This window comes from Corella eumyota, chromosome 2 (genome assembly GCF_963082875.1).
Source record: "Corella eumyota chromosome 2, kaCorEumy4.1, whole genome shotgun sequence".
NCBI classification, from domain to species: Eukaryota; Metazoa; Chordata; class Ascidiacea; order Phlebobranchia; family Corellidae; genus Corella; species Corella eumyota.
This window is the reverse complement of record NC_137491.1, coordinates 1561767-1705945: the sequence shown is the minus strand read 5'-3', so window position 1 is coordinate 1705945 and position 144179 is coordinate 1561767. Positions and strand designations below refer to the sequence as shown.

The 144179-nt window shown below is 31.4% G+C and overlaps 11 protein-coding genes across 12 annotated transcripts; 5 read left to right on the top strand and 6 right to left on the bottom strand.

The window, feature by feature from the left end:
• Positions 1–37844: 37844 nt before the first annotated feature.
• LOC145741953 (solute carrier family 35 member F5-like) lies at positions 37845–45305 on the bottom strand. The gene is made up of 12 exons (XM_082559657.1): positions 45214–45305; positions 44804–45001; positions 43977–44135; positions 42511–42573; positions 41981–42113; positions 41460–41590; positions 40727–40896; positions 40185–40372; positions 39284–39443; positions 39022–39112; positions 38628–38770; positions 37845–38324 (listed from the first exon to the last, which is right to left on the bottom strand). The coding sequence occupies exons 2-12, from the start codon at positions 44957–44959 to the stop codon at positions 38255–38257; spliced, it is 1464 nt and encodes a 487-aa protein (XP_082415783.1). The 5' UTR covers positions 44960–45001; positions 45214–45305; the 3' UTR covers positions 37845–38254.
• An 854-nt stretch (positions 45306–46159) lies between these two features.
• On the bottom strand, positions 46160–47190 carry LOC145743084 (alpha-tocopherol transfer protein-like). Its single transcript, XM_082560968.1, has one exon. It carries the CDS (start codon positions 47152–47154, stop codon positions 46321–46323), a length of 834 nt encoding a protein of 277 aa, XP_082417094.1. The 5' UTR covers positions 47155–47190; the 3' UTR covers positions 46160–46320.
• A 1163-nt stretch (positions 47191–48353) lies between these two features.
• On the bottom strand, positions 48354–49756 carry LOC145743098 (alpha-tocopherol transfer protein-like). The gene has a single exon (XM_082560986.1). The coding sequence runs from the start codon at positions 49740–49742 to the stop codon at positions 48921–48923; it is 822 nt and encodes a 273-aa protein (XP_082417112.1). The 5' UTR covers positions 49743–49756; the 3' UTR covers positions 48354–48920.
• A 1386-nt stretch (positions 49757–51142) lies between these two features.
• Positions 51143–55969, top strand: LOC145744112 (speckle-type POZ protein B-like). Its single transcript, XM_082562223.1, has 8 exons — positions 51143–51281; positions 51582–51703; positions 51982–52133; positions 52787–52914; positions 53364–53541; positions 54127–54305; positions 54764–54906; positions 55359–55969. The coding sequence occupies exons 1-8, from the start codon at positions 51165–51167 to the stop codon at positions 55501–55503; spliced, it is 1164 nt and encodes a 387-aa protein (XP_082418349.1). The 5' UTR covers positions 51143–51164; the 3' UTR covers positions 55504–55969.
• Positions 55970–56191: 222 nt separating this feature from the next.
• Positions 56192–57841, bottom strand: LOC145742982 (serine beta-lactamase-like protein LACTB, mitochondrial). Its single transcript, XM_082560830.1, has one exon. It carries the CDS (start codon positions 57803–57805, stop codon positions 56492–56494), a length of 1314 nt encoding a protein of 437 aa, XP_082416956.1. The 5' UTR covers positions 57806–57841; the 3' UTR covers positions 56192–56491.
• Positions 57842–61138: 3297 nt separating this feature from the next.
• Positions 61139–63148, bottom strand: LOC145742855 (V-type proton ATPase subunit G-like). The gene is made up of 3 exons (XM_082560683.1): positions 62984–63148; positions 61872–61972; positions 61139–61606 (listed from the first exon to the last, which is right to left on the bottom strand). Exons 1-3 carry the CDS (start codon positions 63063–63065, stop codon positions 61439–61441), a joined length of 351 nt encoding a protein of 116 aa, XP_082416809.1. The 5' UTR covers positions 63066–63148; the 3' UTR covers positions 61139–61438.
• A 1989-nt stretch (positions 63149–65137) lies between these two features.
• On the top strand, positions 65138–72471 carry LOC145743218 (annexin A11-like). Of its 2 annotated transcripts, XM_082561136.1 has the most exons (8): positions 65138–65209; positions 65393–65503; positions 66791–66885; positions 67307–67453; positions 67974–68123; positions 69685–69861; positions 71775–71963; positions 72214–72471. In XM_082561136.1, the coding sequence occupies exons 2-8, from the start codon at positions 65416–65418 to the stop codon at positions 72346–72348; spliced, it is 981 nt and encodes a 326-aa protein (XP_082417262.1). In that variant the 5' UTR covers positions 65138–65209; positions 65393–65415; the 3' UTR covers positions 72349–72471. The 2 variants fall into 2 exon arrangements, with proteins under 2 accessions (XP_082417262.1, XP_082417261.1); XM_082561135.1 differs by lacking the exon at positions 65138–65209 and having other exon boundaries at positions 65366–65503.
• A 5945-nt stretch (positions 72472–78416) lies between these two features.
• Positions 78417–123144, top strand: LOC145741199 (uncharacterized). Its single transcript, XM_082558743.1, has 12 exons — positions 78417–78569; positions 80804–81528; positions 115705–118111; positions 118267–118395; positions 118758–118864; positions 119225–119380; positions 119756–119834; positions 120469–120615; positions 121184–121312; positions 121535–121674; positions 122314–122367; positions 122540–123144. The coding sequence occupies exons 1-12, from the start codon at positions 78509–78511 to the stop codon at positions 122597–122599; spliced, it is 4194 nt and encodes a 1397-aa protein (XP_082414869.1). The 5' UTR covers positions 78417–78508; the 3' UTR covers positions 122600–123144.
• Positions 123145–123650: 506 nt separating this feature from the next.
• Positions 123651–128287, top strand: LOC145743031 (mitochondrial amidoxime reducing component 2-like). The gene is made up of 8 exons (XM_082560892.1): positions 123651–123766; positions 123862–124118; positions 124700–124867; positions 125272–125443; positions 125610–125750; positions 126107–126168; positions 126616–126690; positions 127474–128287. Exons 2-8 carry the CDS (start codon positions 123886–123888, stop codon positions 127592–127594), a joined length of 972 nt encoding a protein of 323 aa, XP_082417018.1. The 5' UTR covers positions 123651–123766; positions 123862–123885; the 3' UTR covers positions 127595–128287.
• Positions 128288–129043: 756 nt separating this feature from the next.
• On the top strand, positions 129044–134985 carry LOC145741196 (protein dcd1A-like). Its single transcript, XM_082558739.1, has 12 exons — positions 129044–129118; positions 129611–129743; positions 129948–130045; positions 130266–130339; positions 130561–130669; positions 131270–131399; positions 131779–131883; positions 132425–132540; positions 132892–133002; positions 133342–133459; positions 134235–134451; positions 134931–134985. Exons 1-12 carry the CDS (start codon positions 129044–129046, stop codon positions 134983–134985), a joined length of 1341 nt encoding a protein of 446 aa, XP_082414865.1.
• A 268-nt stretch (positions 134986–135253) lies between these two features.
• On the bottom strand, positions 135254–140619 carry LOC145743215 (uncharacterized). The gene is made up of 8 exons (XM_082561132.1): positions 140491–140619; positions 140019–140095; positions 139546–139637; positions 138765–138937; positions 137959–138102; positions 137123–137320; positions 136495–136526; positions 135254–136373 (listed from the first exon to the last, which is right to left on the bottom strand). Exons 1-8 carry the CDS (start codon positions 140503–140505, stop codon positions 135776–135778), a joined length of 1329 nt encoding a protein of 442 aa, XP_082417258.1. The 5' UTR covers positions 140506–140619; the 3' UTR covers positions 135254–135775.
• Between the last annotated feature and the right edge of the window lie 3560 nt (positions 140620–144179).

The following is a 144179-nucleotide window of genomic DNA, read 5'->3' as shown; positions in this document are numbered from 1 at the left end:
GAAATGTTTTATCTTGAATGTTAGTTACGCCAATGCGCGTCTAATAAAATCTAATATTTTAAGTTTTGAAATTTTATAAATTTTTAATAAAAGTGTCATAACTTTTATGAATATTAATATTTTCAAAAAATATTTTGTAAACATGTTAATTGGATCTGTACAGTTCCAATAAAACAATTATTTTTTGATTTAAAATTTTTTATTTTTTTTTTTAAATTTATATGCAATATCATTGGTCAAAAATATCACGTGACCTAATTAAACCCAAAATAAAAATTAGCTGTAACTTTTTTTCTACTGAAAATTTTTGCGAAATGTTTTATCTTGAATGTTAGTTAGGCCAATGCGCGTCTAATAAAATATAATATTTTAAGTTTTGAGATTTCATAAATTTTTAATAAAAGTGTCATAACTTTTATGAATATTAATATTTTCAAAAAATATTTTGTAAACATGTTAATTGGACCCGTGCGGTTCTAACAGAACAATTATTTTTTGATTTAAAATTTTAATTTTTTTTTAAAAAATTTGTATGCAATATTATTGGTCAAAAATATCACGTGACCTAATTAAACCCAAAATAAAAATTAGCTGTAACGTTTTTTCTACTAAAAATTTTTGTGAAATGTTTTATCTTTAATGTTAGTTAGGCCAATGCGCGTCTAATAAAATATAATATTTTAAGTTTTGAGATTTCATAAATTTTTAATAAAAGTGTCATAACTTTTATGAATATTAATATTTTCAAAAAATATTTTGTAAACATGTTAATTGGACCTGTACAGTTTCAATAAAACAATTATTTTTCGATTTAAAATTTTTTATTTTTTTTAAAAAATTTGTATGCAATATCATTGGTCAAAAATATCACGTGACCTAATTAAACCAAAAATAAAAATAAGGTCAAACTTTTTTTTACTGAAAATTTTTGCGAAATGTTTTATCTTGAATGTTAGTTAGGCCAATACGCGTCTAATAAAATATAATATTTTAAGTTTTGAGACTTCATCAATTTTTAATAAAAGTGTCATAACTTTTATGAATATTAATATTTTTAAAAAATATTTTGTAAACATGTTAATTTGACCCGTGCGGTTCTAACAGAACAATTATTTTTTGATTTAAAATTTTAATTTTTTTTTAAAAAATTTGTATGCAATATTATTGGTCAAAAATATCACGTGACCTAATTAAACCCAAAATAAAAATTAGCTGTAACTTTTTTTCTACTAAAAATTTTTGTGAAATGTTTTATCTTGAATGTTAGTAAGACCAATGCGCGTCTAATAAAATATAATATTTTAAGTTTTAAAAATTCAGCAATTTTTAATAAAAGTATCATAAATTTTATGAATATTAATATTTTCAAAAAATATTTTGTAAACATGTTAATTGGACCCGTGCGGTTCTAACAGAACAATTATTTTTTGATTTAAAATTTAAATTTTTTTTTTTAAATTTGTATGCAATATTATTGGTCAAAAATATCACGTGACCTAATTAAACCCAAAATAAAAATTAGCTCAAACTTTTTTTCTACTGAAAATTTTTGCGAAATGTTTTATCTTGAATGTTAATTACGCCAATGCGCGTCTAATAAAATCTAATATTTTAAGTTTTGAGATTTTATAAATTTTTAATAAAAGTGTCATAACTTTTATGAATATTAATATTTTCAAAAAATATTTTGTAAACATGTTAATTGGATCTGTACAGTTCCAATAAAAAAATTATTTTTTGATTTAAAATTTTTTATTTTTTTTTTTAAATTTATATGCAATATCATTGGTCAAAAATATCACGTGACCTAATTAAACCCAAAATAAAAATTAGCTCAAACTTTTTTTCTACTGAAAATTTTTGCGAAATGTTTTATCTTGAATGTTAGTTAGGCCAATGCGCGTCTAATAAAATATAATATTTTAAGTTTTGAGATTTCATAAATTTTTAATAAAAGTGTCATAACTTTTATGAATATTAATATTTTCAAAAAATATTTTGTAAACATGTTAATTGGATCTGTACAGTTCCAATAAAACAATTATTTTTTGATTTAAAATTTTTTATTTTTTTTTAAAATTTATATGCAATATCATTGGTCAAATATATTACGTGACCTAATTAAACCCAAAATAAAAATTAGCTCAAACTTTTTTTCTACTGAAAATTTTTGCGAAATGTTTTATCTTTAATGTTAGTTAGGCCAATGCGCGTCTAATAAAATATAATATTTTAAGTTTTGAGATTTCATAAATTTTTAATAAAAGTGTCATAACTTTTATGAATATTAATATTTTTAAAAAATATTTTGTAAACATGTTAATTGGACCTGTACAGTTTCAATAAAACAATTATTTTTCGATTTAAAATTTTTTATTTTTTTTAAAAAATTTGTATGCAATATCATTGGTCAAAAATATCACGTGACCTAATTAAACCAAAAATAAAAATTAGCTCAAACTTTTTTTCTACTGAAAATTTTTGCGAAATGTTTTATCTTGAATGTTAGTTAGGCCAATGTGCGTCTAATAAAATATAATATTTTAAGTTTTGAAATTTTATAAATTTTTAATAAAAGTGTCATAACTTTTATGAATATTAATATTTTCAAAAAATATTTTGTAAACATGTTAATTTGACCCGTGCGGTTCTAACAGAACAATTATTTTTTGATTTAAAATTTTAATTTTTTTTTAAAAAATTTGTATGCAATATTATTGGTCAAAAATATCACGTGACCTAATTAAACCCAAAATAAAAATTAGCTCAAACTTTTTTTCTACTGAAAATTTTTGCGAAATGTTTTATCTTGAATGTTAGTTAGGCCAATGCGCGTCTAATAAAATATAATATTTTAAGTTTTGAGATTTCATAAATTTTTAATAAAAGTGTCATAACTTTTATGAATATTAATATTTTCAAAAAAGATTTTGTAAACATGTTAATTGGATCTGTACAGTTCCAATAAAACAATTATTTTTTGATTTAAAATTTTTTATTTTTTTTTAAAAATTTATATGCAATATTATTGGTCAAAAATATCACGTGACCTAATTAAACCCAAAATAAAAATTAGCTCAAACTTTTTTTCTACTGAAAATTTTTGCGAAATGTTTTATCTTGAATGTTAGTTAGGCCAATGCGCGTCTAATAAATTATAATATTTTAAGTTTTGAGATTTCATAAATTTTTAATAAAAGTGTCATAACTTTTATGAATATTAATATTTTCAAAAAATATTTTGTTAACATGTTAATTGGACCCGTGCGGTTCTAACAGAACAATTATTTTTTGATTTAAAATTTTAATTTTTTTTTAAAAAATTTGTATGCAATATTATTGGTCAAAAATATCACGTGACCTAATTAAACCCAAAATAAAAATTAGCTGTAACTTTTTTTCTACTAAAAATGTTTGTGAAATGTTTTATCTTTAATGTTAGTTAGGCCAATGCGCGTCTAATAAAATATAATATTTTAAGTTTTGAGATTTCATAAATTTTTAATAAAAGTGTCATAACTTTTATGAATATTAATATTTTTAAAAAATATTTTGTAAACATGTTAATTGGACCTGTACAGTTTCAATAAAACAATTATTTTTCGATTTAAAATTTTTTATTTTTTTTAAAAAATTTGTATGCAATATCATTGGTCAAAAATATCACGTGACCTAATTAAACCAAAAATAAAAATTAGCTCAAACTTTTTTTCTACTGAAAATTTTTGCGAAATGTTTTATCTTGAATGTTAGTTAGGCCAATGTGCGTCTAATAAAATATAATATTTTAAGTTTTGAAACTTTATGAATTTTTAATAAAAGTGTCATAACTTTTATGAATATTAATATTTTCAAAAAATATTTTGTAAACATGTTAATTTGACCCGTGCGGTTCTAACAGAACAATTATTTTTTGATTTAAAATTTTAATTTTTTTTAAAAAAATTTGTATGCAATATTATTGGTCAAAAATATCACGTGACCGAATTAAACCCAAAATAAAAATTAGCTGTAACTTTTTTTCTACTAAAAATTTTTGTGAAATGTTTTATCTTGAATGTTAGTAAGACCAATGCGCGTCTAATAAAATATAATATTTTAAGTTTTAAAAATTCAGCAATTTTTAATAAAAGTATCATAACTTTTATGAATATTAATATTTTCAAAATATATTTTGTAAACATGTTAATTGGACCCGTGCGGTTCTAACAGAACAATTATTTTTTGATTTAAAATTTAAATTTTTTTTTTTAAATTTGTATGCAATATTATTGGTCAAAAATATCACGTGACCTAATTAAACCCAAAATAAAAATTAGCTCAAACTTTTTTTCTACTGAAAATTTTTGCGAAATGTTTTATCTTGAGAGTTAGTTAGGCCAATGCGCGTCTAATAAAATATAATATTTTAAGTTTTGAGATTTCATAAATTTTTAATAAAAGTGTCATAACTTTTATGAATATTAATATTTTCAAAAAATATTTTGTGAACATGTTAATTGGACCCGTGCGGTTCTAACAGAACAATTATTTTTTGATTTAAAATTTTAATTTTTTTAAAAAAAATTTGTATGCAATATTATTGGTCAAAAACATCACGTGACCTAATTAAACCCAAAATAAAAATTAGCTGTAACTTTTTTTCTACTAAAAATTTTTGTGAAATGTTTTATCTTGAATGTTAGTAAGACCAATGCGCGTCTAATAAAATATAATATTTTAAGTTTTAAAAATTCAGCAATTTTTAATAAAAGTATCATAACTTTTATGAATATTAATATTTTCAAAAAATATTTTGTAAACATGTTAATTGGACCCGTGCGGTTCTAACAGAACAATTATTTTTTGATTAAAAATTTTAATTTGAAAAAAAAAAAATTTGTATGCATTGTTATTGGTTAAAAATATCACGTGACCTAATTAAACCAAAAATAAAAATAAGGTCAAACTTTTTTTTTACTGAAAATTTTTGCGAAATGTTTTATCTTGAATGTTAGTTAGGCCAATGCGCGTCTAATAAAATATAATATTTTAAGTTTTGAGACTTCATCAATTTTTAATAAAAGTGTCTTAACTTTTATGAATATTAATATTTTCAAAAAATATTTTGTAAACATGTTAATTGGACCCGTGCGGTTCTAACAGAACAATTATTATTTGATTTAAAATTTTAATTTTTTTTTTTAAATTTATATGCAATATTATTGGTCAAAAATATCACGTGACCTAATTAAACCCAAAATAAAAATTAGCTCAAACTTTTTTTCTACTGAAAATTTTTGCGAAATGTTTTATCTTGAATGTTAATTACACCAATGCGCGTCTAATAAAATCTAATATTTTAAGTTTTGAGATTTTATAAATTTTTAATAAAAGTGTCATAACTTTTATGAATATTAATATTTTCAAAAAATATTTTGTAAACATGTTAATTGGATCTGTACAGTTCCAGTAAAAAAATTATTTTTTGATTTAAAATTTTTTATTTTTTTTTTTAAATTTATATGCAATATCATTGGTCAAAAATATCACGTGACCTAATTAAACCCAAAATAAAAATTAGCTCAAACTTTTTTTCTACTGAAAATTTTTGCGAAATGTTTTATCTTGAATGTTAGTTAGGCCAATGCGCGTCTAATAAAATATAATATTTTAAGTTTTGAGATTTCATAAATTTTTAATAAAAGTGTCATAACTTTTATGAATATTAATATTTTCAAAAAATATTTTGTAAACATGTTAATTGGATCTGTACAGTTCCAATAAAACAATTATTTTTTGATTTAAAATTTTTTATTTTTTTTTTTAAATTTATATGCAATATCATTGGTCAAAAATATCACGTGACCTAATTAAACCCAAAATAAAAATTAGCTCAAACTTTTTTTCTACTGAAAATTTTTGCGAAATGTTTTATCTTGAATGTTAGTTAGGCCAATGCGCGTCTAATAAAATATAATATTTTAAGTTTTGAGATTTCATAAATTTTTAATAAAAGTGTCATAACTTTTATGAATATTAATATTTAAAAAAAATATTTTGTAAACATGTTAATTGGACCTGTACAGTTTCAATAAAACAATTATTTTTCGATTTAAAATTTTTTATTTTTTTTAAAAAATTTGTATGCAATATCATTGGTCAAAAATATCACGTGACCTAATTAAACCAAAAATAAAAATTAGCTCAAACTTTTTTTCTACTGAAAATTTTTGCGAAATGTTTTATCTTGAATGTTAGTTAGGCCAATGTGCGTCTAATAAAATATAATATTTTAAGTTTTGAAATTTTATAAATTTTTAATAAAAGTGTCATAACTTTTATGAATATTAATATTTTCAAAAAATATTTTGTAAACATGTTAATTTGACCCGTGCGGTTCTAACAGAACAATTATTTTTTGATTTAAAATTTTAATTTTTTTTTAAAAAATTTGTATGCAATATTATTGGTCAAAAATATCACGTGACCTAATTAAACCCAAAATAAAAATTAGCTCAAACTTTTTTTCTACTGAAAATTTTTGCGAAATGTTTTATCTTGAATGTTAGTTAGGCCAATGCGCGTCTAATAAAATATAATATTTTAAGTTTTGAGATTTCATAAATTTTTAATAAAAGTGTCATAACTTTTATGAATATTAATATTTTCAAAAAAGATTTTGTAAACATGTTAATTGGATCTGTACAGTTCCAATAAAACAATTATTTTTTGATTTAAAATTTTTTATTTTTTTTTAAAAATTTATATGCAATATTATTGGTCAAAAATATCACGTGACCTAATTAAACCCAAAATAAAAATTAGCTCAAACTTTTTTTCTACTGAAAATTTTTGCGAAATGTTTTATCTTGAATGTTAGTTAGGCCAATGCGCGTCTAATAAATTATAATATTTTAAGTTTTGAGACTTCATCAATTTTTAATAAAAGTGTCATAACTTTTATGAATATTAATATTTTTAAAAAATATTTTGTAAACATGTTAATTGGACCCGTGCGGTTCTAACAGAACAATTATTTTTTGATTTAAAATTTTAATTTTTTTTTAAAAAATTTGTATGCAATATTATTGGTCAAAAATATCACGTGACCTAATTAAACCCAAAATAAAAATTTGCTGTAACTTTTTTTCTACTAAAAATGTTTGTGAAATGTTTTATCTTTAATGTTAGTTAGGCCAATGCGCGTCTAATAAAATATAATATTTTAAGTTTTGAGATTTCATAAATTTTTAATAAAAGTGTCATAACTTTTATGAATATTAATATTTTTAAAAAATATTTTGTAAACATGTTAATTGGACCTGTACAGTTTCAATAAAACAATTATTTTTCGATTTAAAATTTTTTATTTTTTTTAAAAAATTTGTATGCAATATCATTGGTCAAAAATATCACGTGACCTAATTAAACCAAAAATAAAAATTAGCTCAAACTTTTTTTCTACTGAAAATTTTTGCGAAATGTTTTATCTTGAATGTTAGTTAGGCCAATGTGCGTCTAATAAAATATAATATTTTAAGTTTTGAAATTTTATAAATTTTTAATAAAAGTGTCATAACTTTTATGAATATTAATATTTTCAAAAAATATTTTGTAAACATGTTAATTTGACCCGTGCGGTTCTAACAGAACAATTATTTTTTGATTTAAAATTTTAATTTTTTTTTAAAAAATTTGTATGCAATATTATTGGTCAAAAATATCACGTGACCTAATTAAACCCAAAATAAAAATTAGCTGTAACTTTTTTTCTACTAAAAATTTTTGTGAAATGTTTTATCTTGAATGTTAGTAAGACCAATGCGCGTCTAATAAAATATAATATTTTAAGTTTTAAAAATTCAGCAATTTTTAATAAAAGTATCATAACTTTTATGAATATTAATATTTTCAAAAAATATTTTGTAAACATGTTAATTGGACCCGTGCGGTTCTAACAGAACAATTATTTTTTGATTTAAAATTTAAATTTTTTTTTTTAAATTTGTATGCAATATTATTGGTCAAAAATATCACGTGACCTAATTAAACCCAAAATAAAAATTAGCTCAAACTTTTTTTCTACTGAAAATTTTTGCGAAATGTTTTATCTTGAGAGTTAGTTAGGCCAATGCGCGTCTAATAAAATATAATATTTTAAGTTTTGAGATTTCATAAATTTTTAATAAAAGTGTCATAACTTTTATGAATATTAATATTTTCAAAAAATATTTTGTGAACATGTTAATTGGACCCGTGCGGTTCTAACAGAACAATTATTTTTTGATTTAAAATTTTAATTTTTTTAAAAAAAATTTGTATGCAATATTATTGGTCAAAAACATCACGTGACCTAATTAAACCCAAAATAAAAATTAGCTGTAACTTTTTTTCTACTAAAAATTTTTGTGAAATGTTTTATCTTGAATGTTAGTAAGACCAATGCGCGTCTAATAAAATATAATATTTTAAGTTTTAAAAATTCAGCAATTTTTAATAAAAGTATCATAACTTTTATGAATATTAATATTTTCAAAAAATATTTTGTAAACATGTTAATTGGACCCGTGCGGTTCTAACAGAACAATTATTTTTTGATTAAAAATTTTAATTTGAAAAAAAAAAAATTTGTATGCATTGTTATTGGTTAAAAATATCACGTGACCTAATTAAACCAAAAATAAAAATAAGGTCAAACTTTTTTTTTACTGAAAATTTTTGCGAAATGTTTTATCTTGAATGTTAGTTAGGCCAATGCGCGTCTAATAAAATATAATATTTTAAGTTTTGAGACTTCATCAATTTTTAATAAAAGTGTCTTAACTTTTATGAATATTAATATTTTCAAAAAATATTTTGTAAACATGTTAATTGGACCCGTGCGGTTCTAACAGAACAATTATTATTTGATTTAAAATTTTAATTTTTTTTTTTAAATTTATATGCAATATTATTGGTCAAAAATATCACGTGACCTAATTAAACCCAAAATAAAAATTAGCTCAAACTTTTTTTCTACTGAAAATTTTTGCGAAATGTTTTATCTTGAATGTTAATTACACCAATGCGCGTCTAATAAAATCTAATATTTTAAGTTTTGAGATTTTATAAATTTTTAATAAAAGTGTCATAACTTTTATGAATATTAATATTTTCAAAAAATATTTTGTAAACATGTTAATTGGATCTGTACAGTTCCAGTAAAAAAATTATTTTTTGATTTAAAATTTTTTATTTTTTTTTTTAAATTTATATGCAATATTATTGGTCAAAAATATCACGTGACCTAATTAAACCCAAAATAAAAATTAGCTCAAACTTTTTTTCTACTGAAAATTTTTGCGAAATGTTTTATCTTGAATGTTAGTTAGGCCAATGCGCGTCTAATAAAATATAATATTTTAAGTTTTGAGATTTCATAAATTTTTAATAAAAGTGTCATAACTTTTATGAATATTAATATTTTCAAAAAATATTTTGTAAACATGTTAATTGGATCTGTACAGTTCCAATAAAACAATTATTTTTTGATTTAAAATTTTTTATTTTTTTTTTTAAATTTATATGCAATATCATTGGTCAAAAATATCACGTGACCTAATTAAACCCAAAATAAAAATTAGCTCAAACTTTTTTTCTACTGAAAATTTTTGCGAAATGTTTTATCTTTAATGTTAGTTAGGCCAATGCGCGTCTAATAAAATATAATATTTTAAGTTTTGAGATTTCATAAATTTTTAATAAAAGTGTCATAACTTTTATGAATATTAATATTTAAAAAAAATATTTTGTAAACATGTTAATTGGACCTGTACAGTTTCAATAAAACAATTATTTTTCGATTTAAAATTTTTTATTTTTTTTAAAAAATTTGTATGCAATATCATTGGTCAAAAATATCACGTGACCTAATTAAACCAAAAATAAAAATTAGCTCAAACTTTTTTTCTACTGAAAATTTTTGCGAAATGTTTTATCTTGAATGTTAGTTAGGCCAATGTGCGTCTAATAAAATATAATATTTTAAGTTTTGAAATTTTATAAATTTTTAATAAAAGTGTCATAACTTTTATGAATATTAATATTTTCAAAAAATATTTTGTAAACATGTTAATTTGACCCGTGCGGTTCTAACAGAACAATTATTTTTTGATTTAAAATTTTAATTTTTTTTTAAAAAATTTGTATGCAATATTATTGGTCAAAAATATCACGTGACCTAATTAAACCCAAAATAAAAATTAGCTGTAACTTTTTTTCTACTAAAAATTTTTGTGAAATGTTTTATCTTGAATGTTGGTAAGACCAATGCGCGTCTAATAAAATATAATATTTTAAGTTTTAAAAATTCAGCAATTTTTAATAAAAGTATCATAACTTTTATGAGTATTAATATTTTCAAAAAATATTTTGTAAACATGTTAATTGGACCCGTGCGGTTCTAACAGAACAATTATTTTTTGATTTAAAATTTAAATTTTTTTTTTTAAATTTGTATGCAATATTATTGGTCAAAAATATCACGTGACCTAATTAAACCCAAAATAAAAATTAGCTCAAACTTTTTTTCTACTGAAAATTTTTGCGAAATATTTTATCTTGAGAGTTAGTTAGGCCAATGCGCGTCTAATAAAATATAATATTTTAAGTTTTGAGATTTCATAAATTTTTAATAAAAGTGTCATAACTTTTATGAATATTAATATTTTCAAAAAATATTTTGTGAACATGTTAATTGGACCCGTGCGGTTCTAACAGAACAATTATTTTTTGATTTAAAATTTTAATTTTTTTAAAAAAAATTTGTATGCAATATTATTGGTCAAAAACATCACGTGACCTAATTAAACCCAAAATAAAAATTAGCTGTAACTTTTTTTCTACTAAAAATTTTTGTGAAATGTTTTATCTTGAATGTTAGTAAGACCAATGCGCGTCTAATAAAATATAATATTTTAAGTTTTAAAAATTCAGCAATTTTTAATAAAAGTATCATAACTTTTATGAATATTAATATTTTCAAAAAATATTTTGTAAACATGTTAATTGGACCCGTGCGGTTCTAACAGAACAATTATTTTTTGATTAAAAATTTTAATTTAAAAAAAAAAAAAATTTGTATGCATTGTTATTGGTTAAAAATATCACGTGACCTAATTAAACCAAAAATAAAAATAAGGTCAAACTTTTTTTTTACTGAAAATTTTTGCGAAATGTTTTATCTTGAATGTTAGTTAGGCCAATGCGCGTCTAATAAAATATAATATTTTAAGTTTTGAGACTTCATCAATTTTTAATAAAAGTGTCATAACTTTTATGAATATTAATATTTTCAAAAAATATTTTGTAAACATGTTAATTGGACCCGTGCGGTTCTAACAGAACAATTATTATTTGATTTAAAATTTTAATTTTTTTTTTTAAATTTATATGCAATATTATTGGTCAAAAATATCACGTGACCTAATTAAACCCAAAATAAAAATTAGCTCAAACTTTTTTTCTACTGAAAATTTTTGCGAAATGTTTTATCTTGAATGTTAATTACACCAATGCGCGTCTAATAAAATCTAATATTTTAAGTTTTGAGATTTTATAAATTTTTAATAAAAGTGTCATAACTTTTATGAATATTAATATTTTCAAAAAATATTTTGTAAACATGTTAATTGGATCTGTACAGTTCCAATAAAAAAATTATTTTTTGATTTAAAATTTTTTATTTTTTTTTTTAAATTTATATGCAACATCATTGGTCAAAAATATCACGTGACCTAATTAAACCCAAAATAAAAATTAGCTCAAACTTTTTTTCTACTGAAAATTTTTGCGAAATGTTTTATCTTGAATGTTAGTTAGGCCAATGCGCGTCTAATAAAATATAATATTTTAAGTTTTGAGATTTCATAAATTTTTAATAAAAGTGTCATAACTTTTAAGAATATTAATATTTTCAAAAAATATTTTGTAAACATGTTAATTGGATCTGTACAGTTCCAATAAAACAATTATTTTTTGATTTAAAATTTTTTATTTTTTTTTTTAAATTTATATGCAATATCATTGGTCAAAAATATCACGTGACCTAATTAAACCCAAAATAAAAATTAGCTCAAACTTTTTTTCTACTGAAAATTTTTGCGAAATGTTTTATCTTGAATGTTAGTTAGGCCAATGCGCGTCTAATAAAATATAATATTTTAAGTTTTGAGACTTCATCAATTTTTAATAAAAGTGTCTTAACTTTTATGAATATTAATATTTTCAAAAAATATTTTGTAAACATGTTAATTGGACCCGTGCGGTTCTAACAGAACAATTATTATTTGATTTAAAATTTTAATTTTTTTTTTTAAATTTATATGCAATATTATTGGTCAAAAATATCACGTGACCTAATTAAACCCAAAATAAAAATTAGCTCAAACTTTTTTTCTACTGAAAATTTTTGCGAAATGTTTTATCTTGAATGTTAATTACACCAATGCGCGTCTAATAAAATCTAATATTTTAAGTTTTGAGATTTTATAAATTTTTAATAAAAGTGTCATAACTTTTATGAATATTAATATTTTCAAAAAATATTTTGTAAACATGTTAATTGGATCTGTACAGTTCCAGTAAAAAAATTATTTTTTGATTTAAAATTTTTTATTTTTTTTTTTAAATTTATATGCAATATCATTGGTCAAAAATATCACGTGACCTAATTAAACCCAAAATAAAAATTAGCTCAAACTTTTTTTCTACTGAAAATTTTTGCGAAATGTTTTATCTTGAATGTTAGTTAGGCCAATGCGCGTCTAATAAAATATAATATTTTAAGTTTTGAGATTTCATAAATTTTTAATAAAAGTGTCATAACTTTTATGAATATTAATATTTTCAAAAAATATTTTGTAAACATGTTAATTGGATCTGTACAGTTCCAATAAAACAATTATTTTTTGATTTAAAATTTTTTATTTTTTTTTTTAAATTTATATGCAATATCATTGGTCAAAAATATCACGTGACCTAATTAAACCCAAAATAAAAATTAGCTCAAACTTTTTTTCTACTGAAAATTTTTGCGAAATGTTTTATCTTTAATGTTAGTTAGGCCAATGCGCGTCTAATAAAATATAATATTTTAAGTTTTGAGATTTCATAAATTTTTAATAAAAGTGTCATAACTTTTATGAATATTAATATTTTTAAAAAATATTTTGTAAACATGTTAATTGGACCTGTACAGTTTCAATAAAACAATTATTTTTCGATTTAAAATTTTTTATTTTTTTTAAAAAATTTGTATGCAATATCATTGGTCAAAAATATCACGTGACCTAATTAAACCAAAAATAAAAATTAGCTCAAACTTTTTTTCTACTGAAAATTTTTGCGAAATGTTTTATCTTAAATGTTAGTTAGGCCAATGTGCGTCTAATAAAATATAATATTTTAAGTTTTGAAATTTTATAAATTTTTAATAAAAGTGTCATAACTTTTATGAATATTAATATTTTTAAAAAATATTTTGTAAACATGTTAATTTGACCCGTGCGGTTCTAACAGAACAATTATTTTTTGATTTAAAATTTTAATTTTTTTTTAAAAAATTTGTATGCAATATTATTGGTCAAAAATATCACGTGACCTAATTAAACCCAAAATAAAAATTAGCTGTAACTTTTTTTCTACTAAAAATTTTTGTGAAATGTTTTATCTTGAATGTTGGTAAGACCAATGCGCGTCTAATAAAATATAATATTTTAAGTTTTAAAAATTCAGCAATTTTTAATAAAAGTATCATAACTTTTATGAGTATTAATATTTTCAAAAAATATTTTGTAAACATGTTAATTGGACCCGTGCGGTTCTAACAGAACAATTATTTTTTGATTTAAAATTTAAATTTTTTTTTTTAAATTTGTATGCAATATTATTGGTCAAAAATATCACGTGACCTAATTAAACCCAAAATAAAAATTAGCTCAAACTTTTTTTCTACTGAAAATTTTTGCGAAATATTTTATCTTGAGAGTTAGTTAGGCCAATGCGCGTCTAATAAAATATAATATTTTAAGTTTTGAGATTTCATAAATTTTTAATAAAAGTGTCATAACTTTTATGAATATTAATATTTTCAAAAAATATTTTGTGAACATGTTAATTGGACCCGTGCGGTTCTAACAGAACAATTATTTTTTGATTTAAAATTTTAATTTTTTTAAAAAAAATTTGTATGCAATATTATTGGTCAAAAACATCACGTGACCTAATTAAACCCAAAATAAAAATTAGCTGTAACTTTTTTTCTACTAAAAATTTTTGTGAAATGTTTTATCTTGAATGTTAGTAAGACCAATGCGCGTCTAATAAAATATAATATTTTAAGTTTTAAAAATTCAGCAATTTTTAATAAAAGTATCATAACTTTTATGAATATTAATATTTTCAAAAAATATTTTGTAAACATGTTAATTGGACCCGTGCGGTTCTAACAGAACAATTATTTTTTGATTAAAAATTTTAATTTAAAAAAAAAAAAAATTTGTATGCATTGTTATTGGTTAAAAATATCACGTGACCTAATTAAACCAAAAATAAAAATAAGGTCAAACTTTTTTTTTACTGAAAATTTTTGCGAAATGTTTTATCTTGAATGTTAGTTAGGCCAATGCGCGTCTAATAAAATATAATATTTTAAGTTTTGAGACTTCATCAATTTTTAATAAAAGTGTCATAACTTTTATGAATATTAATATTTTCAAAAAATATTTTGTAAACATGTTAATTGGACCCGTGCGGTTCTAACAGAACAATTATTATTTGATTTAAAATTTTAATTTTTTTTTTTAAATTTATATGCAATATTATTGGTCAAAAATATCACGTGACCTAATTAAACCCAAAATAAAAATTAGCTCAAACTTTTTTTCTACTGAAAATTTTTGCGAAATGTTTTATCTTGAATGTTAATTACACCAATGCGCGTCTAATAAAATCTAATATTTTAAGTTTTGAGATTTTATAAATTTTTAATAAAAGTGTCATAACTTTTATGAATATTAATATTTTCAAAAAATATTTTGTAAACATGTTAATTGGATCTGTACAGTTCCAATAAAAAAATTATTTTTTGATTTAAAATTTTTTATTTTTTTTTTTAAATTTATATGCAACATCATTGGTCAAAAATATCACGTGACCTAATTAAACCCAAAATAAAAATTAGCTCAAACTTTTTTTCTACTGAAAATTTTTGCGAAATGTTTTATCTTGAATGTTAGTTAGGCCAATGCGCGTCTAATAAAATATAATATTTTAAGTTTTGAGATTTCATAAATTTTTAGTAAAAGTGTCATAACTTTTATGAATATTAATATTTTCAAAAAATATTTTGTAAACATGTTAATTGGATCTGTACAGTTCCAATAAAACAATTATTTTTTGATTTAAAATTTTTTATTTTTTTTTTTAAATTTATATGCAATATCATTGGTCAAAAATATCACGTGACCTAATTAAACCCAAAATAAAAATTAGCTCAAACTTTTTTTCTACTGAAAATTTTTGCGAAATGTTTTATCTTGAATGTTAGTTAGGCCAATGCGCGTCTAATAAAATATAATATTTTAAGTTTTGAGACTTCATCAATTTTTAATAAAAGTGTCTTAACTTTTATGAATATTAATATTTTCAAAAAATATTTTGTAAACATGTTAATTGGACCCGTGCGGTTCTAACAGAACAATTATTATTTGATTTAAAATTTTAATTTTTTTTTTTAAATTTATATGCAATATTATTGGTCAAAAATATCACGTGACCTAATTAAACCCAAAATAAAAATTAGCTCAAACTTTTTTTCTACTGAAAATTTTTGCGAAATGTTTTATCTTGAATGTTAATTACACCAATGCGCGTCTAATAAAATCTAATATTTTAAGTTTTGAGATTTCATAAATTTTTAATAAAAGTGTCATAACTTTTATGAATATTAATATTTTCAAAAAATATTTTGTAAACATGTTAATTGGATCTGTACAGTTCCAGTAAAAAAATTATTTTTTGATTTAAAATTTTTTATTTTTTTTTTTCAATTTATATGCAATATCATTGGTCAAAAATATCACGTGACCTAATTAAACCCAAAATAAAAATTAGCTCAAACTTTTTTTCTACTGAAAATTTTTGCGAAATGTTTTATCTTGAATGTTAGTTAGGCCAATGCGCGTCTAATAAAATATAATATTTTAAGTTTTGAGATTTCATAAATTTTTAATAAAAGTGTCATAACTTTTATGAATATTAATATTTTCAAAAAATATTTTGTAAACATGTTAATTGGATCTGTACAGTTCCAATAAAACAATTATTTTTTGATTTAAAATTTTTTATTTTTTTTTTTAAATTTATATGCAATATTATTGGTCAAAAATATCACGTGACCTAATTAAACCCAAAATAAAAATTAGCTCAAACTTTTTTTCTACTGAAAATTTTTGCGAAATGTTTTATCTTTAATGTTAGTTAGGCCAATGCGCGTCTAATAAAATATAATATTTTAAGTTTTGAGATTTCATAAATTTTTAATAAAAGTGTCATAACTTTTATGAATATTAATATTTTTAAAAAATATTTTGTAAACATGTTAATTGGACCTGTACAGTTTCAATAAAACAATTATTTTTCGATTTAAAATTTTTTATTTTTTTTAAAAAATTTGTATGCAATATCATTGGTCAAAAATATCACGTGACCTAATTAAACCAAAAATAAAAATTAGCTCAAACTTTTTTTCTACTGAAAATTTTTGCGAAATGTTTTATCTTAAATGTTAGTTAGGCCAATGTGCGTCTAATAAAATATAATATTTTAAGTTTTGAAATTTTATAAATTTTTAATAAAAGTGTCATAACTTTTATGAATATTAATATTTTCAAAAAATATTTTGTAAACATGTTAATTTGACCCGTGCGGTTCTAACAGAACAATTATTTTTTGATTTAAAATTTAAATTTTTTTTTTTAAATTTGTATGCAATATTATTGGTCAAAAATATTACGTGACCTAATTAAACCCAAAATAAAAATTAGCTCAAACTTTTTTTCTACTGAAAATTTTTGCGAAATGTTTTATCTTGAATGTTAGTTAGGCCAATGCGCGTCTAATAAAATATAATATTTTAAGTTTTGAGATTTCATAAATTTTTAATAAAAGTGTCATAACTTTTATGAATATTAATATTTTCAAAAAATATTTTGTGAACATGTTAATTGGACCCGTGCGGTTCTAACAGAACAATTATTTTTTGATTTAAAATTTTAATTTTTTAAAAAAAAATTTGTATGCAATATTATTGGTCAAAAACATCACGTGACCTAATTAAACCCAAAATAAAAATTAGCTGTAACTTTTTTTCTACTAAAAATTTTTGTGAAATGTTTTATCTTGAATGTTAGTAAGACCAATGCGCGTCTAATAAAATATAATATTTTAAGTTTTAAAAATTCAGCAATTTTTAATAAAAGTATCATAACTTTTATGAATATTAATATTTTCAAAAAATATTTTGTAAACATGTTAATTGGACCCGTGCGGTTCTAACAGAACAATTATTTTTTGATTAAAAATTTTAATTTTAAAAAAAAAAAAATTTGTATGCATTGTTATTGGTTAAAAATATCACGTGACCTAATTAAACCAAAAATAAAAATAAGGCCAAACTTTTTTTTTACTGAAAATTTTTGCGAAATGTTTTATCTTGAATGTTAGTTAGGCCAATGCGCGTCTAATAAAATATAATATTTTAAGTTTTGAGACTTCATCAATTTTTAATAAAAGTGTCATAACTTTTATGAATATTAATATTTTCAAAAAATATTTTGTAAACATGTTAATTGGACCCGTGCGGTTCTAACAGAACAATTATTATTTGATTTAAAATTTTAATTTTTTTTTTTCAATTTATATGCAATATTATTGGTCAAAAATATCACGTGACCTAATTAAACCCAAAATAAAAATTAGCTCAAACTTTTTTTCTACTGAAAATTTTTGCGAAATGTTTTATCTTGAATGTTAATTACGCCAATGCGCGTCTAATAAAATCTAATATTTTAAGTTTTGAGATTTCATAAATTTTTAATAAAAGTGTCATAACTTTTATGAATATTAATATTTTCAAAAAATATTTTGTAAACATGTTAATTGGATCTGTACAGTTCCAATAAAAAAATTATTTTTTGATTTAAAATTTTTTATTTTTTTTTTTAAATTTATATGCAATATCATTGGTCAAAAATATCACGTGACCTAATTAAACCCAAAATAAAAATTAGCTCAAACTTTTTTTCTACTGAAAATTTTTGCGAAATGTTTTATCTTGAATGTTAGTTAGGCCAATGCGCGTCTAATAAAATATAATATTTTAAGTTTTGAGATTTCATAAATTTTTAATAAAAGTGTCATAACTTTTATGAATATTAATATTTTCAAAAAATATTTTGTAAACATGTTAATTGGATCTGTACAGTTCCAATAAAACAATTATTTTTTGATTTAAAATTTTTTATTTTTTTTTTAAAATTTATATGCAATATCATTGGTCAAAAATATCACGTGACCTAATTAAACCCAAATAAAAATTAGCTCAAACTTTTTTTCTACTGAAAATTTTTGCGAAATGTTTTATCTTGAATGTTAGTTAGGCCAATGCGCGTCTAATAAAATATAATATTTTAAGTTTTGAGATTTCATAAATTTTTAATAAAAGTGTCATAACATTTATGAATATTAATATTTTCAAAAAAGATTTTGTAAACATGTTAATTGGATCTGTACAGTTCCAATAAAACAATTATTTTTTGATTTAAAATTTTTTATTTTTTTTAAAAAATTTATATGCAATATTATTGGTCAAAAATATCACGTGACCTAATTAAACCCAAAATAAAAATTAGCTCAAACTTTTTTTCTACTAAAAATTTTTTTGAAATGTTTTATCTTGAATGTTAGTTAGGCCAATGCGCGTCTAATAAAATATAATATTTTAAGTTTTGAGATTTCATAAATTTTTAATAAAAGTGTCATAACTTTTATGAATATTAATATTTTCAAAAAAGATTTCGTAAACATGTTAATTGGACCCGTGCGGTTCTAACAGAACAATTATTTTTTGATTTAAAATTTTAATTTTTTAAAAAAAAATTTGTATGCAATATTATTGGTCAAAAACATCACGTGACCTAATTAAACCCAAAATAAAAATTAGCTGTAACTTTTTTTCTACTAAAAATTTTTGTGAAATGTTTTATCTTGAATGTTAGTAAGACCAATGCGCGTCTAATAAAATATAATATTTTAAGTTTTAAAAATTCAGCAATTTTTAATAAAAGTATCATAACTTTTATGAATATTAATATTTTCAAAAAATATTTTGTAAACATGTTAATTGGACCCGTGCGGTTCTAACAGAACAATTATTTTTTGATTAAAAATTTTAATTTTAAAAAAAAAAAAATTTGTATGCATTGTTATTGGTTAAAAATATCACGTGACCTAATTAAACCAAAAATAAAAATAAGGCCAAACTTTTTTTTTACTGAAAATTTTTGCGAAATGTTTTATCTTGAATGTTAGTTAGGCCAATGCGCGTCTAATAAAATATAATATTTTAAGTTTTGAGACTTCATCAATTTTTAATAAAAGTGTCATAACTTTTATGAATATTAATATTTTCAAAAAATATTTTGTAAACATGTTAATTGGACCCGTGCGGTTCTAACAGAACAATTATTATTTGATTTAAAATTTTAATTTTTATTTTTCAATTTATATGCAATATTATTGGTCAAAAATATCACGTGACCTAATTAAACCCAAAATAAAAATTAGCTCAAACTTTTTTTCTACTGAAAATTTTTGCGAAATGTTTTATCTTGAATGTTAATTACGCCAATGCGCGTCTAATAAAATCTAATATTTTAAGTTTTGAGATTTCATAAATTTTTAATAAAAGTGTCATAACTTTTATGAATATTAATATTTTCAAAAAATATTTTGTAAACATGTTAATTGGATCTGTACAGTTCCAATAAAAAAATTATTTTTTGATTTAAAATTTTTTATTTTTTTTTTTAAATTTATATGCAATATCATTGGTCAAAAATATCACGTGACCTAATTAAACCCAAAATAAAAATTAGCTCAAACTTTTTTTCTACTGAAAATTTTTGCGAAATGTTTTATCTTGAATGTTAGTTAGGCCAATGCGCGTCTAATAAAATATAATATTTTAAGTTTTGAGATTTCATAAATTTTTAATAAAAGTGTCATAACTTTTATGAATATTAATATTTTCAAAAAATATTTTGTAAACATGTTAATTGGATCTGTACAGTTCCAATAAAACAATTATTTTTTGATTTAAAATTTTTTATTTTTTTTTTAAAATTTATATGCAATATCATTGGTCAAAAATATCACGTGACCTAATTAAACCCAAATAAAAATTAGCTCAAACTTTTTTTCTACTGAAAATTTTTGCGAAATGTTTTATCTTGAATGTTAGTTAGGCCAATGCGCGTCTAATAAAATATAATATTTTAAGTTTTGAGATTTCATAAATTTTTAATAAAAGTGTCATAACATTTATGAATATTAATATTTTCAAAAAAGATTTTGTAAACATGTTAATTGGATCTGTACAGTTCCAATAAAACAATTATTTTTTGATTTAAAATTTTTTATTTTTTTTAAAAAATTTATATGCAATATTATTGGTCAAAAATATCACGTGACCTAATTAAACCCAAAATAAAAATTAGCTCAAACTTTTTTTCTACTAAAAATTTTTGCGAAATGTTTTATCTTGAATGTTAGTTAGGCCAATGCGCGTCTAATAAAATATAATATTTTAAGTTTTGAGATTTCATAAATTTTTAATAAAAGTGTCATAACTTTTATGAATATTAATATTTTCAAAAAATATTTTGTAAACATGTTAATTGGACCTGTGCGGTTCTAACAGAACAATTATTTTTTAATTTAAAATTTTAATTTTTTTTAAAAAAATTTGTATGCAATATTATTGGTCAAAAATATCACGTGACCTAATTAAACCCAAAATAAAAATTAGCTGTAACTTTTTTTCTACTAAAAATTTTTGTGAAATGTTTTATCTTGAATGTTAGTTAGGCCAATGCGCGTCTAATAAAATATAATATTTTAAGTTTTGAGATTTCATAAATTTTTAATAAAAGAGTCATAACTTTTATGAATATTAATATTTTCAAAAAAGATTTTGTAAACATGTTAATTGGATCTGTACAGTTCCAATAAAACAATTATTTTTTGATTTAAAATTTTTTATTTTTTTTAAAAAATTTATATGCAATATTATTGGTCAAAAATATCACGTGACCTAATTAAACCCAAAATAAAAATTAGCTCAAACTTTTTTTCTACTAAAAATTTTTGCGAAATGTTTTATCTTGAATGTTAGTTAGGCCAATGCGCGTCTAATAAAATATAATATTTTAAGTTTTGAGATTTCATAAATTTTTAATAAAAGTGTCATAACTTTTATGAATATTAATATTTTCAAAAAATATTTTGTAAACATGTTAATTGGACCTGTGCGGTTCTAACAGAACAATTATTTTTTAATTTAAAATTTTAATTTTTTTTAAAAAAATTTGTATGCAATATTATTGGTCAAAAATATCACGTGACCTAATTAAACCCAAAATAAAAATTAGCTGTAACTTTTTTTCTACTAAAAATTTTTGTGAAATGTTTTATCTTGAATGTTAGTTAGGCCAATGCGCGTCTAATAAAATATAATATTTTAAGTTTTGAGATTTCATAAATTTTTAATAAAAGAGTCATAACTTTTATGAATATTAATATTTTTAAAAAATATTTTGTAAACATGTTAATTGGACCTGTACAGTTTTAATAAAGCAATTATTTTTCGATTTAAAATTTTTTATTTTTTTTAAAAAATTTGTATGCATTGTTATTGGTTAAAAATATCACGTGACCTAATTAAACCCAAAATAAAAATTAGCTGTAACTTTTTTTCTACTAAAAATTTTTGTGAAATGTTTTATCTTGAATGTTAGTTAGGCCAATGCGCGTCTAATAAAATATAATATTTTAAGTTTTGAGATTTCATAAATTTTTAATAAAAGTGTCATAACTTTTATGAATATTAATATTTTCAAAAAATATTTTGTAAACATGTTAATTGGACCCGCGCGGTTCTAACAGAACAATTATTTTTTGATTTAAAATTTTAATTTTTTTTTTAAATTTATATGCAATATTATTGGTCAAAAATATCACGTGACCTAATTAAACCCAAAATAAAAATTAGCTCAAACTTTTTTTCTACTGAAAATTTTTGCGAAATGTTTTATCTTGAATGTTAGTTAGGCCAATGCGCGTCTAATAAAATATAATATTTTAAGTTTTGAGATTTCATAAATTTTTAATAAAAGTGTCATAACTTTTATGAATATTAATATTTTCAAAAAAGATTTTGTAAACATGTTAATTGGATCTGTACAGTTGCAATAAAACAATTATTTTTTGATTTAAAATTTTTTATTTTTTTTTTAAAATTTATATGCAATATTATTGGTCAAAAATATCACGTGACCTAATTAAACACAAAATAAAAATTAGCTCAAACTTTTTTTCTACTGAAAATTTTTGCAAAATGTTTGATGTTGAATGTTAGTTAGGCCAATGCGCGTCTAATAAAATATAATATTTTAAGTTTTGAGATTTCATAAATTTTTAATAAAAGTGTCATAACTTTTATGAATATTAATATTTTCAAAAAATATTTTGTAAACATGTTAATTGGACCTGTGCGGTTCTAACAGAACAATTATTTTTTAATTTAAAATTTTAATTTTTTTTAAAAAAATTTGTATGCAATATTATTGGTCAAAAATATCACGTGACCTAATTAAACCCAAAATAAAAATTAGCTGTAACTTTTTTTCTACTAAAAATTTTTTTGAAATGTTTTATCTTGAATGTTAGTTAGGCCAATGCGCGTCTAATAAAATATAATATTTTAAGTTTTGAGATTTCATAAATTTTTAATAAAAGTGTCATAACTTTTATGAATATTAATATTTTCAAAAAAGATTTCGTAAACATGTTAATTGGATCTGTACAGTTCCAATAAAACAATTATTTTTTGATTTAAAATTTTTTATTTTTTTTTTAAAATTTATATGCAATATTATTGGTCAAAAATATCACGTGACCTAATTAAACACAAAATAAAAATTAGCTCAAACTTTTTTTCTACTGAAAATTTTTGCGAAATGTTTTATGTTGAATGTTAGTTAGGCCAATGCGCGTCTAATAAAATATAATATTTTAAGTTTTGAGATTTCATAAATTTTTAATAAAAGTGTCATAACTTTTATGAATATTAATATTTTCAAAAAATATTTTGTAAACATGTTAATTGGACCTGTGCGGTTCTAACAGAACAATTATTTTTTAATTTAAAATTTTAATTTTTTTTAAAAAAATTTGTATGCAATATTATTGGTCAAAAATATCACGTGACCTAATTAAACCCAAAATAAAAATTAGCTGTAACTTTTTTTCTACTAAAAATTTTTTTGAAATGTTTTATCTTGAATGTTAGTTAGGCCAATGCGCGTCTAATAAAATATAATATTTTAAGTTTTGAGATTTCATAAATTTTTAATAAAAGTGTCATAACTTTTATGAATATTAATATTTTCAAAAAAGATTTCGTAAACATGTTAATTGGATCTGTACAGTTCCAATAAAACAATTATTTTTTGATTTAAAATTTTTTATTTTTTTTTTAAAATTTATATGCAATATTATTGGTCAAAAATATCACGTGACCTAATTAAACCCAAAATAAAAATTAGCTCAAACTTTTTTTCTACTGAAAATTTTTGCGAAATGTTTTATCTTGAGAGTTAGTTAGGCCAATGCGCGTCTAATAAAATATAATATTTTAAGTTTTGAGATTTCATAAATTTTTAATAAAAGTGTCATAACTTTTATGAATATTAATATTTTCAAAAAATATTTTGTAAACATGTTAATTGGACCTGTGCGGTTCTAACAGAACAATTATTTTTTAATTTAAAATTTTAATTTTTTTTAAAAAAATTTGTATGCAATATTATTGGTCAAAAATATCACGTGACCTAATTAAACCCAAAATAAAAATTAGCTGTAACTTTTTTTCTACTAAAAATTTTTGTGAAATGTTTTATCCTGAATGTTAGTTAGGCCAATGCGCGTCTAATAAAATATAATATTTTAAGTTTTGAGATTTCATAAATTTTTAATAAAAGTGTCATAACTTTTATGAATATTAATATTTTTAAAAAATATTTTGTAAACATGTTAATTGGACCTGTACAGTTTCAATAAAGCAATTATTTTTCGATTTAAAATTTTTTATTTTTTTTTTTAAATTGATATGCAATATCATTGGTCAAAAATATCACGTGACCTAATTAAATCCAAAATAAAAATTAGCTGTAACTTTTTTTCTACTAAAAATTTTTGTGAAATGTTTTATCTTGAATGTTAGTTAGGACAATGCGCGTCTAATAAAATATAATATTTTAAGTTTTGAGACTTCATCAATTTTTAATAAAAGTGTCATAACTTTTATGAATATTAATATTTTCAAAAAATATTTTGTAAACATGTTAATTGGACCCGTGCGGTTCTAACAGAACAATTATTTTTTGATTTAAAATTTTAATTTTTTTAAAAAAAATTTGTATGCAATAATTATTGGTCAAAAACATCACGTGACCTAATTAAACCCAAAATAAAAATTAGCTCAAACTTTTTTTCTACTGAAAATTTTTGTGAAATGTTTTATCTTGAATGTTAGTAAGACCAATGCGCGTCTAATAAAATATAATATTTTAAGTTTTAAAAATTCAGCAATTTTTAATAAAAGTATCATAACTTTTATGAATATTAATATTTTCAAAAAATATTTTGTAAACATGTTAGTTGGATCTGTACAGTTCCAATAAAACAATTATTTTTTGATTTAAAATTTTTTATTTTTTTTTTAAAATTTATATGCAATATTATTGGTCAAAAATATCACGTGACCTAATTAAACCCAAAATAAAAATTAGCTCAAACTTTTTTTCTACTGAAAATTTTTGCGAAATGTTTGATCTTGAATGTTAGTTAGGCCAATGCGCGTCTAATAAAATATAATATTTTAAGTTTTGAGATTTCATAAATTTTTAATAAAAGTGTCATAACTTTTATGAATATTAATATTTTCAAAAAATATTTTGTAAACATTTTAATTGGACCTGTGCGGTTCTAACAGAACAATTATTTTTTGATTTAAAATTTAAAATTTTTTTTAAAAAATTTGTATGCAATATTATTGGTCAAAAATATCACGTGACCTAATTAAACCCAAAATAAAAATTAGCTGTAACTTTTTTTCTACTAAAAATTTTTGTGAAATGTTTTATCTTGAATGTTAGTTAGGCCAATGCGCGTCTAATAAAATATAATATTTTAAGTTTTGAGATTTCATAAATTTTTAATAAAAGTGTCATAACTTTTATGAATATTAATATTTTTAAAAAATATTTTGTAAACATGTTAATTGGACCTGTACAGTTTCAATAAAACAATTATTTTTCGATTTAAAATTTTTTATTTTTTTTAAAAAATTTGTATGCAATATCATTGGTCAAAAATATCACGTGACCTAATTAAACCCAAAATAAAAATTAGCTGTAACTTTTTTTCTACTAAAAATTTTTGTGAAATGTTTTATCTTGAATGTTAGTTAGACCAATGCGCGTCTAATAAAATATAATATTTTAAGTTTTAAAAATTCAGCAATTTTTAATAAAAGTATCATAACTTTTATGAATATTAATATTTTCAAAAAATATTTTGTAAACATGTTAATTGGACCCGTGCGGTTCTAACAGAACAATTATTTTTTGATTTAAAATTTTAATTTTAAAAAAAAAAAATTTGTATGCATTGTTATTGGTTAAAAATATCACGTGACCTAATTAAACCCAAAATAAAAATTAGCTCAAACTTTTTTTTTACTGAAAATTTTTGCGAAATGTTTTATCTTGAATGTTAGTTAGGCCAATGCGCGTCTTATAAAAGATAATATTTTAAGTTTTGAGACTTCATCAATTTTTAATAAAAGTGTCATAACTTTTATGAATATTAATATTTTTAAAAAATATTTTGTAAACATGTTAATTGGACCCGCGCGGTTCTAACAGAACAATTATTTTTTGATTTAAAATTTTAATTTTTTTTTTTAAATTTATATGCAATATCATTGGTCAAAAATATCACGTGACCTAATTAAACCCAAAATAAAAATTAGCTCAAACTTTTTTTCTACTGAAAATTTTTGCGAAATGTTTTATCTTGAATGTTAGTTAGGCCAATGCGCGTCTAATAAAATATAATATTTCAAGTTTTGAGATTTCATAAATTTTTAATAAAAGTGTCATAACTTTTATGAATATTAATATTTTCAAAAAATATTTTGTAAACATGTTAATTGGATCTGCACAGTTCCAATAAAACAATTATTTTTTGATTTAAATTTTTTATTTTTTTTTTAAATTTATATGCAATATCATTGGTCAAAAATATCACGTGACCTAATTAAACCCAAAATAAAAATTAGCTATAACTTTTTTTCTACTGAAAATTTTTTCGAAATGTTTTATCTTGAATGTTAGTTAGGCCAATGTGCGTCTAATAAAATATAATATTTTAAGTTTTGGAATTTTATAAATTTTTAATAAAAGTGTCATAACTTTTATGAATATTAATATTACATAAAATATTTTGTAAACATGTTAATTTGACCCGTGCGGTTCTAACAGAACAATTATTTTTTGATTTAAAATTTTAATTTTTTTTTAAAAAATTTGTATGCAATATTATTGGTCAAAAATATCACGTGACCTAATTAAACCCAAAATAAAAATTAGCTGTAACTTTTTTTCTACTAAAAATTTTTGTGAAATGTTTTATCTTGAATGTTAGTAAGACCAATGCGCGTCTAATAAAATATAATATTTTAAGTTTTAAACATTCAGCAATTTTTAATAAAAGTATCATAACTTTTATGAATATTAATATTTTCAAAAAATATTTTGTAAACTTGTTAATTGGACCCGTGCGGTTCTAACAGAACAATTATTTTTTGATTTAAAATTTTAATTTTTTTAAAAAAAAAATTTGTATGCATTGTTATTGGTTAAAAATATCACGTGACCTAATTAAACCAAAAATAAAAATAAGGTCAAACTTTTTTTTTACTGAAAATTTTTGCGAAATGTTTTATCTTGAATGTTAGTTAGGCCAATGCGCGTCTAATAAAATATAATATTTTAAGTTTTGAGATTTCATAAATTTTTAATAAAAGTGTCATAACTTTTATGAATATTAATATTTTCAAAAAATATTTTGTAAACATGTTAATTGGATCTGTACAGTTCCAATAAAACAATTATTATTTAATTTAAAATTTTTTATTTTTTTTTTTAAATTGATATGCAATATCATTGGTCAAAAATATCACGTGACCTAATTAAACCCAAATTAAAAATTAGCTCAAACTTTTTTTCTACTGAAAATTTTTGCGAAATGTTTTATCTTGAATGTTAGTTAGGCCAATGCGCGTCTAATAAAATATAATATTTTAAGTTTTGAGATTTTATAAATTTTTAATAAAAGTGTCATAACTTTTATGAATATTAATATTTTCAAAAAATATTTTGTAAACATGTTAATTGGACCTGTACAGTTTCAATAAAACAATTATTTTTTGATTTGAAATTTTTTATTTTTTTCAAAAAATTTGTATGCAATATCATTGGTCAAAAATATCACGTGACCTAATTAAACCCAAAATAAAAATTATCTCAAACTTTTTTTCTACTGAAAATTTTTGCGAAAAGTTTTATCTTGAATGTTAGTTAGGCCAATGCGCGTCTAATAAAATATAATATTTTAAGTTTTGAGATTTCAAAAATATTTAATAAAAGTGTCATAACTTTTATGAATATTAATATTTTCAAAAAATATTTTGTAAACATGTTAATTGGACCCGTGCGGTTCTAACAGAACACTTATTTTTTGATTTAAAATTTTAATTTTTTTTTTTAAATTTGTATGCAATATTATTGGTCAAAAATATCACGTGACCTAATTAAACCCAAAATAAAAATTAGCTCAAACTTTTTTTCTACTGAAAATTTTTGCGAAATGTTTTATCTTGAATGTTAGTTAGGCCAATGCACGTCTATTAAAATATAATATTTTAAGTTTTGAGATTTCAAAAATATTTAATAAAAGTGTCATAACTTTTATGAATATTAATATTTTCAAAAAATATTTTGTAAACATGTTAATTGGACCCGTGCGGTATTAACAGAACAATTATTTTTTGATTTAAAATTTTAATTTTTTTTAAAAATTTGTATGCAATATTATTGGTCAAAAATATCACGTGACCTAATTAAACCCAAAATACAAATTAGCTGTAATTTTTTTCTACTAAAAATTTTTGTGAAGTGTTTTATCTTGAATGTTAGTTAGACCAATGCGCGTCTAATAAAATATAATATTTTAAGTTTTGAGAATTCATAAATTTTTAATAAAAGTGTCATAACTTTTATGAATATTATTATTTTCAAAAAATATTTTGTAAATATGTTAATTGGACCTGTACAGTTCCAATAAAACAATTATTTTTCGATTTAAAATTTTTAATTTTTTTCAAAAAATTTGTATGCAATATCATTGGTCAAAAATATCACGTGACCTAATTAAACCCAAAATAAAAATTAGCTCAAACTTTTTTTTTTACTGAAAATTTTTGTGAAATGTTTTATCTTGAATGTTAGTTAGACCAATGCGCGTCTAATAAAATATAATATTTTAGGTTTTGAGAATTCAGCAATTTTTAATAAAAGTGTCATAACTTTTATGAATATTAATATTTTCAAAAAATATTTTGTAAATATGTTAAATGGACCTGTACAGTTTCAATAAAACAATTATTTTTCGATTTAAAATTTTCAATTTTTTTCAAAAAATTTGTATGCAATATTATTGGTCAAAAATATCACGTGACCTAATTAAACCCAGAATAAAAATTAGCTCAAACTTTTTTTCTACTGAAAATTTTTGCGAAATGTTTTATCTTGAATGTAAGTTAGGCCAATGCGCGTCTAATAAAAGATAATATTTTAAGTTTTGAGATTTTATAAATTTTTAATAAAAGTGTCATAACTTTTATGAATATTAATATTTTTAAAAAAATATTTTGTAAACATGTTAATTGGACCCGTGCGGTTCTAACAGAACAATTATTTTTTGATTTAAAATTTTAATTTTTTTTTTTTAAATTTGTATGTAATATTATTGGTCAAAAATATCACGTGACCTAATTAAACCCAAAATAAAAATTAGCACAATCTTTTTTTCTACTAAAAATTTTTGCAAAATGTTTTATCTTGAATGTTAGTTAGGCCAATGCACGTCTAATAAAATATAATATTTTAAGTTTTGAGATTTCAAAAATATTTAATAAAAGTGTCATAACTTTTATGAATATTAATATTTTCAAAAAATATTTTGTAAACATGTTAATTAGACCCGTGTGGTTCTAACATAACAATTATTTTTTGATTTAAAATTTTAATTTTTTTTTTTAATTTGTATGCAATATTATTGGTCAAAAATATCACGTGACCTAATTAAACCCAAAATAAAAATTAGCTGTAACTTTTTTTCTACTAAAAATTTTTGTGAAATGTTTTATTTTGAATGTTAGTTAGACCAATGCGCGTCTTATAAAATATAATATTTTAGGTTTTGAGATTTCATAAATTTTTAATAAAAGTGTCATAACTTTTATGAATATCAATATTTTCAAAAAATATTTTGTAAACATGTTAATTGGACCCGTGCAGTTTTAACAGAACAATTATTTTTTGATTTAAAATTTTAATTTTTTTTTTTTAAATTTTTATGCAATATTATTGGTCAAAAATATCACGTGACCTAATTAAACCCAAAATAAAAATTAGCTCAAACTTTTTTTCTACTGAAAACTTTTGCGAAATGTTTTATCTTGAATGTTAGTTAGGCCAATGCACGTCTATTAAAATATAATATTTTAAGTTTTGAGATTTCAAAAATATTTAATAAAAGTGTCATAACTTTTATGAATATTAATATTTTCAAAAAATATTTTGTAAACATGTTAATTGGACCCGTGCGGTTCTAACAGAACAATTATTTTTTGATTTAAAATTTTAATTTTTTTTTAAAAATTTGTATGCAATATTATTGGTCAAAAATATCACGTGACCTAATTAAACCCAAAATACAAATTAGCTGTAACTTTTTTTCTACTAAAAATTTTTGTGAAATGTTTTATCTTGAATGTTAGTTAGACCAATGCGCGTCTAATAAAATATAATATTTTAAGTTTTGAGAATTCAGCAATTTTTAATAAAAGTGTCATAACTTTTATGAATATTAATATTTTCAAAAAATATTTTGTAAACATGTTAATTGGACCTGTACAGTTCCAATAAAACAATTATTTTTCGATTTAAAATTTTTAATTTTTTTCAAAAAATTTGTATGCAATATCATTGGTCAAAAATATCACGTGACCCAATTAAACCAAAAATAAAAATAAGGTCAAACTTTTTTTTTACTGAAAATTTTTGCAAAATGTTTTATCTTGAATGTTAGTTAGGCCAATGCGCGTCTAATACAAGATAATATTTTAAGTTTTGAGATTTCATAAATTTTTAATAAAAGTGTCATAACTTTTATGAATATTAATATTTTCAAAAAATATTTTGTAAACATGTTAATTGGACCCGTGCGGTTCTAACAAAACACTTATTTTTTTATTTAAAATTTTAATTTTTTTTTTTTAAATTTGTATGCAATATTATTGGTCAAAAATATCACGTGACCTAATTAAACCCAAAATAAAAATTAGCTCAAACTTTTTTTCTACTAAAAATTTTTGTGAAATGTTTTATTTTGAATGTTAGTTAGACCAATGCGCGTCTAATAAAATATAATATTTTAAGTTTTAAAAATTTAGCAATTTTTAATAAAAGTGTCATAACTTTTATGAATATTAATATTTTCAAAAAATATTTTGTAAATATGTTAATTGGACCTGTGCCGTTCTAACAGAATAATTATTTTTCGATTTAAAAATTTATTTTTTTTGAAAAATTTGTATGCAATATCATTGGTCAAAAATATCACGTGACCCAATTAAACCATAAATATTTAATAATAAAAACCAAAATTAATTTTGAAAATCAATTTTCAGTATTGACATTATAAAAAAACTAATAACTAATCTTTGAACACAAAATTTTAATCTTAACTTTTTAATAAACTAAAGACTAAAGTATAATAAAAACAAAAAGATTAATTTTTATCACGTTTTTATTTTTTTAATATAATAGTAAACCATCACTTAAAATTTAAGATTTTGAACTATAATAAACAAATGTACAATGGCTAAAAATGTTCGTGAAAATGTAATAGACGTAAAAATGTAATAAACGTAAGATCACATAATATTTACAACAAAAAATGTTAAATTTAATTAATCAAAAAACGCTAATTGGTTACGTGACCAATTAGTTACGCTCGGGTGAGCACATGTTATTTATAAAAAAATTGATTTGATCAAGCTTCTCCGGGTTCGAACCTACGGTATTTCGTTTACAAGAAAGAAGCCTTAACGAGGAGCTATCGTAGCTGATATGTAGGGCTGCAATGAAATTATGTCAGAATCCCTAAAAAAAATATTTTTTTAACAAGTTAAATAAGACTGTAAGTAAGCTTATACTCGGAAATATAAAATTGCCCTAACTTTTGTTTTAATAAAAATATTTTTAATTTTTTTTATTTTGAATGTTTACTGGGCCAATGCGATTCTATTAAAATATTCAATTTTAAGTTTTAAGACTTTGCACATTTTTAATAAAAAAGTAATAACTTTACTGTGTATTAATATTTCGATACAAGTAGGTTCACTATATTTAAAAATATTTTAGTTAATTTATAAAACTAACACGACCTATTTTTTTAACAAAGCGTCAATGGAAATATAAGTTTTTAAATATGGTATCGTTGTATATTAGTTAATACGCGTGATAAAAAATGTACATATACCCTTGCTCTTAGGTTGTAATATCACATATTTAATTCGATGAAGCGAGTTGCAAAAGTTTTTTAGATTGAATTAGTTATTTTTTGAGTCTTAAAATTTAACCTTTTAATATAAGCTTGTATTTGGTAAAATCAACTTTTTGCTATTTCACATTATTTGTTTCCATTTTCGTTTTTAATTATAAACAAATTTGAAGAAACTCGTACCTCCAAAATATTATAGAAAATTATCTGTTACTTATAGATTATAAGAAATTTGTTTAGAAGTTATTTATTTGCATAAAACATTTACGCGTTATTATTTTGTCAAACGTTTACCCATTGCACACTTTTTCTGAACTGACTTCGATATTTTATTTATTGACAGTTTGGTTTGAGGATCAAGCCTAAATCCCTGTACCTTGTATGCTACCTATGTTAAACTACTTATTTCTATAAAGAAACTTTAATCTTTTACAGACATAGGAAAAACAAACTTATTTATATTTAAATATATGTTAGAATTATTTATGTACATCACATTGATATATCTCCCTAGCCACGCAAAACATCAGCTGATAAGAATCTAAACCAGTCGAGCAGAACTACTTTGTTTACGTTTTTTAATTTTACACAAGTTGCCAGAATCTGTAGGCCTATGTATAGATAAAGTCGTTGGTTTAAAACCATTGGAGGCCACTTCAAAATAAAATTTTATTTTTATTGTGCTTTTAATTTAAATACCATTTGTTTTTTTAAATAACTTTTATTATCTTTTATTTATTATTTTTACTGCAAATTGTTTGTAAAAACTTCTGATAGATGTAACCTAATAAATACAACACCATAACATTTGCATGTTTTGATATGAAATGACTAAATTTATAAAATCTTATTTTCTCAAAATTCTAGTGGTATTTAAAATTTCTTCAAGATCTTTTATTAAACAAAACAATCGAACATTTTTAACTAGAGCGACGATGAATGTAACAGTATTGAAAAAATAAAAGTTAAAAAAATAAACAAAATCAGTTTAACTGTAACTAACAATTGTATATCTGTTTGATGACGTCACTATTAACACAGTTAGATGACGTCACTATTGAGACAGTTCGTTGACGTCACTATTGACACAGTTCGTTGACGTCACTATTGACACAGTTCGATGACGTCACTATTGACACAGTTCGATGACGTCACTATTAACACAGTTCGATGACGTCACTATTGAGACAGTTCGATGACGTCACTATTGACACAGTTCGATGACGTCACTATTGACACAGTTCGATGACGTCACTTTTATGTATATGACGTCAAAGAAGAAAACGGCTAGTATGAGATTTTTGATGTCATAATGATAGCACTGTTTAATCATCGTTGATGACAGTCGATGCTTTGCACACGTAAGGTTAGGTTACTAATCGATCTTCTACAATTATGTTATGACTTCAAATGGTTCTTGACGTCATAGACAATGAGGCCACAAAGAAAGGTCAAAGGTAAACCAATAACAACATCTATAAAAATAAAATATTTTAAAATCTTTTTTAATTACAATTTGTTCGATTTCTAGAGTTTTAAGGATTCAAAATGTAAGTATAAAAATAATTATTTTTTAATTGATTATTGGTAATTAATAGATATTATTATCTGTAAAATATTGGAAACTAATTTAAAACACTTTATATTACAATTTGTTTTACTCCAAAAGTTGATGATATGCAATTATTTTTTAACGATTACAAATTAAAAATAAACTGTTTATTAACAGATATATTTACCTTTAAAATATTTAAAAACTGAAAGTTAAAGTTGTTCCACTTCTTATTTAAATTTTGTCTGGAAATTAGATTTTAAATTATTGGGTATTTGGTTGGTTGTTTGTGAAAAAGAGCATACACAAAAATACTTTTCATTTAATTTGTTTTCTAACAGTAAAAATAATATTAAAATTTTATCCAAAAATATCATTTTAAATTAACGTAACATTTATTATCCTAAAATTTAGGATTTTTTTAGTGTATGCTCCTTTTTTTAAGCCATCGAACCACGTCAAGGTCACCAACATCTCGATAGTCCTAACCTAAGTGAGTGTGCGAGTTGTGTACCTAAGTGTTGTGAAATATAAAAAAAAATGTTTTTTTAATTTTAACTTCGATTTTCATTTTTCGTCGGAACGCCTACCCCTATTTTAAAGCAGTCGATAGTTGGTTTATGCGTTCCGTTCCCTAGACAGCGGTAAAGAGATACCACAAATAAAAATGTGGCCCAATCCACGAAAATTTTGTGACACAAATAGCCACGAAAAATACAATATGTTAAAGATAATGAGAAAAGGATTTGCACAGATAATTACAAATCAAGAAGAAACTGACAATTTTGCCAGTTCTTTTACCTTAGTTGTGATCTCAAATCTCCAAACGAGTTCGATTTCAAAATGTAAAAATGATCTCCATCTCCAACAATTAATTAAGTGAAAACAATTAATTAGAAGAGTTTTAAACGCATTAAAATTTCGCACACTCTTTATTAATTATTGTGTGTAAATTAACGGGCAAAAGGCTGCAACACCTTACCATACATTGAAGGGGAAATTTAAATCAAAGTGTGTCTAAAGTTTATGGTGCTGTGGCACTACGAGGGTCTTACCCACACCTCAACACAGCACCGGGCCTAGTTTGTTTTTTAATATTTTTACGACATGTGTGAAACCAGGGACCTGCGGGGACAAATATGGGACTGAGAAGCGACCTAATTTTTGTAACCCCATCATTGCAAAATCACGTAGTGCTGAATTTGCTCAAGGATGTATGGTAAGTTAAGTGTTGCAGCCCTATTTAGTTAAGATAGAAAGATGTGATTGACATTAAATACACTGGAAGCAAGTAAAACTTTAGTTTAGACTCACCACTGTCAACAACACAAAAGTTGTTGACAGCGAGTTTATGCTCCTTCTACAAATCCATTCCTCCACTGCACTGCCAATCCACTTCCATCCCAATCTTCGTTTCTTGCCCGACACTGGACGTCGGTTCCGACCCTAGCCGTCGGTTTGCATTTTTATATTTGGAATCGATCCAGCCAACCTCTCCACAACAATAACCACTTTGACTATTTTAACGACTAGTCATTGACGACGTGGTTATTGTGACGTCACGACAGCGAGCGTGACAAAGTCCCAGTGACGTCACGACAGCAAGCGTGGCAAAGTCCCAGTGACGTCACGACAACGAGCGTGGCAAAGTCCCAGTGACGTCACGACAACGAGCGTAGCAAAGTCCCAGTGACGTCACGACAGCGAGCGTAGAAAAGTCCCAGTGACGTCACGACAGCGAGCGTAGGAAAGTCCCAGTGACGTCACGACAGCGAGCGTAGAAAAGTCCCAGTGACGTCACGACAGCGAGCGTAAAAAAGTCCCAGTGACGTCACGACAGCGAGCGTAGAAAAGTTCCAGTGACGTCACGACAGCGAGCGTGGCAAAGTTTTAATGACGTCACGACAGCGAGCGTGGCAAAGTCCCAGTGACGTCACGACAGTGAGCGCGACAAAGTCCCAGTGACGTCACACCGGCGAGCGTTGCAAAGTCCCAGTAATGTCATGACAGCGAGTTACAGTGACGTCACGATATTGTACGTGGCAGAGTCCTGGTGACGTCATTATGTTATCTCGCAGAGCATCAATCAGCAAATAAAACCTCAAGTGACCACAACCGTCAACAATTACGTCACTCAACTTCCAGAATGTGATTGGATAACTTCAATTTAATTAAAACTTTGATAAAAGTGATTAGTGACGTCATAAATCGTTAGCGTGAGCTCCGACGCAAGTTAAACCACGTGATTAAATACGACGATTACGTAATCGACCCGGTTTGTTAATATCACGTGACCCACTAGAATTTCACCCAATTTTGGTAAAAGCATTTTGTTATTGTTTATAAACACATCTTAAACCGAAAAAAAAACGAACAACAACGAAACCTAACGCGCAACTTAAAAACAACTCTTTAGAAATATCAACAAAACTACAAAGACGACCATACAACACTCTAAACAACAACAAAAACGACCATTGAACAACAACAAAAACGACCATACATCATCAAAACAACCACAACAACAACAACAAATCAACAACAATACAGCAACAACAAGACAGCAACAACCACAACAACAACCGATGTGTTTATCAACTTTAACATTTTATGCAATTACCTTAAATTTAAACCCTTTTAATTACTTTAATATTAACAAACAAAATCGTTTAATAACCATTTTCTTAACCGCGTAATTTAACATTGGTAGGAGCTTACGTAACGAGTGATGACGTCACTAAATCACTTTTATTTAAAGTTTTAATTAAACCTCAATTAAAGCAACCACAAACCTTCGCATCATAACGCAGCTGCATCGAATCACGATCACGTTTTAGTCCCAGATGCCTCAATCCACTTTGCTCAATAACTTGGTTTGGTTGAAGTTGAGATTTTGAATTTGTTCTAGAGTGTTCTTCGAATTTTTTGACAGTTAAAAGCACGTGCGATCTCAGTGACTGTGAAATCGAAATGAAAAAATGTTGCCACGTTTCTGGTTTAACTGAAAAAACTGTTAAAAATTTGGCGCGTAATTAAAAAACGAGTAATTAACGCTCTTTTTTCAAAGAAATACAAATTAAGATTGGAGCTTCAGACGCTTTAAGTTTTGCGCCGAAAAAAAATGTGTTTCTAATTTTCGGTGGGATAATGTAAAGAAACAAAAAAGAAAAAATTGCTCATTATATTGAAAACGAGACAAATTATCCTTGATTTCACATACTTACTTTTTAAGATAAAGAAAGAAAATGAGCCACTAAAATGGCGCGTTTTTGTAGACAAAAATTTACAAACAAATTTTTTTGAGCTGCGCGAAATACGTTTTAAGCGCCAATGAGGAGTTTTGTTAAAAATTTGGTATAAGAGGACATGTTGCGTTAACTTTATATATAAAAACACATTTCAATATCTTTTTTTTTTAAATAGACAATAAACAAAATCTATTACTTACGTTAAAAAAATTAAAAGAGGTTATAACACTAAAGATTATCACACGTTGTCCTGCGACTGATTTATACTGCTTAAAGTCATTACGCCATTACTAGACTATACTTTTTAATTTTAAAAATGAAGACCAGGTCGGGAATTGTTACCTAATGTTATAAAGATACCCTTTACACTTCAAGGATAAATAAATATGTTTTTGTTCCTGGATGCCTAACAAGCAAGCGCTAACGAATAGCAGCGTCACTAGTACACTAAAGTTAATTGTCTTTATTTAAAATATAAGCTGTTAAAAGAGACTTTTTTATAATTTTTTATCCTAAATATTCAAATCTTTATTTCAATTAAAAATAAATAATACAAAATTACTACAAAATAAAACGACAAAACTAAGTCAAGGCTGCGCAAAAACTAAAAAATTAGAAGTTACAAAAAGGAATTGCACAAAATTAAAAGAAAAATTGCAACACTTTTCAAGTATCAGGTTTTATATTCATCGTACCTTTATTTTAATTATCAATTTAAATACTTGTAAGTTACAAATAGTTATTTATAAACAAATAGGTAGGTTGAAAAATAGAAAATGGCTAATAAAAATATGGTATTTGGGTTTTGCAAAATGTACATTTAAATAATTTCAAATTTATTTGTGTTTGTGTTAATATAAAAGTGTATAAAACTAAAAAACACACAAATACAAATTTAGCACAAAGATAAAACACAGTACTTCTATAATAATGCCTAAAAAAGGGTTTCAAAAAAAATGGTTAACAGTAGAACATACCATTTAAACAGTCCAGTTTATTTACATAAGGTGTAAAAAGAAACCACTTTATTAATATATGGTTGAAAAGAACCATTGTATTATTATATGGCTAAAAAAAATTGTTTATTAATATGTGGTTAAAAAGAACCAGTTTACCAATATATGGTTAACAAAAGAACAAATGTATTAACATATGGTTAAAAAAGAACCAGTTTTTGTTGTTAAGAGTCAATCTCATCAACCATCATTTGTGTTAATGGTATTTCTTGGTCACTCTGGTATTTTATTTTCCTAAAAATAAAAAATATATTTATAAAATATTAATTTAAGTGTTTTTACAATATGTTATAATGGGTATATTATCAATATGTGCCAACAGCTATCATTCAATGTATATACAACTTAAAGGCCTACAAAATACATAAAACTGCCTGTTTTTGTCATCCGCGAGTAAATTATTACTTGCAAATATCAGTTAAGAGTTGCAACCATATTATTACAATTACAATCCTGACCGTATCAACAACTTACTTTTTTTTTGTGCCTAGTTAAAACAATTTAATTTTATATCAAAAAATAAATTGTTAAACTTACTTCTTCTTGCACTTGCAACAAAAAGTTGTTTTCAAACAAGTTAAAATTGGATCAGAGTTAGATTTGTTTGATAGAAAAGTTACAACGATGAATGATAGAAAAACTGGAATAACTCCGACATAAAACATCCAAGTAAATTCAACCTTGAAACATTTAAAATTTAAATTATTAAAAAAAAAAACTCTACATTTAAACATTTAAACAAATAAACAAATTGGTGAACTAAAATAGGTAAAACATTCGGTTCATGCTTTTTTAATGTTGTTTTTATTTTTTGTTACATTTTAGCCAACCTAAACAACTAGTTAAATAATACAAAAATAATACAGGTTATTTATATTTAAAAACTGTTTTATCAAGGTATAAGGATCTTTAATACAATTTTAACAATTACCTTCCTAATAAGAATATCCATTAGTATACTAAGTGGGATTGTAAGACTCAGGGACATTGTTCCAATCAGTGATGAGGTCAACAAACAACCCCTAAAAATATTAAAACTTAATTTCTTAATTTCAAAAAATATTTTAGTAAAAATTTCATGTAAAGTGAAATAGTTTATAGCCTATACATAAATTAAAGATCATAAAAAGTGAATTTGGTTACATTATTTACATGTAACACACAAAAACAATAAACATATAATATAATCTTACCATAGCCACATCAGCTCCGAAATAACAGTTCCAACTAAGCCATTAACAACCACAAATAAGGCCGTTGTTTTGTCTGGTAATTCAAATACTTCTAGGCCTAAGTAATGTAATCCAACCATCCCAGGCCATAATAAAGCGAGACAGAATATACCAACAAAACCTGTGAAACAAGTTTACAACTTTTTATTCTAAAAGGTAACAATTTTAAAACTGGAACAATTATTTCAGATTGGGTCTGGTGACTATGTCATATATATCTATTGTAGTATTATGTATACATAATAAATAATGATGGCATGTTTTAAATCATGAATTAATTTTGTAAATTTTTTTATTTTATTTTTAATTTAATGTTAATTATATATTTCTTCCTGACACTTTCAGTAATACAAAAAAAAATTTAAATAAAAATTATTTAAATTCCTTGTTTAAAAGCCTATAGTTTAATTTAGATAACAACAAACAAATGTTATTAAAATTTAGTAATACTTAAACTAAAAAGTGTATGTAAAAATAAACTTTACTTGTTAATAATTCAACGATGTTTAACAATAGATTAAAAATAGAATTTATAGGTATTTGCAATGCCTCTTAGTAGGCTAGGCACTTACATAACATTGATGTTAAATGTTTATAAAAACATGTAAAAGCTAAAATTTTTACAAAAATTATTAAAATGTTGCCTACATTGTTTAAATCACAAAAATGTGGTCCAATAAGTTTGTTTAGAATAAAAAAAATTTTCAGGATGTTTTGAAATTATTTTGCAATAAAATTAAGTTTAAAAATTGAACATACAATAAAAAATTCATGTAAAAATACAACATATCAAACAACCAACAATATTAAATAAAAATGTCTTGAACATATGTAAAATAAAACACAAAAACATCCAACTTACCAAAAAACATTGGAACGCTCAGTTGTTCTTCTTCACCCACAGATTTTTTAAGCAGAACAAGATATACAGCATACAACAGAGCACCTAATAAAGACCATAGTACCCCTATATTTGTGTTATCCAGTGATAAATATTGTTTTGGGTCAATATCATTTGTGCTTAACACAATTAACACCATTCCACCTATTCTGTTGGGTAAAAAAAAGAACAGTTTTTAATATTTAAGTTTTATAATTATGGATTTTTAATTTTTTTTTTTAATATTTTGTTTTTTATTTAGGGTTTTAAAATTGGATAAAAATATAGTTTTTAATCTAAATTATTTAAAAAGTTTACTTTATATAAAATTATATGCATAAATTTCTAGAAAATCATTTATTGTAAAGGGGCCTAATATATGATATAAGGGCCTAATATATTAAATATAAGGGGCCTAATATATTTAAAATAGTTTATAGTAACTAAAAAAATTGAATTTATTTCTTAAAAATTTTCAAGTAAAACAAAAATTTACTAAATATACCAAGAAACTTAAAACTCACGAAAGCAGTACAGCACACAGTTTAGAAAGAGTGAACTTGTCAGTATTGGAAGATGGAAACATGCCGGCTAATATAAGAGTAAACAATCCTGATGTGGTTGATAAAATATTAACAACTGATACTTGTGTGACTGCTAGGGCTTCTTGGTAGGCAACATTACCGAGAAAAAACTAAAAAAAAGATAACTAGTTAACAATTAATAATTCTATGAAGTTTAATTTAAATTTTTTTTTTTTTTTTATCCATATCACCTTAAGGTGATAGATTTTATATTTTTTATTGGGGAAGGGTGTGCTGTTATGACGTGTTTTGAGCTATCTGTAAACGCCGGGCTTGAGGGAGAATAGCGTGGCAATGGTGCGGCTCGAACCCGAAACCTTTCGGTTTGTAGTCCGCTGCAATGACCGCTTAACCACATTACCGGTCATTTAAAATTTAATGGGTTAGAATAACTTGTTGCTAGCCTGCCACCTATGGTCAGGCTTTTAAATTGTCAAAATATGGTCACAATTTTATCTAAAATTTGCCAGCAATAATTCATCTTTGCACTTTAAATTGACAAACTTATTTTCAATTATACATAGATTATTTAAATTGTAATTATTTTTTTTTTTTGTGACAATTTTTTTTTTTTTTTTTTTTTTAAATTATAGCATTTAAAAATGGTAATTTTGCATAATTATATTTAAAAAAAAAAAAAAAAAATTTTTTTGTAAATATTTGAAAAACTTACAATAAATGTAAACACGAAACTGATTCTGACGATTTGTTGTACGCTTAAACTTTGATTTTTAGATTTCGTTAAAAATTTGGCTCTCAATGCAGCTCCATAATTCATTCTAGCTATCTGGGCATCCTGGGAATCTGGATTAAACAAATAATTTTATAATAATTTTAACTTAATAAAAAAAAGCTTCGCATCCTAAACATAGAGTAACTGTTGTTATTCTAATGTAGGCTTAAGTTTTTTTATAAGGTTTGAATACTATTGACCTAATAACAATTCCTAATTCGTGAATGTTATTTTCATTTTAGGTCTTAACAAAAAAAATAAAAAAAGCAGTTTATATACTAAGAATGCTACAACATAAAAAAACCAAGGACTTTTTGTAAACGTTACCAAATAACAACAATAAAATAACTAAAAATTTTTAGTCTTTATTGTAGTAGAAATGGTAAAGATTATAAAAATGTGTAAAGGAATATGTAATATAAATTAAATTAAACAGTCTTCAAAAGTTAAATAAAACATACCATCTAGTTGTTTAACTTCCATTATGTTGCTAAACTTCACTTTCTGTTTTCTTTTTGAATATTTTTCAGATTCACCTTCACTCTCCATCTCTGAAGCAGAAGGTAGTTTCGCCGGAACGTAAATTGATTCTCCCTGTTTAAAAATTAAAACACTTTTATCAAGGTGAAAACACATAAGTATATGTTGTCAATATTTAAGTGTTTTTAATATTTTCTACCATGCTTTTTATGTGAAATTAATTAAGTTAATAATTGCAATAAATTAAACTTTAGCATTTTAATCATAATACCATAAACAAGGTTGACTTCATGATCTTAACATAGAGTAACATTTGGTACCTCAACCCAGTTTTGAACGGTTGAGATATAATCAAATTTTAACCGTTGAGATATTACTAATCAAATTTGTCTAATAATAAACCTGCTGATGGTTTTTTTTGGCTTGGCAAGAGTTTGTACCATTTATAGCGTTAAAAAAACTCAAAATGTTATATTGAAGGTGGCAATAGATAATTTTAAATTAAGCTTACAAGTAAATCATTTTGTAGAAAATCTCCTCCATCATCAGTGTCCTCAGTATCTGTTTCACCAACCTATGTGAAAATAAGATATAGTTTATCCCCAATATAAAAAAATATTCAAGATAATTAGGCAGCAATATCAAAAATACAAAATAAAGCTTTAGTATTAATCAATATAAGCATAACACCTATACTGTTATTTATTTCCTTATTTATTTTTGTTGTTATTGTTACTTTAATGTAAACAATCTGTATTCTATTATAATATACAGGAAGCTGATATACAAAAGTGGTTATATAGTAAGCCCTTATGTCATTGTTTTATTTACTGTATTGTTTACATTATATTTTTACTCATAAGGCAAACTACAAGTTGATTGTTGTAATTATTTTTATGTGGTTAGTTGCCCGAGCACCACAATTGACAGTTTTTATTTTAAAAGGCTCAAATGGGATAGACATATTTTTTTATATTATTAGCCTCTTCCTATACAAAATTTAAATAAGTTAACACCAATGCAAAAATGTGGGTATACTGGTCATGGCATGAGACTCTGAACCAAAAGATTTTGGGTTCGAGCCACACCAATGCCACACTATTCGCCTTTGAGACTGGCATTTACATATAACTTAAACATACCAAAAGGTTTCGGGTTTGAGTAGCACCAATGCCACACTATTCACCCTTGAGCCAGGCGTTTACAGATAGCTTAAACATACCAAAAGGTTTCGGGTTTGAGTAGCACCAATGCCGCACTATTCACCCTTGAGCCAGGCGTTTACATATAGCTTAAATATACCAAATAGTTTTGAGTTCAAGCTGCACCAACGCCACACTATTAAGCTTGGCGTTCACAGATAGCTCAAATATGTTACAACTAGGGATGGGCCAATCGAATCTGAGTCCGAGTACTCGGCCCGAGTATTAAGAATATTTTAGTACTCGTGCTCGTCGAGCATTTTTTAGTACTCGGACGCCGAGTAATAATTTGTCATTTAAGATCGTATACGATTTACTATACATAAAAAAACACGAGGTTTGCCTTTTTCTAATAAATTATAATCTACTCTCAATTATATCACATTATTTAAGCACTGATTGCGCAACAAATACACTTTTACATTGTAAAATTTTACGCATAATAAATTTGAGACTTTTAAATTTTTGTTTGGACTTAAAATGATATTGCTATTAGCGGTTAGTAGTTTTGCCAACGTTAAACACATTTATAATCCATAAATACGTGTTTTTTGGCAAATTTTGCAGTTTAAAATTATGCGGGAAAGATTCTCATGAACAGTTATATACGTTAAATGACGTCATTACCGAGTACTCGGACTCAGCCGAGTATCGCAACAAAATACTCGGGCTCGTCGAATCCGAGTAATTTAAATTTCAGCCCATCCCTAGTTACAACAACACAAGACCTATTAACTTAAAGTAATATAAAACCACAAGTAAGCACAATACTTACCAGTTGATATTGCCCAGGGTAATCATCACATACACATCTAATACACTGTCTTCTCCAGGGTGAATAAATCAAAAACCCGATCAAATAAATAGAAAACATTGAAGTTTTAATATAAGTGCTCATGTAAGGTTTATTGAAGTGAACATCTTTGAAAATGTACTAGAAAATAATTTTAGATTTTTTAAATGAATAATAAACTAATATTCTAAATTTTAACTTTTAAGTGTTTTAAGTTATTTTGTATATTGTCCTTTATTAAAGTGCTTTTAAAATATTTCTCTACGCATCTCAAAACTAATAGGCAAACATCTATTAGACAATACCATTAAGTTTTTACTAAATTATTTTTTATTATTTGTATATAAATTTATCCTTGATGTGGGAAAGTCGAATGCGCGACTTAAACATAGAGTAACATCAGTAACCCCGACCCAGTCTCAAGTTGCCTGTGGCAGTTTGGGATACTATAGATTATATTTGCCCTATATTTGATTAGGTGCTGGCTTAGCAGGAATTCATACCGGTTATAGCGCCTTACTCAAGGGCGCTACAGCATGAGATCAGTGGGAATTGAACCCACACCCTCATGTGTGGTGTAGCAAGTGTTCTTACCACTACACCACAGTGCCGATAAATTAACATAACATACCAAATCGGCGACAAATTTATTTAACAATATTGAAAGTAACCTTTGTTAAGACTGAAAAGTTGTCCCATAAATGATAAATTTTAGTTTAAAATTAACACAGTTTAACTTCTAAATCCATTTTCTATTTTGAGCACAAAATTTTGACAAAAAAAAAAAAAAAATTTTTAATTTAATTTACCCTGGTTAATTCGGATGATGCTACCCATATTAGATCAACTAATAATAACAAAAATATTCCAAGACAAAATCTTGGCCTGCTCTGCTGCTTTGAGACTAAAGGTGTTTTTATTTCATTGTTCTGAGAATATTGATTCTTATTTTCTGAAGTTTCCATTTTAATTTTTTTCTTTTTTAAATTCTGTTTTGTATCAGAAATCTAAATACAAATATCAAGTTAAATTATTTAATAATCTAAAATCTACACTGAACTAAACAACATAAACATCAATATAGTAACTAAAGGATGAATAATTGAGTAATATATAAAAAAAATTAGAAAAATTAAGTAAATTAGCCCTCAAAAAAATGGCAATTTAAATTTTATATAAAATAGCCGAAAAAAAAACAAATATATTTTAAAGTAGTTACCTGTATATTATATTTACAGTGTTTATTATGTTATATCTTCTTTGGCTTATTCTCAATTCAGTTAAATTAATATACACTTATATCTATTACCTGAATTAAAACACAAAAAAATTAACATATATTTAAAAATTGTGCAAATTAAATTTATGCATAAATTTGTTACATAATTTGACATTGACATTTTTACAAGCTATTTAATTTGCATTGATAGGAACAGTAATCCTTATTGCATTTGCTGTATAGAATACATTTAAAATAATAAAAACATTTTATGCAATAACTATTTTCATTTTTCCTTTTTTATGCAGTGATATAATAAATAAAAAAAAACAAATTCTAATTTTATACAAATTAATAATGCCTAAATTTTAAACAAAATAATGCTACACCAAGTTTTAAACACTAAATAAAAATATCTTTAAATATTAAATTAATAGTACAACAACAAATCCTAAATTTTTTTTTATGACTTTAGAAACAGTTTTATATAAACAGGTTTTTAACTTTAAAGTTACACTAAAGTTAACTTTTTGTCATGTATAAAACACTAGAACAGCTTAAATTACGTTAACTTACTTACCACATTAACTAATGAATAGTAATTACAACATAATTTGTTATAACTAACGGTGGATTAAATTTTCGAAAACAATTAAGACACGTGGATAATTATTAGCATAAATAATTGTCAGGATAGTAAATTGTTACATAAATAATTGCTACAGTTTTTATAAAAGTACAGAAAAATAAAATTGTATAGCTAATATAATGAAACTTGTATAGAATAAAAATACTTTTACACCAAAGCACAAAAATTACGTTTTTTTCAAGCAATATTTTATATTTAAATTAACTAATACTTTAATACTTGAATATTTTAAATGTTTATTAATTACATTTATTTTTTAAATATGAATTAATAAACCAAACCAACTCTAAAATTGAAAAAAACTTTAAATTTAAATACTTTAACAATTTTAATCTAACATAATTCCTTTTTTTTTATATTTTTTTAATATTTAAAAGTTATTTTTTTGTCGAATTTGGTCGATAAATTCTTGTTTCGAGCAATTTTATTAAAAAATTAAAATATTTTATTCCAGAATATTACAACCTTGTATCTTCAGCATAACCCGGGTTCAAAAGGTCACTCATACTTTCAGCTGTTTCATCGGGAGTGGGGCCAGTCCCAAGAAGGCATGGGGGTAAAACTGAGGGGTCAACAAACTCGTGAATTTCCTCGAAGCGAGTCCCATGGGCGTGAATCCGATCCATCAACTTTTTGCTTGAAAACACCCTCATAATTCCCATCATGATGTCATAGATTTTCCCTTCGTTGATCAAATGAACTGCTTTGAAGCGTACAGGCATCCCATCTTGCCAGACTGAATTCATTCTTTGAAGCGCCATTGGCGAAACTTTAAGCAACATACTGATATTAAAATCATGCATATCTTCGATGCTCCTCATCCCACAGATCTGATTTTTCTCGTCTTCCAGCAGCTTCTCCATCATAACAACCCCAGCTGCCATAAGACCATACACATCAACATTTTGTTTAATCATACCTGGTCTATAATACATGATTGCGGAGCCATCTTTTGCCGAATCCTTTAAAATTAACATCACTTCGGTACTTAGAATGGTTCTCATAAGAGCTGGGTTGTTGACCTTGCTGAATATCTCTTTGTAATCGCGTTTTGCAGCGTGATAGTTTTGCAACACATTTACTGCCTTTTTTTGGTTGAACTTTTTGGCACGCAAAAATCTAAGTAAGAATCCGTCATCTGATCTCGATAAAGGTCCAAATTTGTTCGCGTTGTAACTTTCACGTAGTTGGTCGATGGCTTTTAGTCTTTCTTCATTGTCTCTCGGTTCATTTAATTCTGTTACAGCTTTTTCCAAAAGTTCAGGACTTAATTTACATTCGTATCTTGCCATTTAACTTTTTAAATCCTAAAATACTACTTAATAATATTAACTCTAAACAAACAAAAGTTTGTTAAAATAATAGAATTTGTAAAAATTGTGTTAATTTTATATATATAACTAACAAAAGTTTACCAAAAGTAGTTAGGATTAAATATCTGTATATACTTCTACTTCACAGATATTCTAAACTTAACATTAACTAAAAATATTCACTAAAAAAACTAGATCACAAGACTAATTTTATAAACTGAAAAATTGTTTTTCTTTTTTATAACCAAAAAAAAATTAACAAATACATATATTTCTAATTCTAAATTCCTAATTTAAAGCCTACATGAGACTGTATTGATTACTAAAACACATTTTCTTTTATATTTAAATATCGGGTTATGTGTGAATTAGGTTCACAGTGAAATCAAACAGAGGGTTTGTGTAATTTAAACCACAATAGACTATAGGTAAATACTTAACAGATTTTTACTATCTTGAAACCCTTTGAATTTTTAAATTAAATAAACCTGTATTATAGTTTTAACATTTATAAAATTCTTTTTAAATGGTACAAACAAATTTTTCAAACTAAAATCAAATTTTAAAATGATTCTTTAATAAAAAAAAAATTCTGTATTCACCATTAATAAAGGCAATTAGTTATAATATAGTGTTTAAAAGTATTTAAAAACATTGCTTTAAAATTAAATTAGTATATAAATCTTTATTTTAACAGATTAAATAAATATCATAAATTTTATAAATAAACAGAAACCGTTTTTTGAATTTGAGTTTGTGTAATGACTTTATTTGTAAATAACAATTTTACAAAATGTTAAGTTACAACCTTATATAAAAGTAAATATTTAGCCCATATGGTACTAGTATTTCTATTATGTATATAAATCACTTTTAAAGCATTTTTTAAACTTTTACTTACATTACCATAAAGATAGGTCTATATCTTCAAAATCCAAACATAAAAATTTAAATTAAATTTTAAGAAATTATTAAACTATTTAGTTATCTGCAAAATAAAGTAAATCTCAATTTTATAATTAATCTAGAATATATTAACTCTGTACAACATTATTATAGAATAAGGTAACAACAAAATAATTTTACGAATAAACTTTGAACCTAAATGAAAAAGATTGCAAAAACAAGGTAGTTAGGTTAAACAAAAAATAGCTACATAGGCAAAATATAGGCAACAAAAAAGAATGATAATCAACAAATTTAACACTTATATTAATTGTTTAATACTTAAAAATTATTGTACTCTGAACTAAAAAATATTTAAACCAACTAATGATTTATTTAAATATATTATATTGTATGGCAAGACAAAGTATATGCTACACACACCTTACAAAATACAGTAATATTTATAAACCTATTTCCAATTAAAAATCTTAACATATTCTATTTATACTTGTAAATTTATTACATCTGCCATTATATTTAAACAATGATGTACTATATAAAAATTGACATTATACTTTGTTTATGATGGCATATCATAACAATAAACTAGGTTATGTTTAGAGTATAAATATAAACATTAAATATTATTTATCTGCTTATACAAATAGTAGACATATTTTTTTTTAAATACTCAATAAAGTTTAGGTAAATATAGTTCTTTAGTCAATAGCTCTTTAGTTAAAAATCTTACTTTCTTATCCCAAAAAAATGTTAAACAAAAATAAAAAGCCAACTCAAAGTATAGTCAAGCCAAACTTTTTCAATAAACAAATAAATAATAAACCTGAAATTTTACTTCAAAAAGTTTGTTTTAATTTATCAACCCAGTCCTTACAAGCAACATCCAATTCTTTTCCTGTTCCTCCAACACACGGTGGCAGTAAAGACATATGCATTTCATCGCCCATAGCAACATAATCCGTCCCAATAAACCTTGTCCTCTTCTTAGTTTTCGCATTCATGAAAGGTTTAAACAGAGCATATATGAAATCAATGACTCGACCTTCGTTGAGAATGTAAACGGTTTTCATGCGGACTGGCATGGCATCTTGCCACACTTGTAACAGTCTCCTTGCTCCGACAAACGTGACTTGCCGCATGGCTTTATAAGTCATGTTGCCTATGTCGTCAATTGTAATACTGCCACAAATTTGGTATTCCTCGTCTTTTAGTAATTCTTCAACAATGAGAACCCCATATGCTACTAGCTCATAGATGGTAACATTTTCACTTAACGCTCCAGGTCTATATAAAATGATTGATTCGCCAGCTTTTGATTTCCCATCAATGGCATACATTATTCCACTGTCCATGGCCTCTTTTAAACTTTCAGGGTTTTCAACCTTTTCAAATATATCCCTTAATTCTTGCCGTATTTTGTGATAATTTTGAAGTACCTTTAGTGCCCTCTTCTGGTCAAATTTTTTAGCTCTTAAAAATCGGAGTAGAAAGGCATCATCAGATAATCTGAGAGGTCCATATTTCTCAACATCGTAACTTTCACGAAGTTGGTCGATGGCTTTTAATCTTTCTTCGTTGTCTTTCGGTTCATTTAATTCCGTTACAGCTTTTTCCAATAGTTCAGGACTCAAATTGCATTCATATCTTTGTGATGTCATAATTAAAAAACAAACCTATATACCTAAATAAAAGTATCATTTTTTAAAAGCAGATATATAGATAATGACATTATTAATTTAATTATTGCATATATATAATCTGCTAATTTACATGAATAAAAAAACAAGTATTTATACAATATATTTGCATAGAGTATATTATGCGTGTATAATATTTAAAATTTAACAGTGTTTGCATAGACTTATAGCAATCATGCAATTGAAAATATAAACAACTTAAACAGCTGATCAGAGTTTTGCATTTAGCTATCTAGCGCTATGTCGCGGTTGTAATAAAAGCACATGAAAAAAGCTAGTCCGCAGTTTTTTTAACAAAATAATTATCTTTCTTTTAATAGTTTATATTGTTTTAAAAATTAATAATTTATATAAAAAAATGTTACAATCGCTTAAAATCTTTAGCTTGTGTTAATTAGTTCGATTTTAATGATTTTATTGTATATATAATTTGCAATATTAAAACCGGCAGGGTGGTGTAGTGGTAAGAACACTTGCTACACCACACATGGGGTCGTGGGTCCAATCCCCACTGATCTCATGCTGCAGCGCACTTGAGTAAATCGCTAAAATCGGTATAAACTCCCGCTGAGCAAGCACTTAATCAGCAGTATAATTATCGGGCAATTATAATCTATATTATCCCAAACTGCCACAGGCAACTCGAGACTGGGTCGGAGTAACTGATGTTACTCTATGTTTAAGTCGCGCATTTGACTTTCCCACATCGAGGATAAAGATATATACAAAAAAAAAGTTTTTTTTAGATGCTTTTTTTATTTTTTAAAATCTATATAAATTTAACATTTATTTATGTAACTCTTATAAAAAGGGAATATTGATTTAGTTGCAAATTATATAACAAAAAATTCGCAATTAGCAAAATATGCCCTTAACCTGCACACTCCTATTTAAGACAAACGTGTTAATAAAAAACAGACAGATTTTGTTAAATTTTGTTTTGCAAAATACAACAAAATAAACAATTTATTTTTATTTAGAAAATTATTTAATACCTTATCATAAAGTATTAGTATTTTTAAAGTTTGTCAGTTGGTTTTAATACCATTACTGTCTGACTGCCAGATATTTTACAAAAATAAATTTGTTTGCGTTTTTGTCTGTCTGTCAGTCAATGTCAGTTTGTGTGGACAAATTGACAATAAAATTCAAAAATGTCTGAATGTCAGTATTTAATTGAAAATGTTGTAGTTTTTAATACAATTTTTAGTTTAATTTATTAACAAAACTATTTTTTATAAAAAAATTAAAATTAAAAAATATTTTTGGTCAAAAAAATCTAATTTTAGTTAATTAAGGTGAAAAATGAAAATGTGTTTTTCTCCAAAAAATTAACATATTTAATTTCTTTCGTAGATTAGTAAATTTTTTTACAAAATAAAAATGTCAACGAGTCCGAGAGTGTTAACTGCGGCAGCGGGGTCGTCACGCTCTGCTAGTCCTTCACCCCCAACCGAAATGTTGGGAACCCCTGTTGCTGAGAATTGGTGTTATACTCAGGTTTTAAATTTTTTATATTAAATTAAGTTGTAAAAATATTTAATTTTGTGCTTTAAATTGTTTGATAATTTTTAATTATCCTCATTGTGGGAATGCTAACTTCATGCTCTAAAAATAAAGTAACATTTGTTCCCTCAACCCAGTTTTGAGTTTTATAATTGTCTGATAATTAATTGTCAATTGTTTTGTTAATTGATAAAAGACTCTTACCAAAGCAGTCAAAATTAAACAAAGATTCCTGAACAAAATAACCATAAATATATAAAGGATATTGAGTAAAAAACCCTTTTATTATTCTAGGTTAAAGTTGTAAAGTTCTCGTACATGTGGACAATCAATAATTTTAGTTTTTGTCGTGAAGAGATGGGAGAAGTTTTAAGGAGTTCAACTTTTTCATGCGGAGCAAACGACAAAATGAAGTGGTAAAAATAATTTTCAAATAGGACCCACATTGCCATACAAAACAATACATGTAATTAAGAAATCGTGTAGACTGTTTTTGTAGTATTTAGGGCAACTGAGGGCATTTCCCAACAATGGGGTTCGGGCTGGGACTATTAAAAAATGTGTCTCATTGTCAGTATTTAGTTTTTATTTAAATGACATTATCTTCAAATTAACAGTCTACACGTTCTGTGTGGTACTTAGTAGGATCCTATTGTCTGCTGATGTTTTTTTAATTAAAATTAATTACTTTTAGGTGTTTAAGAGTTAACCCAAAAGGTTTAGACGAGGAATCGAAAGATTATTTATCATTATATTTGTTACTTGTATCTTGTCATAAAAGTGAAGTTAGGGCAAAATTTAAATTCTCAATCCTCAACAATAAAAGAGAAGAAACAAAAGCTATGGGTAATATTTTTGTATTTTAACTAATTTATTTTGTTATTTAAAGGTTATGAATATAAGTACTAGTTGGAAATTTTATATTTTGTTCCATTTTATTTGTTAAACTTTATATTGAAAAACAATTTCCTTATGCTGTCTAGACGCATAAACTAAGATTTTTATTTTTTGTTTAATCCTATTGTAAATTTTGTATTAATTGTGTTGTGATATTTTTGTGCCTTTAATAAACTTGATTGATCAAAATTGTCATACAAACCTTTTGTTGTGGACATTAAACACAACTTGATGAGTCATTTTATTGGTCACTGGTCAGCATATTGTTAATTACATTATTTTATAATGAATATTATCTGTCAAAGTTGAATGCTTTGCTATCATTTTTACTTATCAAATACAAACAATAACATTATCAAAAAAAATAAAAGGAAGTAAAGTTACATTTTGTTATAGGCTATTGTACAATATCACTTCAAGTTAATTATAAGCCCCAAATAATTTACCCACACATCACAAACAACATTTTCATTTATCTTACAGGCCTTGAAGTTCGGCATACATAACATACACTATCACACACACATAATTATAAATACATTGCGTCCACTTAGCTTTATTGTATAGCTTGTAAATTAAATCAAATTTTTAATGTTTTTTAGAGAGTCAACGGGCTTACAGATTTGTTCAGGGAAAAGATTGGGGTTTTAAGAAGTTTATTCGACGGGATTTTTTAATGGATGAAACTAATGGTTTATTACCCGATGATAAACTAACTTTGTTCTGTGAGGTAGAATTAAATTTAACAACATGGTGTTAATAAAATAATGGCTCATGATATTATAATTATTAATTCAAGCATTTTGTATTTTTTTGGATTAATAATTTATCTCATATAGGTGCTACATTTTTAATTTTCTCGAATCAAAAAAAATAATACTAAATTCTTTTTTTTTATATCATACTAGTTATATATACATATAGTTTGACTAGCATAAGTTATTAGTATTGCAAAATGTATCTTTGTTCAATAAAACTTCAAGATGGCATAGTTACTTAACCATTAACTAAAACACATTATTTTTTAGTGGATATAGGCTATATATAATGTTTTTAAATGTTAAATACAGAAGCCCAACATTAAAAATAATCTAGAAATAATTTTATGTAACTCTTATTTGTTAGCCTTATAATGCATGATTCAGTAAAAATGATGTAACAAATATCTTTTATGTATAGGTCAGTGTTGTTCAAGATTCCATCACAATCTCAGGACAATCCAACTTGATGCAACTTCAAGTCCCTGATTGTAGGTTGTCAAAAGACCTCGAGAATTTACTCGAAGAATCTCATTTTTATGACTGCACTTTTGCAGTTGATGGAAAGGAATTTAAGGCCCATAAGGCTATAGTAGGAGGTAAATAGTCCTGGGTGGTTGTATAGTGAGATAGGTATAGGTTTATAATGTTAACTACCATACTAAGCAATGCTCTTAAGTAGCAAACACACTTTAAGGCATATAATGCTATAGTTGGTGGCAAAATAGTCTGAGTAGAAGTATAAGGACAATATCAAACAAAGTGTAAATTATATTGGAAATTATACCAAAAAACAGCGGTTTGTAAACAGACCATTAGGTTTTAACCTTAACAGAATAAACTATAACGATGCTGTCCTTAACTATCTTAATTACCTAAACCCTTTACCATGTTTTCCCTAACTTTTTGTAATTGAGAGATGGTAATAGCAGTAATAGTGTACAATTGTCCATGTGTACTAAAGCTCAAGGGGATTACAAGTTTTGTATTTAAATGACGATTATTATTTCTGAACAATTAAAAATTTTGGTTAAAATTTCCAAAATGGAAGTAAATTAAGATCCAACTATTTCCTTTTTTCTTGTTAGGGACAGTGTTTTTATAATTTATTATAGAAATTTGCTTGCTGTAAAGCCAAATGATTGAACTAGTTTAGATTTAATTAAAATATATTAAACTTGCAGCACGATCTCCAGTATTTCGTGCAATGTTCGAACATGAGATGGAAGAAAGTAAATTGAACCGAGTAGAAGTCTCAGATATTTCACACGAAGTTTTTAAGGAAATGTTAAATTTTCTGTACACTGGTGAATCAACAAATTTGGGTCAAATGGCTGCTGATTTATTAGCAGCAGCAGATAAGGTAATAAAGTTTAAATAATTGTATTTTTAATGTGATATCAGTTCATTTAATTTAATAAGTTGATTAATAGGCCTATTTTTTGCAATGTTCTAAAAGGAATTAAAACCCCTATTTTTAGGCACTGTGTATACAACAATTAGTAGGTCTTTGTAGTATATTATATCTAGGTCTTTGTAGTATATATTAGCCTACCCTATTTAATAATTAGGTTTTTGTAGTATATTATATACTATTCAATAATTTATAAATATAAGTAATACAAAAAACTAGTCTAAACTTAGATTAAAATTGTTTTTATACACTCTGCTGCAGTTTAAAATAGGTAAAAACAACCTTGCAGAAATAAATAAACAGATTTTAAGTTTACAGATTCAAAAATAAATAGCTTATATTTGTTGTTACATGTTATTTTATTTGTGTTTTTACAAAAATTGCCAATAAAAGTTGTTTAATTTTAGTATGATCTGGAGAGACTTAAAGTAATGTGTGAAGAAAGTTTGTGTTCAAATTTGTCGGTGGAAAACGTGGCAGAAATTTTAATTCTTGCTGATCTTCATAATGCCAGTCAGCTTAAAAAGATGGCCTTCGATTTTATAAACAAGTAATTACTTTTTACCATTTTGTTATTCTAATTCAATATATATATATATATATATATATATAATAGAGCTAAGTGGATGATATATTTATGTAAATATGTTCAGTTTATATGTCTACCAAATAAATTGCAGTTTGTAGTGTGCAGGTAAGTTACTGCTGGCAAATATAAGTTGAAAATTGCGACCATATTATAACAATAAAAATCCCGAAAATAGGGCAAGCTTTTGACTTGTTTCCATTATTGTAAATACTTTCGAAACTAAATTTGTATAAACATCTAGAAAATGCAAATTTTTTTATTGTTCGTTTTGCTGGACTTACTTTGTTATTAATGGTGCTTTTAACCATTATAATCAGTGTTGCTGGGTTGTTTTTAACTAAAATCTAAATTTAACCAATTTAACCAACTGAAAAAAACTTAACCAAAAAATATAAATTCATTACTTTTTTTAGTCATGCACTCGATGTAATGGAGACTGGTGGTTTTGAACTTATGGTCAAATCTCATTCTCACCTAGTTGCGTATGCATTTCGTGCTTTAGCTACTGTTCAATCCCCACCAACTGGGCCCCCTCGTAAAAGAATAAAGTCATCATGATCAGGGTGATTAGAATAAAATCTATGCAAGATACACAGTGTGAAACCGCGCCACTTGTTGGTCAAGTATTAGGAAGGGACCGTCTGTGATATTTGTCCAAAAAGTGGACAACATTTTGGGTTTAAGTTTTTTAAAGTCCCAACCCAGCATCATTTCTAAAACACTAATAAAAATGTGAAAATAGCAAAAATTGTTTTTTTTACAATACTGGGTTGTAATATTCAATAATTTTTTGATTTAAAATTAAAGTCAATTTTGTGTTGGTATGGAAAAGAAACCTTAACATTGAATTTTATTTAAGTTATTTACAACAATTTTTTATATTCTTTATTGCATTAAATGCTTTTGGTATAAGAACATAAGTAGAACTTAACTAAAAAAAAGTAGGAATAAAATAACATATTTGCCCTTATTACATATATCCATATTTAAATAGTGAAATTTTACATTTTCTTTTAACTTTTGTTCCGTAGAATTATTTTTACAATATTTGTTGTGTTACGAAATAAAAAACATAAGTTAGACTAAGTGCTAACTAAAACAGTATATAATTTACTTTGCATGTTATATAGTAAATGACAAACGCTATTTATTAATTTCTTTTACGGAATAACATTTTGCAACTAAATTTTAGAGAACTTCTAATCAATTAATCAGAAACGTAACATAATAATATAAAAACAGTTATTACAAATCTGTAAAATTTTCAAACAAAATATATGTAAGTATAACATACATTTATCTTCTTAGCCAATTAAGGTTGTTTGGATAAATAACATTATATTAAATTAAAGAAACTGGAGGTAAATTACAAAAATAAGTAAAAAAATTATTACCTAATGAAATATAATTATATCTATTGGTCTAAAACATAAAACACATAAACAAAAGTATAAACAAATCACTGCGATACAAAATATAATAAAATTGGTATTAAATCAATTAATCAATAAAAACATTGCATGTAATCATTTTAAATTGCAACAAGTTACTCATTATCGATACCTGCAAATTCATCACAAATATTTATTGCCAGTTGTGTTAGATTTGCCTTGTCGATATTTGTTAAAATTGAAACCACAATTCCATTAACTTGACACACATTTTTACCTTCAAATTTTACACATTTTAGTTTTTTAGCGGGTCGAATATATAACACACTTGATGCCCCTACAGCACCTCCAGTGTGCAATATTTCAAGAAAATTTTCAGGGCAGTACCCGTAGTTTTCCGTTTGAGGATAAACATACCAACCCAAGCCGTAACTTTCATTTTTGGGAGCCAAACTTTTTTTTGCACGTTCTGGTTTCGATATAGATTTCCACATCGATTCAACAGTCTTTGATTTTAATATTCCAGGTTCTACGTCTTTCTCGTTGTCATATTGATAGCAATACATTATTGCATTGCCAAATTTTAATAGATCTCCAACTGTGGATACAAACCCCCCGCCTGCCCATTTATATGAGTTATCAACGTAAGGTGCATTCAACAATTTACCATTACGATCTCTAACATAATACTTACATCGATTGTAAATTAACTTGTTATTGTAATCAGGGTATGTGTGATACATTCCTATTTGCTGAAAAGTGTCGTGCATTAACGCAAGGAAATCTTGACCAGATGCATTTTCTAGAATTGCACTGACTAGAGTCCAACCATGGGTTGTGTACGAGAATTTACTACCTGGGGCATGTAAAAGTTCATCATTTTTAAACATTTCCAATGCATCGGAAACGGATTTGTAGTTTATCATGGACAACATTTCTTTTTGTTCAACTTCTTTAATTTCTTCACCATTTTTTTCTGTGTTGTTCTTATCACATATTTCTGGTTTCTTTTTAGAGTAATGTCTTACACCTGACATATGTGTTAACAGGTTATGTAGGGAGATTTTAACTTTGTTACCGTTAAAGGTTTGCTCAGGATATTCAGGTAAAAAATGTTGCACAGATTTTTCCAGATCCAATTTTCCATCTTCCCACAACTTTGCTGCAGCCACTGAAGTAAATGATTTACTAATACTTGCAACTCTTAGCACAGATTTCTCTGTGCATAAAACACCATTTTCGACATCAGAAAAACCAAACCCCTTGCTCCAAACTGTAACACCATTTACACTGACACCAACCACCATTCCTGGTGCACCAATTTCTCCCATTCTTTGTTTAACAAGCTTGGAGCATTTTTTCTGGATTTTTTTCTGTTTTTTCTTGGATAATTCATGATAATTTGTCCAGTTTGAATCATCAAAAGTATTGGACAAGGGTCTTAAAATGTTGTGGGCGTTTTTATACATTTTTTTTATACAATAAATATTTACAAACTAGCAGACTAGTACTAAAAAAACAATTATAATAACTAATTATTTTAAACTTAGCTTCATTTGATTGTATATTAATTACTCCTATTCAACAAATTGACAGTTTTATATTACAAAATAAATGCCCTTTATTAATACATTTAAAAAAATTATATATAGGGTAAACTAAAAACAGGAAAACAAATAATTACCAAATGTAAGTTATAACACGCTGTTATTTACCAAATCACCTAATACTAAGGAATAACATCTAGTAAAGAACCTAATAAGCTAGCTTACATAAATTTATTGGCTACGTACTGTTATAAACAAAACTCTTCGTTTATTTTTACCAACAGTTGTGTTTGCATTAGGAAAAAATAAAATCATGTTGTTTTTTTTCTCGCTTTTGCAACTTAATATATTTAATAAATTAAAAATTAAATAAAACTATATGTAACTTTAATTTATAATTGCTATAAAAAATTAAAAAGATATATGTTATAGCTTTGTATGTTTATAATTTGAGAAGATATAACAGCTGTTATGTTTGGCAACTCTGCTTTATGGTCACGTGATTTTGTTTACATTTATTTTTAAGCACACGATATACAGAAGTTGTGTTAAATGTAAAGGCCTGTTCACACGACAAGCTTGCGTTGCGTTGCGCTAGGGATTAACAAATACAAAATATCTAATAAAAGTATACCGCTTACGAAATCTTGCGAAAATTTCGCTTTGGCTACAAAACTTTACGAAATCTTACGCAAACTTTCGTACGTGTGAACGACTCTGTTCATTTTAAATGGTTGCGAAATCTTACACTACGTTACGTTGCGTTGCGTACGCCGTGTGACCGGGCCTTAATAGTTGTGCAAAAACGAAAATTGTTTTATTTTTAATATGATAAGAAAACTTTTGTATACACTTAATATTAAGTTTAATGTTGGAAATCAGTTTTGTCAAAAGAAACGGATAACAATTGCATTATTATTCAAGTCACTGGGTATTTAAACAAAAGTTACAATGTTTTTTGTTGCGCATATTGACCTACTTACGCTACCTTATCAGCGTCTACCAACATGACCAAATGACGTCATCAACTAAACAATTTTAAATAAAAAATTAGGTAAAAAAAACAAAAATTTTAAATCAAAAATTAACTTTATCAAAAGAAGCGCAGTAGGCTAAAAAACACATTTTAAAAATATTTTGCAAAATATCTAACATGTAAAAAGTTACTAGAATTTTGTCATTTTTAAAACACTAATTTATATGTTTTATTAAAACCGCCTTGACCTAACCAACATTCAAGAAACAGAAATTCACAAAAAAAACATTTAAAAATAATTTTTTATTTTTGAAAATGTAAATGGCTAATGACATCACAGCCACGTTGTTAGGCGTTGGTAAGGTAACGCCAATATGCGAAGTAAAAAACATAGTTTTTTTATTTTTTAAACATAGTTTTTTTTTTTTATTTAACTTTTATTTTACTGCGTTTTGTTGTGCATTTCTTTATCTTGAATGTTAATTGGATCAATGCGGTTCTAATAAAATATATAAAGCCGTGTTTTAAAAAATGGAACATTTTAGGTAAAAGTGTCATAACTTTCTTCTTTATAAATTAATTTTAAAAATATTTTGAAAATATGTTTGTTGGGGTACTGCGGTTTAAAAGATAAATTTAATTTTCGATTTAATTTTTAATTTTTGAAAATGTAAGTGGCTATGCGAAACAAGAAGCACTGTAACTTTTGTTTTACTGCGTTTTGTCGTGAATTTCTTTATCCTGAATGTTAATTAGATTAATGCGGTTATAATGAAATATATAAAACCGTGTTTTGAAAAACAGGACATTTTAGTAAAAGTGTCATAACTATCTTGAACAATAACAAATTTTAAAAATATTTTAACTTTCTTGTTTTTTAATTCATTTTAAAAATATGTTGGTGTAATAAGGTTAATTTTTTATTTTAAATTTTTTTATTTTTAAAACTGTACGAGGTTAATGACGTCAGAGTTACGTGGGTAGGCGCTGGTAATGTAATCAAGTCATCACCTAAAATATTAAAAAATATTCTAGCTATTGTTTTTATATTTTTTTTCTCAAATGTTATTTTGGACAATGCAGTTTTAATAAATCAAATAAACTTGTGTTTTAAAAACCAAAACAAATATTATCTTTTCAACTGCAATGTGTGCTATAAAGTGGTGTAATTTTTCTTAAATAAAATATTTGTATAAATTTCGTTATCTTTAATGAATATAATACTGATTTTAACAAAATGCATAATTTTGAAATAGTAAATTTAGCCATTTTATTTGATCATTTGACCGATACACACATAACATAGTATTATATACCATTAATTGATTGAATAATTTTTGAATATGTTTCTTAATTCTTTTTAATTATTTTTCGATTTTCAATATATATACATTTTATTTTTTAACATTTTATAATAAAATTCACATTAACTTACCTTGTTCAATGTTGACAAAGGATATCATCACATAACAGTCATAACTCATTGTTTAATAACTTCTTAAACATTTGTAACTTTGAAATCTAAAAAAGGAATTAAAAAAATGTTAAATATATATAAATACATGTAAAAAAGCAACCGTTAAATAAATTTTAAGTATTGTATTAATTAGGAATTTAGATTAAGTTAAAACAACTGATTTTATATTATTTACACAATTTTCATTTTTTATATTACACAAAAACGTAAAACTCTTGATGAAATTCTTATAAAAAGATTGAACAATATATTTTATATATACCTTTTAATTCTACATATACAGTTTTAATTCTACATATAAGTTTATTTTCCTTTATACCATATACTTCCTATCTAGATATTAGTAAATTTTTTTTTAAAGATGTAGATTTAAAATATCTTTTACACACAGCAGTAATGAAAAGAAAATATTAACAAAATTTTACCTGGGCGTATAAACCAACGAAGAGATTCGATATAAACCTCAAAATTTAAAAACTTTAAGTTTTTAATTAATGCTTTTTTACTTTATTGTTTTCCTTACTGCTAAAAACGCTTTGCATGTTTTGAATAAATGTTAACAAAATCACGTGACTTCGTTTCAGGGTTTCCGAATAAAAAAACAATTAAGTTAATTTTTTTTTAATTAATAAATTACACTCTCCTCAATTATTTTATTTTTATCAATACTTCTGAAATTTAGTAAAAACGCACTTGTTTTAAATTCGAAGTTTGGTTTAAATCACAGAAAAATGCACCCCTTCAAAAATTCGATTAACTAGTGCAGTAAAAATGTTGAATTTGGTTCTACAATAATTTACTTGAAAACATTTTATTGTGTATAACTTAATATTTTAATTTTCAATTGCTAAAACACCGCCATTTAAACCTTAACAATTTCACAAGAACTATATTTTATTAGACTTTTAAACAAAACAACATAGAGAATACAGAACAATAATAAACTGGCAACAAATGCCTTGATGAACAAAATTTTTAAAATGCATAAATCTGCAAAAATATAAACACAAAAATAACGAATATTGCCTCTATTTAATAAAATACATAATTTGAATAGCCATAATGGAGTATCATATTTGATAATTGGTTTAAATAGTTTAGTTTAAGATTTGTAGTTGACATGCAATTCTGGTTTAACGTCACAAACTAATTCTAAAATTCTAGCAATAACTTTTTCTTTGTGTTGTTTTGTCTCTTCATTAAGTTGTCTGATCACATCTTTTTGATGCTGGTCCATTCTCAGTTTTACATCATCTCGAGAACCCAAAATCTAATAAAAAAATAAATTAATTCATGATAAGGTTAATTATAATATCCCAATTTTAACAGTGGTCTTTTTTAAGGTATTATTTGGTTTTACACATTTTTTATTTTACTATTAGTCGAATAGGTACTACTAGTATGAACAAATTAGTAATTATCAGAAATTTGAATTTAAAAACCATTTTTACTTTAAACTATATCACACAGATATTCGGGTACTAGAATTATTTAAAAGCTAAGTAATCTTAGAAATTCAAATGCAAACTACTTACTATTTTCTCTCGTTCTTTGTAAGTTTGTTCAGCTTGGATTCTGAATTGTTCGATTTCCTCCTTGGCTTCTTCCTTTGCTGCTTTAAGTTGTTTTACCTTCTCTGTAAAAAATAAAAAATGTCAGTTTTAACATAATAGATATTATATTTTAAATTATTTTGAATGTAATTAAAATCACCAATTCCATGGGCCAGTCAGAAAATAGGGCAGCGTGCGCGCACGAAATTTTTTTTCGGTGAAAAAAATCTTTTGATGCCCGGCTTTTCAAAAAATTCGTGCACGCGCAATATTGGCGCCTTTGGGTAGCATATTAAAGCCAAATTTAAGTAAAACACGCAAACATAAATTACACTAGCACGCATTTTTTTACGCTTGCACGCCTGAGATCTTATCGAAAACTCCCTACTTTCCAGATTGGCCCATGATCCAGTCAGGAAAGTAGGGCAGTTTTTGACTAGATCTCGTGCATGCCAGCGTAAAAAAATGCGTGACCGCAGTTGCAAAAATTTCCGGTCTAGGCGTGCACAAGTGATTTATGTTAGCGTGTTTTAGGCGTAAGTATTGCGCGTGCACATTTTTTTAAGAAACCAGGCGTGCAAAACGCTAATTCCAGGCGTGCATTTTTTAATGAAAAAAATCTTGTGCGTGCACAGTGCCCTACTTTCCAGACTGGTCCATGGTAGACATGTGCAATTTCATACTGTTGGCCAAATAATAAAATTTATTATATTACAGTTTATTAAAATAAAAAACCAAGGTTTAAAAAGCGTGCGCGCTTTAATTGTTGGTTAACACATGATTGTGCGTTCTGTAAATTATGATTACTAAGGAAATATATACATAGTTGAAAAGTTATAAAAATTTTAGCTTAACCGCCAACAGGCTGACAGGTACCTATAAATTTTACTGGTTTTATTAAAAACATTAAAAGTGCCTACTGCCAAAAACTTAAGTTAACACACTGACAGAAAATCAAAAATGTACAATTTTTAAACAGTTTGGCACAAAATATTACCATTTAAACACCAATAAAAGAATTATTTGTGAATGTATATTTAATAACAAATAACAGATAATTAAAAATTCTTCAAAATAAAAATGATTATTCTTACTCTTTCTGGCTGCCGTAACTTTTTCCGAAGCTTTCTTTTCGGCCATAAGCAGTTGTTGAATACCTGGTGTTGAGGTCGCCATTTTTATTAGAATTTATTTAAATTATTAGTATATAATCTTAAAAATACAAGAGCAAACTAATTAACTTAAACAAAATACCGGTACTAAACTATATTCAATGTAAATGTAGTTGTTAAATTGTTTTCACAACCATTCATGTTTTTTTAATTTTAGCCTTTTGAAACTTCACCAAAGACCTTAAAAAACTAGTACATTAAATAAATATATCAAGTAAATAAGTATAGTAAAACAAAACATTTATAAAATTTAACTAGAAATTACTATATATCTGTGAACTAAAACAGTTATATAAACTAAAATCAATTTTTAGTTTACCGTAGCTTGAATCGTTGTTAAAATAAACCATATGTTTTTATCACATGACTAGTCACTTGACGAATATTTTTTTATCCTCAAAATATTATTATTTTTATTTTCCTAAAAACATATATAATTATTTAAATTATATGCAAGCATACTAATAACGTTTTGTTAAAAAATAATTTTCTTACTGTTTAATTTTAAAGAACACAGTAATAAATTACGTTTGATCTTAAAAAAAACTTTACTTAATTCATAAAAATAATAAAATGAAAAGTGTACTAATTGCCACATAATGTTAAAAAAATGTAAGGTTTTTATTAAATATACTAAAATAGGTTTATAAATTATTAATTTCAAAAGTAGGTCAAAAAATAAAATAGATTTGTTAAAAAAAAATCTGGCGCTGGGTTAAATATATAAAAACGAAAAATATAAAAATTGTAAACAACCCTTGCTTAGGTCGATTCATGAATAATTAATATTTTAATAGCTTTAATTAATATCCCGTCCATAATTAATTCATTTTAAAATTTTCATTAAATGATATTTAAAAAGGTTACTCGCATAAAATTAATTTGACTAAAAATTTCTATTTTATTATGTATTTCTATTATTATAAAACCCAATAATTTTTAATTGAATTTTTCTGGTACACATTTTAAATATATTTTTAATTAAAATATTGTTCTATGATGTTATTATTTTTGACAAGGTTTGTCACATGGCCTCATAGGTTGTCAGTTTGCGTTAGGTTATGAAAATATGACAGCAATTTGGAGTCGTTTAAATGTTTTTTATTAATTATTAATGCTTAACCAACGTACGTTGCTAAGATAATTATAACCAACGTAAATTATTTCAAACTAAAACAGTAATTTCAGAACAAAACACATCGAATTTTTGAAGCTTTTAATAAATATGTGTCCCCTATTATGTGGTATGAAAATCTGGTTAATGGAAAGTTTCTTTTATATTTTGTGTTGACTTTTTCACAAGTGTATTTTACAATTTACGGCGTCACAATTAGCATTTGTCTAGTTTTTTTAGGTATAAGTTTAACTATAAAAAATGCAGGCCTTTTTTTTAAACACCTTATTATACAATGTTTTATATTCTTTTAGTTAAAAAGAATTTACAGTTATCTCATAGCGTGATATACCGGTCAAGGCACTGACCTACATAACAAGGTTCGCCACACTATTTGCCCTAAAGCCCTGCGTTTACATATAGCTCAAACACACCAAAAGGTTTCGGGTTCAAGCCGCACCAATGCTCGGCGTTACAGTTAGCTTAAACACACCAAAAGGTTTCGGGTTCGAGCCGCACAATTGCCACACTATTCACCCTTAAGCCTGGCGTTTACGGATAGCTTAAACACACCAAAAGGTTTTGAGTTTAAGCTGCACCAACGCCACACTATTCGCCCTTGAGCCTGGCGTTTACTGATAGCTTAAACACACCAAAAGGTTTTGAGTTCGAGCCGCACCAATGCCACACTATTCGCCCTTGATACTAGTTTAAACACGTTAGCACACCGTTTTCCAATGTAAAAATTAATCACTTTAAGATGGTTGATAAAAAAGTAATTGACTTACGGCAGATGTCGCCCTATTTCAATTAGAATCAAACTTTTTTCTTGTTTTTCGTAAAAACATAATTAAAAAACAATTTAAATTGTGACGTACTTCACGTTTTCATGTAATACATTGTTAAAGCAAGATAACATGGTTGTTTAACACAACGTTGGGTTGAGATCGATTAAATGAGAAGCAACGTGTAAAAGAAAAAAGGGGGAAAAGAGAAAATATTTGCTTAATGAAATGTTGTTCTTAGCGTGTTAGGTGAGCGTAAGACCTGTGCGTAAAAAAAATAAAAAAAAAACATTAAAATAGGTTTTAGTTATTGAATTAAGCATAATAGTGAATTATTTTTGCCAAAAAACGCATTTTTGGCAAGAAAATTATATTGTTACGTAAAGATTTATTAATAAAGAACTCCGTTTTAGATTTTTTATCGAAATTTAGATTTTTATTAACTGATTGTAATTATGAGTCGTCGAGGAACGATAACTGACAAAAAAGATTTTGATCCAATTGAAGAAGCCCACAACTTGTTTAAAGCCGTCGATGGAATCGGTAAATACTTTAATTATTAATTTAAATTGTTTAAGAAAAAGTTGTAACTGTATAATACATATTAAATGGTAAGTGTTTATTTGTATTAAAAAAAACAATTTAAAAAAAAATTTAATATGTATAAAATTTATAAATTTAAAACATTTTTAAATTAAACAATTACATATTAAAATGTACAGAACTTTAAAACAAAATATTAAAATTTTTTTTATTTAAATCGTATTCAAAACGTTATAAAGAAAAGGTTTTTTTCGTAAAGTGAAAATAATAACCGAAAATTGATTTCGGCGATCGAATAAATTGATCAATATCTGATATTTGTCCACACACAATAACATACGTTCGACTATAAGCAAGTAAATAGGCTTAGAATAACAATTTGCGCATGGCTACATTTTAGTGAAGGGGTTTACGGATAATACGATATATTAAACCCGATTTTAAATAAGGAAAACATTTTCGTGATGTTTTGGCAATAAAACGCTTTACGCTTGGGAACTTGATTCTTATTCCTTCAAGTTTAAAATAGTATGTGGTTTGGAAAATAACACGAACTAAACATTTTTGGTAATTTGTTTTTTAAAAACTTCGAGAACTTATTTTTAAAATTTGTTTTTTATTTTTTCCAGTTTTTCTTTTTTTTTCGTTTTTTTTATTGTTTTTTTTTTAATTTTTTTTAATGTTTTCTTTTGTTATAGCGACGCTTTTATTGATGCAAAACCCTTTTTCTCCAATTATTTTTTGGTGATTTATGGTTTAAAAACCGCCCAAACTTATCCTTAAAATTTGTACTTTATTTTTTTCCATTATTTTTTAATGTTTTTTTTTAGGTTTTCTTTTGTTTTAGTGACGCTTTTATTGATGCAAAACCTTTTTTCATCCCACACATATTCGTTACAATTGAATGAAAACCACAAAACAAAACCCTTGAGCGTTATATATATTGTTTAAAATAAATGTTATAAATAATTTATTTCATCATCGGGGCATATTGTTTCGTACGCGGAAATTATAATTTATTTATTAAATTTTTGATACATTTTTATTTCCTTATTTTTTGCTCTGTAAATAAATGAAAAAAAAACATGTAATTCATTAATGTATACAATTTTTTTATAGTATTTGTATATACTCTGTACGTTATATAAATATACATAAATGCCTTTTATTTTATGCCACCATGTTTTAAAAATTTTTTAAATGTAATGAAATTTTATAATTTGTTTATTTAAAAAAATTAATTTTTATTTTTATAAAAAAAATTTTACTTTTTTTTTGATTTTTAAGGTACAGACGAGAGCTCGATAATTGACATTATTACGTCATGTAGCAACAAACAAAGGCAACAAATTAAACAAGAGTTTTACAAGTTCTACAGAAAAGTAAAAAAAATTTTAATTTTGTCAAAATTTAAAATCAAAAATTTTTTTGTAAATAATTATTTTTTTAGTCTATTGCTTATTACAAACATTGTATATATATATATATATCTTTATCCTCGATGTGGGAAAGTCGAATGCGCGACTTAAACATAGAGTAACATCAGTTACTCCGACCCAGTCTCGAGTTACCTGTGGCAGTTTGGGATATTATAGATTATAATTGCCCGATAATTATACTGCTGTTTAAGCGCTGGCTCAGCAGGAGTTGATACCGTTTATAGCGCCTTATTCAAAGGCGCTACATTATGATATCGGTGGGGATTGAACCCATGACCTCATGTGTGGTATAGCAAGTGTTTTTACCACTACACCACGCTGCCGGTTTTTAAATTTTTTAACTCATTTATTTTTTTTCTCACAGGATTTAATTAAAGAATTTAAATCGGAATTGACAATATATCTTTCGTTCGACTTCAAACAACTTTTACAATCTCTTTTCATGACACCGATTGAACTTTGTGTTCATAACTTAAAGGCTTCAGTTAAAGGATTGGGTACTGACGAAAAAGTAAGTAAAGGTTACACTCTCTCCACTTAAATTACCGAAAAACATTTGACCGAATTTTAAAAACAAAATTTTACGATATATTTAGGTCAATATTTTTATGTAAATTGAAAGGGTATTTCCCCCAAAAAATTGGGGTTAAAGGGGATTAATATCTAAAATGTCTTACTGTTAGTAAAACGGTGTTTTAGAGGATATAATTTTCGGTAAAAAGCTTATTCGGTAAAAGCGTTCTCGGTTATTTGTATTCTTATAATCGCGAGTCTTGTGGTTTGTTAAATAAACTGTTTGGTTTAATCTGAAGTGCGGCTTTTACCAACAATATCTTTACACAAAGACAATATATATGTTGCAAATATTTAGTTTTTTAACCCTTTAACGACAACAAAACATTTTTTGTATTCAAATAAACAAAAAACGGATAACGCGTCGTTATTGAAGGGTTAAAATTTTTAATTTTTTGCAAATTTTATTCTTTAATAAAAAACTTTACAAATTTGAATAAAATTTAATTTATTTGCAGACGCTGGTTGAGATTTTGTTGACAACATCTGCATCTGACATGGTCAAGGTCAGAGCCAGATATCAACAAAAGTTTCACGTGACCTTGGAGGACGACGTCGCAGACGACACTAGCGGAAATTTCAGGAAATTAGTTTATCCTCTAAGTAGGGTAAGAAATTTTTGTAATATTATAATGTCTAGTTTCAACAATATTATGTTTTAAAAAGGAATAGTTCTAAAATACGGAAAGTTGCGAAATGCGGAAAATTGCGGAACCGCAAAAAAAAAAAAAAAAAATCACGGAATGCGGAAAGAACTGATTTTTTATACTTTGCCCTAATTTTCCGCGCACTTTATAGTCAATTTTGCATCATTTCCTTGGCTTTTAAAGTCATTTTCGCATCATCCCTTAGCACTTTTAGGTAAATACCGATTTTAACTCAAAGTAAAATACAAAAATGTCGTTTCGTCCCGCATTCCCTGAATTTTCTTAACGTTTACATACGGTCCCGCACTATCTCGCATCCCGTATTTTAGTATTATCCTTTTAAAAGCGATTATTTTAATTGGGTAATAAACCGTAAACAGGTTTAATATTTCACAAAGACAATTGTGTGGCAGGTTTTCAACGCAATTAAGTAAACATAATCTATTTGTTTTGTCCGCTAATTGGTTTATAGAATATCAGATATCCATCCTGTATATTATACTAAAACCTCTATACATATTTAATTAACGATGGTAAATTATTTATTTTAAACGAAAGGTATTTGAAATTTGAAATTTTCGATAATAAGTTTTTGCGGGTAATGCTCACCGTTAAAAACACAGGATTGTAAATTATATTGGTTTAGATCGATGGATAAAATGACTTGTCTAAAGGGCAATGATTAAATATGTATAACGACTTTTGAAATTTCATTAAAATGCTTGTTTTTCAAGTAAGACAACAATACGGAATTGTTTTTTGTGTTTAACAGAGCGATAACGAAATTCCAATAAAATGTTAATTAAAACAAACTTTAAAAATGTTATTGAATTTTAAATAAAAGTTTAGTTAATCTTTTTTCAGGCAAATTAACAAAATAAATTAGATGTTTTTTGTAAATAAACTAAAAAATGGATAATTAAAAAATTATAATTACTTTTATAAACTTTTAATTTTTAATCTAACTTTACGCTAAACACTATTATTTTTAGGCTTTTGCATAACTTATTTAAATATTAAACATAACTAGTCGATAGCCAGCATAGTCAGGACTTTAATTGTCATAATATAGTCACAACTATTCACTAATATATATACATGATAATTTACTTGAACCACAAATAACAGTTTTATCTATTTTATAGGTTAGACATATATATTGCCGGCAGCGTGGTATAGTGGTAAGAACACTTGGTACACCACACATGAGGTCGTGGGTTCAATCTTCACTGATCTCCTGCTGTAGCGCCCTTGAGTAAAGCACTATAAACGGTATGAACTCCTGCTAAGCCAGCACTTAATCAGCAGCATAATTATTGAGCAATTATAATCTATAATATCCCAAACTGCCACAGGCAACTCGAGGCAGGGTCGGAGTAACTGATGTCACTCTATGTTTAATTCGCGCATTCGACTTTTCCACATCAAGGATAAAGATATATACAAAAAAAATATATATGTATATTTTATCCATAAGGTTTCATTATATTTAGATTTAACATGATATTTGATAAATCTTTAGGCTAAACGATGTGACAATGCAGTTGTAAACATTACTAAAGCCACAATAACAGCAAACGAAATTCACAAAACTTTCACGAAATTTCGAGGTACCGATACTCCTAGGTTTGATTTTATTGGGTACTGCTGCACTGAAAACTTTGCACAAATGAAAGCGACATTTCAAGAATATGAAAAGGTAATAAAAGCACTGTTACTGAGTTGTTAAAATTTTAGTTTTTAAAGGTATGTTTTTTTGTGAATTGTTTTATTTTTTACATGTTTCAATCTTTATCTATAAAATATACTGGGTCAAAAAATGGTTATCGAATAAATTGAAAGGTTTGGATGTTTTAAAGGTATTCTGAATGGGTAGGGGTTGGGGTAAGAGTTTAATTCGTGCGACTTATTTATTTCATTCGATCTATTCGATCCAGTATATTTTATAAGTACCCAAGCGCTTTGACTTTGGGCATAGTTAAACAGTACTTAATTACTGCTAAGAGTTTGGTAGTGTGTTATACCGATTATGACATTGAATTACGAGCCGAAAGGTTTCGGGTTCGTGCCGCACCAATGCCACATTATTCATCAATAAGCCCAGCGTTTACAGATAGCTTAAACACATCAAAAGGTTTCGGGTTCGAGCCGCACCAAAGCCACATTATTTGCCCTTGAGCCCGGCGTTTACAGATAGCTAAAATACACCAAAAGGTTTCGGGTTTGAGCCGCACAAATGCCACACTATTCGCCCTTGAGCCCGCGTTTACATACAGCTAAAACACATCAAAAGTTTTCGAGTTCGAGCCGCACCAAAGCCACATTATTTGCCCTTGAGCCCGGCGTTTACAGATAGCTAAAATACACCAAAAGGTTTCGGGTTTGAGCCGCACAAATGCCACACTATTCGCCCTTGAGCCCGCGTTTACATACAGCTAAAACACATCAAAAGTTTTCGAGTTCGAGCCGCACCAAAGCCACATTATTTGCCCTTGAGCCCGGCGTTTACAGATAGCTAAAATACACCAAAAGGTTTCGGGTTTGAGCCGCACAAATGCCACACTATTCGTCCTTGAGCCGGCGTTTACATACAGCTAAAACACATCAAAGGGTTTCGAGTTCGAGCCGCACCATTGCCACACTATTTGCCCTTGAGCCCGGCGTTTACAAATAGCTTAAACACGTCACAACAGCACACTCTTCCCCAATAAAAAAATATAAACCCTATCACCTTAAAGTGATGCAAAAACTAAAAATGACTGCTTAAAACCATTTACTAAGAAAGCCATATCACCTGGTCAGTTGCGACCCAAACTATCAAAACCAACTCAATTAAAGTTAAGGTCATAAAAGTTATGCGATATTTAGGCTGTGAAGTTGGCATTTTTTTATAAAGTGAAAATTTTTGAAAAAAATTGTTAATTGAGTTGGTTTTGCTAAAAACAAAATTACTTAATCCAAAACTAATAAAAAAATATTTTAAATAAGATCATGACACCACAATCAAGTACTATAATTACTATTATGACCTTTCAAACATATTAAAGTGACGTTAATTTATCGAACTTCGCCTTAAAATCAATAACAAATAAACCCTAGCGACGTAATTCTATCACTTGTAGTAAATTAAATTCGATTTTTTTAATATTAACTTGTCTTACAAAATGTAATTTTAAAAATGCAGTCTTAAAAATTTTATTTTATTTTGTTATTTGATAATTTTTTTCTGATAAAAATTTCGTTTTTTTTCTAATTTTTTTTATATTAATTTATGTGGGAAGGTCGACCTTACAACCTAAATTTAGAGTAACATCATTTACCCCGACCCAGCCTTGAGTTGCCTTTGTCAGTTTGGGATATTGTTAAATATAATTGTCCGATAATTAAAATGTATATACTATTGTTGACTTAGCAGCAATTTATGCCATTTAAAGCGCTTTACTTACGGGCGGTACAGCATGAAAGCAGTTACAATCAAACCCAGGACCTAATGTAGTAAATCCAAGTGTTTTAAGCACGCATTTTTTATAAATTGGACAATATAAAAAATATCTTTTTTTTGATTTATTTTTTAATAAATCAACCAAAACTTAAATTTGTAAAATTGTTTAGATCACCGGCCAACCTATCACGAACCTCATCGAAATAGATTTTCACGGCGACACCGCTTGGGGCCTCCGCTGCGCTATCAAGTGTGCAAACTCTATACCCGGATTTTTAGCCGAACGATTGTTTAAAAGTTTGGATAGTCTGCACACGAACGATGAGGCCCTGATTCGAATTATTGTCAGCCGATCTGAGGTAGAGATACTTGTTTTAACAAACTATTTTTAACTTAGTTTATCGCATGGTAAAAGTTATAAAATTACTTCGTTGTATTTGTTAAAGTAACATAGACAATTTTTTTTGTATATAACTATATCCTCGATGCGGGAAAGTCGAATTACTCTATGTTTAAGTCGCGCAGTCGACTTTCCCACATCGAGGATAAAGATATATACAAAAAAAAAAAGTTTAACACCCATTTAACATTATTTATTAAAATTTTTAGATTGACCTGGACGAAATAAAATCAGAATTCGAGAAAAAATATCACAAGACCTTGGAATCAAAAATTAAAAACCACACAAGTCGACAATTCCGACGACTTCTTCTTTCTATTGTAAAGGGAAATAACGAAGTTTAAATTTTAATTTAGAACAAAAGTTTTAACTTTTTCCTGCATGGGTGGTTTGCTTAAATATCAAAACTTATAAAGTAAAATTTGTGATATTTTTATCTTGTGAACCACATAGTGCAAATAAACAGCTTTTAAAATACATCAGTCGTTTAATTTAAAAACCAGCAGTGTGGTGTATGGGTAAGAACACTTGCTACACCACACATGGGGTCGTGGGTTCAATCCCCACTGCTTTTATACTGTAGCGCCCTTGAGTAAGGCTATAATTGTTATGAACTCCTGCTGAGCCAGCATTTAATCAGCAGCATAATTACGGGGCAATTATAATCTATAATATCCTAAACTGCCACAGACAACTCGAGACTGGGTCGGAGTAACTTATGGGACTCTATGTTTAAGTCGCGCACTCGACTTTCCCACATCGAGGATAAAGATATATACAAAAAAAAAGAAAAGTATTGGCTACAACGTTTCAGTTTTGTTTAAATTAACCATCTGAATATAAGGTAAGGAACGCTATAAAATGGCATTGTAAGGGCCCAACACAATTAAGTCAACCTTAATCGATCATAAAAACGCCCCAAAATATGGTGCCATATAAATTGTAATCGTGTTTACTTACTAAGGTTTAACAACACAATTCTTATCAAAAATAATGTAAATAAAAAAATATAATCATGTTCATTGACTTATTAATAACAACAAGGTTATAAACAACTTCTATCCGGCAATATACATACTTTACTAACAGTACCTGATATTGATAAGAGAACGTTACTTGTACAAACATTAAGAAGTAAGTTATTTGGTTGGATAAATACAAAAATAACAAAAGGTCATTAAAAGAAAAATTTTTGAGCAAAAACAACAAAATTTGGTTTAGTTTTTACAATTTTTTAGTCATGTCTACGCTAATAAAAGAAAACTAATCGTTAAAATCACAATCTAAATTCGCTTATATTGCGATTGAAATGTTGTGATTTAAAAAGGGTATTCGAAATAACAGACTGGTAAGATGTGGCAACATATAAAACCCAATCATCTTTTAGATATTATTTATTTAGAAAGGTGCAGTTTTACACAAAATTATTCTCTAATTTTAAAGTTGGCAGCTTTTTTTTAAGTTTTTAAACAGCTATGAGCTTAAACCTTTAATTAAATAAATTTTTTATTTTTAAATTATTAAAAAAAATGTAGCATAAAAGCAAAATCACATTAGAAAGATCGTTATATAGTAAAATAGTATATAAAAAACGGCTAAAAATCTAAAATTGAGATCAGATAATTTTAAACAACAGCCAGATAATTGTTTTTAAACACTTACAATTTTAAACACTTAAGATTTGTTAAACAGGTCTCCACAATAATGCTAAACAAATATAAACGTTAATTGTAAAATATTTAGAAACGATATTACTAGAGTAAGTTAGCGATTAATTTTACTTAGGCTGTGGTCGTTTAAAAAGCGAAGAATTTCTGTGTAATATTTTAAATGTTGAATTTGAATGCTTTAAAAATAAGTCTAAATGGATTACAGAATTAAACTTTACTTTTAATATGTAAAATATCCTATTTTTACGTTACTTAAATTTTTAACTAAATTAAAAAAAAAAAATTTTTAAACCAATTTTTATGTAAATATTGTTTGAATTGTATTTTATGTAAAGTCTGGTGTGTATTTTGTGTAAAAAATTAGACAAATATTAAATTGTTTTAAAGGGTAAAATTACTTTATTACAGCTACGTTTTAAGTAAACAAATACTGGTCAATAGCCCGTCCAGCGGTCGGCAATTTAATAATACTATTATTAAAACAAATTTTATTTTATTTTTTTTATTTCATTTTTTTCCATATCACCTTAAGGTGATAGGTTTTAAAAATTTTATTGGGGAAGGGTGTGCTGTTTTGACGTGTTTTGAGCTATCCGTAAACGCCGGGCTCATGGGCAAATAGTGACCGGTTCGCCACACTACCGGACCAAACAAATTTCAATTAATAATTTTTTAAAGTAATTTAACTGGGAACCACCAATAGCAGTTTTATTTTTAGGCCTAAAAATCGGCTATACATTTATATATATATATCGTCCCCAAAGCTTTTTTTATATATAGATTCGATGTTTTCCGTTGTTAGTGTAAACATCACCGTTGTAGTTTAAAAACTAATAGAATATTACGTAACTTGTATTATAACGTGATAACTCGTTCAAATAGTTACGCAATTTTGCATAGAATTTTTTCCTATGCGCACGTGCGAATAAAACCGTTAAATTATTACTTTAAAATGTTGCGTAACAGCCTTTCCAAATTGTTGCTCAAGCTTAATGTCACGCCATATATACAAGCTATTTAGAGACCCTTTATTTGTCAGTATAGTGTTTTTTGCGTCATAATATCATGGCAATACACAATTGTGATCTTAGATTAACACAACATGATATACTCATTGTGTTTTAAATTAGGTATTTTCGCGGGACGATGGGGCTTCTAGATACTTCAAATAGTGTCTAAGCAAAACAACTGTCTAGAGTTGTCAAAATTCAATACTTGAACTTATAAATAAAATTATTTTTAGATAGGTAAAGGTGATCTTAAAATTTATGATTTTTTTGTTCATGAAGTTTTTAAATTTTAGTAATTGAATTTTTATTTTACTTAGTATTAGTAATTAATCATTTTTTGGAATTGTTTATTTTTTTTTGTAAAAAATGTGCTCAAACCGAAAGCATAGTGGGCAACTGATAAGAAATTTTAAAATGTTTACCCAAATCTTATTTTAATTTTATTAAAACAAAAGGAAAATGCTATCAATCATTAATTTGGCGAGGCTAATTCTAGGCGATTCGATTATTTAAGGGGTCCAAAAAAATCGTTTTTAAATTTTTTAAGATGTTAGAGCAATATTTATATTAACTTAAATTTTTAATGCCTTCAACTAAGATCAACTTACTTATAAATTATTTTTTATCTTAAATTATATTTTAGTTAGTTAATTCTCGCTACGAATCTATATATATTAAGGTTTAGTGAACTATTGGTGGATGCTTTATATTTTTTATGAAAGCCGTCAAGGTAATAAAACTTTAAATTTGCATATACTAGTTGTAAGTTACGACTATATTTCAATAATTAAAATGCCGACCGTAGGGCGGGCTATCGACTAGTTATTTTAAAGTTAAGCGAGTTTTATTGAAGTAATTCTACTCTTTAAAACAATTAAATGATCGATTAAAAATTTTTTAAATAATATAATGTGTTTTTTTTTTTTAAATTTAAAAATTTTGAAAAGTATATATTTGATTGGTTTTAAAAATTGAAATTTAAAAATTTTTGCAACCGAGTTTAAAGGGCAACTAGTAAAAAAAAATAATATTTTAAATAAAAAAATGATTGTATGGCATGTGATATTTTATGTGTTTTGCTGATAATATTGTAAATTTGTATTTATTGTTTAAAAACAATTATACGTTTCATTTTTTTTCGTTTTTGATTTATAAACGACAATGATTATTAAAAATTCTTTTTAACAGAGTTTTGGACATTATTAAGTAGTAATATATGTGTTGTAGGTACCACCTTTCACAAACAATCAAAAAACTGTTTAATTTTCAGTAAGTGGAGGTTTATTTAAGCAAACATTCATAACTATACCATCGGACCGCGTAAGTTAGTTAACCAACGGTTATAAGTTTGTTTAACACTTCACCCAGCATCAGATTGCCTCGATGTGGCGTTAACTGTTTGCTAATTGAGCGAATATTTGAAAAAATCCCCGACGTTAAAATTATACTCGGCCTCGTTTTGGAATTTCTTTACAAATTTGAGATGTTGCGAAATATAGGATTAACAATTTTAAGAATTTCGAAAGCGTTTTTGTGAAAAAACACAAAAAATAATTAAAGTTAGAAAAATTAAAACATTTTACATTTTTAATTGATATACTACTAAAATTAGTTTTAAGCCTTTAAAATATTGTTGATATTTTACACATTGATATTTCATTGAAAAAACAAAATTTTTATAATGTTTATAATATAACCCGCATATTTTGGCCACTAGAACTTCTTTATTTGCTGGGTATATGCTTATTAAACCGGTTGTATTTTAAACCACTTAATTCGTGGCTTACCGTCTAAACGTATTGTCGTAATATAGTTGCAACAAATATTTGCCGCTGCTAACCCGCGCAACACAAACAGCAGTTTTTTTAATTTTAAAGGTTTAATAACCGAACTTTGCCAGTTGAAAATTATTTATATTTAGATATATTTACCGTATGTGATGTAATCGCGCAAATAATAACGCCTTTATGACACAACAAATAAATAATACTTTTCGTGATAAACATACAATTACGCCCCACAACAAATTGTTTGACATTTGAAAATAAATATTAATTGAATTAATGTTCGGACCAAATTAAATAATTTTACATTTTTTTAACTTGAGCAAGTAAAGTTTTAAATAAAATAAAAAATATACAACTGGTTGGCGACATTTTAAAACCAAACAATATTAAATAAAATTTATAATTCAAAATAATATTAAAAAATTTATAATTTTTAAAAGAAAATGAATGTTAAATTTTTGCTGTACTTATAATAAAAGCGTTAAAAATACAGAGTTTATATTAGCACTGTATATTAACATACTTAGTTAAACTTAAAAATAAGGAAATATTTTTTTAATTTGATTGTTGTTTGTCTGCTATGCGTTGGTATATAGAGAAAAACTTTGATTAAGACCTATATTAAGATTTATAAGCACGTGCGATACTCGGCCGTAATCCAAATTGCTACTTTATTTAAGATTTAAGGAAATATATATTATAATAATGTAAAAATAAAAAAGAACAATAGAACCGCATGATTTAAATTATTACGTCACAGATAGGTGTCTATAGATTTGCGTAGGCATGGCTACGTAATAATGAAAAGTTATTTTTTTATTAGATATTACTTTAACAAAGAATTGTTGGGAGAGAAAAAAATATGGTTTTCCCATTCTTTGTGGTAATGAATTAGAGCTATTGTTAATCTTACCGTTAAGGTGTTTTATTCATTTCATTGTGAACTCCATCGCGTTACATGTTTTTAATTTGTATACACTTACTAGTTAGGTTGTTTATTCTGGTTGTCGCTTTAGTTACGCCAAAAGGGTTAGGCTTAAAATTAAGAAAAAGAGAAATAAAAATAGTTTTAAGATAGAGCATAAGTTAAATATTAATAAAGAGCGCGATGTGAAATTAAAAGTTGCATAAGTATTTTTAATTGTGCGATTTCAAGTGTATTATTTAACTTTTTGAAAGTTTGTTAGTATAAAAAGGTAGTAGTTTGTTGAGTATTTAGTTTCAAATAAAGATTTAGTTGTTAAAGTGCTAAGCAAATATTAATAAAAATTATTTAAATAGCATTGCGTAAGCATTTTGTAAAAATAAGCATTTTGTAAAAAAATTTAGAACAACCTTTAAATATTTTTAATTAAAAATAAAACGCAAAATTTAGTATGAGATACATGTTATAAGAAACTCTTACTTACAAAATAGATTTCTGTTTAACATTAAATAATATATTTCGTAAAATAAAATATGGGTTATAATGTTTAGCGTAACCAAATAGCTAACGATGTTGTTTATTATTACAACTAAATAAAATAAAAAAAACTTTAAAATAGTTGTTTTTAATTAAACTATAATTATTACTTAATAAACACAGGACCGCCCTATCGTAATTTAACAAGAGAAAATAATTCTATAAGTGATCAAATTACAAAGACGAATTTAAACACAAATGTACCAAAAGACTGATTTAACTTTCGATAGACCTTTTTGTAAAGAATTTTATTAGCCTTTAAGAATTCAAAAAATCTTAACTTTTTCTTAATTGACCATTTCTCTTTAAGAACAACATTAGTCGTTTTATAAACAGTAAAAAAACTTTGATTTAAAAGACATTTTTTATAGGTTAAATAAGATAAAAGTATACAGAGCGATCTTGGGGTAATATTTTTTTGTTTTAAAATAACACCGTTTTTTTAACCTAATATTTTTTTATGCAGAATTTAATAAAAGAAAATTTTAATTTTATTTTAAAACGTATTCAAAACCATAGCATGTTTATATTGAAAACGTTATTTATTATTGGAACATAACGAAAATCAAAACGAGATGAAGAAACGTAAAATTATTTGGAGTTTTATTTTAATACTGCTACTTTCACTTGCAAAAGGTAGGAATTAAAGCATAGTATTTAAATTTTTTTTAAAAGCACTGGCAGCGTGATGTAGTGGTAAGAACACTTGCTACTTCACACATGGGGTCGTGGGTTTAATCCACACTGACCTCATGCTGTAGCGCCCTTGAGTAAGGCGCTATAAAAGGTATGAACTCCTGCAGCATAATTATCGGGCAATTATAATCTAAATTGTTTTAAACTGCCACAGACAACTCAAGACTGGGTCGGAGTAACTAATGTTACTCTATGTTTATGTCGCGCATTCAACTTTCCCACATCGAAGATAAAGATATATACCAAAAAAATGTAATATATCAAAAACCAATATTTTTTATTAAAAGTTTTTATTAAAAGCAACGCATCAGTGTAAACAATATCTTTATTAAAAGCAACGAATTATGTATATATATAGTTTTATTAAATATTTTGTATATTGACGTAAATAGTACTTAAACCTGTTCTGTTGTAAAGCTTGTGTTTTAAACAAACAAAAAGTGTAATATGAAACCACTATTCAAAATAATTTAATCACTAAACGGTCTTTTAAGTTGTTGTTTGATGGGAACAACATACACGTTTTTAAATAAAGAAAACCGAATCTTTTTTAATTTAATCAAACAAATACAAAAAATATAAGCCAAATTTTAATTTTTTAAGCAAGTTTAGTAAATATTAACACATTTAACATTTACTATGTTAATTTTAGAACTTTAGTAAAGTCTATAAAAATATATTGTAACATAAAAATACAAGTTAAAAAAATGAAACTTATATGCCAAGCTTTATTTTTATATTAACTACCTATGTTATTATTAATGTAAATGATATGTCTTATTGTGGAGATATATATCGCGATTAAGAATTAGCATTTAGACTATAGTTTTTAGGCTTACATTTTAAATTTTAGGTGTTTTAAAATTTAGCTATTTTACGCTACTTTTACTTATGATTTGTTATAAATAATTTGGCCAAGTGAAAATTATAAACGCTGTTGTACCAAAAATTACAAACTAATAACCAAAATTCTAAAAATTTGTAATTTTTTTTAACTAAATTTTTTAATATTATTAATTTTTTACCCTGGATTTTTGTAATTTTTGTTTTAATAAAATAAGAACTAGTTAGTGTACAAATTTTTTGATTTTGTTGGTTAGTAATTTTCTACTTGTTTTTTGCATATTATTTGCACAATAATTGTTAATGCCGAAATTTAAAGTAGCCATTTTGTAAAAACTTGATATTGAATGTGTACGAAGTTAAGGTTACGCACACACTTACGTCTACAATAAGCTAAGCGGTAAATATTTAACACTCGAAAATGCTGACGCATAGACTAATTTTAGTTTCAGTTTTAACTAAAATCAAACAAAAACCGAAAGTACAAGGTTAAAAAAGAAAAAAAAATTATATCATAAAAATTACGGAACACACCTATACCACATTACAAAACTAAAACTATATAATGTATTTAAATGCAGACTATGTATTTTAATGCAATGTATTTAAATGCAGACTGCAAAAAAGGGGTTTAAATGTAAAAAAAGAAAAAAATGTTCATATAAATTCTAATTTTTTATATGAGTAATTAAGTTTTGTTTTATATAAGAAGTAGTAAATCTAAAAAATCAATATACGATAAGGCTAAATATTTTATAACACTCTAATTAACCGTTAAGAGAGTGAAAAAAAACTTGTTTTTTTAAACATTTTACAAAAAAAAATAATTTAATTTAGCGAACCGACCTAATCTTTACGCTGGAAATTTAAAAAGTAAATTCCTATAATTACATTTTTTTAAATTAAAAACTTCTTTAAAATACATTTTTTTCAAAATTAAAATCCTCATTAAGCGAATAAAGTATTTTAACTAAGACAATCCTACAATTTTCAGTTAACATTTTAGGGAGAATTTAAGAAAAAAAATTTAAAGAACGACTAAACATTATGTATTATACAATAAGATTATTAAAATTTAAAATCAAGTTTTTTTAACTTATTAGCATACGATTTACCTTTTCAACAATGACTGTATTTGTAGAAATATTAATGTCAAAAAAGTAACCAAATGAATTAAATTACTAAAATTAAATAATAATAATGCCACCTATATAATTAAACAAATAATTACATTAAAAAAGTATAATAATACAACTATAAAGTAATTCAATACATAACCGAAAATAATTTCTCAACTTATTTCAACAGTTTAATTTTGTTTCTATCTACAGCAAACACAACAGAATCAGTAACCACAGAAACTACAACAAGGGATGACGTCACTTCTGCAACAACAACAGAGTCAGATATCCTGGAAGCTACCACAGAAACCGACATTACGACAGAGGCTACTACGAATGCTGACGTCACTTCTGCAACAACAACAGAGTCAGTTACCATTGAATCTACCACAGAGGCCGACATTACGACAGAGGCTACTACGAATGCTGACGTCACTTCTGCAACAACAACAAAGTCAGTTACCCTGGAAGCTACCACAGAGACCGACATTACGACAGAGGCTACTACGAATGCTGACGTCACTTCTGTAGCAACAACAGAGTCAGTTACCATTGAACCTACCACAGAGGCCGACATTACGACAGAGGCTACTACGAATGCTGACGTCACTTCTGCAACAACAACAGAGTCAGTTACCCTGGAAGCTACCACAGAGACCGACATTACAACAGAGGCTACTACGAATGCTGACGTCACTTCTGTAGCAACAACAGAGTCAGTTACCATTGAACCTACCACAAAAGCCGACATTACAACAGAAACTACAACAAGGGATGACGTCACTTCTGCAACAACAACAGGGTCAGTTACCATTGAATCTACCACAGAGACCGACATTACGACAGAAACTACTACAAATGATGACGTCACTTCTGCAACAACAACTGAGTCAGTTACCCTGGAAGCTACCACAGAAACCGACATTACGACAGAGGCTACTACGAATGCTGACGTCACTTCTGCAACAACAACAGAGTCAGTTACCATTGAACCTACCACAGAGGCCGACATTACGACAGAGGCTACTACGAATGCTGACGTCACTTCTGCAACAACAACAGAGTCAGTTACCCTGGAAGCTACCACAGAGACCGACATTACAACAGAGGCTACTACGAATGCTGACGTCACTTCTGTAGCAACAACAGAGTCAGTTACCATTGAACCTACCACAAAAGCCGACATTACAACAAAAACTACAACAAGGGATGACGTCACTTCTGCAACAACAACAGGGTCAGTTACCATTGAATCTACCACAGAGACCGACATTACGACAGAAACTACTACAAATGATGACGTCACTTCTGCAACAACAACCGAGTCAGTTACCCTGGAAGCTACCACAGAAACCGACATTACGACAGAGGCTACTACGAATGCTGACGTCACTTCTGCAACAACAACAGAGTCAGTTACCATTGAAGCTACCACAGAGGCCGACATTACGACAGAGGCTACTACGAATGCTGACGTCACTTCTGCAACAACAACAGAGTCAGTTACAATTGAAGCTACCACAGAGGCCGACATTACGACAGAGGCTACTACGAATGCTGACGTCACTTCTGCAACAACAACAGAGTCAGTTACCATTGAACCTACCACAGAGGCCATCATTACAACAGAAACTACTACGAATGCTGACGTCACATCTGCAACAACAACAGAGTCAGTTACCATTGAAGCTACCACAGAGGCCGACATTACGACAGAGGCTACTACGAATGCTGACGTCACTTCTGCAACAACAACAGAGTCAGTTACCATTGAACCTACCACAGAGGCCGACATTACAACAGAAACTACTACGAATGCTGACGTCATTTCTGCAACAACAACAGAGTCAGTTACCATTGAACCTACCACAGAGGCCGACATTACGACAGAGGCTACTACGAATGCTGACGTCACTTCTGCAACAACAACAGAATCAGTTACCATTGAACCTACCACAGAGGCCGACATTACGACAGAGGCTACTACGAATGCTGACGTCACTTCTGCAACAACAACAGAGTCAGTTACCATTGAAACTACCACAGAGGCCGACATTACGACAGAGGCTACTACGAATGCTGACGTCACTTCTGCAACAACAACAGAGTCAGTGACCCTGGAAGCTACCACAGAGGCCGACATTACGACAGAAACTACTACGAATGCTGACGTCACTTTTGCAACAACAACAGAGTCAGTTACCATTAAACCTACCACAAAAGCCGACATTACGACAAAGGCTACTACAAATGCTGACGTCACTTCTGCAACAACAACAGAGTCAGCTACCATTGAAACTACCACAGAAGCCGACATTACGACAGAGGCTACTACGAATGCTGACTTCACTTCTGCAACAACAACAGAGTCAGTTACCATTGAAACTACCACAGAGGCCGACATTACGACAGAGGCTACTACGAATGCTGACGTAACTTCTGCATCAACAACAGAGTCAGTTACCATTGAACCTACCACAGAGGCCGACATTACAACAGAAACTACTACGAATGCTGACGTCACTTCTGCAACAACAACAGAGTCAGTTACCATTGAAGCTACCACAGAGGCCGACATTACAACAGAAACTACTACGAATGCTGACGTCACTTCTGCAACAACAACAGAGTCAGTTACCATTGAACCTACCACAGAAGCAGACATTACGACAGAGGCTACTACGAATGCTGACGTCACTTCTGCAACAACAACAGAGTCAGTTACTATTGAAGCTACCACAGTGGCCGACATTACGACAAAGGCTACTACGAATGCTGACGTCACATCTGCAACAACAACTGAGTCAGTTACCATTGAAGCTACCACAGAGGCCGACATTACGGCAGAGGCCACTACGAATGCTGACGTCACTTCTGTAACAACAACTGAGGCAGTTACCATTGAAGCTACCACAGAGGCCGACATTACGACAGGGGCTACTACGAATGCTGACGTCACTTCTGCAACAACAACAGAGTCAGTTACCATTAAATCTACCACAGAGGCAGACATTACGACAGAGGCTACTACGAATGCTGACGTCGCTTCTGCAACAACAACAGAGTCAGTTAGCATTGAACCTACCACAGAGGCCGACATTACGACAGAGGCTACTACGAATGCTGACGTCACTTCTGCAACAACAACAGAGTCAGTTAGCATTGAACCTACCACAGAGGCCGACATTACGACAGAGGCTACTACAAATGCTGACGTCACTTCTGCAACAACAACAGAGTCAGTTACCATTGAACCTACCACAGAGGCCGACATTACGACAGAGGCTACTACGAATGCTGACGTCACTTCTGCAACAACAACAGAGTCAGTTACCATTGAAGCTACCACAGAGGCCGACATTACGACAGAAGCTACTACGAATGCTGACGTCACTTCTGCAACAACAACAGAGTTAGTCACCATTGAACCTACCACAGAAGCCGACATTACGACAGAGGCTACTACGAATGTTGACGTCACTTCTGCAACAACAACAGAGTCAATTACCATTGAACCTACCACAGAGGCCGACATTACGACAGAGGTTACTACGAATGCTGACGTCACTTCTGAAACAACAACAGAGTCAGTTACCATTGAACCTACAACAGAGGCCGACATTACGACGCAGGCTACTACGAATGCTGACGTCACTTCTGCAACAACAACAGAATCAGTTACCATTGAAGCTACCACAGAGGCCGACATTACGACAGAGGTTACTACGAATGCTGACGTCACTTCTGAAACAACAACAGAGTCAGTTACCATTAAAGCTACCACAGAGGCCGACATTACGACAGAGGCTACTACGAATGCTGACTTCACTTCTGCAACAACAACAGAGTCAGTTACCATTGAAGCTACCACAAAGGCCGATATTACGACAGAGGCTACTACGAATGCTGACGTCACTTCTGCAACAACAACAGAGTCAGTTACCATTGAACTTACAACAGAGGCCGACACTACGACAGAGGCTACTACGAATGCTGACGTCATTTCTGCAACAACAACAGAGTCAGTTACCATTGAACCTACCACAGAGGCCGACATTACGACAGAGGCTACTATCAATGCTGACGTCACTTCTGCAACAACCACAGAGTCAGTTAGCATTGAACCTACCACAGAGGCCGACATTACGACAGAGGCTACTACGAATGCTGACGTCACTTCTGCAACAACAACAGAGTCAGTTACCATTGAAGCTACCACAGAGGCCGACATTACGACAGAGGCTACTACGAATGCTGACGTCACTTCTGCAACAACAACTGAGTCAGTTACCATTAAACCTACTACAGAGGCCGACATTACGACAGAGGCTACTACGAATGCCGACGTCACTTCTGCAACAACAACGGAGTCAGTTACCATTCAACCTACCACAGAGGCCGACATTACGACAGAGGCTATTACGAATGCTGACGTCACTTCTGCAACAACAACAGAGTCAGTTAGCATTGAACCTACCACAGAGGCCGACATTACGACAGAGGCTACTACGAATGCTGACGTCACTTCTGCAACAACAACAGAGTCAGTTACCATTGAACCTACTACAGAGGCAGACATTACGACAGAGGCTACTACGAATGCTGACGTCACTTCTGCAACAACAACAGAGTCAGTTACTATTGAAGCTACCACAGTGGCCGACATTACGACAGAGGCTACTACGAATGCTGACGTAACATCTGCAACAACAACTGAGTCAGTTACCATTGAAGCTACCACAGAGGCCGACATTACGGCAGAGGCCACTACGAATGCTGACGTCACTTCTGTAACAACAACTGAGGCAGTTACCATTGAACCTACAACAAAGGCCGACATTACGACAGGGGCTACTACGAATGCTGACGTCACTTCTGCAACAACAACAGAGTCAGTTACCATTAAATCTACCACAGAGGCAGACATTACGACAGAGGCTATTACGAATGCTGACGTCACTTCTGCAACAACAACAGAGTCAGTTAGCATTGAACCTACCACAGAGGCCGACATTACGACAGAGGCTACTACGAATGCTGACGTCACTTCTGCAACAACAACAGAGTCAGTTACCATTGAACCTACTACAGAGGCCGACATTACGACAGAGGCTACTACGAATGCTGACGTCACTTCTGCAACAACAACAGAGTCAGTTACCATTGAAGCTACCACAGAGGCCGACATTACGACAGAGGCTACTACGAATGCTGACGTCACCTCTGCAACAACAACAGAGTTAGTCACCATTGAACCTACCACAGAAGCCGACATTACGACAAAGGCTACTACGAATGTTGACGTCACTTCTGCAACAACAACAGAGTCAATTACCATTGAACCTACCACAGAGGCCGACATTACGACAGAGGTTACTACGAATGCTGACGTTACTTCTGTAACAACAACAGAGTCAGTTACCATTGAACCTACAACAGAGGCCGACATTACGACGCAGGCTACTACGAATGCTGACGTCACTTCTGCAACAACAACAGAATCAGTTACCATTGAAGCTACCACAGAGGCCGACATTACGACAGAGGTTACTACGAATGCTGACGTCACTTTTGAAACAACAACAGAGTCAGTTACCATTGAAGCTACCACAGAGGCCGACATTACGACAGAGGCTACTACGAATGCTGACGTCACTTCTGCAACAACAACAGAGTCAGTTACCATTGAAGCTACCACAAAGGCCGATATTACGACAAAGGCTATTACGAATGCTGACGTCACTTCTGCAACAACAACAGAGTCAGTTACCATTGAACTTACAACAGAGGCCGACACTACGACAGAGGCTACTACGAATGCTGACGTCATTTCTGCAACAACAACAGAGTCAGTTACCATTGAACCTACCACAGAGGCCGACATTACGACAGAGGCTACTATCAATGCTGACGTCACTTCTGCAACCACCACAGAGTCAGTTAGCATTGAACCTACCACAGAGGCCGACATTACGACAGAGGCTACTACGAATGCTGACGTCACTTCTGCAACAACAACAGAGTCAGTTACCATTGAAGCTACCACAGAGGCCGACATTACGACAGAGGCTACTACGAATGCTGACGTCACTTCTGCAACAACAACAGAGTCAGTTACCATTGAAGCTACCACAGAGGCCAACATTACGACAGAGGCTACTACGAATGCTGACGTCACTTCTGCAACAACAACAGAATCAGTTACCATTGAACCTACCACAGAGGCCATCATTACAACAGAAACTACTACGAATGCTGACGTCACATCTGCAACAACAACAGAGTCAGTTACCATTGAAGCTACCACAGAGGCCGACATTACGACAGAGGCTACTACGAATGCTGACGTCACTTCTGCAACAACAACAGAGTCAGTTACCATTGAACCTACCACAGAGGCCGACATTACAACAGAAACTACTACGAATGCTGACGTCATTTCTGCAACAACAACAGAGTCAGTTACCATTGAACCTACCACAGAGGCCGACATTACGACAGAGGCTACTACGAATGCTGACGTCACTTCTGCAACAACAACAGAATCAGTTACCATTGAACCTACCACAGATGCCGACATTACGACAGAGGCTACTACGAATGCTGACGTCACTTCTGCAACAACAACAGAGTCAGTTACCATTGAAACTACCACAGAGGCCGACATTACGACAGAGGCTACTACGAATGCTGACGTCACTTCTGCAACAACAACAGAGTCAGTGACCCTGGAAGCTACCACAGAGGCCGACATTACGACAGAAACTACTACGAATGCTGACGTCACTTTTGCAACAACAACAGAGTCAGTTACCATTAAACCTACCACAAAAGCCGACATTACGACAAAGGCTACTACAAATGCTGACGTCACTTCTGCAACAACAACAGAGTCAGCTACCATTGAAACTACCACAGAGGCCGACATTACGACAGAGGCTACTACGAATGCTGACTTCACTTCTGTAACAACAACAGAGTCAGTTACCATTGAAACTACCACAGAGGCCGACATTACGACAGAGGCTACTACGAATGCTGACGTCACTTCTGCATCAACAACAGAGTCAGTTACCATTGAACCTACCACAGAGGCCGACATTACGACAGAGGCTACTACGAATGCTGACTTCACTTCTGCAACAACAACAGAGTCAGTTACCATTGAAGCTACCACAGAGGCCGACATTACAACAGAAACTACTACGAATGCTGACGTCACTTCTGCAACAACAACAGAGTCAGTTACCATTGAACCTACCACAGAGGCAGACATTACGACAGAGGCTACTACGAATGCTGACGTCACTTCTGCAACAACAACAGAGTCAGTTACTATTGAAGCTACCACAGTGGCCGACATTACGACAAAGGCTACTACGAATGCTGACGTCACATCTGCAACAACAACTGAGTCAGTTACCATTGAAGCTACCACAGAGGCCGACATTACGACAGGGGCTACTACGAATGCTGACGTCACTTCTGCAACAACAACAGAGTCAGTTACCATTAAATCTACCACAGAGGCAGACATTACGACAGAGGCTACTACGAATGCTGACGTCGCTTCTGCAACAACAACAGAGTCAGTTAGCATTGAACCTACCACAGAGGCCGACATTACGACAGAGGCTACTACGAATGCTGACGTCACTTCTGCAACAACAACAGAGTCAGTTAGCATTGAACCTACCACAGAGGCCGACATTACGACAGAGGCTACTACGAATGCTGACGTCACTTTTGCAACAACAACAGAGTCAGTTACCATTGAACCTACCACAGAGGCCGACATTACGACAGAGGCTACTACGAATGCTGACGTCACATCTGCAACAACAACAGAGTCAGTTACCATTGAAGCTACCACAGAGGCCGACATTACGACAGAAGCTACTACGAATGCTGACGTCACTTCTGCAACAACAACAGAGTTAGTCACCATTGAACCTACCACAGAAGCCGACATTACGACAGAGGCTACTACGAATGTTGACGTCACTTCTGCAACAACAACAGAGTCAATTACCATTGAACCTACCACAGAGGCCGACATTACGACAGAGGTTACTACGAATGCTGACGTCACTTCTGAAACAACAACAGAGTCAGTTACCATTGAACCTACAACAGAGGCCGACATTACGACGCAGGCTACTACGAATGCTGACGTCACTTCTGCAACAACAACAGAATCAGTTACCATTGAAGCTACCACAGAGGCCGACATTACGACAGAGGTTACTACGAATGCTGACGTCACTTTTGAAACAACAACAGAGTCAGTTACCATTAAAGCTACCACAGAGGCAGACATTACGACAGAGGCTACTACGAATGCTGACGTCACTTCTGCAACAACAACAGAGTCAGTTACTATTGAAGCTACCACAGTGGCCGACATTACGACAAAGGCTACTACGAATGCTGACGTCACATCTGCAACAACAACTGAGTCAGTTACCATTGAAGCTACCACAGAGGCCGACATTACGGCAGAGGCCACTACGAATGCTGACGTCACTTCTGTAACAACAACTGAGGCAGTTACCATTGAAGCTACCACAGAGGCCGACATTACGACAGAGGCTACTACGAATGCTGACGTCACTTCTGCAACAACAACAGAGTCAGTTACCATTGAAGCTACCACAGAGGCCGACATTACGACAGAGGCTACTACGAATGCTGACGTCACTTCTGCAACAACAACAGAATCAGTTACCATTGAACCTACCACAGAGGCCATCATTACAACAGAAACTACTACGAATGCTGATGTCACATCTGCAACAACAACAGAGTCAGTTACCATTGAAGCTACCACAGAGGCCGACATTACGACAGAGGCTACTACGAATGCTGACGTCACTTCTGCAACAACAACAGAGTCAGTTACCATTGAACCTACCACAGAGGCCGACATTACAACAGAAACTACTACGAATGCTGACGTCATTTCTGCAACAACAACAGAGTCAGTTAACATTGAACCTACCACAGAGGCCGACATTACGACAGAGGCTACTACGAATGCTGACGTCACTTCTGCAACAACAACAGAATCAGTTACCATTGAACCTACCACAGAGGCCGACATTACGACAGAGGCTACTACGAATGCTGACGTCACTTCTGCAACAACAACAGAGTCAGTTACCATTGAAACTACCACAGAGGCCGACATTACGACAGAGGCTACTACGAATGCTGACGTCACTTCTGCAACAACAACAGAGTCAGTGACCCTGGAAGCTACCACAGAGGCCGACATTACGACAGAAACTACTACGAATGCTGACGTCATTTTTGCAACAACAACAGAGTCAGTTACCATTAAACCTACCACAAAAGCCGACATTACGACAAAGGCTACTACAAATGCTGACGTCACTTCTGCAACAACAACAGAGTCAGCTACCATTGAAACTACCACAGAGGCCGACATTACGACAGAGGCTACTACGAATGCTGACTTCACTTCTGTAACAACAACAGAGTCAGTTACCATTGAAACTACCACAGAGGCCGACATTACGACAGAGGCTACTACGAATGCTGACGTCACTTCTGCATCAACAACAGAGTCAGTTACCATTGAACCTACCACAGAGGCCGACATTACAACAGAAACTACTACGAATGCTGACGTCACTTCTGCAACAACAACAGAGTCAGTTACCATTGAAGCTACCACAGAGGCCGACATTACAACAGAAACTACTACGAATGCTGACGTCACTTCTGCAACAACAACAGAGTCAGTTACCATTGAACCTACCACAGAGGCAGACATTACGACAGAGGCTACTACGAATGCTGACGTCACTTCTGCAACAACAACAGAGTCAGTTACTATTGAAGCTACCACAGTGGCCGACATTACGACAAAGGCTACTACGAATGCTGACGTCACATCTGCAACAACAACTGAGTCAGTTACCATTGAAGCTACCACAGAGGCCGACATTACGGCAGAAGCCACTACGAATGCTAACGTCACTTCTGTAACAACAACTGAGGCAGTTACCATTGAAGCTACCACAGAGGCCGACATTACGACAGGGGCTACTACGAATGCTGACGTCACTTCTGCAACAACAACAAAGTCAGTTACCATTAAATCTACCACAGAGGCAGACATTACGACAGAGGCTACTACGAATGCTGACGTCGCTTCTGCAACAACAACAGTGTCAGTTAGCATTGAACCTACCACAGAGGCCGACATTACGACAGAGGCTACTACGAATGCTGACGTCACTTCTGCAACAACAACAAAGTCAGTTAGCATTGAACCTACCACAGAGGCCGACATTACGACAGAGGCTACTACGAATGCTGACGTCACTTCTGCAACAACAACAGAGTCAGTTACCATTGAACCTACCACAGAGGCCGACATTACGACAGAGGCTACTACGAATGCTGACGTCACTTCTGCAACAACAACAGAGTCAGTTACCATTGAAGCTACCACAGAGGCCGACATTACGACAGAAGCTACTACGAATGCTGACGTCACTTCTGCAACAACAACAGAGTTAGTCACCATTGAACCTACCACAGAAGCCGACATTCCGACAGAGGCTACTACGAATGTTGACGTCACTTCTGCAACAACAACAGAGTCAATTACCATTGAACCTACCACAGAAGCCGACATTACGACAGAGGTTACTACGAATGCTGACGTCACTTCTGAAACAACAACAGAGTCAGTTACCATTGAACCTACAACAGAGGCCGACATTACGACGCAGGCTACTACGAATGCTGACGTCACTTCTGCAACAACAACAGAATCAGTTACCATTGAAGCTACCACAGAGGCCGACATTACGACAGAGGTTACTACGAATGCTGACGTCACTTCTGAAACAACAACAGAGTCAGTTACCATTAAAGCTACCACAGATGCCGACATTACGACAGAGGCTACTACGAATGCTGACGTCACTTCTGCAACAACAACAGAGTCAGTTACCATTAAAGCTACCACAAAGGCCGATATTACGACAGAGGCTACTACGAATGCTGACGTCACTTCTGCAACAACAACAGAGTCAGTTACCATTGAACTTACAACAGAGGCCGACACTACGACAGAGGCTACTACGAATGCTGACGTCATTTCTGCAACAACAACAGAGTCAGTTACCATTGAACCTACCACAGAGGCCGACATTACGACAGAGGCTACTATCAATGCTGACGTCACTTCTGCAACAACCACAGAATCAGTTAGCATTGAACCTACCACAGAGGCCGACATTACGACAGAGGCTACTACGAATGCTGACGTCACTTCTGCAACAACAACAGAGTCAGTTACCATTGAAGCTACCACAGAGGCCGACATTACGACAGAGGCTACTACGAATGCTGACGTCACTTCTGCAACAACAACTGAGTCAGTTACCATTGAACCTACTACAGAGGCCGACATTACGACAGAGGCTACTACGAATGCCGACGTCACTTCTGCAACAACAACGGAGTCAGTTACCATTCAACCTACCACAGAGGCCGACATTACGACAGAGGCTACTACGAATGCTGACGTCACTTCTGCAACAACAACTGAGTCAGTTAGCATTGAAGCTACCACAGAGGCCGACATTACGACAGAGGCTACTACGAATGCTGACGTCACTTCTGCAACAACAACAGAGTCAGTTACCATTGAAGCTACCACAGAGGCCGACATTACGGCAGAGGCGACTACGAATGCTGACGTCACTTCTGCAACAACAACAGAGTCAGTTACCATTGAACCTACCACAGAGGCCTACATTACGACAGAGGCTACTATGAATGCTGACGTCACTTCTGCAACAACAACAGAGTCAGTTACCATTGAACCTACCACAGAGGCCGACATTACGACAGAGGCTACAACGAATGCTGACGTCACTTCTGCAACAACAACAGAGTCAGTTACCATTGAACCTACCACAGAGGCAGACATTACGACAGAGGCTACTACGAATGCTGACGTCACTTCTGCAACAACAACAGAGTCAGTTACTATTGAAGCTACCACAGTGGCCGACATTACGACAAAGACTACTACGAATGCTGACGTAACATCTGCAACAACAACTGAGTCAGTTACCATTGAAGCTACCACAGAGGCCGACATTACGGCAGAGGCCACTACGAATGCTGACGTCACTTCTGTAACAACAACTGAGGCAGTTACCATTGAACCTACAACAAAGGCCGACATTACGACAGGGGCTACTACGAATGCTGACGTCACTTCTGCAACAACAACAGAGTTAGTCACCATTGAACCTACCACAGAAGCCGACATTACGACAGAGGCTACTACGAATGTTGACGTCACTTCTGCAACAACAACAGAGTCAATTACCATTGAACCTACCACAGAGGCCGACATTACGACAGAGGTTACTACGAATGCTGACGTCACTTCTGTAACAACAACAGAGTCAGTTACCATTGAACCTACAACAGAGGCCGACATTACGACGCAGGCTACTACGAATGCTGACGTCACTTCTGCAACAACAACAGAATCAGTTACCATTGAAGCTACCACAGAGGCCGACATTACGACAGAGGTTACTACGAATGCTGACGTCACTTTTGAAACAACAACAGAGTCAGTTACCATTAAAGCTACCACAGAGGCCGACATTACGACAGAGGCTACTACGAATGCTGACGTCACTTCTGCAACAACAACAGAGTCAGTTACCATTGAAGCTACCACAAGAGCCGATATTACGACAGAGGCTACTACGAATGCTGACGTCACTTCTGCAACAACAACAGAGTCAGTTACCATTGAACTTACAACAGAGGCCGACACTACGACAGAGGCTACTACGAATGCTGACGTCATTTCTGCAACAACAACAGAGTCAGTTACCATTGAACCTACCACAGAGGCCGACATTACGACAGAGGCTACTATCAATGCTGACGTCACTTCTGCAACAACCACAGAATCAGTTAGCATTGAACCTACCACAGAGGCCGACATTACGACAGAGGCTACTACGAATGCTGACGTCACTTCTGCAACAACAACAGAGTCAGTTACCATTGAAGCTACCACAGAGGCCGACATTACGACAGAGGCTACTACGAATGCTGACGTCACTTCTGCAACAACAACTGAGTCAGTTACCATTGAACCTACTATAGAGGCCGACATTACGACAGAGGCTACTACGAATGCCGACGTCACTTCTGCAACAACAACGGAGTCAGTTACCATTCAACCTACCACAGAGGCCGACATTACGACAGAGGCTACTACGAAAGCTGACGTCACTTCTGCAACAACAACTGAGTCAGTTAGCATTGAAGCTACCACAGAGGCCGACATTACGACAGAGGCTACTACGAATGCTGACGTCACTTCTGCAACAACAACAGAGTCAGTTACCATTGAACCAACCACAGAAGCCGACATTACGACAGAGGCTACTACGAATGCTGACGTCACTTCTGCAACAACAACAGAGTCAGTTACCATTGAACCTACCACAGAGGCCGACATTACGACAGAGGCTACAACGAATGCTGACGTCACTTCTGCAACAACAACAGAGTCAGTTACCATTGAACCTACCACAGAGGCAGACATTACGACAGAGGCTACTACGAATGCTGACGTCACTTCTGCAACAACAACAGAGTCAGTTACTATTGAAGCTACCACAGTGGCCGACATTACGACAAAGACTACTACGAATGCTGACGTAACATCTGCAACAACAACTGAGTCAGTTACCATTGAAGCTACCACAGAGGCCGACATTACGGCAGAGGCCACTACGAATGCTGACGTCACTTCTGTAACAACAACTAAGGCAGTTACCATTGAACCTACAACAAAGGCCGACATTACGACAGGGGCTACTACGAATGCTGACGTCACTTCTGCAACAACAACAGAGTTAGTCACCATTGAACCTACCACAGAAGCCGACATTACGACAGAGGCTACTACGAATGTTGACGTCACTTCTGCAACAACAACAGAGTCAATTACCATTGAACCTACCACAGAGGCCGACATTACGACAGAGGTTACTACGAATGCTGACGTCACTTCTGTAACAACAACAGAGTCAGTTACCATTGAACCTACAACAGAGGCCGACATTACGACGCAGGCTACTACGAATGCTGACGTCACTTCTGCAACAACAACAGAATCAGTTACCATTGAAGCTACCACAGAGGCCGACATTACGACAGAGGTTACTACGAATGCTGACGTCACTTTTGAAACAACAACAGAGTCAGTTACCATTAAAGCTACCACAGAGGCCGACATTACGACAGAGGCTACTACGAATGCTGACGTCACTTCTGCAACAACAACAGAGTCAGTTACCATTGAAGCTACCACAAAGGCCGATATTACGACAGAGGCTACTACGAATGCTGACGTCACTTCTGCAACAACAACAGAGTCAGTTACCATTGAACTTACAACAGAGGCCGACACTACGACAGAGGCTACTACGAATGCTGACGTCATTTCTGCAACAACAACAGAGTCAGTTACCATTGAACCTACCACAGAGGCCGACATTACGACAGAGGCTACTATCAATGCTGACGTCACTTCTGCAACCACCACAGAGTCAGTTAGCATTGAACCTACCACAGAGGCCGACATTACGACAGAGGCTACTACGAATGCTGACGTCACTTCTGCAACAACAACAGAGTCAGTTACCATTGAAGCTACCACAGAGGCCGACATTACGACAGAGGCTACTACGAATGCTGACGTCACTTCTGCAACAACAACTGAGTCAGTTACCATTGAACCTACTACAGAGGCCGACATTACGACAGAGGCTACTACGAATGCTGACGTCACTTCTGCAACAACAACAGAGTCAGTTACCATTGAACCTACCACAGAGGCCGACATCACGACAGAGGCTACTACGAATGCTGACGTCACTTCTGCAACAACAACAGAGTCAGTTACCATTGAAGCTACCACAGAGGCCGACATTACGACAGAGGTTACTACGAATGCTGACGTCACTTCTGCAACAACAACAGAGTCAGTTACCATTAAACCTACCACAGTGGCCGACATTACGACAGAGGCTACTACGAATGCTGACGTCACTTCTGCAACAACAACAGAGTCAGTTACCATTGAAGCTACCACAGAGGCCGACATTACGACAGAGGCTACTACGAATGCTGACGTCACTTCTGCAACAACAACAGAGTCAGTTACCATTGAACCTACAACAGAGGCCGACACTACGACAGAGGCTACTACGAATGCTGACGTCACTTCTGCAACAACAACAGAGTCAGTTAGCATTGAACCTACCACAGATGCCGACATTACGACAGAGGCTACTACGAATGCTGACGTCACTTCTGCAACAACAACAGAGTCAGTTAGCATTGAACCTACCACAGAAGCCGACATTACGACAGAGGCTACTACGAATGTTGACGTCACTTCTGCAACAACAACAAAGTCAATTACCATTGAACCTACCACAGAGGCCGACATTACGACAGAGGTTACTACGAATGCTGACGTCACTTCTGTAACAACAACAGAGTCAGTTACCATTGAACCTACAACAGAGGCCGACATTACGACGCAGGCTACTACGAATGCTGACGTCACTTCTGCAACAACAACAGAATCAGTTACCATTGAAGCTACCACAGAGGCCGACATTACGACAGAGGTTACTACGAATGCTGACGTCACTTCTGCAACAACAACAGAATCAGTTACCATTGAAGCTACCACAGAGGCCGACATTACGACAGAGGCTACTACGAATGCTGACGTCACTTCTGCAACAACAACAGAGTCAATTACCATTGAAGCTACCACAAAGGCCGATATTACGACAGAGGCTACTACGAATGCTGACGTCACTTCTGCAACAACAACAGAGTCAGTTACCATTGAACTTACAACAGAGGCCGACACTACGACAGAGGCTACTACGAATACTGACGTCATTTCTGCAACAACAACAGAGTCAGTTACCATTGAACCTACCACAGAGGCCGACATTACGACAGAGGCTACTATCAATGCTGACGTCACTTCTGCAACCACCACAGAGTCAGTTAGCATTGAACCTACCACAGAGGCCGACATTACGACAGAGGCTACTACGAATGCTGACGTCACTTCTGCAACAACAACAGAGTCAGTTACCATTGAAGCTACCACAGAGGCCGACATTACGACAGAGGCTACTACGAATGCTGACGTCACTTCTGCAACAACAACTGAGTCAGTTACCATTGAACCTACTACAGAGGCCGACATTACGACAGAGGCTACTACGAATGCTGACGTCACTTCTGCAACAACAACAGAGTCAGTTACCATTGAACCTACCACAGAGGCCGACATTACGACAGAGGCTACTACGAATGCTGACGTCACTTCTGCAACAACAACAGAGTCAGTTACCATTGAAGCTACCACAGAGGCCGACATTACGACAGAGGTTACTACGAATGCTGACGTCACTTCTGCAACAACAACAGAGTCAGTTACCATTAAACCTACCACAGAGGCCGACATTACGACAGAGGCTACTACGAATGCTGACGTCACTTCTGCAACAACAACAGAGTCAGTTACCATTGAAGCTACCACAGAGGCCGACATTACGACAGAGGCTACTACGAATGCTGACGTCACTTCTGCAACAACAACAGAGTCAGTTACCATTGAACCTACAACAGAGGCCGACATTACGACAGAGGCTACTACGAATGCTGACGTCACTTCTGCAACAACAACAGAGTCAGTTAGCATTGAACCTACCACAGAGGCCGACATTACGACAGAGGCTACTACGAATGCTGACGTCACTTCTGCAACAACAACAGAGTCAGTTAGCATTGAACCTACCACAGAGGCCGACATTACGACAGAGGCTACTACGAATGCTGACGTCACTTCTGCAACAACAACAGAGTTAGTTACCATTGAAGCTACCACAGAGGCCGACATTACGACAGAGGCTACTACGAATGCTGACGTCACTTCTGCAACAACAACAGAGTCAGTTACCATTGAAGCTACCACAGAGGCCGACATTACGACAGAGGTTACTAGGAATGCTGACGTCACTTCTGCAACAACAACAGAGTCAGTTACCATTAAATCTACCACAGAGGCCGACATTACGACAGAGGCTACTACGAATGCTGACGTCACTTCTGCAACAACAACAGAGTCAGTTACCATTGAAGCTACCACAGAGGCCGACATTACGACAGGGGCTACTACGAATGTTGACGTCACTTCTGCAACAACAACAGAGTCAGTTACCATTGAACCTACAACAGAGGCCGACACTACGACAGAGGCTACTACGAATGCTGACGTCACTTCTGCAACAACAACAGAGTCAGTTAGCATTGAACCTACCACAGAGGCCGACATTACGACAGAAGCTACTACGAATGCTGACGTCACTTCTGCAACAACAACAGAGTTAGTTACCATTGAAGCTACCACAGAGGCCGACATTACGACAACGGCTACTACGAATGCTGACGTCACTTCTGCAACAACAACAGAGTCAGTTGCCATTGAAGCTACCACAGAGGCCGACATTACGACAGAGGCTATTACGAATGCTGACGTCACTTCTGCAACAACAACAGAGTCAGTTACCATTGAACCTACCACAGAGGCCGACATTACGACAGAGGCTACTACGAATGCTGACGTCATTTCTGCAACAACAACAGAATCAGTTACCATTAAAGCTACCACAGAGGCCGACATTACGACAGGGGCTACTACGAATGCTGACGTCACTTCTTCAACAACAACAGAGTCAGTTACCATTGAACCTACAACAGAGGCCGATATTACGACAGAGACTACTACGAATACTGACGTCACTTCTGCAACAACAACAGAGTCAGTTACCATTGAACCTACAACAGAGGCCGACATTACGACAGAGGCTACTACGAATGCTGACGTCACTTCTGCAACAACAACAGAGTCAATTAGCATTGAAGCTACCACAGAGGCCGACATTACGACAGAGGCTACTACGAATGCTGACGTCACTTCTGCAACAACAACAGAGTCAGTTACCATTGAAGCTACCACAGAGGCCGACATTACGACAGAGGCTACTACGAATGCTGACGTCACTTCTGCAACAACAACAGAGTCAGTTACCATTGAAACTACAACAGAGGCCGACATTACGACAGAGGCTACTACGAATGCTGACGTCACTTCTGCAACAACAACTGAGTCAGTTAGCATTGAAGCTACCACAGAGGCCGACATTACGACAGAGGCTACTACGAATGCTGACGTCACTTCTGCAACAACAACAGAGTCAGTTACTATTGAAGCTACCACAGAGGCCGACATTACGACAGAGGCTACTACGAATGCTGACGTCACTTCTGCAACAACAACAGAGTTAGTTACCATTAAACCTACCACAGAGACCAACATTACAACAGAGGCTACTACGAATGCTGACGTCACTTCTGCAACAACAACAGAGTCAGTTATCATTGAACCTACCACAGAGGCCGACATTACGACAGAGGCTACTACGAATGCTGACGTCACATCTGCAACAACAACAGAGTCAGTTACCATTGAAGCTACCACAGAGGCCGACATTACGGCAGAGGCTACTACGAATGCCGACGTCACTTCTGCAACAACAACAGAGTCAGTTACCATTGAACCTACCACAGAGGCCGACATTACGACAGAGGCTACTACGAATGCTGACGTCACTTCTGCAACAACAACTGAGTCAGTTAGCATTGAAGCTACCACAGAGGCCGACATTACGACAGAGGCTACTACGAATGCTGACGTCACTTCTGCAACAACAACAGAGTTAGTTACCATTAAACCTACCACAGAGACCAACATTACAACAGAGGCTACTACGAATGCTGACGTCACTTCTGCAACAACAACAGAGTCAGTTATCATTGAACCTACCACAGAGGCCGACATTACGACAGAGGCTACTACGAATGCTGACGTCACATCTGCAACAACAACAGAGTCAGTTACCATTGAAGCTACCACAGAGGCCGACATTACGGCAGAGGCTACTACGAATGCCGACGTCACTTCTGCAACAACAACAGAGTCAGTTACCATTGAACCTACCACAGAGGCCGACATTACGACAGAGGCTACTACGAATGCTGACGTCACTTCTGCAACAACAACTGAGTCAGTTAGCATTGAAGCTACCACAGAGGCCGACATTACGACAGAGGCTACTACGAATGCTGACGTCACTTCTGCAACAACAACAGAGTCAGTTACCATTGAAGCTACCACAGAGGCCGACATTACGGCAAAGGCGACTACGAATGCTGACGTCACTTCTGCAACAACAACAGAGTCAGTTACCATTAAACCTACCACAGAGGCCGACATTACGACAGAGGCTACTACGAATGCTGACGTCACTTCTGCAACAAGTGAACCGGTTTCTATTGAAGCTACCACAAAGGCCTACATTACGACAGAGGCTATTACTAATGCTGACGTCACTTCTGCAACAACAACTGAGTCAGTTACCATTGAACCTACCACAGAGGGCGACATTACGGCAGAGGCTACTACAAATGCTGACGTCACTTCTGCAACAACAACAGAATCAGTTACCATTGAACCTACCACAGAGGCCGACATTACGACAGAGGCTACTACGAATGCTGACGTCACTTCTGCAACAACAACAGAGTCAGTTACCATTGAACCTACCACAGAAGTCGACATTACGACAGAGGCTACTACGAATGCTGACGTCACTTCTGCAACAACAACAGAGTCAGTTACCATTGAACCTACCACAGAGGCAGACATTACGACAGAGGCTACTACGAATGCTGACGTCACTTCTGCAACAACAACAGAGTCAGTTGTCATTGAACCTACCACAGTGGCCGACATTACGACAGAGGCTACTACGAATGCTGACGTCACATCTGCAACAACAACAGAGTCAGTTACCATTGAAGCTACCACAGAGGCCGACATTACGGCAGAGGCCACTACGAATGCTGACGTCACTTCTGCAACAACTACTGAGTCAGTTACCATTGAAACTACCACAGAGGCCGACATTACGACAGAGGCTATTACGAATGCTGACGTCACTTCTGCAACAACAACAGAGTCAGTTACCATTGAAGCTACCACAGAGGCCGACATTACGGCAGAGGCTACTACGAATGCTGACGTCACTTCTGCAACAACAACAGAGTCAGTTACCATTGAACCTACTACAGAGGCCGACATTACGACAGAGGCTACTACGAATGCTGACGTCACTTCTGCAACAACAACAGAGTCAGTTACCTTTGAACCTACCACTGGGGACGACATTACGACAGAGGCTACTACGAATGCTGACGTCACTTCTGCAACAACAACAGAGTCAGTTACCATTGAACCTACCACTGATGCTGACATTACGACAGAGGCTACTACGAATGCTGACGTCACTTCTGCAACAACAACAGAGTCAGTTACCATTGAACCTACCACAGAGGCCGACATTACGACAGAGGCTACTACGAATGCTGACGTCACTTCTGCAACAACAACAGAGTCAGTTAGGATTGAACCTACCACAGAGGCCGACATTACGACAGAGGCTACTACGAATGCTGACGTCACTTCTGCAACAACAACAGAGTCAGTTATCATTGAACCTACCACAGAGGCCGACATTACGACAGAGGCTATTACGAATGCTGACGTCACATCTGCAACAACAACAGAGTCAGTTACCATTGAAGCTACCACAGAGGCCGACATTACGGCAGAGGCTACTGCGAATGCCGACGTCACTTCTGCAACAACAACAGAGTCAGTTACCATTGAACCTACCACAGAGGCCGACATTACGACAGAGGCTATTACGAATGCTGACGTCACTTCTGCAACAACAACTGAGTCAGTTAGCATTGAAGCTACCACAGAGGCCGACATTACGACAGAGGCTACTACGAATGCTGACGTCACTTCTGCAACAACAACAGAGTCAGTTACCATTGAAGCTACCACAGAGGCCGACATTACGGCAGAGGCGACTACGAATGCTGACGTCACTTCTGCAACAACAACAGAGTCAGTTACCATTGAACCTACCACAGAGGCCGACATTACGACAGAGGCTACTACGAATGCTGACGTCACTTCTGCAACAACAACAGAGTCAGTTACCTTTGAACCTACCACAGAGGTCGACATTACGACAGAGGCTACTACGAATGCTGACGTCACTTCTGCAACAACAACAGAGTCAGTTACCATTGAACCTACCACAGAGGCAGACATTACGACAGAGGCTACTACGAATGCTGACGTCACTTTTGCAACAACAACAGAGTCAGTTGTCATTGAACCTACCACAGTGGCCGACATTACGACAGAGGCTACTACGAATGCTGACGTCACATCTGCAACAACAACAGAGTCAGTTACCATTGAAGCTACCACAGAGGCCGACATTACGGCAGAGGCCACTACGAATGCTGACGTCACTTCTGCAACAACAACTGAGGCAGTTACCATTGAAACTACCACAGAGGCCGACATTACGACAGAGGCTATTACGAATGCTGACGTCACTTCTGCAACAACAACAGAGTCATTTACCATTGAAGCTACCACAGAGGCCGACATTACGGCAGAGGCTACTACGAATGCTGACGTCACTTCTGCAACAACAACAGAGTCAGTTAGCATTGAACCTACTACAGAGGCCGACATTACGACAGAGGCTACTACGAATGCTGACGTCACTTCTGCAACAACAACAGAGTCAGTTACCTTTGAACCTACCACTGGGAACGACATTACGACAGAGGCTACTACGAATGCTGACGTCACTTCTGCAACAACAACAGAGTCAGTTACCATTGAACCTACCACAGAGGCCGACATTACGACAAAGGCTACTACGAATGCTGACGTCACTTCTGCAACAACAACAGAGTCAGTTAGCATTGAACCTACCACAGAGGCCGACATTACGACAGAGGCTACTACAAATGCTGACGTCACTTCTGCAACAACAACAGAGTCAGTTACCATTGAACCTACTACAGAGGCCGACATTACGACAGAGGCTACTACGAATGCTGACGTCACTTCTGCAACAAGAGAACCAGTTACTATTGAAGCTACCACAGAGGCCGACATTACGACAGAGGCTATTACGAATGCTGACGTCACTTCTGCAACAACAACAGAATCAGTTACCATTGAACCTACCACAGAGGCCGACATTACGACAGAGGCTACTACGAATGCTGACGTCACTTCTGCAACAACAACAGAGTCAGTTAGCATTGAACCTACTACAGAGACCGACATTACGACAGAGGCTACTACGAATGCTGACGTCACTTCTGCCACAACAACAGAGTCAGTTACCATTGAACCTACCACTGGGGCCGACATTACGACAGAAGCTACTACGAATGCTGACGTCACTTCTGCAACAACAACAGAATCAGTTACCATTGAAGCTACCACAGAGGCCGACATTACGACAGAGGCTACTACGAATGCTGACGTCACTTCTGCAACAACAACAAAATCAGTTACCATTGAACCTACCACAGAGGCCGACATTACGACAGAGGCTACTACGAATGCTGACGTCACTTCTGCAACAACAACAGAATTAGTTACCATTGAAGCTACCACAGAGGCCGACATTACGACAAAGGCTACTTCGAATGCTGACGTCACTTCTGCAACAACAACAGAGTCAGTTAGCATTGAAACTACCACAGAGGCCGACATTACGACAGAGGCTACTACGAATGCTGACGTCACTTCTGCAACAACAACAGAGTCAGTTACCATTGAACCTACCACAGAGGCCGACATTACGACAGAGGCTACTACGAATGCTGACGTCACTTCTGCAACAACAACAGAGTCAGTTACCATTGAAGCTACCACAGAGGCCGACATTACGACAGAGGCTACTACGAATGCTGACGTCACTTCTGCAACAACAACAGAGTCAGTTACCATTGAACCTACCACAGAGGCCGACATTACGACAGAGGCTACTACGAATGCTGACGTCACTTCTGCAACAACAACAGAACCAGTTACTATTGAACTTACCACAGAGGTCGACATTACGACAGAGGCTATTACGAATGCTGACGTCACTTCTGCAACAAAAACTGAGTCAGTTACCATTGAACCTACCACAGAGGCCGACATTACGGCAGGGGCTACTACGAATGCTGACGTCACTTCTGCAACAACAACAGAGTCAATTAGCATTGAACCTACTACAGAGGCCGACATTACGACAGAGGCTACTACGAATGCTGACTTCACTTCTGCAACAACAACAGAGTCAGTTACCATTGAACCTACCACTGGGGCCGACATTACGACAGAGGCTACTACGAATGCTGACGTCACTTCTGCAACAACAACAGAGTCAGTTACCTTTGAACCTACCACTGGGAACGACATTACGACAAAGGCTACTACGAATGCTGACGTCACTTCTGCAACAACAACAGAGTCAGTTACCATTGAACCTACCACTGATGCTGACATTACGACAGAGGCTACTACGAATGCTGACGTCACTTCTGCAACAACAACAGAGTCAGTTACCATTGAACCTACCACAGAGGCCGACATTACGACAGAGGCTACTACGAATGCTGACGTCACTTCTGCAACAACAACAGAGTCAGTTAGCATTGAACCTACCACAGAGGCCGACATTACGACAGAGGCTACTACGAATGCTGACGTCACTTCTGCAACAACAACAGAGTCAGTTACCATTGAACCTACTACAGAGGCCGACATTACGACAGAGGCTACTACGAATGCTGACGTCACTTCTGCAACAAGAGAACCAGTTACTATTGAAGCTACCACAGAGGCCGACATTACGACAGAGGCTATTACGAATGCTGACGTCACTTCTGCAACAACAACTGAGTCAGTTACCATTGAACCTACCACAAAGGCCGACATTACGACAGAGGCTACTACGAATGCTGACGTCACTTCTGCAACAACAACAACAGAATCAGTTACCATTGAACCTACCACAGAGGCCGACATTACGACAGAGGCTACTACGAATGCTGACGTCACTTCTGCAACAACAACAGAGTCAGTTAGCATTGAACCTACTACAGAGACCGACATTACGACAGAGGCTACTACGAATGCTGACGTCACTTCTGCAACAACAACAGAGTCAGTTACCATTGAACCTACCACTGGGGCCGACATTACGACAGAAGCTACTACGAATGCTGACGTCACTTCTGCAACAACAACAGAATCAGTTACCATTGAAGCTACCACAGAGGCCGACATTACGACAGAGGCTACTACGAATGCTGACGTCACTTCTGCAACAACAACAGAGTCAGTTACCATTGAACCTACCACAGAGGCCGACATTACGACAGAGGCTACTACGAATGCTGACGTCACTTCTGCAACAACAACAGAGTCAGTTACCATTGAAGCTACCACAGAGGCCAACATTACGACAGAGGCTACTACGAATGCTGACGTCACTTCTGCAACAACAACAGAGTCAGTTACCATTGAACCTACCACAGAGGCCGACATTACGACAAAGGCTACTACGAATGCTGACGTCACTTCTGCAACAACAACAGAACCAGTTACTATTGAACTTACCACAGAGGTCGACATTACGACAGAGGCTATTACGAATGCTGACGTCACTTCTGCAACAAAAACTGAGTCAGTTACCATTGAACCTACCACAGAGGCCGACATTACGGCAGGGGCTACTACGAATGCTGACGTCACTTCTGCAACAACAACAGAGTCAATTAGCATTGAACCTACTACAGAGGCCGACATTACGACAGAGGCTACTACGAATGCTGACTTCACTTCTGCAACAACAACAGAGTCAGTTACCATTGAACCTACCACTGGGGCCGACATTACGACAGAGGCTACTACGAATGCTGACGTCACTTCTGCAACAACAACAGAGTCAGTTACCATTGAACCTACCACTGGGGCCGACATTACGACAGAGGCTACTACTAATGCTGACGTCACTTCTGCAACAACAACAGAGTCAGTTACCATTGAAGCTACCACAGATGCCGACATTACGACAGAGGCTACTACGAATGCTGACGTCACTTCTGCAACAACAACAGAGTCAGTTAGCATTGAACCTACCACAGAGGCCGACATTACGACAGAGACTACTAAGAATGCTGACGTCACTTCTGCAACAACAACAGAGTCAGTTACCATTGAACCTACCACAGAGGCCGACATTACGACAGAGGCTACTACGAATGCTGACGTCATTTCTGCAACAACAACAGAGTCAGTTACCATTAAACCTACCACAGAGGCCGACATTACGACAGAGGCTACTACGAATGCTGACGTCACTTCTGCAACAACAACTGAGTCAGTTACCATTGAACCTACCACAGAGGCCAACATTACGACAGAGGCTACTACGAATGCTGACGTCACTTCTGCAACAACAACAGAGTCAGTTAGCATTGAACCTACCACAGAGGCAGACATTACGACAGAGGCTACTACGAATGCTGACATCACTTCTGCAACAAAAACTGAGTCAGTTACCATTGAACCTACCACAGAGGCCGACATTACGGCAGGGGCTACTACGAATGCTGACGTCACTTCTGCAACAACAACAGAGTCAATTAGCATTGAACCTACCACAGAGGCCGACATTACGACAGAGGCTACTACGAATGCTGACGTCACTTCTGCAACAACAACAGAGTCAGTTACCATTGAACCTACCACTGGGGCCGACATTACGACAGAGGCTACTACGAATGCTGACGTCACTTCTGCAACAACAACAGAGTCAGTTACCATTGAACCTACCACTGGGGCCGACATTACGACAGAGGCTACTACTAATGCTGACGTCACTTCTGCAACAACAACAGAGTCAGTTACCATTGAAGCTACCACAGATGCCGACATTACGACAGCGGCTACTACGAATGCTGACGTCACTTCTGCAACAACAACAGAGTCAGTTAGCATTGAACCTACCACAGAGGCCGACATTACGACAGAGACTACTAAGAATGCTGACGTCACTTCTGCAACAACAACAGAGTCAGTTTCCATTGAACCTACCACAGAGGCCGACATTACGACAGAGGCTACTACGAATGCTGACGTCACTTCTGCAACAACAACAGAGTCAGTTACCATTAAACCTACCACAGAGGCCGACATTACGACAGAGGCTACTACGAATGCTGACGTCACTTCTGCAACAACAACTGAGTCAGTTACCATTGAACCTACCACAGAGGCCGACATTACGACAGAGGCTACTACGAATGCTGACGTCACTTCTGCAACAACAACAGAGTCAGTTAGCATTGAACCTACCACAGAGGCCGACATTACGACAGAGGCTACTACGAATGCTGACATCACTTCTGCAACAACAACAGAATCAGTTACCATTGAACCTACCACAGAGGCCGACATTACGACAGAGGCTACTACGAATGCTGACGTCACTTCTGCAACAACAAAAGAGTCAGTTACCATTGAACCTACCACAGAGGCAGACATTACGACAGAGGCTACTACGAATGCTGACGTCACTTCTGCAACAACAACAGAATCAGTTACTATTGAACCTACTACAGAGGCCGACATTACGACAGAGGCTACTACGAATGCAGACGTCACTTCTGCAACAACAACAGAGTCAGTTACCATTGAACCTACCACAGAGGCCGACATTACGACAGAGGCTACTACGAATGCTGACGTCACTTCTGCAACAAGAGAACCAGTTACTATTGAAGCTACCACAGAGGCCAACATTACGACAGAGGCTATTACGAATGCTGACGTCACTTCTGCAACAACAACAGAGTCATTTACCATTGAACCTACCACAGAGGCAGACATTACGACAGAGGCTACTACGAATGCTGACGTCACTTCTGCAATAACAAACGAATCAGTTACCATTGAACCTACCACTGGCGCCGACATTACGACAGAGGCTACTACGAATGCTGACGTCACTTCTGCAACAACAACAGAGTCAGTTACCATTGAACCTACCACTGGGGCCGACATTACGACAGAGGCTACTACTAATGCTGACGTCACTTCTGCAACAACAACAGAGTCAGTTACCATTGAAGCTACCACAGATGCCGACATTACGACAGCGGCTACTACGAATGCTGACGTCACTTCTGCAACAACAACAGAGTCAGTTAGCATTGAACCTACCACAGAGGCCGACATTACGACAGAGACTACTAAGAATGCTGACGTCACTTCTGCAACAACAACAGAGTCAGTTACCATTGAACCTACCACAGAGGCCGACATTACGACAGAGGCTACTACGAATGCTGACGTCACTTCTGCAACAACAACAGAGTCAGTTACCATTAAACCTACCACAGAGGCCGACATTACGACAGAGGCTACTACGAATGCTGACGTCACTTCTGCAACAACAACTGAGTCAGTTAGCATTGAACCTACCACAGAGGCAGACATTACGACAGAGGCTACTACGAATGCTGACATCACTTCTGCAACAACAACAGAATCAGTTACCATTGAACCTACCACAGAGGCCGACATTACGACAGAGGCTACTACGAATGCTGACGTCACTTCTGCAACAACAAAAGAATCAGTTACCATTGAACCTACCACAGAGGCCGACATTACGACAGAGGCTACTATGAATGCTGACGTCACTTCTGCAACAACAACAGAATCAGTTACTATTGAACCTACTACAGAGGCAGACATTACGACAGAGGCTACTACGAATGCAGACGTCACTTCTGCAACAACAACAGAGTCAGTTACCATTGAACCTACCACAGAGGCCGACATTACGACAGAGGCTACTACGAATGCTGACGTCACTTCTGCAACAAAAGAACCAGTTACTATTGAAGCTACCACAGAGGCCGACATTACGACAGAGGCTATTACGAATGCTGACGTCACTTCTGCACCAACAACAGAGTCATTTACCATTGAACCTACCACAGAGGCAGACATTACGACAGAGGCTACTACGAATGCTGACGTCACTTCTGCAATAACAAACGAATCAGTTACCATTGAACCTACCACTGGCGCCGACATTACGACAGAGGCTACTACGAATGCTGACGTCACTTCTGCAACAACAACAGAGTCAGTTACCATTGAACCTACCACTGGGGCCGACATTACGACAGAGGCTACTACTAATGCTGACGTCACTTCTGCAACAACAACAGAGTCAGTTACCATTGAAGCTACCACAGATGCCGACATTACGACAGCGGCTACTACGAATGCTGACGTCACTTCTGCAACAACAACAGAGTCAGTTAGCATTGAACCTACCACAGAGGCCGACATTACGACAGAGACTACTAAGAATGCTGACGTCACTTCTGCAACAACAACAGAGTCAGTTACCATTGAACCTACCACAGAGGCCGACATTACGACAGAGGCTACTACGAATGCTGACGTCACTTCTGCAACAACAACAGAGTCAGTTACCATTAAACCTACCACAGAGGCCGACATTACGACAGAGGCTACTACGAATGCTGACGTCACTTCTGCAACAACAACTGAGTCAGTTAGCATTGAACCTACCACAGAGGCAGACATTACGACAGAGGCTACTACGAATGCTGACATCACTTCTGCAACAACAACAGAATCATTTACCATTGAACCTACCACAGAGGCCGACATTACGACAGAGGCTACTACGATTGCTGACGTCACTTCTGCAACAACAAAAGAGTCAGTTACCATTGAACCTACCACAGAGGCCGACATTACGACAGAGGCTACTATGAATGCTGACGTCACTTCTGCAACAACAACAGAATCAGTTACTATTGAACCTACTACAGAGGCAGACATTACGACAGAGGCTACTACGAATGCAGACGTCACTTCTGCAACAACAACAGAGTCAGTTACCATTGAACCTACCACAGAGGCCGACATTACGACAGAGGCTACTACGAATGCTGACGTCACTTCTGCAACAACAACAGAGTCAGTTAGCATTGAACCTACCACAGAGGCCGACATTACGACAGAGGCTACTACGAATGCTGACATCACTTCTGCAACAACAACAGAATCAGTTACCATTGAACCTACCACAGAGGCCGACATTACGACAGAGGCTACTACGAATGCTGACGTCACTTCTGCAACAACAAAAGAGTCAGTTACCATTGAACCTACCACAGAGGCAGACATTACGACAGAGGCTACTACGAATGCTGACGTCACTTCTGCAACAACAACAGAATCAGTTACCATTGAACCTACTACAGAGGCAGACATTACGACAGAGGCTACTACGAATGCAGACGTCACTTCTGCAACAACAACAGAGTCAGTTACCATTGAACCTACCACAAAGGCCGACATTACGACAGAGGCTACTACGAATGCTGACGTCACTTCTGCAACAAGAAAACCAGTTACTATTGAAGCTACCACAGAGGCCGACATTACGACAGAGGCTATTACGAATGCTGACGTCACTTCTGCAACAACAACAGAGTCATTTACCATTGAACCTACCACAGAGGCAGACATTACGACAGAGGCTACTACGAATGCTGACGTCACTTCTGCAATAACAAACGAATCAGTTACCATTGAAACTACCACAGAGGCCGATATTACGACAGAGGCTACTACGAATGCTGACGTCACTTCTGCAACAACAACAGAATCAGTTACCATTGAAGCTACCACAGAGGCCGACATTACGACAAAGGCTACTACGAATGCTGACGTCACTTCTGCAACAACAACAGAATCAGTTACCATTGAACCTACCACAAAGGTCGACATTACAACAAAGGCTACTACGAATGCTGACGTCACTTCTGCAACAACAACAGTGTCAGTTACCATTGAAGCTACCACAGAGGCCGACATTACGGCAGAGGCTACTACGAATGCTGACGTCACTTCTGCAACAACAACTGAGTCAGTTACCATTGAACCTACCACAGAGGCCGACATTACGACAGAGGCTACTACGAATGCTGACGTCACTTCTGCAACAACAACAGAGTCAGTTACCATTAAACCTACCACAGAGGCCGACATTACGACAGAGGCTACTACGAATGCTGACGTCACTTCTGCAACAACAACTGAGTCAGTTACCATTGAACCTACCACAGAGGCCGACATTACGACAGAGGCTACTACGAATGCTGACGTCACTTCTGCAACAACAACAGAGTCAGTTACCATTGAACCTGCCACAGAGGCCGACATTACGACAGAGGCTACTACGAATGCTGACGTCACTTCCGCAACAACAACAGAGTCAGTTACCATTGAAGCTACCACAGAGGCCGACATTACGACAGAAGCCACTACGAAATCTGACGTCACTTCTGTAACAACAACTGAGGCAGTTACCATTGAAGCTACCACAGAGGCCGACATTACGACAGAGGCTACTACGAATGCTGACGTCACTTCTGCAACAACAACAGAGTCAGTTAGCATTGAACCTACCACAGAGGCCGACATTACGACAGAGGCTACTACGAATGCTGACGTCACTTCTGCAACAACAACAGAGTCAGTTAGCATTGAACCTACCACAGAGGCCGATATTACGACAGAGGCTACTACGAATGCTGACGTCACTTCTGCAACAACAACAGAATCAGTTACCATTGAAGCTACCACAGAGACCGACATTACGACAGAGGCTACTACGAATGCTGACGTCACTTCTGCAACAACAACAGAGTCAGTTAGCATTGAACCTACCACAGAGGCAGACATTACGACAGAGGCTACTACGAATGCAGACGTCACTTCTGCAACAACAACAGAGTCAGTTACCATTGAACCTACCACAGAGGCAGACATTACGACAGAGGCTACTACGAATGCTGACGTCACTTCTGCAACAACAACAGAGTCAGTTACCATTGAACCTACCACAGAAGCAGACATTACGACAGAGGCTACTACGAATGCTAACGTCACTTCCGCAACAACAACAGAATCAGTTACCCTGGAACCTACCAAAGAGGTCGACATTACAACTGAGGCTACTACGAATGCTGACGTCACTTCTGCAACAACAACAGATTCAGTTACCATTGAACCTACCACAGAGGCCGACATTACGACAGAGGCTACTACGAATGCTGACGTGACTTCTGCAACAACAACAGAATCAGTTACCATTGAAGCTACCACAGAGGCCGACATTACGACAGAGGCTACTACGAATGCTGACGTCACTTCTGCAACAACAACAGAGTCAGTAACCCTGGAAGCTTCCACAGAGGCCGACATTACGACAGAGGCTACTACGAATGCTGACGTCACTTCTGCAACAACAACAGAGTCAGTTAGCATTGAACCTACCACAGAGGCCGACATTACGACAGAGGCTACTACGAATGCTGACGTCACTTCTGCAACAACAACAGAATCACTTACCATTGACCCTACCACAGAGGCCAACATTATGACAGAGGCTACTACGAATGCTGACGTCACTTCTGCAACAACAACAGAATCACTTACCATTGAACCTACCACAGAGGCCGACATTACAACAGAGGCTACTACGAATGCTGACGTCACTTCTGTAACAACAACAGATTCAGTTACCATTGAACCTACCACAGAGGCCGACATTACGACAGAGGCTACTACGAATGCTGACGTCACTTCTGCAACAACAACAGAGTCAGTTACCATTGAACCTACCACAGAGGCCGACATTACGGCAGAGGCGACTACGAATGCTGACGTCACTTCTGCAACAACAACAGAATCAGTTACCATTGAACCTACTACAGAGGCCGATATTACGACAGAGGCTACTACGAATGCTGATGTCACTTCTGCAACAACAACAGAATCAGTTACCATTGAACCTACCACAGAGGCCGACATTACGACAGAGGCTACTACGAATGCTGACGTCACTTCTGCAACAACATCAGAATCAGTTACCATTGAACCTACCACAGAGGCCGACATTACGACAGAGGCGACTACGAATGCTGACGTCACTTCTGCAACAACAACAGAATCAGTAACCCTGGATGCTACTACAGAGGCCGACATTACGACAGAGGCTACTACGAATGCTGACGTCACTTCTGCAACAACAACAGAGTCAGTTAGCATTGAACCTACCACAGAGGCCGACATTACGACAGAGGCTACTACGAATGCTGACGTCACTTCTGCAACAACAACAGAATCACTTACCATTGACCCTACCACAGAGGCCGACATTATGACAGAGGCTACTACGAATGCTGACGTCACTTCTGCAACAACAACAGAATCACTTACCATTGAACCTACCACAGAGGCCGACATTACAACAGAGGCTACTACGAATGCTGACGTCACTTCTGCAACAACAACAGATTCAGTTACCATTGAACCTACCACAGAGGCCGACATTACGACAGAGGCTACTACGAATGCTGACGTCACTTCTGCAACAACAACAGAGTCAGTTACCATTGAACCTACCACAGAGGCCGACATTACGGCAGAGGCGACTACGAATGCTGACGTCACTTCTGCAACAACAACAGAATCAGTTACCATTGAACCTACTACAGAGGCCGATATTACGACAGAGGCTACTACGAATGCTGATGTCACTTCTGCAACAACAACAGAATCAGTTACCATTAAACCTACCACAGAGGCCGACATTACGACAGAGGCTACTACGAATGCTGACGTCACTTCTGCAACAACATCAGAATCAGTTACCATTGAACCTACCACAGAGGCCGACATTACGACAGAGGCGACTACGAATGCTGACGTCATTTCTGCAACAACAACAGAATCAGTAACCCTGGATGCTACTACAGAGGCCGACATTACGACAGAGGCTACTACGAATGCTGACGTCACTTCTGCAACAACAACAGAATCAGTTACCATTGAACCTACCACAGAGGCCGACATTACGACAGAGGCTACTACGAATGCTGACGTCACTTCTGCAACAACAACAGAGTCGGTTACCATTGAAACTACCACAGAGGCCGACATTACGACAGAGGCTACTACGAATGCTGACGTCACTTCTGCAACAACAACAGAGTCGGTTACCATTGAAACTACCACAGAGGCCGACATTACGACAGAGGCTACTACGAATGCTGACGTGACTTCTGCAACAACAACAGAATCAGTTACCATTGAAGCTACCACAGAGGCCGACATTACGACAGAGGCTACTACGAATGCTGACGTCACTTCTGCAACAACAACAGAGTCAGTAACCCTGGAAGCTTCCACAGAGGCCGACATTACGACAGAGGCTACTACGAATGCTGACGTCACTTCTGCAACAACAACAGAGTCAGTTAGCATTGAACCTACCACAGAGGCCGACATTACGACAGAGGCTACTACGAATGCTGACGTCACTTCTGCAACAACAACAGAATCACTTACCATTGACCCTACCACAGAGGCCGACATTATGACAGAGGCTACTACGAATGCTGACGTCACTTCTGCAACAACAACAGAATCACTTACCATTGAACCTACCACAGAGGCCGACATTACAACAGAGGCTACTACGAATGCTGACGTCACTTCTGTAACAACAACAGATTCAGTTACCATTGAACCTACCACAGAGGCCGACATTACGACAGAGGCTACTACGAATGCTGACGTCACTTCTGCAACAACAACAGAGTCAGTTACCATTGAACCTACCACAGAGGCCGACATTACGGCAGAGGCGACTACGAATGCTGACGTCACTTCTGCAACAACAACAGAATCAGTTACCATTGAACCTACTACAGAGGCCGATATTACGACAGAGGCTACTACGAATGCTGATGTCACTTCTGCAACAACAACAGAATCAGTTACCATTGAACCTACCACAGAGGCCGACATTACGACAGAGGCTACTACGAATGCTGACGTCACTTCTGCAACAACATCAGAATCAGTTACCATTGAACCTACCACAGAGGCCGACATTACGACAGAGGCGACTACGAATGCTGACGTCACTTCTGCAACAACAACAGAATCAGTAACCCTGGATGCTACTACAGAGGCCGACATTACGACAGAGGCTACTACGAATGCTGACGTCACTTCTGCAACAACAACAGAGTCAGTTAGCATTGAACCTACCACAGAGGCCGACATTACGACAGAGGCTACTACGAATGCTGACGTTACTTCTGCAACAACAACAGAATCACTTACCATTGACCCTACCACAGAGGCCGACATTATGACAGAGGCTACTACGAATGCTGACGTCACTTCTGCAACAACAACAGAATCACTTACCATTGAACCTACCATAGAGGCCGACATTACAACAGAGGCTACTACGAATGCTGACGTCACTTCTGCAACAACAACAGATTCAGTTACCATTGAACCTACCACAGAGGCCGACATTACGACAGAGGCTACTACGAATGCTGACGTCACTTCTGCAACAACAACAGAGTCAGTTACCATTGAACCTACCACAGAGGCCGACATTACGGCAGAGGCGACTACGAATGCTGACGTCACTTCTGCAACAACAACAGAATCAGTTACCATTGAACCTACTACAGAGGCCGATATTACGACAGAGGCTACTACGAATGCTGATGTCACTTCTGCAACAACAACAGAATCAGTTACCATTGAACCTACCACAGAGGCCGACATTACGACAGAGGCTACTACGAATGCTGACGTCACTTCTGCAACAACATCAGAATCAGTTACCATTGAACCTACCACAGAGGCCGACATTACGACAGAGGCGACTACGAATGCTGACGTCACTTCTGCAACAACAACAGAATCAGTAACCCTGGATGCTACTACAGAGGCCGACATTACGTCAGAGGCTACTACGAATGCTGACGTCACTTCTGCAACAACAACAGAATCAGTTACCATTGAACCTACCACAGAGGCCGACATTACGACAGAGGCTACTACGAATGCTGACGTCACTTCTGCAACAACAACAGAGTCGGTTACCATTGAAACTACCACAGAGGCCGACATTACGACAGAGGCTACTACGAATGCTGACGTCACTTCTGCAACAACAACAGAGTCGGTTACCATTGAAACTACCACAGAGGCCGACATTACGACAGAGGCTACTACGAATGCTGACGTCACTTCTGCAACAACAACAGAGTCACTAACCCTGGAAGCTAACACAGAGGCCGACATTACGACAGAGGCTACTACGAATGCTGACGTCACTTCTGCAACAACAACAGAATCAGTAACCATTGAAGCTACCACAGAGGCCAACATTACGACAGAGGCTAATACGAATGCTGACGTCACTTCTGCAACAACCACAGAGTCAGTTACCATTGAACCTACCACAGAGGCCGACATTACGACAGAAGCTACTACGAATGCTGACGTCACTTCTGCAACAACAACAGAATCAGTTACCATTGAACCTATCACAGAGGCCGACATTACGACAGAGGCTACTACTAATGCTGACGTCACTTCTGCAACAACAACAGAGTCAGTTACCATTGAACCTACCACAGATGCCGACATTACGACAGAAGCTACTACGAATGCTGACGTCACTTCTGCAACAACAACAGAGTCAGTTACCATTAAACCTACCACAGAGGTCGACATTACGACAGAGGCTACTACGAATGCTGACGTCACTTCTGCAACAACAACAGAGTCAGTTACCATTGAACCTACCACAGAGGCCGACATTACGACAGCGGCTACTACGAATGCTGACGTCACTTCTGCAACAACAACAGAATCAGTTACCATTGAACCTACCACAGGGGCCGACATTACGACAGAGGTTACTACGAATGCTGACGTCACTTCTGCAACAACAACAGAATCAGTTACCATTGAACCTACCACAGGGGCCGACATTACGACAGAGCTTACTACGAATGCTGACGTCACTTCTGCAACAACGACAGAGTCATTTACCATTGAACCTACCACAGAGGCAGACATTACGACAGAGGCTACTACGAATGCTGACGTCACTTCTGCAACAACAACAGAGTCAGTTACCATTGAAGCTACCACAGAGGCCGACATTACGACAGAGGCTACTACGAATGCTGACGTCACTTCTGCAACAACAACAGAGTCAGTTACCATTGAACCTACCACAGGGGCCGACATTACGACAGAGGCTACTACGAATGCTGACGTCACTTCTGCAACAACAACAGAATCAGTTACCATTGAACCTACCACAGAAGCTGTCATTACGACAGAGGCTACTACGAATGCTGACGTCACTTCTGCAACAACAACAGAGTCAGTTACCATTGAAGCTACCACAAAGGCCGACATTACGACAGAGGCTACTACGAATGCTGACGTCACTTCTGCAACAACAACCGAGTCAGTTACCATTGAAACTACCACAGAGGCCGACATTACGACAGAGGCTACTACGAATGCTGACGTCTCTTCTGCAACAACAACAGAATTAGTTACCATTGAAGCTACCACAGAACCCAACATTTCGACAGAGGCTACTACGAATGCTGACGTCACTTCTGCAACAACAACAGAATCAGTTACCATTGAAGCTACCACAGAGGCCGACATTACGACAGAGGCTACTACGAATGCTGACGTCACTTCTGCAACAACAACAGAGTCAGTTACCATTGAACCTACCACAGAGGCCGACATTACGACAGAGGCTACTACGAATGCTGACGTCACTTCTGCAACAACAACAGAGTCAGTAACCCTGGAAGCTACTACAGAGGCCGACATTACGACAGAGGTTACTACGAATGCTGACGTCAATTCTGCAACAACAACGGTGGCCGACAATACCACAAAAACAACGTCATCGCCTGACGTCATTACTGTAACAACAACATCCAACGTTACCTTGGCAACTACAGCAGTGGCCGACAATACAACAGAAACTACGTCATCGCCTCACGTCAATACTGCAACTACAACTAATCCAAGTACAACTAAAGCTAATTCAAGTACAACAACAACTGATTCAAGTACAACAACTATTGCAAGTACAACAACGATTAATTTAAGTACAACAACTAATGCAAGTACAACAACGATTGATTCAAGTACATCTACACCAACAACAACTAATGCAAATACAACAACGATTGATTCAAGTACAACAACACCAACTACAACTAATTCAAGTACAACAACGATTGATTCAAGTACAATTACAGTTGATTTGAGCACTACACCTAATTCAAATACAACTTTAACGACTGATTCAATTGTAACTAATTCAACTACAGCTATAGGCACAACCACACAACCTTTAACAACTTCTGCAGTTAGCACAACAATTCCTTTGACAACTACTGGTATAATTTTAGGTAAACATGTTATTAATATTAAAAGTTTGGTTTAAATCCTTCTATACAGTTGCAGTAATTCGTTTTCTTTATTCAACAGATAATTTAACAGCCTTGCCTAATAGGTAATTCACGATTTTTTAGTTGATTTGTTTATTTTTTATGTTTTTTTACAGTCAATGAATGCCTATTGCCTACTTCGTGCACAGGCTCTAACAGTTTCTGTGTAGACACAATATTATCTTTTGAATGTCGTTGTATTCCTGGTTCCTATTTTTCAATCGAATTAAACGCATGTGATTCAGGTATTGGAATATTTTATTGCGATTATAAATATTTTTTTAGACTTCACGACCCAAACATGGAGAAACATTTGTTACCGTGACCTAAGTAACAAGTTGTTTTTAGCAGTATTGAGTATTATAGATTATAATTGCCCTGATGTAGTAAAGTGTTCTAACCACTACACAAAGCTGTCGGTTAATTTTTTTACAGTTTATTATAGACATAAATAAAACTCTTTTATGTGAAAATTTTAGATTCAATTTAAACGCTATAAACAGTTCATTTAAATATAAATAATGGCTAAATTTTATTATACATTTTAAATCTCAAATTGTTAGCAATTTTTACAAAACAAATTTTAATTTTTTAATATTATTTAAAGCGTTGGAGTACGGGGGTATTTTATATTTAACACCACAACCCAACCGAATAGCTAGAGCAATTTCAATAGCAACCAACGCTGTCACAAGCAGTGATGTTGAAGAATATGTAAGTTTTAGTAGTGTAAATTAATTAAAAACTACATATGAAATATAAACTTTTTTTTGCAATTTTATAAACTCAAACTAAATGTAAAATGTAAATAACATTATATTTTTTACTTAGAGTCTTTAATGATTTGGGCACGACTAAGACCGTTATCTTTATATAATAGAATTTGGTATAAATATAACTTATGTCCAATTTAAAGGATTCAATGTAAGTACAACTACTTTCGCTTATGGTAGGCGGGTAAATTTGTTGTTAGCAATTATTAGTATAGAGTTGGGGCCATTTTACGACAAATCTTAGTATAGGGCGGGCTTTTGAACTGGTTAAGGATAAATTTAACTTTATTTTTATGTTTAGTTATATTCAATATATAAGGATGATGATGGCTTTTTAAACGTAACCGTCCCAGAAAGTGCAGACGGTTTGACTTATAATTATTTGTTATATTATGCTTCGGATACGGAAGTTACACCCGAAGAAATACAAGCAACGTTTGTTAACGCAACACAGAATGTAAGTTGGTAAAAACATGCGTTATACTTCAATCTTATATATTTTTTAATTGCTGGTTAAATATGGGTAGGTAAACTATGCCTGCAATTATTCGGTACTTCAATAAAAGATAATATTGTATAAGTTTGTTACAATATTAGTTTAAACATTATGCAATATGCTATCTTGAGACTAAAAAACAATTTAACTGATGTAACTTAAGACTGAGTCTTAAAAAAATATACCCCGAGAAAATATAAGCCTACCTTACTAATTTTCCAAAGTTGCTTTCGAATTTCTTTTAAAGGTTTTATCTGTAACATAAAAAAAAATTAACATAAGATAACTTGAAAGAAGTATGTTAAAACAAATATAAAATAATAAATTTATATTTAGTGTACATCTGATGTACCATGCCCAATTGGTGAACTGGCAATCACAATAGATGTTAGAAACTCAACAGAAGCTGCGGGAAGTAAGTAAAATATATCCATATAGAGTAACATTAGTTACATTAACACAGTCCCGAGTTGACTTCGGTAATTTGGGATATTATTCACAAAAGACAGTCTCAGGTTGACTTCGGTAATTTGGGATATTATTCACAAAACACAGTCCTGAGTTGACTTCGCTAATTTTGGAAACCCTTGACCTTATGCTGTAAAGTCAAGTATTGTTACCAATACCCCTGCCACCTCTCTTAAGTTATTTAAAGCAGTGATCGGTTACCTTTTTCGGCCCACCCGTTAAAAAACAAACCACTAATTTTCTGTTGTATTTTTGGTGAAAGAAATTAAACAGTTTAGCTAATACTATTGTTTTAATAAACGCAGACAAATTTAAAATAATTTTTTTCTTCATCAAACCGATGATAAACATTTTTGAATGTTTTTAATACAAAATACGTTTACAAATCAAAAAATAAGCACGTCTCTGTTTTAAAGCATTTAACCCAGGAAAATATGCGACCTGGTAACGTACTCCTTACGAACCGGCACCGGGCCGCGGCCGGATGGTTGTCGGTCACCTATTTACAGCATAGGATAGGCGTGCTGGCTTATATTTACTTTACTCTTTTACTTACCGTAACATTTTTGTTGTTCTTTTAGCCACCTCCAAGCAAGTAGCATGTGAATCTCAGGTTGGATATTGCGACCCAGAATCAACCATGTGCGAATGGAGCAATGGCGTCACCTACTGTTCGTGTATCGAAAATTACTTACCATCCCTTTTTTCCTCGGATAGAACGTGCTCAGGTATTCTAAATAAAAGTTTTCGTTTTTTTAAGACGTTTTTTTATTTATACAAAGCATATCTCGTAAATTTAAGTTAAAATTCCTTGAATTTTTTTTGGTAAAACATTTATAACTATATTGCAGCCCTCATAATTTAAAAAAAATAGCAAGTACACTAATTTTTATATTTTAATCATCGGGCCTTTGAAATGTTGTTCAATGCTTATACTATGTTGGTCACCGTTGTTGTAAAGGAACCATAACTTTATATAAAAAGTGTCAAACTATCCAATAAATAGCTTTTTTTCTCATTTCCAGCTGCCTCATATCTTTTTGTTTATTTGTTTAGTTTTTTTGGGATTAAATAAAAATAAATAAAAACATAAACATTACATATTACGTTAATGTGTCGGAAAAAAATCACTTAGTTAAATTATTAATTAAAAACATGCCATAAATATTAATGTTTACATAAAGATTTTATAATATGTTATGGCAAAGTCACCAAACCCAACCCCAAATACCAAAATATACAAACAAAAAATAACTAATATTTTCAATAAACTAAATTCCTTAATATTTTTTCTAGCAATTATTTGTGCAACCAACGAAGATTGTAACGCCCCGTTCGGTTCGTGCGAGGTCGACGTTGCCATAGCAACTGATACGGGAACTTGCGATTGTATTTTCGGTTTCACCGGACAGAATTGCAACGACCGTAAGTAGCCTAAAGATATAAGATTTTTTCAGAGAACAACTAATTTTAACTTTATAACACCTTATATATTTATGTTATAATTATTATAAGACAGTATGGATTCTTTTTTTACATTTCTGATTGCAAACTAATCCAATTTGGTTACAAATTTGTTGTTTTTTTTTGTCCTTTTTAAAAAGTTAATTTTGCTAAAATAAATATTTTTATTTTTTTAAATTTTAGCTTGGTTATTTATTTCAATCATCGTGGGAGCGTTTATAATTGTTGTCATAATAGCGTTTGTGACGTATAAATGCATAAAAAGAAAAAAGAAGAATAAAGGAAAGAATATAGAAGAGCCTAATAGAGATGATTTGGTTATGGTAATTTATTGTTGTAAAAATTTTTATTGAATTTTATAAAAAAAATAATTTTTTAACCTATACCACACAAACTATCTATATGACATTGAAAAGAAATAACATTATTACTATTTTACCCATTTTCTGTATGTCTTTTTTATTGATATGACAATGTCGACTTTACGGCTTAAACATTGGATAATAGTTGTTACATAGACCCATTGTCGAGTTAACTTTGACAGTTTTCAAAGCACACTGTCCTATATTTAATCTCCTGATAGGGTTTTAGCTTATTTAAGCTACTCCGACCCAGTCTTGAGTTGCCTGTGGCAGTTTGGGATATTATTGATTATAATTGCCCGATAATTATGCTGCTGATTAAATGCTGACTCAGCAGAAGTCCATACCGTTTATAGCGCCTTACTCAAGGGCGCTACAGCATGAGATCCGTGGGGATTGCCCCCGCGACTTTTTGGTGGTGTAGGAAGTGTTCTTACCACTACACCACGCTGCCGGCATACTTAAGGACGTTATAACATGTAAGAAGTGGGATTCGAACCAACAAACTCATGTTGTAAAGCTTAGTGTTTTAACGACTACACTATGTCACCTTTAATATAAAAAAATATAAAAAAGTTTAAATTTAACTTTAAATTTTAGGAAAATCTAAATACACTTGATTTAAGTATGAGAGCCAACCCACCTACAATGTCGGTAAGAAAGTATTGACGACATATTTTTTTGTTTTATTATAAAAACATAATTTAACAGAAAAAAAAACAAGTGTCTATTGTCATTTTGTGCTTTAATCCTAATTAGTTTTTGTAGCCAAAAATAAATAAGGAAAAGTTTTTAATAAAAAAATAATTGTAATTTTTTTTTTTAGGAAATCGTCCTATCATTAAGATCAAGAAGTAGACGGAGTGATTACGTCACAGAATGTTAATTGTTTGTTTTTTTTACCTTTTTTATTAAATAACTCTCTATTTTATGCATTTTCTTAAAAGTTCAGTAGTTTTGATTATCAACTTTAAGGAAAAAAGGAAAAAAATTCTTGCTTGAACAAATATGTTTATTATTTTATTAAAAGTTTTAAATATTTTGCCATTTTTGAAGTTCATTGAGGGATTAGTTTTTAAGCAAAAAGTTCCTTCTTTAGTATTGTTTGATTATTTTTGATTTACTTTTATTTATGGTGCATTATTTTATTTTTATGTCGATTAATATGTTACAATTTCTTGTTTGCTGCTTTTTAAAATTGAATTTAATATGATTATTGCACTTCTACCTTGGTATTAGTAATTATTTTTAATTTAATTTAACACTTGCGATATTTTTTTACGCTTTGCGAAAAAAATTTAAAACTTTTTTACCTAAAATTTTTTGGGGGTTTACATTTTTCCTATTATTTGTCCAAATCTTAACTGCTTTAATTATTTTTCTATTTTTATCGAGCATAGCTATATGAAAACCTAGTTGTGTTTAATTGGCTTGTTAATTGCTTCCATTTTTATGCTTAAAAACTTTTGCAAAACCTCTGTTTTTTTGCCAAATTTTAGTGTAAATAAAAAATTATTTTAATATGGTCTCATGCTAAATTAACTTTGTTTTAAGATAGTCTATTTAAAAATAAATGTAAATGTGTATAAAAAGTAGTTATTAAACAACAAAATATACAGAATAAACAACTAAAATCGTGTTGTTAACTCTACGTTTGTGCTTTACATGGTACTTGTTATTAAATTATCAGTTCACCATTTTTCATAGGATATTATTGTTTGATGAAAAACATTTGCCCAAAAATGCGATTTTCCAACAATAAGGCATATTATATGATTTTTATTTTTCGGTAATGTTTAATTTCTAATAAAAATTGTTTTGGTGCTATGAGCAGTTACGTTTTTCGTTTTCTTTCGAAAAATAAACGAAATAGGGGATCTCCCTTTCGCTCTTGTTTGTTTTTGTGATGACGTCATACTTTAAGACTTTACCTCATGTTAATATTTAACTTATTTTGCCCTTTAAATATGTTTTAAGCTGTTGAACAAGTAATAAGGTGACAAACATCTTAAAAACGTATAATTTAAATACGTTTCATATCATAGTTGGTTATGTAAGTTAATACAATGCTTATGTAAGACTAGAATTGCTGTTTTTTAGTATTACGTAACATAAATATTATTTTTTCCTTATTTAAGCACTTTTCAGGTAACTTTAACTTCATTATTTGCAATGGATGGACTTAAACAAGGACAAGTTATTACACTAGCTGTAACTTTGTCGACCCTAGTTATAACTGGGTTAGGATATTATCTGTACAACCGAAAAAAAAATTGGAAAAGGGTCGGGGTTGTTTCGAAGCTTTTTATTCATCCTGTGAAATCATTTAAAGGTTTAGATGTACAAGAAGCTGTTTGTACTCCGAGTGGATTCCATATTGAGGGCCAGAAGGCAATTACAGATAGGTAAGCTTGATTTAAAATTATATATGTAAATAAATGTAATTTTGGGTTTGGTGACCATGCCATAACATACTTAAAATCTTTATGTAAACATTAATACTTTTGGCATGTTTTAAATCATTAAATTGATTTTGTCATTTTTTTCCGTCGCATTGTTGTAATATTAATTGTATATCGTATTTATTATTTACTTTTATCAATGCGCGAAAAATCAAAATAAATAAAAAAAATAAAATAAAAATGCACTGAACTACAAAATGTTTTTAAGATTTGCCGAAAATATGCAATGTAAATTACTTAAAAATTGGCAAAAAATGACATGAATTGTACTGAAATTAATAAGTTATGACCAATTAAAATGTTTAAATGTGCATTAACTATTGCAAAAATGTCTACTGGTGTATTAAATTTAAGTATTATTGCAGTAGCCTATTGAAAATTTTTTAATAAATTGATAAATGTAATCTGTTTTTAAGGCCAAATTTTATGATTTAAAAAAGTTGAATGACTAATAAGCACTTAGGTGTTTTATGAATATAATTTCGTGATGTCTCACAATATATAATTTGTTTCTTTATTTTTAGATGTTTTCTTATCATAAGATCTGATGGTAAAAATATTGGCGGGGTAGCTGAACCTAAACTGATGCTAATTAAAGTTAAAACCGGAGCGAATTTTATTGTTTTAAGTGCATCTGACATGCCAGAAATTAAAGTTACAATTCCAAGTACAATAAAACAATCTGAGTGCAGGTAATTAATTAAATCTCTTTACTTTATGCTTCTTTATAAATTTAAAATAAAATACCTTAACTATAAATAACCTATGTGTTTTATTGGGTCCTTATAAAATGTTAAAATGCCATTATTTGACAGAAAGGGTTAGGGCAAGATGGGTTATGTATTAAGTTGTGTAGGGTTATATATTAAGTTGTGTATCAAAGATTAATTGACAGAAAGGGGTAGGGCAAGATGGGTTATATATTAAGTTGTATAGGCTATATAATAACTGCAGTTATTTGTAATTATTGCGATTTGGCGTTTTAAGAAAACACTTTTTATTATAAAATTATCAAGATGCTTTATAGCATTAGGTACTGTTAGAATATTTATTGTGAATGACCTAATAAAATTTACTTAAATGCCTTTTTTCCTAGTGTATATGGAGAGAAAACCATTGGTTTAGACTGTGGAGATGAAATAGCATCATGGCTTAATAAATACACTAATAATGAATATCGGATGGTTTATCATTCCGATCAAATGAAAGCAAGAACTGTTTGTGGGAAAGCAAAATACAAGGAACTTAACAGGAAAAATATGGGAAAGGTAGAACTAAATACCTTTTTAATGAATAGTAATTTTAAAAAGCTAACTTTAAAAAGCGAATCGCAATTTCTTTACACCATCAATTAACTAAAAATTTAGCTAGGACTTGTATTTTGCCCAACACAAAATAAGCTGTTAATACTAACAAAATCTTTAAATTTTCAAGGTAATTTATCAAAATGATTCCCCATACAACCTTCTATCAGAGGAATCCCTCACGGACTTAAACACGAAACTAGAAACACCAGTTACAGTTCTTAACTTTCGACCGAATATTCTGATAAAGGGAAATTTACCGTATGAAGAGGTAGAGTCTTTATAATAATATTTTAGTAATGTTATTAAAATTTACTTGCTGTAAAAGTGTATAATTTTAACACTATTTTGTAGCCAGTATATACATTTAAAATGCATGTTAATCCTATTTAATTATAGCCACAATTAAAGTTTAACAGTAGAAAAATTTTTAATTATAGCCACAATTAAAGTTTAACAGTAGAAAAAATGTTGATGGTGAAAATTGTAGTTATAGTGGTAATATGTATTTTAGAGACACACCTTTATCTATTGTCCATGGTTTGGGGTATATTGACCATGCCAATCTTGTCTATACTGGGGGTTAATAGACCAGGTTTAAATAATTGACTATGTTTTAATTTTTAGCATAACTGGAGAAATGTTATGATTAATGGAATTGAGTTTCAATTTGCTAAACACTGCAACAGGTTAGTAAACAATTTTACCTATAATAATCCAAAATAAAATAATGCATTTAAATAAAGTGTACTGTAAACATTTTTTTGTGTATATATTTATCCTCGATGTGGAAAAGTCGAACGCGCGACTTAAACATGGAGTAACATTAGTTACTCCGACCCAGTCTCAAGTTGCCTGTGGCAGTTTGGGATATTATAAATTATAATTGCCCGGTAATTATAGTGCTGATTAAGTGCTTGCTCAGCAGGAGTTCATAACGTTTATAGCACCTTACTCAAGGGCGCTGCAGCATGAGATCAGTGGGGATTGAACCCATGACCTCATGTGTGGTGTAAGTGTTCTTACCACTACATCACGCTGCCGGTTTAAATGTAGCCTATAGGCTGACTTTTATCGATCTCAAAAAAAACAAACTTTAAATTGATAATTTAAATAAACATTTAAGTTATAACCAGGTGTTTACAAACAACAGTGAACCAAGAAAGCGGAATAAAACATCCACAATCTGAACCCTGGGAAACCCTGAAAACGTAAGTTTCTTTTTTTGATATTTTTTGTTACATTTAGGGTTGGTTTAATATTTACACAGGTTTTGTTATTATGGGCTTATAGTTTAAAACTTTAATTTAAAATCAGTAATGAACATTTCAACAAGATCTTACTATAATAACTAAGGCCTAATTTAGATTCAAAATAGTGTTGTCAATTTTATCATTACTGACATTGTTAAAAGTGTTGTTTATTACATCATATATCATATATATGCTGTTTATTACACCATATAAATTGATATAAAATATCCATATATGATAAGGCTTAGTGGACAATATACATATTTATGTCCAATTTATAGGTATACGAAATACATAAAAATTGCCATTTATGGTGTGCGTGTAAATTTTTCAAGCAAATATTAGTTGAGAGTTGCGACCATATTACAACAATTTTTATTTATTTTTTTTTGTTTATATCTTTACCCTCGATGTGGGAAAGTCGAATGCGCAACTTAAACATAGAGTAACAACTGTTACTCTATGTTTAACCCAGTCTTGAGTTGGCTGTGGTAGTTTGGGATATTATAGAGACTATAATTGCCCGGTAATTATGCTGCTGATTAAGTGCTGGCTCAGCAGGAGTTTATACTGTTTATAGCGCCTTACTCAAGGCCGCTACAGCATGAGAGCAGTGGGGATTAAAAAAACAATCTCATAGTGGTGTAGCAAGTGTTCTTACCACTACACCACGCTGCCGGTAATTAAAATGCCGTCCATAGGACAACTATCGACTAGTTTTAAATAAAAACTTAAATTTAGATACCGACAATGTGAACCCAAGGACAAGAAATTTTACGGGACCACCCCCTTGTTTGGGATAAACCTGGGTACTCATCAACATGGGGTCATTAACGTCGGGGACGAAGTTTATGCGTGTTAAATACTGGTAGATTAAGGGGTAAAATGGGTGTAAAAGGGTGTTATGGTGTATAAAAAAGGGGTAAGAAAGCTATTTTATATATTTTTAATGCGATAAAATGTTTCTATATGCCTAGGGTTAAATTTTATTATTTTTTAATTAAAAAACTGTATTTTTTTTTAGATTGTAGGCTTACTATTTTTTTTTACTTTTTTAATTACATTCTAAATAAAATTATAATTTCATTCAAAAATAATGCTAGTACACCTATTAAGGATTATGTTTTTTTTTGAAAATTTAATGCATTAGTATTATCTTTTTACTTCTTCTATATTAAAGAAAATATAAAAAATACACCATCAAAATTAAATATAATATATTTGTGTGTATATAATGTGATGAAATGAAAAAAGTTTTGAACAAAGAATAGCCTATGTTGTGTAACTTTTAAATGTGTTGCTTAACTCTGCATTATTGCAGCATATTGACTTTAATATCATGTATGTATTTATTCTGTAAATATTGATTATTAACAAAATATTATATTATGTTAAAGCCAACTGTATCTTTTTTTATATATATTGTTGTAAGATCAAATTTATTTCTGATTTTTTTTGGCTTAAAGTTTTTACTTTTGGTACATGCATGGTTGTTATTTTTAAAATCACAATAATTTTAATTTTTAGAATGTGCCTTCAATTTTTGTATATTTTCAATGCAGATTTTTGATTAAGTTTTCTTTTTATATGAATCATAAAATAGGATATACTTGAAGTTATTTTGTATCTAAAGTGTTATGATTTTATTAACTTTTTATTAATGTTTGCAACTTATTAATCAAATATTAAAAATACAATATTATAAAATGAATTTTGTTTGTTATTTTATGTTCAAAATAGGGTATTGTTATTGTGATAAACATAGTTGAAACAAACAATTAATGAAGATTTACAAAAAAAACTTCCCAATTTCGAAATAAAATATAATTCTGCAAGGCTATAGTTACCATTTTAAAAATAGGCATAAGTTAATGCCATAAACACAAGATTAACCAGATATCTCTTTACTAAGAATTACTAGATCATTTAAAATTATACATTTACAAAAAAATAATTTCTTGATTTTAAAATAAAATTACTTTTGTAAGACTATAGTTATCATTAGAAAACAAACAAACTTCCGCATTGTTTAAGGGTTAATTATTATATAGCTCAAAAAAGTCAATATTTATTAACTTGATTTATTGATTAGGAGCATAAACTTGTTTGTTTAAAGCACAATTGCAACACAAATATTTCTCAAAGTAAATATCATGTGATGCTGTTTGCAGTTCTGCAAATGTAAAGTTTAATTTGAAGGACATTTATTTGCAGTGCATACCTTTTTTAGTTGAAATTAGGATAAAAAATTTAACATTTGAGAAAATAACCAATTTTGTATAGTTTTAGATTTTTTTGAAAAAACTTTAAAATGAGGATTTTATTTTTTGTTATTTTAATTTCAGTGGCGTTTGAAGTTTCAAATTCTGCAGAATGCCATGGAAAAGTAAAAATAAAGTTTATTTCGTTTTTAATGAAAAATTTAATTATTTTTTAAACCATAAAAAATCATAAAAACCGGCAGCTTGGTGTAGTGGTAAGAACACTTGCTACACTACACATGAGGTCGTGGGTTCAATCCCCCCTGATCTCATGCTGTAGCACCCTTGAGTAAGGCATTATAAACAGTACAAACTCCTGCTGAGCCAGCACTTAATCAGCAGTAATAATTACCAGGCAATTATAGTTTCTATAATATCTCAAACTGCCACAGGCAACTCGAGACTGGGTCAAGGTAACTGATGTTACTCTATGTTTAGGTTGCGCATTCGACCTTCCCACATCGAGGATAAAGATATATATAAAAAAAATCAGTTTAAATAATGTCTATTTAAAATAAGTTTCTTTTTAATATGAAACAATTAATGTCTGTGCAATATTTCAATCTAATGTAAGCCTGTCAAAAATATAAAACTATGTTTTAATATATTATGTTTAGCCTGACCCAAATGCCCAACCTAACTTAAACCCGATTGCTCAACCCAAACTTAACTTAGTTGGAACCGTTCCTAATGGAAAGTTATACACAGTTGGTGATGCTAACTCTGCACTAAAAATATTACATCTATGGGGTAAGCATAAAAGCTATAAAAAGTGTAAATAAATGTGACAAAAAAACATGATTTTTTTATAAATTATATATGTAACTACTATTTTAAACATTTACACATAACAATATTATAAATTTTCGAATTTTTTCAGTTTTTATTTTTTTAAAAATAATATCAGAAAATTTAGAGTTTGGTGACTATTTAATTTTAATATTTGTTAACAAGGGACTCCTTATGATATGGGAATTGCTCATGGAACTTTACTTAAAAAGGAAGCTGCCAGTTTTATGAATTCAGTGTGGGCGTATTTAGAAGACCAAGTGGTAAAAAATAAGAAATATTTTTTATCTAAATTATTTGCAGTTTAAGATTATTTTCAACTAAAGATTTAGATTTTTTACACTTTTTTGTTTAAAAACACTTGCTAAATAACAGCAAAATTTGAGGTTTTTTACACTTAAATATTAAGATGTTTTGGTACCACAATTTTTTTGTTTAAAAATTGCTTTTTAAATAATATTAAAATTTGCAACTTATTCAAAGATACAAGCGATAAATGGAACTGATACAAAAGTTAAATTTCAAGAATGGTTTTTAAGAGATGTTTCTAACCTGGGGTAAGGTTAATAAGTTGCTTACCAAATAAATTAGATACTTTTTTACAATTTCTTAAATTAAAATTAAAAAAAAAATTATGATTATTTTTCATTCGATAATTTTTATATCTTTTAAATCGTTAAAAATCAATTACGATTTTGTAAACAATTTAGTTTTTTTTGAATATATTTCACCATTTTTCATCTACGCACTAAAGCTTTTTTGATTTAAAAATAAACAGGTTGGAGGCTGCATGTGACCTAGAAATATTTGCAACTTCAAAATTCAGTGGAGACTATTTCCTACAAGAAATTCAAGGTCTAGCAAAAGCATCTGGAGTGGATTACAAAGTAAAATAAAATTGTGTTAAACTCCTGAAGGGCAAACTTTACAGTTATTGGATATCAATAAAAAAATTCATTTGGAAAAATACAACTTTAAACTTTGGACTTGATATATAAAAACTCCCCAATTTTTTAATTTACACTGGTAAGAACACTTGCTACACCACACTTGAGGTCATGGGTTCAATCCCCGCTGATCTCATGCTGTAGCGCTCTTGAGTAAGGCGATATAAACAGTATGAACTCCTGCTGAGCCAGCACTTAAGCATCAGTATAATTATCGGGCAATTATAGTCTCTATAATATCCCAAACTGCCACAGACAACTCGAGATTGGGTTGGAGTAACTGATGTTACTCTATGTTTAAGTCGCGCATTCGACTTTCCCACATAGAGGATAAAGATAAATACAAAAAAAAAGTTTTATATGGACAGTGGCAATTTTAACAATATCACATACAAATATCAAGGAAAAAACTATTTTATGGTGATCAACTAATCCCATATAAATAAAATCTTATCCAAATCATCATCTAATCCCCTGCTATTAAAATCTGATCCTAGTATAAGTATCGCACAAAATAGGTTCAAAAATATATTTTTACAGAAAATCCAACGAATCCACATGTTGGGGGAACTGACTAAAGGTTCTTGCTCTATGTTTGGTGCTTGGGGCTCTGCACTGCCAACTAGCGACAGTGTTTTACAACTAAGGGCTCTGGACTGGAATATGGATGGTAAAACAAAAATTAATTTTTATCGTATTTTGTAAAGTAATCTGTTAATTTAACTCTTAGCAACCCAACTATGATTTTTTAGAGTTGAGTTTTTTTGTGTCAAATTTAACAAAATTTTAACCCAGGACATTTCAACTTTAGAGGGTTAAATTTAAATAAATTATCTAAAAGGTTTCATTAAATAAGTTTTTTCAGAGATAAGTTGAAACTGGGTTATATTGACACAAAACCACTTTTCAAATTAACAAAATAAAAAATGATTTTCAAAACTTGGGTAATAATGAGCTTTTGTATACCCACAATTAACATTAATAACAAAAAATATGTTTTTAATCTAGTTTATTTTATTGTTATAAACCAACAATTATTACACATTTAGGCCCCTTCCATAACTTCCCACAACTGACTGTTTATCATACAACATCTAACAATACTGGACCTAATGGAATGAAAGCAAACTCTTTTGTAAATGTGGGATGGACAGGTAAGAGGAACGAACTATCAAAATTTTTAGCTTATATCATTAATAGCACCATATTAAAGGGAACTTAAAAAGTGGGAATTGAAAAAATATAATAACCTTATGTTGTAAAGTCAATTGGCTAATCACTACGCCATGCATATTTAATGTTATTTTGATGTGAAAAGGTTGCAAATACAGTATTTTTAATGCATTCTAAGAATTGACAATTTTTACATTAATATTTTTCCTGATAGAAAGACCTATAAACAGTTATTATACAGAAACTAAAACAATGAGTTGAAATTTAAAAAAGGCATTTCAGTTTAATTTAAAAATACCCTAATAACAATATTTTCTGGTAATTTTTGGGGCAAATAGCAAAAAAATTGCAAAACCCTGATCCCTAACAAAAAAACTTTAAAAATCAAAACCCAAAACAATATTTTGCACCAGTAACCAATTGAATAATAGATACCTCATATTTCTGGCATTGAATCAATTTTTCAATTTAAAAAAATAATTTTAAATACAAATAAATCCAACATATTATTCCTTGTTACAGGTTGGATTGGATCAATTACTGGAATGTCATCAGCTAGTATGGCAATCTCTGAAATAGGAGCTTCATATCCTGATGATACTTTTGGGAATGAATCGAGGTTCGGGGTTCCATTTACAGTTAAGTCTAACAAGTGTTTTATATCATTGACTAGAAAAAATTTTAAATTTGAATTTCTTAAAGATTTTAAATTTGCATTTTCTTTCCCACATAGCATATGTACAACTATACAGACTGCACATTTACTCTATCCAGTTAGGTTTTTCAGATGCTTTAATTACACACACTGTTCTTACTACACACAGCATATTTATGGGTCCCCTATTCAATTCTTTATTTTACAAAATTAAAAAAAAAAACAATGAAACATTAAGATCGCTACATTGCGTATTCTAAATTAAGCTATAATTAATCATTTTATAAGGTAGGTACTGATGTTTATGTATTTAAATAACTATTTTAAATCTTAGTACATACTTCGGGACATCTTACAATTTGATTACACGCTGGATGATGCAATTAACAGAATTGCAAATGCTGACAGAACTTGTCATCTTATGATGGGGGTTGGAGATGGAAAGGTAAGACAATATAAATTTTAAACCCGTTTTCTTAAACATAGAGTAACATTAATTACTCCGACCCAGTCTCGAGTTGCCTGTGGCAGTTTGGGATATTGTAGATTATAATTGCCTGATAATTATGCTGCTAATTAAGTGTTGGCTCAGCAGGAGTTTAAATTGTTTATAGTACCTTACTCAAGGGCGCTACAGCATGAGATTAGTGGGGATTAAACCCACAACCTCATGTATGGTGTAGCAAGTGTTCTTACAAATACACTATGCTGCCGGTAAATTTCTATTTTAAATCAGGTAATTTACTTTAAAACTAATAAAACAACAATTATATTAACTTTCTAGGAAGCAAGAGGTTTTAGAGGTGTCCAATACTCTGCAACCATTGCTCGTTTCTATGACGACCAAAACCTGAAACCTGATGCCACCTGGCACCCAAAAATTAAAGATGTCGTTTACTATGGTTTGTTTTTAGCCTGTTTTTATCAATTAGGATCCTATTAATTTTTGGGATATTTTAGTAATTTAAAAGGTAAACTTTAAGAAATATCAAATTGACATCTTTCTCTATATAATGGAACTTAATGTACAATACAAATATGTATATGTATGTCTAATGCATAGGCCTACAAAATAAATAAAGTTTGTGGTGCGTGGGTAGATTATTACGACAAATGTTAGTTGTGGGTTACAACCATATAGTTGTCGTGAGGTTGGCTATCAAAACCGGCAGCGTGGTGTAGTAGTAAGAAGACTTGCTACACCACACATGGGGTCATGGGTTCAATCCCAACTGATCTCATGCTGTAGCGCCCTTGAGTGAGGCGCTATAAACGGTATAAACTCCTGCTGAGCCAGCCATTATTCAGCAGCATAATTATTAGGCAATTATAATCTATAATATCCCAAACCGACACAGGCAACTCGACACTGGGTCAGAGTAACTGATGTTACTTTATGTTTAAGTCGCGCATTCGACTTTCCACATCAAGGATAAAGATATATCCAAAAAAAAATTAGTTACTTTAATTAGGCTTTGAGAAAAAGTCTTCAGTTTGTGCCTTAAAATTTCTGGGTATTAAATTATGCAAAAACTGGCTACAGCAAAGTTAAAAAGTCAAAACAAGTAACAACTCAAAAACCCAAAAATAAAGAATTTTATTTTACTTATCTTTAATTAATCTTTTGTATATTCACTATATCTTTAAAGTAACAAAAATGAAAAATATTTATATCAGGAATGGATTGGATGTGTCCTTCTTACAACGAATTATTAGCAAAACAAATTAACAAATACTACGGCAGCATTACCCCAGCTATTACTGTTAGCAACATCGTGCCAATTGTTCAAACTGGTTCGACTCATATTGCTATCTATGACCTCACAAACGATATGATGTTTGTGTCGTTTGCAAAAGCTGATATACAAACTGGACCCCCTGATGCTTATGACAGGTTAGTAAAGTATTTTTATGGAAATTAAAGTTATCTTGTTTTTCTAATGTTTAAAAATTTTTTCAAAAGTTAAAAAAGACTTTAAAACATGGTTCCAGTACTGAAACATATACATAATATATATATAACTAAACCTATATATAACTAAACATAATATATATAACTAAACCTATATATAACTAAACATAATATATATAACTAAACCTGTTAAATAAATTGGCAGGACTAGAAACCTACCTTTAATAAAGTTTTGTGGAATATATATAAATGTCCCAATTTATGCGCATACAAAATTATATAAAAATGGTGTTTCCGATGTGCAAGTAAATTATCATAGGCAAATATTAGTTAAAAGTTGCAACTAAATTACAATTAAAATATCAACCATTAAGTAGGCTATTGACTACTTAATGCCTAATAAACAAAAGTACTTATTTTTTTAAATTTTCGGGATTTTACTAAAATTATTTTTCTTTCAGACAATTTATGGAATTTAATATGAAGCAACTGTTCACCGAACAAATGCCAAAATAAGAACAAGGTTCTGATAACTTTTATTAATTTGTGTCATTTTTCATGATTTTTCTTTACCAAATAGTGTTATATCATTTTTTTGTTAATCTTACTTTAAAATTCCTTTATTTTTTGTATTAAAATACCTGAAATTATATCTTCTTTTACGAAATGAATAATTTTTCATCATTAACAATGCAAGTTAAATAAAAAAACATAATCTATCAAATAATTTCTATTCCATATCCTGAATTATTTCAGTTGGGTTCATTAGAATTTAAAAAACTTTTTTAGGAATGTATTATATTTAAAAAGGCAAGCATATGGCAATTAAAAATAACATGCATAAAACATAGTCATGGTTATTTGGTATATAAAAATTAGGCTTTAGCAAAAGCACCATATTTAAAATTAAATTAACATTATTATAACAGTCATTTTACAATAATATAACAGGTAAACTATATATGTTCTAAAAATGGTTTTTACTTATAGCTGCTGAATGTGTATGTAGACCAACAAACTGTACAACTTAAGCTTAAAAAAACTTACTTAAGACACATTAACAAACAATTAAACCGACAAGACGAAATAAAAACTGCTCAAAATTTTAAAAAATAGGATGTAATATGGATTTTAAAATTCTAAGTGCAAAAATGTACAAGCTACTGCAAAAAACTGCTACTTTTACAAACTTTTTATATATATATGACGTCGCATGACATATGACTTCAGAAACAAAAGAAAATTATTAAAATAAGGATTGGGATAAAGTTAAAATGTAGGATTGAATTTTAAAAAATTACTAAAACTAAAGTTTATTAACTTCAGTATATTCTTCCATATGAGTTTTGGTGGAATACCTTTTCGTGCGAATTTTGGGTTTTGGCGAAACAATATATGGATGAACTACACAATTTGTTTCACTATCAATAAAATTATCATTTTCTTGCTTGTTTAAATCATTTAAACATATTCGTTGTGTTAAATTATTTACTTGTGGACCAATATCATTTGAATATACGCCGTGAAAGTTATTTTCGTCAAAATCAGTTTCAATTTTGTTTAGAATATCATTTAAAACATTTCTAACACCATCATTAATATTCTGTTCATGATTTTCAGACTTAAAAGGATTAATTTTTGTTGAAACATTATTTTTTTCGTTTTTTTGTGGAGATAGTTTTGCATTATTTTCACATTTTTTTAATTTCGAATTTTCGATTTTTGCGAAATTTGTTTTTTGTTTATTTTCAGGTAAATGGGTTTGAAAATTGGGTAACTTTATGTTTTTAGGTAAAGGTGGTTTTCTGGGTGGTTTTAAGGGGGTAAAAGCATTTGGAGGGGGTAAGTTAGGGGATGGTAATTCAGGGGCGTTCCTCGGTTGACTTTTATGCTGAGATGAAGCTCTTAAAAAAATAAAAATTTAAAAAAAATAAAAATAAAATTTTCTTAAAAAATAAAATTTTTTCTTAAAAAAATAAAATTTTTTGCTTTTAATAAAATAAGAAAATAAATTTTAGTTCTTACCTGCTTTTTGAACTAAGCCTTGGTTGAGTTTGCTAAAAAATAATAAACGTTTAAAATAAATATGATAGAATTTTAAATGATTTAATTATAGCACCCTACACTAAGGCATGACAGCATGGAAGTACTTAGAAACGAACACACGACCACATGTTGTAAAGCCAAGGGTTTTAATCACTACATCACACTGCTGGTCATTTATTAATTTAATTTTGTAAAATATGCTTTTAAAAACTTCAATCTTAAAAAACAATAACATCATTTGTAGTCTATTTTGCATAACTAATTATAACCATATTGAATGACTATTACTTTATAACTTAAGAAAAAAGTTTAAATAGTTTTAAAATTTATAAAAATATAAAGAATAAAAAAATGTAAAAATAAAACAATATGGTAATAAAGTAAAATGAACTATTTTAATAATTTTTTATTTAATTCAACAATTGCAATTAATGCTATAACTTAAACATACATATTGGATACATATATTTATATATATCATCTACTAAATTCTTATATATATAATAAATATATAGCTTTAACCAAAGATTGAGAAAAAAAGATTTTTCGTTTTGAATTTCTATTTTTTTTAATTTATTTTATTTCAAAAAAATTTAAAAATACAAACTTTTTTGTAGGGAACCCCTGTTAAACGATCCATGTCCGCAAACAGCGTTTCCCCGGCATTTTCCTTTGTTTGAAAGCAATACAAGCCTTCACCTAGTGGTGAGCGACGACCACTAGTGATAGAAAAGTGGTTTGGGGAGGACGAAGAATAACTTCGGATGTAGGAAAGAGGCCAAACAGCGACAACAATGTTGCCATTCTAAAAATGAATTTTAACTTTTTTTTATTTATTAAGTAAAAAAATCCAAAAAAAAGTTATTTTAAATAACTATAAAATTTTGTATATAGTTTTACCTTTTTTTTAAATTGAAGTACAAATTATTTAAATAGAATGAAGTTTAGTTATGTATGTTTATATATATGTTCAATATAAAAATAAAATTAAAATAGTTATTTTGCTTGCTTGGGAAAATTGGGCAAATGTGAGTTGTTATGACAAATAAAGGCCACTTGTAGGGCAAGTAATCAACTTTTCTTGCCTTTATTTTATTTTTATTTTTTATGTGTATTATCTTATTTTATCGTAATTAATATTAATTTAATTTATATTGGTTTTGGTGACCATGCCATAACATACTTAAAATCTTTATGTAAACATTAATACTTTTGGCATGTTTTAAATCATTAAATTGATTTTGTCATTTTTTCCCGTCGCATTGATGTAATATTAATTGTATATTGTATTTATTATTTACTTTTATCAATGTGCAAAAAACCAAAAAAAAAATTGTTTTTTAATAAAAAATTGTTTTTATGAATACCATATCATTATTTAAAGGAGATCATTTAATAAGGTAGGTTCAAGCATGTATTTAAAAAAAATTAATTTTAACTTACCTTTAAAGCTAATGTGACACAATCATTACCAAGCAGAAGAATGCATTGTTTATTAGAAGCTGATATATTATCCGAGTAAATGTTTTGTTCACTTACAACATAGTGTAGACACTCGTGAGTACCAATGTTTAATTTTGTGATACCCTAAAATAAAAAAATTAATTTATAACAAAAAGGTATACCCTATTTAATAACATATTAGGTCCAATACATTTTAAACTGTTTACTATATTTTGTACAGGTACTATAAGCTACAATTCTTTTAAAATAATTAATATTGTAAAAGCTATTTTCAAAAACTATGACAGGTAGATAGTAGAAATCGAACTAATAAAACCTTGTTTTAAAAAAAAAACATATAATATAAAAAAAAGTAAAACAACAGTGCATACAACTTGCAGTAAAACAATAGTAAAGTATATATAACCCTATTCTAAAAAGGGTAGAACTCTAATATAAAATAACTATAAACAATAACTACTGGCAGCGTGGTGTAGTGGTAAGAACACTTGCTACATCACACATAAGGTCATGAGTTTAATCCCCATTGATCTCATGCTGTAGCGCCCTTGAGTAAGGCGCTATAAACGGTATGAACTACTGCTGAGCCAGCACTTAATCAGCAGCATTTTATCGTGCAATTATAGTCTCTATAATATCCCAAACTGCCACAGGCAACTTGAGACTAAGTCGGAGTAACTGATGTTACTCTATGTTTAAGTCGCGCATTCGACTTTTCCACATCGAGGATAAAGATATATACAAAAAAAATACAAATTCATTAACTAATTTATCATTAATAATACCTGTATACACCTTAACCATGCTTTCACTTCCTCTCTGCACTGCATAGCAATATAGGTAGCCATGGTTGAAGGAGAGTAAAATCCACCCATGAAAAGTTGAAGTTTGAGAGAATATTGACGAGAAGTTTCTTCCATGTTTGCAATACATTTCCAGGGTTTTAACATTAAAAAATCTGTAAGAAATCAATGTGTGCATTAGGAAAGAGAAGCCACAATTTATTGTTAAATGACAACTACATATATATACTTAATTAGTGGATTTTTTAATTAAAAAAATAGTCGTTAAAAACTGCCTTGCAGTTAGTTTAAAAATCTTGATTTGATTTTTTTTTTGTATATATCTTTATCCTCGATGTGGAAAAGTCGAATGCGCGACTTGAACATACAATTACTTCGACCCAGTCTCGAGTTGCCTGTGGCAGTTTGGAATATTATAGATTATAATTGCCAGATAATTATACTGCTGATTAAGTATCGGCTCAGCAGGAGTTCATACCGTTTATAGCGCCTTACTCAAGGACGCTACAGCATGAGATCAGTGGGGATTGAACCCACGACCTCATGTGTGGTGTAGCAAGTGTTCTTACCAATACACCACGCTGCCGGTTGGTAGCATTTTATATTTTTAACAACATTAAAATGTTCTTTAAACAAAAAAAATAATTTAAAAAAATCGTATAAAATGGATAATTAAATAATATTAACACACTTATATATAAATTATAAAAACAACATTTGTCTATATTTAAACATATCAAACATAAAATATTTACAAATTTACCTTCTGTCTGACTTCCAGTTTTGAATTTCTTTGAATAGAAACTTAACTCAAGCTCTGTTGTGTTTGAATTAGGTCTTAACAAAACAGCATACCTGTTAAAAAAAGTAAATTGAAAACGGAATAAAAAATTTAAAATGTCTTATTTCTAAAGCATGATTTGAATATTATTTATAATTTTTTTTCTTTTTTTTAAATTATTGTTTGTATGGATATAGCAAAATAATTAACCCTTTAAAAATTGTTTCTACAAAAAGTATATATAGATATAAAATATATATACTCAAAATAAATAAAATGTATATCGAACAGATCACATAATTTTACACCCAATGTAATTAAAATAAACTTATTTAATGCGTTTTAATTCTTTATATTTTATTGTTACCACACAAAAAACACTTTAAACACAAATTAAAGAGTTTATATATTAACAGTCATTTAAGTACTAAACATATAATGAAACTTAAGTCTACCTCGTTTTCCATTTATTTTTGTTAACATCACTTGACACAACTTGTTTTTCCACCCAACCTTCGCACATTATTGTGTTCTAAAAACAAACACTTTAAATATTTTGCTATCATATTTTTTGTAGAAAACTTTTTTTTATTAATATGCCCTCCATTAATGTTGGCCGAGGGGTTCGGGGGCCGAAATGTCTGGCATTTGAAGATAGCACAAAAAAGCACAAGCAAAAATTTTTTGGTTTATCAATTAAAGCTACCAGGCTGAGACTAGTTTGGAAAAAAAGTATGTCTAAACACTAAATGAAGATTCTATTTTGCTGTTTCTTGTGTGTAGTCATACAGTAATTAAATTATTTTTACAAATATCAGCTCTTATATAATAAATTGTCAGTAAAAATATTACAAATAGTAATGTACAGACGTACAGATTACAGGATTAAGATTTGAAAAAATATTTTTAAATAAACGGTAAAGTTACCTGAATTGACGACATGCTTTTTATATAAAACTGATCACGATCTAATAAGTTTTTATATAAAGCATAACTTAAACTTTTTAACAGAATTTAACACCTGCCGTCGGTTGTCTGTTAAATCTCTAGAACCGCAATCCCGGGTGAATTCCCTGTGTTACGTCACATGAATCTTCATGTAATTACTTTAATTTATCCTCCCATAATAAACTGTTGTTTACGGATACCTCATTTGATAATTTTTTTTTATTAATTTAAGTTTTGTAATTTTTAATTTAGTTTAAAAAACCTAAAACATACTATATAAATGCTATTTTAAAGTTATTTTTATGCTTCTAAAAAACAAACAAATGTTTGTGAATTAGTATTTATGTATTTTAAGCTAAAAACAACAAAAAATAAAACTATAATACTAACTAATTTATTTTTAAACTAAGGAATTTTACTTATTGCCATATTAACAAAATTAAGGCAATTAAAAATAGGTGGTTATTGTTCAAAACATTTACATATATAAACTAATACAATTAGTGGAATTTGGTTTTAAGTATAAAAGTGAATTACTTTTTTTTAACAACAAACCAGTTCATAAAGCATAACTCAATCCAATAAGAACATTCAGGAATATTACTAATCTTCGTTTGCTCTTTATCAAATTGTTGTTGAATTTCGATGGAGGTTTGAAAACTAGATGACGCTTCTTTATAATGGTTAAGCTTGTATTTGCATTTTGCAATCCAGTAATGGCTATTAGCTACATCATAGATATCAGTTAATTTATTATCACCCTTACAATAAATTTCAAGTGAAGTTTGAAAATTAAATAAAGCTTCATTATATTGACCAAGCTCATATTTTCCCAATCCAATTAAATAATAACAACAACCAACATTAATATTTTTGGATAGATCAGTACCATTTTTTTGATAAAGTTCAAGGGAAACTTGTAAACTGGACAATGCTTCTTCAAATTGTTCTAGATCATGCTCGCATCTTCCTATCCAGTAATGGCGCTTTGCGTCATCACTGCTCTGATTCAGATCTTTGTCAACTTTTTGGTTGATCTTAAGTGATGTTTGAAAACTTGACAACGCTTCTTCAAATTGTTTTAGATCATATTTGCATCTTCCTATCCAGTGATGACAATCTAGATCATCACTGCTCTGAGTTTGATCCCTTTTAACTTTTTGGTTGATCTTAAGTGATGTTTGGAAACCTAACAATGCTTCGTCAAAATGTTTTAGATCGTATTTGCATCTTCCTATCCAGTAATGACAATCTAGATCATCACTGCTCTGAGTTTGATCCCTTTTAACTTTTTGGTTAATCTTAAGTGATGTTTGAAAACTAGACAACGCTTCGTCAAAATGTTCTAGATCATATTTGCACCTTCCTATCCAGTAATGACAATCTAGATCATCACTGCTCTCAGTTTGACTCCTTTCAACTTTTTGGTTAATCTCAAGTGATGTTTGAAAACTTAACAACGCTTCGTCAAAATGTTCTAGATCATACTCGCATCTTCCTATCCAGTAATGGTGCTCTGCGTCATCACTGCTCTCAGTTTGATCCCTTTCAACTTTTTGGTTAATCTTAAGTGATGTTTGAAAACTTGACAACGCTTCTTCAAATTGTTCTAGATCATATTTGCATCTTCCTATCCAGTAATGACAATCAGAATCATCGATGTTCTTTAGTGAGTTATTAGCTATTAAATTTTGAATTTTAAGTGAAGTTTGAAAATCAGTTAATGCTTGCAATCTTCGGCCAAGGCCAAGTTTACATTTTCCAATCAAACAATAGAAGTAAGAAACATCACTCGGTTCATGCTTATACTGCTTTTTAGCAGAAAAACTCAGCGACCCATCTTTTAATATCTGTGTTGACCAATTTATGGCATATTCATATTTCTCCAAATCATAACAAATTGATGGAACCAACCATATTTCAGGTTTTAATTTATACTTTGGATTTTCCATTTTTGGTCTTAACAACTCGTCAAGTTGAAAATAATCTTCTTGAAACAAAAATGTTATTAAAAAATATTCTAAAAGACATTTCATTCCAACTCTATCAATAAGATTTTTTTGTATTCTGGATTGCTGTACAATATCATCTTGCGATTTTTTGGAGGAGTAGACCTTCAACCTTGTTTCACATGCAACAGCAACCGCAAATTTAAGATCACAGCCGACATTCTCGGTAATCGTATTATGTTCAACAAGAGATGTCAAAATATCAAAGCAACTAGATTCTTCAATGCCATAAATTTTGCCAATAAAAGAAATAAATAAAGTCGAAGTTTTGTACATCAGGCTCTTTATATTAACCTTAGATTTATCTGTTAATTGAGCCAATTGATTATCAATATCAAACTTATCTCTATTTTTTTCATATTGAGATTCCAGTAAAAGTAAGTAATGTTGGCGATTTTTAATTACTTCTTTAATTGTGATTTTTCGAAATTGATGAAAAACTTGTTCATTGCCCGCAACGAAGCATGAGGACATCAACATATCAGCCAAGTGGTAATCGTTTTTAATATCTTTATCTGATCCAACAAAACTTGCCATTTTGCTGACAGTTTGAATTAGTTCAAGTGTAAAATGTTTGTTTTTTGTTGTAAATTGTCTTCCAAGTGGAAATTTACAAGCATGTGGCATCATTCCATCAAATGAAATGCCCAGAGGTGTAACAGCATCATAAAATTAAATGGGTTTTTACTGCGCAAACCCGGAATATGAACTCGAGAAATATTTGTTTCTCCAAGATTAATTAAAATAATTTGAAAAATTACTGAAAACCATCTAAAATATTCTTTTATTTCATCTTGATTATGTCTTGGCAAATTTTTTATTTTATCATCCAGAACAATTATGTTTTCAAAATCCGAGTAAGAAGTTATTTCGTTTCGTGAAAGTGATCCAAGTCCTACTAAAGCATATTTACATGGAAGTTTTCCCATTCTTCTTCTGCAAAACCCAGCAATACGTTTCATAATTTTTGTATAATCTGCAGTTAAAGTATTTTGCAGGTTGCACATAGCCTCAACTTTATTTCTTTTAAGTTCAGTAAATTTTGTGTTTGATATGTCTTCAGGAATCCGAGGTATACTTTTAAGTTTTTTATCAATCTTTTTTCTCATTATTTGGATGTCTTTTTTAATTACTTTGGAGTATTCGATTAAATCTGCTTTTTGATTTTTCGCGTTTGCAAATTCAAGTATTTTAAAGCAAAATTGACAAAGATCTTGTTTAATTTCATCCACATTTTCAGGATTTCTTACAATTGCAGCATTTAGCAAAGCTGCACTTTGAATTAATTTGATTTTGCAAGTGAATTTTGATCTCCTTGTATTGTGAACATGGTTTAAAGCTTTATCTTTGTACAATAATCCAAGTTTATGCAAAAATTTTGCAGATTCCTTGAAATCTTTCTCTTTACCATTATTGTCACGAATTCCTTCTAAAATTTCTTTTTCTGAAACCATTTTTAGAAAACGAACTTTACTTTGTGATTACCTGTTGCAAAAGTATCCTAAAAAATTTCTTGAATATTGCTAATATATCAATAAACTTAAGATTATGAAAAACCAGTTTTTAGTTTATATTCTGCTTTAATTTTATTTATTAATAAATATAAATTATTAGGAACTGTTTTATCTTTAAATCTAATTTAATTGTAATGTTATAAAT

Coding starts and splice junctions, on each gene's coding strand:
- LOC145742982 (XM_082560830.1), bottom strand. CDS start 57,805: ATGTATAAAAACGCCCACAACATTTTAAGACCCTTGTCCAATACTTTT.
- LOC145744112 (XM_082562223.1), top strand. CDS start 51,165: ATGTCAACGAGTCCGAGAGTGTTAACTGCGGCAGCGGGGTCGTCACGC. Junction 51,282..51,581: donor AGAATTGGTGTTATACTCAG/GTTTTAAATTTT, acceptor TTATTATTCTAG/GTTAAAGTTGTAAAGTTCTC. Junction 54,907..55,358: donor GCCTTCGATTTTATAAACAA/GTAATTACTTTT, acceptor TACTTTTTTTAG/TCATGCACTCGATGTAATGG.
- LOC145743031 (XM_082560892.1), top strand. CDS start 123,886: ATGGATGGACTTAAACAAGGACAAGTTATTACACTAGCTGTAACTTTG. Junction 124,868..125,271: donor ATAAAACAATCTGAGTGCAG/GTAATTAATTAA, acceptor CTTTTTTCCTAG/TGTATATGGAGAGAAAACCA. Junction 125,444..125,609: donor ACAGGAAAAATATGGGAAAG/GTAGAACTAAAT, acceptor TAAATTTTCAAG/GTAATTTATCAAAATGATTC.
- LOC145741199 (XM_082558743.1), top strand. CDS start 78,509: ATGAAGAAACGTAAAATTATTTGGAGTTTTATTTTAATACTGCTACTT. Junction 119,835..120,468: donor CTCAACAGAAGCTGCGGGAA/GTAAGTAAAATA, acceptor TTGTTCTTTTAG/CCACCTCCAAGCAAGTAGCA. Junction 122,368..122,539: donor CCAACCCACCTACAATGTCG/GTAAGAAAGTAT, acceptor TTTTTTTTTTAG/GAAATCGTCCTATCATTAAG.
- LOC145743218 (XM_082561136.1), top strand. CDS start 65,416: ATGAGTCGTCGAGGAACGATAACTGACAAAAAAGATTTTGATCCAATT. Junction 68,124..69,684: donor TAGTTTATCCTCTAAGTAGG/GTAAGAAATTTT, acceptor ATAAATCTTTAG/GCTAAACGATGTGACAATGC. Junction 69,862..71,774: donor CATTTCAAGAATATGAAAAG/GTAATAAAAGCA, acceptor AAAATTGTTTAG/ATCACCGGCCAACCTATCAC.
- LOC145743215 (XM_082561132.1), bottom strand. Junction 137,321..137,958: donor GTGTCACATTAGCTTTAAAG/GTAAGTTAAAAT, acceptor ATTCATTTTTAG/AATGGCAACATTGTTGTCGC. Junction 136,527..137,122: donor CAGGGGTTCCCTACAAAAAA/GTTTGTATTTTT, acceptor ATTATTTTTTAG/CAAACTCAACCAAGGCTTAG.
- LOC145743098 (XM_082560986.1), bottom strand. CDS start 49,742: ATGACATCACAAAGATATGAATGCAATTTGAGTCCTGAACTATTGGAA.
- LOC145742855 (XM_082560683.1), bottom strand. CDS start 63,065: ATGGCGACCTCAACACCAGGTATTCAACAACTGCTTATGGCCGAAAAG. Junction 61,973..62,983: donor AGTTACGGCAGCCAGAAAGA/GTAAGAATAATC, acceptor TATTTTTTACAG/AGAAGGTAAAACAACTTAAA. Junction 61,607..61,871: donor ACAAAGAACGAGAGAAAATA/GTAAGTAGTTTG, acceptor TTTTTTTATTAG/ATTTTGGGTTCTCGAGATGA.
- LOC145743084 (XM_082560968.1), bottom strand. CDS start 47,154: ATGGCAAGATACGAATGTAAATTAAGTCCTGAACTTTTGGAAAAAGCT.
- LOC145741196 (XM_082558739.1), top strand. CDS start 129,044: ATGAGGATTTTATTTTTTGTTATTTTAATTTCAGTGGCGTTTGAAGTT. Junction 132,541..132,891: donor GGTTCGGGGTTCCATTTACA/GTTAAGTCTAAC, acceptor TTTAAATCTTAG/TACATACTTCGGGACATCTT. Junction 134,452..134,930: donor CCCCCTGATGCTTATGACAG/GTTAGTAAAGTA, acceptor TTTTTCTTTCAG/ACAATTTATGGAATTTAATA.
- LOC145741953 (XM_082559657.1), bottom strand. CDS start 44,959: ATGGAAACTTCAGAAAATAAGAATCAATATTCTCAGAACAATGAAATA. Junction 40,373..40,726: donor CTGTGTGCTGTACTGCTTTC/GTGAGTTTTAAG, acceptor TTTACCCAACAG/AATAGGTGGAATGGTGTTAA. Junction 39,113..39,283: donor TCGGAGCTGATGTGGCTATG/GTAAGATTATAT, acceptor TAATATTTTTAG/GGGTTGTTTGTTGACCTCAT.